The 144179-nt window shown below is 39.3% G+C and overlaps 9 protein-coding genes, 1 long non-coding RNA gene and 1 other non-coding gene across 15 annotated transcripts; 6 read left to right on the forward strand and 5 right to left on the reverse strand.

The window, feature by feature from the left end:
• Positions 1-24616: 24616 nt before the first annotated feature.
• On the reverse strand, positions 24617-26400 carry LOC138907195 (uncharacterized). Its single transcript, XM_070197565.1, has 2 exons — positions 25986-26400; positions 24617-25695 (listed from the first exon to the last, which is right to left on the reverse strand). The coding sequence occupies exons 1-2, from the start codon at positions 26398-26400 to the stop codon at positions 24617-24619; spliced, it is 1494 nt and encodes a 497-aa protein (XP_070053666.1).
• Positions 26401-27331: 931 nt separating this feature from the next.
• LOC117278638 (small nucleolar RNA R71) lies at positions 27332-27438 on the forward strand. The gene has a single exon (XR_004508990.1). It is a non-coding gene; the product is annotated as a small nucleolar RNA R71 (small nucleolar RNA).
• A 9522-nt stretch (positions 27439-36960) lies between these two features.
• On the reverse strand, positions 36961-40158 carry LOC104103913 (pentatricopeptide repeat-containing protein At1g02370, mitochondrial-like). Its single transcript, XM_009611873.4, has 2 exons — positions 39782-40158; positions 36961-38490 (listed from the first exon to the last, which is right to left on the reverse strand). Exons 1-2 carry the CDS (start codon positions 40040-40042, stop codon positions 37255-37257), a joined length of 1497 nt encoding a protein of 498 aa, XP_009610168.1. The 5' UTR covers positions 40043-40158; the 3' UTR covers positions 36961-37254.
• A 12244-nt stretch (positions 40159-52402) lies between these two features.
• Positions 52403-55915, forward strand: LOC138907200 (uncharacterized). Its single transcript, XM_070197572.1, has 4 exons — positions 52403-52592; positions 52839-53157; positions 54457-54965; positions 55911-55915. The coding sequence occupies exons 1-4, from the start codon at positions 52403-52405 to the stop codon at positions 55913-55915; spliced, it is 1023 nt and encodes a 340-aa protein (XP_070053673.1).
• On the reverse strand, positions 54598-57137 carry LOC108946445 (kinesin-like protein KIN-7O). The gene is made up of 3 exons (XM_018773345.3): positions 56633-57137; positions 56410-56499; positions 54598-56196 (listed from the first exon to the last, which is right to left on the reverse strand). Exons 1-3 carry the CDS (start codon positions 56709-56711, stop codon positions 56090-56092), a joined length of 276 nt encoding a protein of 91 aa, XP_018628861.1. The 5' UTR covers positions 56712-57137; the 3' UTR covers positions 54598-56089.
• A 286-nt stretch (positions 57138-57423) lies between these two features.
• Positions 57424-63006, reverse strand: LOC104103911 (DEAD-box ATP-dependent RNA helicase 24). 2 transcript variants are annotated; one of them, XM_009611870.4, is made up of 5 exons: positions 62143-63003; positions 59869-61097; positions 58852-58891; positions 58231-58630; positions 57424-58111 (listed from the first exon to the last, which is right to left on the reverse strand). In XM_009611870.4, exons 1-5 carry the CDS (start codon positions 62753-62755, stop codon positions 58060-58062), a joined length of 2334 nt encoding a protein of 777 aa, XP_009610165.1. In that variant the 5' UTR covers positions 62756-63003; the 3' UTR covers positions 57424-58059. The 2 variants fall into 2 exon arrangements, 1 of the variants encoding a protein (XP_009610165.1); XR_011411721.1 differs by lacking the exon at positions 58852-58891 and having other exon boundaries at positions 62143-63006.
• A 15864-nt stretch (positions 63007-78870) lies between these two features.
• LOC104119180 (proline-rich receptor-like protein kinase PERK15) lies at positions 78871-85714 on the forward strand. The gene is made up of 8 exons (XM_009630612.4): positions 78871-79200; positions 80587-81039; positions 82089-82460; positions 82630-82842; positions 83451-83822; positions 84341-84584; positions 84659-84806; positions 85050-85714. The coding sequence occupies exons 1-8, from the start codon at positions 79038-79040 to the stop codon at positions 85419-85421; spliced, it is 2337 nt and encodes a 778-aa protein (XP_009628907.1). The 5' UTR covers positions 78871-79037; the 3' UTR covers positions 85422-85714.
• Positions 85715-86985: 1271 nt separating this feature from the next.
• LOC104119181 (uncharacterized) lies at positions 86986-91207 on the forward strand. Of its 2 annotated transcripts, none has more exons than XM_009630613.4 (7): positions 86986-87336; positions 88310-88958; positions 89534-90164; positions 90264-90364; positions 90457-90546; positions 90627-90754; positions 90899-91207. In XM_009630613.4, the coding sequence occupies exons 2-7, from the start codon at positions 88404-88406 to the stop codon at positions 91038-91040; spliced, it is 1647 nt and encodes a 548-aa protein (XP_009628908.1). In that variant the 5' UTR covers positions 86986-87336; positions 88310-88403; the 3' UTR covers positions 91041-91207. The 2 variants fall into 2 exon arrangements, with proteins under 2 accessions (XP_009628908.1, XP_070043812.1); XM_070187711.1 differs by having other exon boundaries at positions 90627-90720; positions 90868-91207.
• A 1504-nt stretch (positions 91208-92711) lies between these two features.
• Positions 92712-94971, reverse strand: LOC104119182 (probable WRKY transcription factor 35). Of its 3 annotated transcripts, none has more exons than XM_009630616.4 (3): positions 94618-94971; positions 94335-94468; positions 92712-93468 (listed from the first exon to the last, which is right to left on the reverse strand). In XM_009630616.4, the coding sequence occupies exons 2-3, from the start codon at positions 94466-94468 to the stop codon at positions 92931-92933; spliced, it is 672 nt and encodes a 223-aa protein (XP_009628911.1). In that variant the 5' UTR covers positions 94618-94971; the 3' UTR covers positions 92712-92930. The 3 variants fall into 3 exon arrangements, with proteins under 3 accessions (XP_009628911.1, XP_009628909.1, XP_009628910.1); XM_009630614.4 differs by having other exon boundaries at positions 94335-94472; positions 94618-94957; XM_009630615.4 differs by having other exon boundaries at positions 92712-93450; positions 94335-94472; positions 94618-94946.
• A 17499-nt stretch (positions 94972-112470) lies between these two features.
• Positions 112471-114178, forward strand: LOC104119183 (uncharacterized). Its single transcript, XM_009630617.4, has 2 exons — positions 112471-113037; positions 113448-114178. Exons 1-2 carry the CDS (start codon positions 112617-112619, stop codon positions 113897-113899), a joined length of 873 nt encoding a protein of 290 aa, XP_009628912.1. The 5' UTR covers positions 112471-112616; the 3' UTR covers positions 113900-114178.
• Positions 114179-117037: 2859 nt separating this feature from the next.
• LOC108949045 (uncharacterized) lies at positions 117038-118956 on the forward strand. Its single transcript, XR_001973816.3, has 2 exons — positions 117038-117857; positions 118667-118956. It is a non-coding gene; the product is annotated as an uncharacterized lncRNA (long non-coding RNA).
• Positions 118957-144179: the final 25223 nt, after the last annotated feature.

Genomic DNA, 144179 nt, shown 5'->3' on the forward strand with positions numbered 1-144179 from the left:
TTTCAGATCAAATAGAACTGAAGCATCTCTACTGCAAACTAAAACAGTACCTGTGATAACAGCATCAGATGACTCAGACTCAGGCATGGCTGAGAAAGCATAACACCGGGGTTGGGCCCTACCACCCTAAACTACGTCCCTGGGACAACCTCTAACTGGCTGGTCTCCACCTCTAATGGCCTGACCTCCACCTCTAACAGCCTGGCCTTTACCTCTGGCTGCTTGACCCATGCCTATGGCTGGCTGAGCAGGTGGCGCAGCAACTGGTGCAAGAACCATGGCACGAGAACTCTACTACTGTGAATTGACCGTTGCCCGAGGGCAAAATCTAGTAATGTGCCTCGGATCACCACAAGTATAACATAACCTCGGCTGCTGTGACTGCTGACCCTGAAACTGACCCTGTAGACCTGAATAACCACCCTGATAACTCTGGAGTGGAGGTGCACTAATAGGAGCTAGGCTAGCTGGTCGGAATAATGCATCTGAGGGCCACGACCACCTGAGGCACCGTGGGATGCCTGGAGCGCTGAATGAAATGGCCTGGGAGGATGGTCTCTACCAAAAGTACTCCTGCCTCTAGATGAGGCACCACTGAACTCACCGGAATGACGAGGCCTTTTGTCAGACCCCTGACCTCCCTGAGTAAGAAACATTTCGACTCGTCAGGCGACATTAGCAGCCGCCTGAAAAGAAATCTCACTCCCAGTCTCCTTAGCCATCTGCAATCTAATAGGCTGAGCAAGTCCATCAATAAACCTCCTCACCTCTCTCTCGGTGGGAAGCAGAAGAATGGCATGACGGGCCAAATCCACAAAACGGGTCTCATACTGAGTAACAGTCATACTGCCCTGCTGGAGACACTCAAACTGACGGCGACACTCCTCTCTCAATGTAATAGGCAGAAACTTCTCTATGAAGAGCTGAGAGAACTGGTCCCAAGTAAGAGCAGGCGACCCAGCTGGTCTGGTCAACAAGTAATCTCTCCACCATTTCTTGGCGGAACCAGTCATTTGAAAATATAGCAAAATCGACCCCATTGGTCTCCACTATACCCATGTTTTGTAGAACCTCGTGACAGCTGTCAAGATACTCCTGGGGTCCTATGAAGGAGCACCACTGAAGTGAACAGAAAAGAGCTTGGTAAACCTATCCAATCTCCATAAAGCCTCAAAAGACATAGTTGGCCTATCTCTGACCTGTGCCGCAATAACCAGCTGAACTAATCCGACTAGCTGAGCTGTTGGAGCCCGATACTGGGGAGCTATCTTCTCCAGAGCGGGAGTGGTGGGAGTCTGGGCTCCTCCTCCAGCCCGAGAGACTGCTGGTGCCATGGGAAATGCGCCAGTCTGGGCCACACTCTCCATAAGGCTCACCAAACGGATCAAATCATCCTGAAGTACTGGGGTAGCAATGAACCCGTTCGGAACCTGAGCTGGTCCGGCAGGAACAGTCTGGACTGGAACCTCCTTGTCAAGCTCTATTTGAGGCTCCACTGCTGGGGCGGTTGCTCGGGCCCTAGGCTGAGCCCTGCCCCTGCCTCGGCCTCTGGCACGGCCTCGACCTCTGCCCCGCGTAGGAGCTGTCACTGGAGGCTCTGGCTGCTGCTCAGCTGAGGAAGTGGTACGTGTTCTCGCCATCTGCGAGAGAATCAGAGTAGAAGAGTTCAATCAGCATTGAGAAAGCAAAATCGCAAGACAGAGAAGAAAAGAAGTGAAACTTGTTCCTAACTTTATAGCCTTTGGAAGATAAGCACAGACGTCTCCGTACCGATCCTCCAGACTCTACTAAGCTTGCTCGTGAATCGTGAGACCTAGACAACCTAGTGCTCTAATACCAACTATCACGACTCAAAATTTTCCACCGACGGGACCGTGATGGCGCCTAATATTTTACTTGCTAGGCAAGCCAACGTTAGAGAATCATTAATCCAATTCCTTATTCCTATTCAGTAATTAACAATAATTAACTAAGATAACATATAATAAGTGTAGAATATCATAAAACTGTACTAATTACTACCATCCGGATCTGGAGTCATAATTCACGAGCATTCTAGAATTTGCTACAAGTAATAGTCTGAAAAAAATACAATTGTCTCACTGAAAGAAATAGAAGAACAGAAAAGATAGACGGGGACTTCAAGGTCTGTGAACGCCGACAAATCTACCTTGAGTCTCCGGACAGCGGACCAATAGCAAAATCTCGATCAACCCGAGCCGGTATCAAAATCTGCACAGAAAATGCAGAGTACAGTATCAGTACAACCGATCCCATGTACTGGTAAGTGTCGAGCCTAACATCGACGAACTAGTAACGAGGCTAAGGCAAGGCACCTACAAATCAACCTGTACAATTTAATAGTGTATATAGAAATAACATAAATGAAGAACTAAACAGAAAATGTCGAGAGAAGAACATACTGAGGGGAATACAAGATAAAGAACTACAACAGAATGATCACCGGAGCAGTCAATATACCATGAATCAACAGGAATAGTTGATACAGTAAGAAAAAATGAACGGCATCATCCTTCGTGCTTTTACACTCACAATATGGCACGGCATCACCCTTCGTGCTTTTACACTCACAATATGGCACGGCATCACCCTTCGTGCATTAACACTCACAATATGGCACGGCATCACCCTTCGTGCATTAACACTCACAATATGGCACGACATCACCCTTCGTGCATTAACACTCTCCCTTACTATAATGCAATGCATAAATAACAACAAGGAGATAGAAAAACAAGTACAAACCTTACTTCAACATTTGGTTCCATAATATAAATCTCAACTTTTAAATAAATACTCGATTACCAATAGAAAATCCGTAAACATGATAATGACGATCAATTTAACAACACTAGTATAAAAAACATGTAGCAATTAGGCATAGGAAGAGACAATATAAGAAAACGGAAGAAACACGAAAAAACAGGTAAATTGGCGGCGCATAAGTACTCATCACCTCATATATATGCCGCTCACATAAATTTCACTTAGCAAATAATCTAAGGTTCCTAATTTCCTCAAGTCAGGGTTAGACACAACAGTTACTTCACTCCGAAGGCCACTTAATTCTCAATCACAGCTTTTCCTTTGGAATTCACCTCCAAACCACTCGTATCTATTAAAAAATAACTAAATAATATCAAATATTGCTAAAGGAATCAAATATATTACATAAATTAAATTTCCCAAATTTTCCTCCAAAAAGTCAAAAAATCGACCCCGGACCCGCTTGGTCAAAACCCGAGGTTCGGACTAAAATTCATTCACCCATTCATCCCCGAGCCCGAATATATAATTGATTTTGGAATCCGACCTCAAATTGAGGTCTAAATTCCCGAAATCCCTAGTTTCTACCCTAACCCCTAATTCTACCATGAAAACTCTAGATTTTTGATTGAAAATTCAAGAAATGTAATGGGTAATTGAAAGAAAATGGTTTAGAATCACTTACCAATAATTTGGGGAAGAAATGGCTCTTGAACAATCGCCTCTCACCATTTGGTTTTTGAGAAAAATGAGTTTTTGGCTAAAATCCCATTTTTGGATTCTGTTAAGTGCTGGATGACAATGTTCATCGCGTTTGCGAGAGCACTGTCGCGTTCACGAAGGTACTGACTGCCAAGCCTTCGCGTTCGCGAGACCCAGCTCACGTTCGCGATGGTTACTCCCCCCAGGCCTTCGCGTTCGCGAGACCCAGCTCGCATTCGCGATGAAGGAACGGCTGACTCCCTATCTCCAATGCCTAACACTACACGTTCGCGATAGGCTTGTCGCATTCGCGAAGGGTAAGGCCCCCATCGCTTCGCGTTCGCGACCAAACCTTCGCGTTCACGAAGAAGAATTCCCTGCCTCATCAGTTTACTCTTCGCATTCGCGAGAGAACCTTCGCGAACGCGAAGAAGGACATGCCAGAACACCTGCTGCAATAAAATACCAGATTTTCAAAGTCCAAAACATCTCGTGGCCTATCCGAAACACACTCGAGCCCTCGGGGCTCCAAACCAAACATGCACCCAAGTCTAAAAACATCATACGAACTTGCTCGCGCGATCAAATCGCCAAAATAACACCTAGAACTACGAATTTAGCACCAAATCAAATGAAATTCTCAAGAACACTTTAGAATTTCTATTTTCTCAATTGGACGTCCGAATCACGTCAAACCAACTTCGTTTCTCGCCAAATTTCACAGACAAGTCTTTAAATATCATAATGAACCTGTACCGGGCTCCGAAACTAAAATACGGATCCGGTACTAACAATGCCAAACATCAATCAATTCTTAAAAACAATAAATTTTCAAACTTTTAATTTTCATCAAAAATTCATAACTTGAGCTAGGGACCTTCGAATTCGATTCCGGGCATACGCCCAGGTCCCATAATTTGATACGGACTCACCGGGACCGTCAAAATATGGATTCAGGCCCGTTTACCAAATATGTTGACCGAAGTCAACTAAAATCAACTTTTAAGGCAAAAATTCTTATTTTCATTAGTTTTCAACATAAAAGCTTTTCGGAAACTTGCCCGGACTGTGCACGCAAATCGAAGAGGGTAAAAATAAAATTTTTATGGCTTAAGAGTGCAGATTCGAGTTCGAAAATATAAGATGATCTTTTGGGTCATCACATAATTGCTCTCAATTCCAATGATTTCTTGAGATAAAGACGCTTGCTCCTGCCTTCACAAAATCAAAATCATAGAGATGAAATTTATATGGTGAAGATGAAAAGAATTAATCTTTGGACATATAGTAGAGAATTTATTTTGTTAATTAAAAACCTACAAATAGGATAGAGGAGAGAAAAATAATTATATATAAAGATATAAAGAAAACAGAACTTCATATATATATATATATATATATATATATATATATTATTGTTTTTTTCCAATGCAATCATGGGTTCCATGAACGCATTTGTGGGCTTTTAAAACACATATTTTCTTGTTTTTGGCATTTGTTTGCTTACCTGTTCAAAGAAAACAGTCAACGATCCATTAAATTGCACGTTAGATAAACATTTATGCTAAAAACAATAATAACCAAATTAATACATACAAAATAAAAGCATACTTCATATTAATATTTGCCAAAAATATGTACACGTTGTTGGTTTCACAAAAGCTTTCAGAACCCAACTTAGACAGTTTTGGGTTACCATTCAACCAACTTAGACAGTTGGACAAACTACCAACAATTACAGTTATGGTTAGTGAGGAATAAAAGTATTATCCCAAGTCTAACTTAACTTCATCATTCAAAAAAAAAACAGATATATATATACACTATATACTAGAATTGCATCAGATTCTTCCCCCTACACATGAACTGTTTCATCCTCTTGGATAAAACGTGTCTCTAGACGAGACATGTCGCTCCACTAGCACCTCCATCTCCGCTAGCATCTCCATTGCCGCTAGCGCCCCCAAACTTTGACCACATATTCGTCCAAGTATCATCATCAAAATCAGCAAAAAAGTTTTCTAGTTCATCATCAACTTTTTCCGAATCTTCCCCATGCCTTTTTGCACCTTGTTTCACCGGATTTGGATCCTGCAATTTGAAACAAATATTCTGGCCATTGTTCTTTAGAGGAAACAATGGACAGTAATCTTCGAAAATATCAGTCAAATCTGAAAAGGAAGTGGAGATGTCGCCACTCTGTTCTGTCACCATAGGCACCTCTTGTGGGTGTTCAGGTGGTACTACTGGTGCAAGTGGCAACAGAGGCGCAATTGGCATTAGTGGCTAGTCAGTTTGTGGTGGTGGTGTTGGTGGCGGTGATGCAGACCGAGGTGGTCGTTGCTCATGCACAAAATCAGGATCCACATAACAGAAGGCTGGAAATTCTATTGGTTCCTTATACCCCATCTTTGCTGCCAGGTCCTTCACAAAGTTGGCAAACAAGTAAAGCATAGAGGTGGTATAGAATGAATGCTGTAGAAAAAGATCCTCAAGCCTTTCTAATTTTCTCGGTAAACCAGCAGCGTTTTCACCTTGTTCTTGAATACTCATTTTTGCACTTTCAAATGCTTTCATAAGTATTTCCATGTTGTCCCTCACTCTTCCAGGCATGGTTGGTTTTGGTCTTTTCCTAGTATTACCTCCATCATCTCCTTGTTTTCTTTTTGGCCCTATAGTTCTTCTATCTGTAGCCAAATTGTCTTATCGATCATTTTTCCTGAACATGTGAAAGCTTCTATTGGCTCAACTCGGGCTTCAAGAATAAGTCGAGTTATAGTAGAAGGAAACCATAATCTTTTCTGCTTAGACTTAAAACGACAGAATTGAATCTGTGTGGAGAGGTGTTTTGCAACATCAAGAGGCATCCTAGAACTAATCACATAGGACATGAGTATTCGATCCCCGTATATTTCTGTTTTGCTCTCGTTTGGGACTAGACGGCTACTCACAAATGCGAGTATTGGTCTTACTCTGCACAGAAAATTTCGGGAACGAATACTACTTTTAAATCCCTCTGTATCATAAGTCCAATGTGCTCCAAGGGGACATAATTTCTCTTCAACTACATCCCAATCTGGTTTTTTTAAGAAAGCTAAAGTTGCTTTGTCCTCAAAAATAGGCAGATTGTAAAGCTACCTAATTACAGAAGGAGAGAAGTCTATTTTTTTTTCCTTGAACAGTAGAAAAGTAAGAGATAGGATCCAACTTTTAATAGAATTCTCTTACCAAATCTAGATAAAATGCTTCTGTAGGTTGAGAAAATAGGTTCCATTGGTAGTATTGAATCACCCTTGCAACAAATGCATCATCAACACCATTTTCTCGATTGAAGTAGAACCCTTTTTCATCAATACTCTTAGTAATATTGGACCAAGAATCATTAGTAGAAGATGAAGCAACTTTTGAGAATGATGTCCTTTTTGGAGGAGCCATGAAAATTGGTGATGAGAAAAAGAAAATAGGAGTGAGATAGAGTGAGCGAGCAGAGAGAGTGTAAGCAGAGGGGAAAGAGAAGCGTCTGGAATATGAAGTTCTAGTGAGTAAAACTAAGGTAACTTTTTTTTTTTAATATATATTTTTTATTTTTACAAAGGTCCCCATGTTCTCTTTTATGGACCAAAATGCATAGTAAAAAAAATCTACCATTACATACATAGTATGTATATATGCGACACTGTGGGATATAGAGGCATGGGTGAGGTATCTTTGCACAACATATATGTATATCAGTAAGAAAAGAAAGTAGATGATTAGTAGAAATCTTCTACCGTTGTGTAAGTAATTTTCATCTCTGCAATGGTAGGTATTTATTTTTAACTCTACTCTGTCCTATCTTCCTAGGAAATGATCGAACACATTTTTGATAGATGAATGAGTTTTTTAGGCTCACTGTTTAAGGCTAAAAAAGATGTGACTATTAGTACTATTATATATATATATATATATATATATATATATATTCATACACTTACTTTACCCACTAACTGACACATAATTCCTTTATGAGTTGGTGACTGACTTCTTTTCTTACACATGAACAAAACTACTTTTTACTTTTTAAAGCACGCATAAAGGGCAAACATACACACACGAACATTTAGCATACATGACTTTAAGAAGAAGACAAAGTAAACTAAAATGTTATCTTTATGAAATCTATATACGCCAGAACGGAGTTTTTTATGGACATAAGCATATATATTACCATATATTCAATTATTATAAAAACAAAATTAATACTTTAAAAAAAAACGTTTTGTCTTTCAAATTAACAATCATAGAAGAAAGCCTGAAAGAAACTGTGACTACACATGTTCTATGTGTAATAGACTAACTAACTTAAACCTTATCAGTCATTTGGTCCTGATTTAAATATAAACCAAAAATTACCTGAGCCAACATTCGACTTGAAACATTAAATGGTTAACCAACCAGTTACTTAGGCATACCGATGTAACAACCCGACCGGTCGTTTTGAGTATTACAACTCTGTTTACCCATTTACTGCTCAAATTGGGCTTTACAGTTGTTGTGTGACCTGCCGGGGCAATTGGTTCGGGTCCGATGAGGTTTTGGAATGAATTGAAATACTTAGTTCTAAGGTTTAAAGCATAAGTTGCATAAGTTGAAATAGTTGACCAGATATTGACTTATGTGTAAACGACCTCGGAATTTAATTCTGATGATTCCAATAGCTCCGTATGGTGATTTTGGACTTAGCAGCGTGTCCGAAAAATTATTTGGAGGTCCGTAGAGGAATTAGGCTTGAAATGACAAAAGTTTAATTTTTGAGAAGTTTAATCGGGGGTTGACTTTTTGATATCGGGGTCGGAATATGATTCTGAAAATTGAAATACCTCTGTTATGATATTTATGACTTGTGTACAAAATTTGAGGTCAATCCGACGTGATTTGATAGGTTCCGGAGCCGTTTGTAGAAATTAGAAATTTCAAAGTTCATTAGGCTTAAATTGGGGTGTAATTCATGGTTTTAGCGTTGTTTTAGGTGATTTGAGGGTTCGACTAAGTTCGTATGATGTTTTAGAACTTGTTGGTATATTTGGTTGAGGTTCCGAGGGGCTCGGGTGAGTTTCGGATAGTTAACGGGTTGGATTTTGGACTTGGAACATTGCTGGAATTTTTCTGATGCACCATCTGGTTTCCTTCATCGCGTTCGCGAGTGGAGCCTCGCGTTCGCGAAGAGGAATTGAGAGGCTGGCAATATTTGCTCTTCGCGTTCGCGAAGAGAAGAACGCATTCGCGACGGGTGGACTGGGTGTGCATCGCGAACGCGAGAGGTGTTACGCGTTCGCGAAGAAGAGAGGAAGCAGCTGAGGACCCCAGTCAATTGGTCTACGCGTTCGCGTAGGGGGTGTCGCGTTCGCGTAGTGAGGGGGAAAGAAGCATCGCGTTCGCGATGGGTTGAACGCGTTCGCGTAGAAGGCATTGAGGCAGAGGCATTTTGTGCTTCGCGAACGCGAGGCACTGACCGCGTTCGCGAAGAAGAAAAGCCTGGGTAATGAGTTTAAGTTCTGAAAATGGGACTTTTTTTGACGAATTAGAGCTCGGGAAGAGGCGATTTTCGGAAGTTTTTCAAGGAAAATAATGGGGTAAGTGATTCTAACTTGATTTTGGTTAAATTACACGAATCTATTATTGTTTTTATCAACAAATTAGTGTTTGGGGTTGAAAATAGTAGAAAAATTTATAGACTTTAATTGAGGATTTGAAGGCCGAGTTGTGGTCGGATTTGAGTAATTTTGGTATGGTTGAACTTGTGGTTGAAAGGGGGTTCGGATTTTGTAAGTTTTATCGGATTCTGAGACGTGGGTCCCACGGGTGATTTTTGGGGCGTAATTTTGAATTTTTGAAAAATATTAGTATTTTGATATGGAATTAATTCCTATAATTTTTGTAAGCTGAATCAAATTAATTGTGACTAGATTCGAGAAGTTTGGAAGTTGATACATGCAGAATGGAATTTCTGTAGCATTGCTTAGCTTGCTCGACATTGGATTTGATTTATTCAAGGTAAGTAACTCTTCTAATCTTGGAGTTGAGGGTATGAACCCTGAATATATGTATTCCGTGAATTGTTGAGAGGTGACGCACATGCTAGGTGACGGGCGTGTGGGCGTGCACTATAGAAATTGTGACATAATTATTTCTGTAAAATTTTATAGTTAAATGATCTTGGCATTTTCCATGCGATTTTATGAGTTAAAGAAATTAACTGAAAAATATTTTAAAAATTATATTGAGGCTATGTGACAGTATTATTGGGACCCACAAAGGTCATATTATTGTGAAATATTTATTTTAAATTGAAAATTCATACTCAGTCATATTCATTTCATTGCATATCATATCTCAGTCTCTATTGTTATTTATTGATACATCATATCATTATTTTGGGCTATTCTCATGACATTGTGAGCCCATGAAAGAGAGACTGGAGAGATTGATGACTGAGGGAGGCCGAGGGCCTGATTGTAAGGATATTTTTTGGATCGGGTTGTATGCAGCGGCAGGCCATGTTGGTTTTATATATATTATACTATTGCACGTGAGTTGGCCGTGCGGATCTATATATTATACTATTGCTCGTGAGTTGGCCGTGCAGGACGTGAGTTGGCCGTGTGGATCCAGATATTATTATAGCACGTGAGTTGGCCGTGCGGATCCAAATATTATTATAGCACGTGAGTTGTTCGTGCAGCGCGTGAGTTGGCCGTGCGGATCCAGATATTTATATTATGGCACGTGAATTGTCCGTGCAGCACGTGAGTTGTCCGTGCTTATAGCGCTTAAGTTGTAGAAGCCTCTCATGAGTCTGTATACCCCCAGTGAGCGCAGTCGACTATAAACAGGGATCGGGCTGCACGCCGCAGCAGGTATTATATAGCGCTGAGTGATTGAGTGTGTTGAGCGCAGTGAGAGAGAATGCGAGATAATGAGATTGAGTGTCACGACCCAACTAACCCTTGTCGTGATGGCGCCTATCGTGGAACTAGGCAAGTCGACTCATTTCCAAACAAAACGATATTTTCATTTCAAAGATAATTTCAATATTATTTAACATAAAAACTTTCGTAAAGGAGTTCAAATCAAAATAAAAGTGCGGAAGAAAAAAGCCCGACATCGGGGTGTCACTAGTCATGAGCATCTACTACAATTTATCTAACAATATCAAGACTAACATAGTCTGAAAAATAGCTAAATACAACTAAAGGAAGATAGGAGAGAGAAGAGCAAGGTTGCGATCGCCAGACAGCTACCTTGCTATCCCCGAGAAAGATCTGTAACCAGAATAATCAACAACGGCTACCGTGTCCAGCTATACCTGGATCTGCACATAAGGTGCAGGGAGTAACGTGAGTACACCAACTCAATAAGTAACAATAATAAATAAAGACTGAGCAGTAGTGACGAGCAATAAAGCATATAACATTGATATCGGGAAATCTCAATAAAATACCACATGCTTTAAAAATCAGGATTTGAATCAAAACATCTCGTTTAACCCAACTCCAGTAAAAATCATTTAAAGGTATTTTCCAAGAGTTTTCAGACAGAGGAAAAATGCAAAGGTAAGCAAAATGATGAAATCATAAACAGCCCATCGGGCAAAACATTACTCATATACAGCCCCTCGGGAAAATCTCACAGTCACTCGTGCCACTCGGGCATACCTCACAATCACTCTTGCCGCTCGGGCATACCTCACAATCACTCATATCTCCCAGTAACTCAGCACTCGACACTCGCACTCAGTAGGTACATGCGCTCACTGGGGTGTGTACAGACACCGGAGGGGCTCCTTCAGCCCAAGCGCTATAATGTGCACGGACAACTCACGTGATGCACGGACAACTCACGTGCTATAATAATAAAGTATGTTGCAGGCGGGCAGCCCCGATCCACACTTATCCTCGCAATCAGGCCCTCGGCCTCACTCAGTCATAAACCTCTCAAGCCACTTGGGCATTTCAGTAAAACAGGGCATTCGGCCCAAAATATTTATATGCATCAAAATAGAGTCATAAAACTGAGTTATGCGTTAAATAAGTATAAACATAACTGAGTATGGATTTTCAATCGAAAACAATGAGAGGATGGTAAGAAAAAGCCCCTAAGGGTCCAAACAACACTGACGCAAGGCCCGAACATGGCATTCAGCCCAATTTACAGAAACTCTTCTTAAAACATATAAGTATCATATAATTTCAACAAAATATGCAACTTTACAGTTGCTACGGGACGGACCAAGTCACAATCCCCAACATTGCACGCCCACACGCCCGTCAACTAGCATGTGCGTCACTAAAAATAGTAGAATGATACAAAATCCGGGGTTTCGTACCCTCAGAACTAGACTTACAATCGTTACTTACCTCGAACCGGTCAAATCTCTACCCCGCAATTCTCTTTCCTCTGGACTCGGCCTCCAAATACTCTGAATCTATTCACAATCAGTACAATACCATCAATACGCGCTAATGGAATGAATTCCACAAGAAAAGTTACAAAATTAAACCAAAATCCGAAATTGGCTCAAACCCGGCCTCCGGCCCACGTCTCGAAATCCAAAAAATTTTACAAAAATATAAAGCTCATTCACTCACGAGTCTAACCATACCAAATTCATCAAAATCCGACATCATTTGGTCCTTCAAATCCTTAAATTACTCTTCAAAAATTTCAAGCTCTAACCCCTCATTTTCATTAATTACAATGATTAAACAATAGAAAATCAACATATATACAAGTATTAGGGCTCAAGTAATTTACCTCAACGAAATCCCCTTGATTCCCTCTTCAAATCTCTCCCAAAAGCTCCAAAACTGAATAGAAATGGTGAAGAATGCACCAAAATTCACGAAGTGTGCAATATGTACCCTCTGCCCAGGCTTCTCGCACCTGCGGCCATTTACTCGCACCCGCGCGACCGCACCTGCGGTCCAAGGAACCGCACCTACGCAACTCACTTACGCACCCAGACTCCGCATCTGCGGAAAACCCATCGCACCTGCGAAGGCACACCTGCGCGTTTCCCCCGCTTCTATGAAGCCTGCCCAGCATTTCCCTTTTTCACATTTGAGCCCCAGGTTTCGCACTTACGGGCTCGCAGATGCGACCTCCAACTCGCACCTGCGTATCTTGCCTAGCCCAGCGTCGCCTGCACCTGCACATTCCCCACGTGCACCAGCGGCCTCGCACTTGCGACTCTTCCTTCCGCAGGTGCGGAAATAGCAGAAGCAGCAGCTCCAGCTGCAAATTCCAACTTCGACAAATCCGTTAACCACCCGGAATCAACCCGAGGCCCTCGGGACCTCAACCAAAAATACCAACAAGTCATATATCAACATACAAACTTAGCCGAACCTTCGAATCACTCAAAACAACATCCAAATACCAAATTACCCTTGGATTCAAGCCTAAGAACTTCTAAATTTCTAAATTCGGCAACCGATGACGAAACCAACCAAACCACGTCCGAATGACCTCAAATTTTGCACACACGTCACAAATGGCACTACGAACCTACTCCAACTTCTGAAATTCCATTCCGACCCCGATATCAAATTTTCCACTGCCGATTGAAATCGCCAAATTTCCAATTTCGCCAATTCAAGCCTAATTCTACCACGGATATCCAAATCACATTCCGGACGCACTCTTAAGTCCAAAATCACCTAACGGAGCTAACGGAACCATCATAATTCAAATCCGAGATCGTTTACACATAGGTCAACATCCGATTGACTTTTTCAACTTAAGTTTCTACTTAAGAGACTAAGTGTCTCAATTCACTCTGAAACCACTCCGGTCTCGAACCAACTAGCCCGATATAACATAATATAGTTAAATAACACAAAAAGAAGTAGAAATGGGAAAAACGGGGCTATAACTCTCGAAACGACCGGCTGGGTCACTACATCCTCCCCATTTTAAACATCCATTCATCCTCGAACGGGTCTAGAAACATACTTGGAGTCCCGAATAGGTGTGGATATCTTCTCCACATCTCCCACTCGGTCTCCCAGGTGGCCTTCTCCACAGGATAACCTCTCCATTGCACCTTCACTGAAGCTATATCCTTTGACCTCAACCTTCGAACTTGCCGATCCAAAATAACCACCGGCTTCACATCATAAGTCATATCACTCTCCAACTAAATCGTGCTGAAATCCAAAACATGGGACGAATTTCCAATATACTTCCGGAGCATGGAAACATGAAATACTGGATGCACACTCGACAAGTTGGGTGGCAAGGCAAGCTTATAAGCCACCTCCCCTATTCTCTGAAGCACCTCAAAAGGCCCAATGAACCGGGGGCTCAACTTGCCCCTCTTACCAAATCTCATAACACCCTTCATGGGTGATACCTTCAGCAAAACCTTCTCCCCAACCATAAAATACACATCATGGACCTTCCTATCCGCATAGCTCTTCTGCCTAGACTGTGTCGTGCGAAGCCGCTCCTGAATCAGTCTCACCTTATCTAATGCGTCCTGGACCAAATATATACCTAAGAGCCTAGCCTCACCCGACTCGAACCATCCAACCGGAGATCTACACCTCCTCCCATATAAAGTCTCGTACGGAGCCATCTGAATACTCGACTGATAACTGTTGTTCTATGCAAACTCTGCGAGTGGCAGAAACTGGTCCAATGAACCCCCAAAGTCAATGACACAAGCACGCAACATGTCCTCCAATATCTGAATAATGCGCTCGGACTGCCCGTCCGTCTGAGGGTGAATAGTTGTGCTCAACTCAACTTGAGTACCCAACTCTCGCTGCACGGCCCTCCAAAACTGCGATGTGAACTGAGTACCCCTATCTGAAATGATGAAAACTGGGACACCATGCAGGCGAATGATCTCTCGGATGTAAATCTCAGCCAACCGCTCTGAAGAGTAAGTACTACCAACTGGAATGAAGTGCGCAGACTTGGGCAGCCGATCCACAATAACCCAAATAGCATCGAACTTCCTCGAAGTTCATGGGAGCCCAACTACAAAGTCTATGGTGATCCGCTCCCACTTTCACTCTAGTATCTCTAATATCTGAAGCAAGCCACCCGGTCTCTGATGCTCATACTTAACCTGCTGACAGTTGAGACACCGAGCCACAAACCCAACTATATCCTTCTTCATCTGCCTCCACCAATAATGCTACCTCAAATCCTAGTACATCTCCGCGGCACCCAGATGGATGGAATACCGCGGGTAGTGGGCCTCCTCAAGAATCAACTCTCGAAGCCCATCTACATTAGGCACACATATCTGACCCTGCATTCTCAGCATGCCGTCATCACCAATAGTCACATCCCTAGCATCACCTCTTTGAACCCTGTCCTGAAGAACGAGCAGGTGGGGGTCATTATACTAACGCTCCTTGATACGGTCATAAAGAGAAGACTTGGAGACCACACAAGCTAATACCCGACCAGGCTCCGAAATATCCAATCTTATAAGTTGGCCCGCTAAGCCCCGAACATCTAATGCCAAAGGTCTCTCTGCTGCTGGAAGGTATGCTAAACTCCCCAAACTCTCTGCCCGGCGACTCAAAGCATCAGCCACCACATTGGCCTTCCCCAGATGGTATAGGACAGTGATATCATAGTCCTTAAGAAGTTCCAACCATCTCCGCTGACGCGAATTAAGATTCTTCTGCTTTAACAGATACTGCAGACTCCGGTGATCAGTATAGATCTCACAATGAACCCCATATAAATAATGATGCCAAATCTTCAAGGTGTGAACAATGGCTGCTAACTCAAGATCATGGACATGATAGTTCTTCTCATGGGTCTTCAACTGACGCGAGGCATAGGCAATCACCCTACCCTCCTGCATCAAAACACAACCAATGCCTATCCTCGAGGCATCACAATACACGGTGTAAGAACCTGAAGTTGATGGTAGAACTAACACTGGAGCTGTGGTCAAAGCAGTCGTGAGCTTCTGAAAGCTCTCCTCACACTCATCCGACCACCAGAATGGAGCACCCTTTTGGGTCAATTTGGTCAATGGCGATGCAATAGATGAAAATCCCTCCACAAAGTGACGGTAGTAACCCGCCAAACCAAGAAAGCTCCTAATCTTCATGGCTGAGGACGGTCTAGGCCAAATCTAAACCTTCTCTATCTTCTTCGGATCCACCTGACTACCCTCACTGGACACCACGTGCCCCAATAATGCTACTGAACTGAGCCAAAACTCACATTTGGAGATCTTTTCATAAAGCTTCTCCTCCCTCAATCTCTATAATACAATATTCAAATGCTGAGCGTGCTCCTCCTGGCTACGAGAGTACACCAGGATGTCATCAGTGAATACAATAATGAATAAGTCCAAATAGGGCTGGAAAACACTGTTCATCAAATGCATGAACGTTGCTGGGGCATTGGTCAGCCCAAAAGACATCACCAAGAACTCATAATGCCATATCGGGTCCTGAAAGTTGTCTTAAGAATATCTAAATCCCGAATCTTCATCTAGTATTAACCGGACCTCAAATCAATCTTGGAGAACACCCTCGCTCCCTAAAGCTGGTCGAATAAATCATCAATACGAGGCAAAGGATACTTGTTCTTGACTGTGACCTTGTTCAACTGCTTGTAATCAATACACATTCTCATGAAACCATCCTTCTTCTTCATAAATAGAACCGGTGCACCCCAAGGTGACACACTAGGCCAAATAAACCCCTTATCAAGGAGTTCCTGAAGTTTTTTTTTCAATTCCTTCAACACCGCCGGTGCCATACGATACGGTGGAATAAAAAAGGGCTGAGTGCCCAGCACCAAATTAATACTAAAGTCAAATATCCCTGTCAGGCGGCATGCCCGGCAGGTCTGCAGGAAACACATCCGAAAAATCACGTACCACCGGAACAGAATCAATGACAGGATTCTCTGCACTAACATCCCTCACAAAAGCCAAATAAGATAGGCAACCCTTTTCAACCATACGCTGAGCCTTCAAATATGAAATCACCCTACTTGGTACATAATCTACAGAACCGCTCCACTAAACCTTCGGAATTCCCGGCATAGTCAACATCACTGTCTTAGCGTGACAATCTAGAACAACATGATATGGAGATAACTAATCCATACCCAATATCATATCAAAGTCGACCATACTGAGCAGCAAAAGGTCCACTTGGGTCTCCAGACCCCCAATAGTCACCACACATGACCGATATATGCGGTCCACAATAATAGTACCGCCCACAGGAGTAGATACATGAACAGAAGAAACTACAGACTCATGGGGCATATCCAAAAAATGGGCAAAATACGAGGAAACATAAGAATACGTGGAACCAGGGTCAAATAATACTGAGGCATCTCTATGACAAACTGAGACAATACCTGTAATCACAGCATCTGAAAAAATAGCATCTGGTCTGGCAGGGAGGGCATAGAAACGGGCCTGACCACCCCCTGATCTGCCTCCCCCTCTAGGGCGACCCCTAACTGACTGACCTCCACCCCAAGCTGACTGGGCGGGTGGTGAGGTAACTGGTGCTGTAGTCGGAGGCTGACTCCTCTGCTAAGATAGACCTCCATGACTATGAGGACATTGCCTCCACATATGCCCGAGTTCCCCACACTCAAAACAACTCCTTGGTGCTGGCGGCAAAAACTGAAAGGAACCCCTAGCACCAGGATAACTGGTAGAAGAACCTAGCATGGAAGAGCCCTGAACAGGTGAAGCACGGGATGAACTATGAACTGGAAGGGCATTAAGTGATGAGTGGCCCTGATAAGAACTGTGAGAACCATGTCCAGATGATGCACCACGATGAAATGGTCGAGCTGACTGAGCCTGCTTGAAATGACGACCTCTATCGTGCTGGAACTGACCCCCAAAAGGAGCACCGCTGAATCCACCCTGACCACGAGGCCTCTTGTCCTCCCTCTCAACCCTCTCCTGACCGCGAACCATCTCAATCTGTCGAGTAATGTTGACTACCTCATCAAAAGTAGCACCCAAAACCCTCTCTCTGGTCATGAGCAACTACAGCTGATAAGTGAGACCATCAATAAACCTCATGATCCTCTCTTTGTCTGTGGGAACCAATCATATAGCATGACGGGCCAACTCAGATAATCACATCTCATACTGTGTCACAGACATATCACCCTGGCGAAGCTGCTCAAACTGTCTGCGCAGCTCCTCTCTGCGAGATCGAGGCACGAACTTCTCCAAAAAAGACAATGGAAAACTACTGCCAAGTAAGGGGTGCTACGCCAACAGGCCTGCGCCTCTCGTAAGTCTCCCACCATCTGAGTGCAGCCCCAGAAAACTGAAAGGTAGTGAATGAGACCCCACAAGTCTCTAAAATACCAGCAGTACGGAGTATCCTCTGACACCTGTCCAAAAAGTCCTGAGCATCCTCTCTCTTTGTGCAACCGAAAGGTGGTGGCTAAAGTCTCCCAAACCTCTCCAACCTACGCTGATCATCCTCAGGCATAGAAGGAACCACATAATCTTAAGCAACAGCAACCGGCTGGGCTGGTGGTGCCTCCGGTGTCTGAAGTCCCTAAATAACCTGCTCGAGTGTGCGAGCGACGGGAGTCTGAGTGCCTTCCTTGTCCAGAGAAGTGGATGCGGCCGTCGAAATAGAGATCGCCTGAGCAAGGCCAGTACACGCTGTCAGAATCTGAGCTAGGGCCTCCTGAAGGCCTGGAATCACAATAGGCACGGGTGGTGCCTGAGCTGGTTCATCAACAACTGGAACCTGGTCCTGATCTGAAACAACCGGTGGATCTGCAGGTACTGCCCCAGCTGTTGTACGGGCTGCACCTCTAACCCGACCACGGCCTCTCGCGACCCTGGCTGGTGGTACTGGTGATTGGACCTCCTGACCGGTAGCACAAGTCCTCACCATCTGTGAGAGAATGAAACAACAAATATTTAGTTACTAGAATCAATAGATTCGCACGATAAGAATTCAAGAATATGGAGTTTCCTAAAGGTTTTGTAGCCTCTCGAAGATAAGTGCAGACGTCTCCGTACCGATTCGCAAGACTCTACTAAACCCGCTCATGACTCGTGAGACCTATGTAACCTAGGCTCTGATACCAATCTGTCACGACCCAAACTAGCCCATGTCGTGATGGTGCCTATCGTGGAACTAGGCAAGCCGACTCATTTCCAAACAAAATGATATTTTCATTTCAAATATAATTTCAATGTTATTTAACATAAAAACCTTCGTAAAGGAGTTCAAATCAAAATAAAAGTGCGGAAGGAAAAAGCCCGACATCGGGGTGTGACTAGTCATAAGCATCTACTACAATTTGTCTAACAATATCAAGACTAACATAATCTGGAAAATAGCTAAATACAACTAAAGGAAGATAGGAGGGAGAAGAGCAGGGCTGCGATCGCCAGGCAGCTACCTTGCTATCCCCGAGAAAGATCTACAACTAGAATAATCAACAACGGCTACCGTGTCCAGCTACACCTGAATCTGCACACAAGGTGCAGGGAGTAACGTGAGTACACAAACTCAATAAGTAACAACAATAAATAAAGACTGAACAGTAATGAGGAGCAATAAAGCATATAACATTCATATCGGGAAATCTTAGTAAAATACCACATGCTTTAAAAATCAGGATTTGAATCAAAACATCTCATTTAACCCAGTTCCAGTAAAAATCATTTAAAGGTATTTTCCAAGAGTTTTCAGACAGAGGAAAAATGCAAAGGTGAGCAAAATGATGAAATTATAAACAGCCCCTCGAGCAAAATATCACTCATATACAGCCCCTCGAGCAAACCTCACAGTCACTCGTGCCACTCGGGCATACCTCATAATCACGCGTGCCACTCGGTCATACCTTACAATCACTCATGCCTCCCAGTCACTCAGCACTTGGCACTCGCACTAAGTAGGTACCTGTGCTCACTGGGGGTGTGTACAGACTCCGGAGGGGCTCCTTCAGCCCAAGTGCTATAATCTGCATAGATAACTCACGTGCTGCACGGATAACTCACGTGCAATAATAATAAAGTATGCTGCAGGCTGGAAGCCCCGATCCACACTCATCTTCACAATCAGGCCCTCGGCCTCACTCAGTCATAAACCTCTCAAGCCACTCGGGAATTTCAGTAAAATAGGGCATTCGGCCCAAAATATTTATATGCATCAAAATAGAGTCATAAAACTGAGTTATGCGTTAAATAAGTATAAACATAACTGAGTATGGATTTTCAATCGAAAACAATGAGAGGATGGTAAGAAAAAGCCCCTAAGGGTCCAAACAACACTGACGCAAGGCCCGAACATGGCATTCAGCCCAATTTACAGAAACTCTTCTTAAAACATATAAGTATCATATAATTTCAACAAAATATGCAACTTTACAGTTGCTACGGGACGGACCAAGTCACAATCCCCAACATTGCACGCCCACACGCCCGTCAACTAGCATGTGCGTCACTAAAAATAGTAGAATGATACAAAATCCGGGGTTTCGTACCCTCAGAACTAGATTTACAATCGTTACTTACCTCGAACCGGTCAAATCTCTACCCCGCAATGCTCTTGCCTCTGGACTCAGCCTCCAAATGCTCTGAATCTATTCACAATCAGTACAATACCATCAATACGCACTAATGGAATGAATTCCACAAGAAAAGCTACAAAATTAGACCAAAACCCGAAATTGGCTCAAACCCGGGCCCCGGGCCCACGACGCGAAATCCAAAAAAATTTACAAAACTAGAAAGCTCATTCACTCACGAGTCTAACCATACCAAATTCATCAAAATCCGACATCGTTTGGTCCTTCAAATACTTAAATTACTCTCCAAAAATTCCAAGCCCTAACCCATCATTTTCACTAATTACAATGATTAAATAACGGAAAATCATGATATATATACAAGTATTAGGGCTCAAGTAACTTACCTCAACGAAATACCCTTGATTCCCTCTTCAAATCTCTCCCAAAAGCTCCAAAACCGAATAGAAATGGTGAAGAATGCACCAAAATTCGCAAAGTGTGCAATATGTACCCTCTGCCCAAGCTTCTCGCACCTGCGGCCATTTACTCGCACCCGCGCGACCGCACCTGCTGTCCAAGGAGCTGCAGCTATGCAACTCACTTACGCTCCTAGACTCCACATCTGCGGCAAACCCATCGCACTTGCGAAGGCACACCTGCGCGTTTCCTCCGCTTCTGCGAAGCCTGCCCAGCATTTCCTTTTTCCGCATTTGTGCCCTAGGTTTCGCACCTGCGGGCTCGCAGATGCGACCTCCAACTCGCACCTGCGCATCTTGCCTAGACCAGCGTCACCCGCACCTGCGCACTCCCCACGCGCACCAGCGGCCTCGCACCTGCAACTCTTCCTTCCGCAGGTGCGGAAATAGCAGAAGCAGCAGCTCCAGCTGCAAATTCCAAGTTCGACAAATCCGTTAACCACCCGGAATCAACCTGAGACCCTCGGGACCTCAACCAAAAATACCAACAAGTCATATATCAACATACAAACTTAGTCGAACCTTCGAATCACTCAAAACAACATCCAAACACTAAATTACCCTCGGATTCAAGCGTAAGAACTTCTAAATTTCCAAATTCGGCAACCGATGCCGAAACCAACCAAACCACGTTTGAATGACCTCAAATTTTGCACACACGTCAAAAATGACACTACGAACCTACTCCAACTTCCGGAATTCCATTTTGACCCCGATATAAAATTTTCCACTGCCGACCAAAATCGTCAAATTTCCCATTTTGCCAATTCAAGCCTAATTCTATCACGGACCTCCAAATCACATTTCGGACGCACTTCTAAGTCCAAAATTATCTAACGGAGCTAACAGAACTATCAGAATTCAAATCTGAGATCTTTTGCACATAGGTCAATATCCGGTTGACTTTTCCAACTTAAGTTTCTACTTAAGAGACGAATTGTCTCAATTCACTCTGAAATCACTCCGGTCTCAAACCAACTAACCCAGTATAACATAATATAGCTGAATAACACAAAAATAAGTAGAAATAAGGAAAATGGGGCTATAACTCTCGAAACGACCGGTTGGGTCGTTACATTGAGTACTCTGAGAGTGCGAGTACATGAGTGCAATCTCTGAGATACATTGCATTGACACGTACACATGACATATATGCATAGAGATGTGTTTTTCTCATGCTGTACGGTATCACATTATTCATGATTTCTCTCACATATTGATAGATGGGCATAGTGATGCATTTGTTTTACACTGGTTATCTGGGAAAGAAAATGAGACATTTTATTTATCATTGAATGGATTTTGAAAAATTACTGTTTTCAAACTTATTCATATTTTTTGTAATCTTCGGTATACGATTCGGGTTTTCATTGATGTACTTGAAAGACAGAACTATTTTCAGAAGTCATGATTTAGGTGAGCCTTTATTCTTGAGTTACTTCTGCTATTACTTGTTTAATATTGTTATGAACTATTGTTGGTTATGGAAGTTGGACTCTGACCTTGGCAGAAGCTCGTCACTACTTTCAACCTACGGCTAGGTTTGTTACTTACTCAGTACATGGGGTCGGTTATACTGATACTACATTTCTGCACATTGTGTGCATATATTGGTTGTCGTTGTTGCTGTGCTCGATGGTTGCGGGATCTGAAGATGTACCTGCGTTCCTGTGGTAGCTGCCTCTTGTTCAGGGTAGCCTTAGATTTATAAAAGCTCTGTTTATGTATTATTCAAATAGACTATGTATTATTTTATTTTCGCTTTGTATACTCTATTCTTAGAAGCTCATGATTTGTACTACCAGTTCTTGGGGAGATGTATTGGTTTTAGATATTTTTTTTTAATTAATTTCATTGGAATTGGATAGTTGGAAATTGGCTTACCTAACGGGTTGGGTTAGGTATCATCACGACTAGTGAAATTTTGGGTCGTGACAACCGATCACTATGGAGTTGCTCCTATGCAGGTGACTCTGTTTTTGTAGAGGCCTTCATGAGATGCTCTGGTTGTACAGTAACCTAGATATTGACCAGATTAATTGGTTAAGCATTTAATCATCAAACCTATGTTGGACTTATAAGGCTTCATTGTTTCACCCTCAATGGCTATGGGTATGTCACTATAGTTCTGAGTTTAACGTCGTCAGCTCGACTTATTACCTGTGTAATTCATCAGTCTATCAAAGTGACCGATGAATGTTGCTCAAAATATTCTCCAAAGTACAATTTTAGTCTTTGACCATTTACCTTAAACTTGTCACCTCCATTGTTCTGTTGGATTTCAATTGCTCCATATGGAGTAATATTTGTTACATTGTAAGGACCTGTCCACCTTGATTTTAATTTTTTCGGGAATAGCCTGAGTCGACTATTGTAGAGAAGCACTTGATTTATCATGCCATTTTTTTGTTTTTTCCTTAAAAAGTTTTGCATTTTCATAGGCTTCCAACCTCATTTCTTCCAACTCATTAACCTGAAAAAATCTAATTTTACCAGCAGAGGCTAATTCAAAGTTTAATATTTTTAGTGCCCAAAAAGCTTTGTGTTCTAATTCAACTGGCAAATGACAAGCTTTTCCAAAAACTAATCTATATGGGGACATTCCAATTGGCGTTTTGAACGCCGTTCGGTATGCCCATAATGCATCATCTAATTTTAAAGCCTAATCTTTTCTTGAGATTCCAACCATTTTTTCAAGAATTCTTTTTAACTCACGGTTGGAAACTTCAACTTGCCCTTGAGTTTGAGCATGATATGGTGTTCCTGTTTTATGAGTCACACCATATTTTGTCAGCAAAGCAGAAAATTTTCTATTCATAAAATGAGTCCCTTGGTCATTAATGATGACTCGTGGTGTCCCAAATCTGGTAAAAATATTTTTTTCGAGAAAATTGCACACAGTTCGAGCATCATTTTTCCTTGTGGGGATGGCTTCAACCCATCTTGACACATAATCCGCAGCCACAAGGATATATTCAAAAGAATGAGAGGAAGGAAAAAGACCCATGAAATCTATTCCCCAAACATCAAATATTTCACATACCTGTATTGATTGCAATGGTATCTCATCTCTCTTAGTGATGTTACCTGTTCTCTGACACCTATCACATTGTGCAACATATGCTCGGGCATCTTTAAAGAGAGTCTGCCAGAAAAATCCAGCTTTCATAACTTTAAAGGCTGTTCGATTTGCTGCATAATGATCTTCAATTGCTCCATCATGACAGTGATATAAAATTTTGTTCATCTCTTCTTCAGGCACACATCTTCTAATGATATTATCTGCCCAATTTTTAAAAAAGTAAGGTTCATTCCACAAATAATACTTTGCATCATATATAAGCTTTTTTCTTTATTGGTAAGAGAGATCTTGGGGTGTCCACTTTTCAACCAAGTAGTTTGCAATATCTGCAAACCAGGGTGATTGAGTCACAATTGAGTTAACTACAAAAATGTGTTCATCAGGAAATTCTTCCTTTATTTTGCTAAACTCAAGGGGGAGATTTTCTAATCTAGACAAATGGTCAGCTACTTGATTTTCTGTTCCTTTTTTGTCTTTTATCTCAACGTCAAATTCGTGTAGAAATAAAATCCATCTTAACAATCTAGGTCGAGCATCATTCTTTGCTAAGTGGTATTTTAAAGCTGCATGATCAGTAAAAATAGTGACCTTTGTTTCTATCAAGTAAGATCGAAACTTATCAAAAGCAAATACTATTATTAGTAACTCTTTTTTTGTTATGGCATAATTTAGTTGAGCCTCATTCATTGTTCTACTAGCATAGTAAATGGGATGAAAGATCTTATCCTTTCTCTGGCCTAAAACAGCTCCAACTGTTGTATCACTAGCATCACACATGACCTCAAAAGGTTGATTCCAGTCTCGGGACATTACATGGGCGGTTGATAACTTTTCCTTTAGGGTCTCAAATGCTTTCAAACAATCACCTGAAAAATCAACCTTAATATCTTTCATCAAAAGGTTAGTCAACGGTTTTGAAATCTTTGAAAAGTCTTTTATGAACTGTTTGTAAAAACCCGCATGACCTAGAAAACTTCTAATGCCTTTAACAGTTGTGGGAGGGGATAATCCTGCTATAAGATCAATTTTAGCCTTCAACTTCTATCCCTTTAGCAGTGATTTTATGTCCTAAAATAATTCCCTCAGTAACCATAAAATGAGATTTTTTCCAATTAAGAATCAAGTTTGTCTCTTCACATCTCTTAAGAACTAAGGTCAAGTGGTGAAGACAATCCTCAAATGTTTTGCCAAAGAGTGTAAAATCATCCATAAAAATTTCAAGAAAATTTTCAGTCATGTCAGAAAAAATTGCTGACATACAACGCTGAAATGTAGCAGGGGCGTTGCATAGACTAAATGGTATTCTCCTATAGGCATATGTTCCATGAGGACATGTGAAAGTTGTTTTGTCCTGATCTTCAGGTGCAATTGGTATTTGGTTATACCCTGAATAGCCATCAAAAAAATAGTAAAAATCATATCCTACAATTCTTTCTAACATTTGATCAATAAATGGTAAAGGAAAATGATCTTTTCTAGTGGCATCATTGAGACGTCTGTAATCAATACAGACTCTCCATCCTGTGACAGTTCTGGTAGGTATACATTTATTACTTTCATTTTTTATTACCGTCATACCTCCTTTCTTTGGTACTACCTGAACAGGGCTTACCCAAGGGATGTCTGAAATGGGATAAATAATACCTGCCACCAAAAGCTTTATGATCTCCTTTTTTACTACTTCCTGCATTGCTAGATTCAATCTCCTTTGGGGCTGGACTATTGGCCTGTAGCTATCCTCCATGAGAATTTTGTGTGTACAAACAATTGGATTAATCCCTTTGATATCTTCTATAGTCCATCCCAAGGCTCCTTTGTGTGCTTTCAACACTTCAATCAGTTTTTCTTCTTGTCCTGCAATAAGAGAAGATGAAATAATTATTGGAAATAATTCTTCCTCAAAATAAACATATTTTAAATGAGATGGGAGAACTTTGAGTTCAATTTTTGGTTGAACTTGTTCTGGTTGCATCTCCTCCTCTTCAGAATCTTTTTCTAGTATTTCGGCTTCTCTTCTGATGATAGGATCGTCATCTTGTATGGTGCCAGATTTGGCCAAACATCTTTCCATTGAGTCTGGAATCAATTGATCATCTTTGAATTCATCTGTAAGATAATGAAGCATGTCAATTGAAAAACACGAAGATCATGTCTCATCTCCTAAAAATCTTAATATCTTTTGCATATCAAAAATGACTCTTTCTTCATCAATTCTCAAAATTAGTTGTCCTTGATGGACATCTATGATTGCTCTACCTGTGGCAAGAAATGGTCTACCCAAAATAATTGGTTCATCGGGACATTCCTTCATTTCAAGTACTATAAATCTACAAGGAAAACAAACTTATCTACTCTTACGAGCACATTTTCAATTATTTTCTTAGGTTTCTTAGTACTTTGATCTGCAAACTGAAGAGAAACACCTATGTCTTTCATTTCACCAAGATTTAATTTTCTAAAGATAGAAAATGACATCAAGTTAATTGAAGCTCCAGAATCACAAAGTGCTTTTTTCAAACTATACTCCTCCCAAAGTGCATGGAATTGTAAATCTACCTGGATCACCAAGTTTTGTGGTAGCTTATTTTGAAGTATAGCACTGCATTTTTCAGTAATCATCACCACAGAAACTTCTTCCAATTTCTTTTTACTTGAAAAAATTTCTTTTAGGAATTTGGCGTAAGAAGGCATTTGCAACAAAGCATCAGTGAAAGGAATATTAATGTGAATTTGTTTAAAAATCTCCAAAATTTTTAAAAATTGATTATCAAGCTTTTCTCTTTTCAGCTTTTGTGGAAAAAGAATTGTCATAGGGAAAGGAGTCAATTTTTTAATATTGTTTTCTTCTTTTTTCTTGTCTTCTTTCTCTTCAGATAGTTCAGAGGGTATTTCAACATTCTTACCCTTGTTTACCTGTCATTCTGACTGGTCTGCATATGGTTCATCAAGCTCCTTACCTGACCGTAAGGCGATGGCCTTAAGGTGCTCCTTTGGATTTTTCTCTGTATTGCTTAGCAAGGGACCTTGAATCTTTTCTGACACAAGAGTTGCCAATTAGCTTAATTACATTTCCAAATTTTTGAGGGCTGAACCTTAGCTTTCCATCTTTTCATCAGTGACCTTAATGTACTTATACAAAAGGTCATCAAGACTTGAATGAGCTTGTTGAGGCCTTTGCTGATATGGCCCTGCTTGTTGATAAGGTCTATAGTTTGGTTGCCCACGGTTCTGATTCTGGTCTCCCTACGAACCTTGTACCTGTTGCTTCTGGAAGCTTTGAGAGTTCTCTGCACTATTTGGATTGCTCCATTGAAATCCTGGATGCTTTTGTGCCATTGGAATCCCAAAAGGGTATGGTTTATAACCGACAGAATGGACATGTTCGTCATTATGATTATTTGCTTGACATTCATGGTTCAGATGGTTTCCTCCACACATGTCACAAGCCTCAGATTAGCTTGGTTGTTGTGTATTCACCTAAAAAGATTCAAACTTTTGTGCCAAAGAAATAACTTGTTGCATTAGTGTATTTAAGTTATCAACCTGATTTACCGTAGCAGCCTTCTTGATGATTACACGCTCAGATAGCTATTGGATGGCATTCTCAGAAATCTCGTTCAACAATTGCAATGCTTCCTCCGTGGTTTTTCCCATTACAGAACCTCCTGCAGCTGCATCAATCACATTTCTAGAAGAGGGTTTTAACCGGTGATAAAAAATATACAATTGCATGTGTTCAGGAATATTATGGTGTGGACATTTTCTAAATATTGCTTTTAATCTTTCCCAAACTTGATAAACTGACTCAGTGTGAGTCTGCAAGAAATTAGATATTTCATGTCTTAAATTGGTGGTTTTGGCAGGGGAAAAATATTTATTTAAAACCTTTTGGGTCATCTGGTCCCATGTGGTAATGGAACCTTGTGGCAAACTTCGCAACCAAGTCTTGGCATCTCCTTTTAAAGAAAAGAAAAATAGCCTTAACTTGATAGCTTCAGGAGGTACTCCATTATACTTAGCTGTTTCAACAAGTTCCAGAAAGTCAATTAAATGACTATGTGGATCTTCACTTGCGTCTCTAGTGAAGATGCAAGACTGTTGAATCGTATGAATCAGGCCAGTCCTGATTTTAAAGTTGTTGGCTACCACTGGAGGTTTTCTGACACTAGATTCACAGTCGAAGCGGTCAGGTCTAGCATAATCCCTTAGGATTCTGTTTGCTGGCCTTGGTGCTACTTCATCAAACTGATCCTCCACATGGACTGGTGGTTGAATGTCTTCTACTTCCTGATTCTCCATTACTTCACGATTTATGCTTTGAGAAGATGATATTTATCCTTTCCTGCACAATCAAAGAGATTTTTTAATTTCTGGATCGTAACTAGCCAACTTTTTTGTAGAAGTGCGGGTCATAAACTACTTAAAATTTTAAAGAGAAAAAAAACAAAAAATAAATTAACAATAGTTTCTAAAGCAGTACTAGTAGTTAATAAAATAACTAAAGAAATTTCAAAGATAACAAAAATAGTTAGAGAATAAAAAAAGTACGATAATATATATTAAGTATAAGTAAAGCTAGTACTAGTAAATAATAGTAATTAGAGATAAATTTAGAATAGTATTTGTAGATAAAAGTACTAGTAATATTATACTAAATATACTAAAGGAAAACTAATGATAGAAGTAGTAGGAAGTACTTAATAGTAGATAGTGAAAATACTGACCGAAATAATAATAATAATAATAATAATAATAATAAAAAAAAAAATTCTCAAATTAGTAACAAAATATTTAATCTGAAGTAGATGTATACCAATCCCCGACAGCACCAAAAATTTGACGAGGCCAATGTGTATTGGAATTTCCTGCTCGTACTCTGTCAAATTCTAATATAGTTTAAGATATCGTCCCACAGAGGCTGGATAATCTATGCTATAGATTTGTAATATTTTAACTACTATTTGAGAAAATCAAATTGATGAAAAGGGAGTGAGGTTTAAAACTCGTTAATTACTTAAACAAAACAAATAACTTTTGGAAGATTTATAATTAAAAAGAATTGGGAATCATTGAATTCACTTGATAATATTACTATAATAAATTCTCAATTTCTATATTTATTTCTCTAAAGAATAATTACTTATTTCTAATACAATTATATTTTGCTTACTAAGAAATAATCAATTAATAACACTCCGTGAGAATTATGTTAATTAATCAATTTAAGACTAGTGACGTTTAAACCGAAATATTTTTCTTGCTTGAATTATGTTAAAAGAAAGTAAAAATTTCGTGAGAATATTTTTACTAAGGATCAATAATCTTGCCTACAATAATTCCTCTGTGAGAATTAAAACTGAGGCAAGCAAGATTACTGACTTGAAATAATAGTTTACTGACTATTTTATTCATCAGTTATTATATATTAATTTTGCTCCGCGAAAATTACAAAATTAATATATGAATAACTTAGAGATAAAATATATAGATATTATGATAGAATAATTAAAATCATCATTTCAGCATAGTATGAAATGTAAATAAAAGGTTTCAAGCCAAGAATATATAAAAACTAAAATAGTATTATAAAATATATCAAGCTTCATCAACTATCCCAACAAAAAGAAATTACTCCATTATGGATAACAAAAGCTAAAAAGGATATTTAGAAGACTAAAAATGTTTTTACTATAAGAAAAGAAATAAAGACCAAGATTAGTTCTTGTCTTACAAAGATTGGATATCCTTATACAAAGAGAGCTTGCTATTTATAGGAAAAGATGAGTAACTTTTGTCATGTTCCACTTTTGCGAATGCGAAACCCATGTATGCAAAATGACCTTTGTGTACGTAGATTATATATATGCAACTATGGCACTTGTGCTTCACTCTTGACTTCATGAGTTACTTTTGCAAATGTAGATTCCATGTATGCGAATGTGACCTTTGCAAATATAGATTCCACGCATGCATCTATGACTCTTTTGCTTCCATTCATGACTTCATAGGTTAGCCTTGTAAATGTAGAATCCATATATGCGAATGTGACCTTGCGTATATAGATTCCACATATGCAACTATACTCCTTTTCATCTCTAATTGTCTCTTTACATAAGCTCATATGTATATTTCACATTTGCGAATATGAACATGACGTGTGCAACTGTGGTTTTGCTTCATTCCCTTGTCTTTTAGCTTCTTTCCTTCTTTTTCATAATTTCTTTTTCCTACAAGATTTGTAAGAAAATATGCGAGGATAGGATATTATTATTCATATTTTATTTTAAAAACTTATTTTTTACTATAAAATAACATGAATAATTTATATCCATCAGTGCCAAAGACACGCCCCGATGATCCATCAACAGAGAGAAATGCTCCACTCGGTCATGTCTCTGTGGCCATTTATGAAGTGGGAAATGGACATCGTCGGTCCCCTGCCACAGGCACCCCATAAAGATCAATTCATATTGTTCATGAACGATTATTTTTCCAAATGGGTCGTGGCCCAGGCATTCGAGAATGTCCGAGAGAAAGAAGTCATTGACTTCATCTGGGATCATATAATATGCCGATACAGGATACCAGCCGAGATTGTTTGCGACAACGGAAAATAATTCGTCGGCAGCAAGGTGAGTAAGTTTTTCAAAGATCAAGAAGATATTATCAACACCTTATCACCCTAGTGAGAACGGGCAGGCAGAATCAACAAACAAAACTATACTCCAGAACCTGAAAAAGAGGTTGACCGGCTCGAAAGGAAAATGGAAGTAAATCTTGGCTGAAGTCCTATGGGCATACCGTACGACTTCGAAGTCAAGCACCGGGGACACCCCATTTTCTTTGGTCTACGGAGTCAAAGCCTTAATACATGTCGATGTGGGGGAACCGAGCCTCAGGTTCCAGTATGCTACCGAAGAGTCAAACGGTAAGGCCATGATCATGAGCCTAGAACTGTTGGATGAAAGGCGAGAGCCCGCCATGGTCCGGTTGGCCGCCTAGAAGCAGCGAATAGAAAGGTATTACAACCGAAGAGCCGGTCTCTGACACTTTCAAGTCGAGAACTTGGTATTGAGAAAGGTAACATTACACACCAAAAACCCAAACGAAGGGAAACTGAGCCCGGATAGGGAAGGACTGTATCGAGTTGTTGGAATAATCGGCAAAGGCTCATACAAACTCGAAGCGGGAAACGGTGTTCAACTACCAAACAACTTGAACGTGACACACTTAAAGCGGTACTACTACTAAGGTGCAAACTTAATTCCTTTTTAACTTTGTTATATTACGGATTAAGATATGCAGGTACTCGGTCAAGGGCGGATGTGGCAATTAGGTCTGAAAGCACGTGTTGCACTTTTTTTTCCTTGAACTGGTTTTGTCCCAAAGTGGTTTTTTCTGCAAGGTTTTTAACGAGGCAACAGTAAAACGTGCTACCTTAGATTTGAAGACCGGACTTAAACCAAAATCGATGATCGTTTGCATCAGATCAACAAGAGAGGGCTCGGATACATAGGGCCATTACCCCTATATTAAGATCTTTGGCAAAGGAAAATATTTTTAGCAAAGGAAAAGAAAATTTTATGTGCCAAAAGCTAAGGCTTGGTAGTTAGGATTCATTGTAAGGGTCAAACGGTCATGTGAATTGTGTCCACGTAGTCCACTCTAGCCACGGCACAAGGTTTATACGCCTCCGATCGTGTACCTTACATATTAAGTAATGAAAGAAATTTCTACGTCCCTTACACTTTATTACTGCGCATCTTACTTCTTTGATCCTGGATCCTAAAGCCCACGGGATACCCCTACTCGGGGATTATCGTCCGATAAAAATTCGGTTGACCCGGGCTACCAAATCCCGGAGGCACCAAGCCTATTAGGCAGTGCCCGAATATGAAAGGCTATGGCCACCCTAAAAATGACTCGGAGACGTCCGAATTTCGTAACCAGAAAGTAAGTCCCTTACGAAAAATCGAAACCTATAAAAAGGTAACTCTCAGCAAAGACATCGTCTAAGATACTTAAGCATATTAAAGGACTTCGATTTTATCGAAGACTCAAAGCTAAAAGTAATCCGGAGTCACCATCGAAATCATATGGGCCTCCAAAGAAAGGATACTCTAGTCTACATTTGATTTTATGCTAAGGCATTAAAAACGATACACAAATAAAAAATTACAAATAGATGCTGGAAAGTAAAGATACGATATTACCAAAAAAGGAAAATTTTTATATATTTCAAAAAATATTTATAAAAGCACGATAAAATGACCTCAAAATAAACAAAAAAGAAAATACACAAGGAAAAACTAAAAAAACACTAAGGCATTTATGCCTGGTCTTCACCGGGGCTCGATTCATCACCAGAGCCGTCGGAACCAAACGGAGCCTTTTGGACCCTATGGCTCGTAGAGCTCCTTTGCCTTGGCCTCGAGTCTCTTGGCTTCTTCAATCTCGACCGACAGGTCAAAACCTCACGCATGGATCTCCTCGAGGGTCTCTCTCCGGGATAGCCGCTTTAGGTACTCGGTCTTCGCCTTTAAGCGGGCCTCAGCTACCACCATATCAGCCTTGTACTGGGCCAATATTTCCTCGATGTCAGAAGAGATTGCATCCAATTTGGAACTCAGTGCGACATATTCTTGTCCGAGGGGATCCTGTTCCGCGACGGTCGAGCTCTGTTGTGCCCGAAGACCATCATTTAGCTGAAACCACTTATCGGCTTTGTCCTTTGACACCTGGAGTTGGTTCTCGAACGATGCCAGCTTCACTTTTGCAGCTTCTTTGTCTGAAGCCAGCAGGTCCATCCTGCCCTTCCACGCCTCGGTCATGGCCTTGACCTCATCCATCTCAGCCCGAAGCTTGTCGATCAGGTCTATCTTCTCTTGGACCTGCGCAGTTGTGCTGTTAGTCACCACTACTAGCTTCTTACTTTTAGCCTCAGAGATCTTTACCTTTTCAATCAGGTTGGCAAGTTCCCCCTTCAAGGTCGAGGGCTTCTTCTTGCTGCTCACTAAGAGCCTTATACATGTCCTTCTTTCGGACTTGCTCTTTGAGCTCGAACTCGAGCTGGATGATCTCCAAGCGGGATCGGAGGAAGCTTTCATGATGAAGAATTGAAGCCTGAAAAAATAATGAAGTTATTAGAGCACATTAAAAACCAAGTAAGATTCATAAAGCGGTACAAAGGGCAGACGCCTTACCCGGTTTAGCGCCTGTTGCGCCTCATTGAAGAGGCTCGACGTGCCCACTTCATTCATCTTTGCCTGTCCTCCTCGGTCACCAGGCATCGAAGGTAGTTGGCTATGCACACCCGAGCAGACAGGACTCAGGCGTCCACCGGGATTGTAATAACGACCGTTCTCTTGCGCTCGGAGTCTACACTCGGAGCAGGAAATTGCTTCACTAATTTTGGGCTTGAACTCGGCTCGCCTGTTCCCGATGGCACATCCTTTTTCGGGACCTCAAGGTGACCAAGCCCGGATAAGTCCTCCACGTACGACCATATCCATGCCATCGAAGAACGTGTTGAGGGCATTGCCTGGGCCCTGCGCCATCTCGTTTGATTTCTCTTTGCCCACTTGAGCCTCTTCGAGCATGGACAAAGTATAGGACGGCGTCTCCACGATGTCGATGACACCAACTACCTCCTTCGGGACAAGAGCGGCTTCCCGAGAGGCCGTGGCCCTTTGGTTCCCCAGCTAGAGGAGGATCTACCTCATGGTCATCTTTACCGATTGCTACATGCTCCCCCTCATTAAGGGTCGACCCATGAGCAATAAAATGGTCATCCTCCTAGGGGTAATCCCTGAGCCGGTATAGGGAATCAGAGTCCGGTACCCTGGACTTGGTGCTCTTTTTGGTTTTCCGTACCCGGATGGTCACCTTCTTCTTTTTTGCCTCGGCACTTGGGGAACCCGAGGACTTTCTTTTCTTATTCGTTTTCTCCTCCTTTGCGGCGTCCCCGGGTTGTACCGAAGCGGAGGGTTCGACAAGCGAGGACGGATCCTTCTCCTCATCTAACGGCCTGAGTTCCGTGGTCTTAGGCAAACCTGTAAGAAAAAAGAAGACTTAGCAATTTGTAAGCTAAAAGTACGAAGGAAATTATTCGGGAAAGACCCTCACCGTGGGAACGGGCCTCCCATTTGCCCCTCAAAAGCTTGTGCCATGTGCGTTCGAAGTAGGGCATCTGTTTGCAGATCCCTTCGATCCACTTCTTGAAACGAGGAACTACATTAGGAACTTGGCAACAGTTGCACGGTGACAAACACAAGCAATGAGAAAAAGAATAAAGGGAAATGACAAATACTCATGAAGGAAAAAACTTACGGGGTGCGTTCCACTTCTCGAGGAACGGCAAGAATTTGGCAGATATGAGGTCTTCGGTTTTCACCCGAACGAACCTCCCCTACCAACCTTGGTCTCGATCCTCATCGATGCTCGAAAACGGAACCTTTCTTGCTCAGCGAACGAGCTTAATCAGCCCCCCTCGGAAGATTTGGGGACTGTATAGGCGAAGCAGATGGTCGAGGGTGAATCGAATGCTTCTGTGTTGTTCACAAAGTATCGTAGAAGAATTACGATCATCCAAAAGGACAGGTGGATTTTTCCAAGGCACACCTCGTACCTTTTGCAGAAGGCAAGGACTATGGGGTCCACCGGGGCGAGCGTGAAGGGGTAAGTGCAAACACTTAAATACTCCTCCACGTGAGTAGTGATGTCGTCATTAGGCCCGGGGACGACCACCTCTTTACCCTCCCAGTTATAGTCCGCCCGGAATGTGGGTAGTGTTTCCTCAATAACAGAGCATATGTACCTCCATGCTCCCTTGCCTCGATCCTGTTGACTTGAGGCCCTCTCGACGTAGAAATCATTTCCGATAGAGCAACGTACGAAGCTCGTCAAGGGAGGCTCCTAAGCCACCTCGGCATCTATGGCCGGGTTGGAAGATGAAGGAGCAATTTTTTGAGGCACTGACTTGGAAGATTTTGCCATCGTAATCTGGAAAATATGAAGGTTTGAAGGAAGAATATGAATATCTGAAGATAGGATGAAGGTATGAAGGTCTAGGTTAAAGATCCAAAGGGAATGTATGAGGATTGAAGATGAAGAAATGAAGGTTTGAGGAGCAATGTATGAAGATTTTGAGAAGTTAAAAAGAATTAGGGAATTCGAGGTTAAGTTCTGGAATAAAAATGGAAGAAGTGAAAAAGGATCGGAGCTTTTATAGAGGAAGAACAATCAATGCGCGACATTTCGCATTCGAGGGCAGTCAATCGGCGACTGCCACGTGCCCGAATTCAGAACGACGCGACTGATGGGACGTTTTATTGACCCCTCATCTCAGTTGTAACGTACGAAAGAAGAAATCGGGGTTCACCTATCGCTTCCCATCGTTTCGGTAAACCTATTCTTCGGAAAACGAGGGGACTATCTGTGTACGGGTAAAATCGGGGGTAATTCCTACCCCGATTTCCCGATGAGAAAACGGAGGGAGAGCACGGATGCACGAGACCCTTCATATCAAGATCCAGGAAGAGTGAACAATGTGCCTGTCATCGGGTATGACAAAGCGACGCGTCGCGGGCCAAGAATGAGATCTAAGACCTCGAGAGACACGGTGAACGATTACGCATGATAGATAGAGAGTCGTGATACTCGCACTCAACCGGATATCACGGCACAAATCTCGCTCAATATCGATTATGGATCAGTAATTACCAGGAAAGAAAGATTTTTACTTTTTTTAGACTTGTACTAGGGATGAAACTCTCCTACTATATAAAGGGGAAGTTTTTCTTTGATAACACACATTGTAACTCGCAAATCAAAGCAATACAGTTTATTTTCTATTTTTTTAGCTATTGTTAAAGTTTTTGCTCATTTGATCTGTTCTTCATTCACGACTGGGCTTGAACTGAGGGTCCAACCGAGGGTGAGGTCATTGGTTAGCCTAAGCTTAGGCTTGGCTATAATATAGCAATTGGTTTGATCGTTTATTTCATCTCTAATTCGTTTATTTGATATTCTTAATTATTCGGGTTGAATTAAATCACATATTCTTAAAATCGCATACAAATTTAATTGTTACCCAATTTTAGGGTAGACGCTACTGATCCCATGATATATCACAAGGCATTTCAAGATGGACTTGATACCATCGCAACTTACATGCCTAAGCCTGAAAATTGCAATGATATAGTATTCTTGCCTATCCGTTTTTCCAAAACCCTTCCCTATTATTTCTTTATGTTTTCCCAAAACCTTTCCCTATTATTTAAGTTTCGTCTTAAATTTATTGCTATACCAACGGCATCTTCTAAACATATCAAAGTTCTGTATTAATGTGGAAGCAGCTCCATTAACACTGTCACCAAAAGTACTCAAATTAATAATTGTAAAGCTTCCCTTCATTACGGGTTTTGAGATTAGGCAATTGTATTGCAGGAAAATATGAGAAAATGGTCAAATATATCTATGTATTATTAGTAAAGGTTTAAATGTACACATCGTTATACTTTGAGTCCAAATATATCTCTGTTGTTATACTATTGGTTCAAATATACCCATTTTCCGTTAAGTTTGTCCAAAGTGGACATCCAATCCTACGTGGCACTGACATTTGATGAGGTGGATGCCACATGACCTGCCACCTCAGCGCCCCTAACCCATTTTACCCCTCTTCTATTTTTTTTCCACCATTATTACGGCTACCATAAAAAATATTGTATTTCAATTTTTTTTCTTTTATATATGGATTAGGGGCACTGAGGTGGCATGCCATGTGGCATCCACCTTATCATATATCAGTGTCACGTAGGATTGGATGTTTACCTTGAACAAACTTAAGAGAAGAGGGGTATATTTGAACCAATAGTATTATGGTCGGGGTATATTTGGACCCAAAGTATAACAAAAGATATATTTAAACTTTTTTTCATAGTACAGGGGTATATTTGGCCCTTTGACGGAAAAAGAATGATAAAATCTTTTAGCTTGCGTTTGCACATAGATTTGGTTGAAATTTTTTTTTAAAAAAAAATTAAAGATGAGATAAAAAAATAATTTTTGAAAGTTGATATTGTGTTTAGACACGCATTTTACTTAAAAAGAATTTGAAGTTTTGTGAGTACAAAACATAAAAAACTACAAGATGGTTAAAATCTACAAACAAAAAACAAAATTTGAAAAAAGCTCCCAAATTTTATGGCCAAGCGGGAACTATTGGCGGTTCAAATTTTCAATTATGCAGTTTATTTATTTTTCAGCAACAAGCCATAGTAATCCATAATTATATCAAAATTTGGGATCTCTCTATTATAACGTATTATGAGAAATCTAGTTCTCGTTCTCAAGACAAGCAACAAAACAGAGAAAAATAAAGCAAAAATGGATAAACTCAACAACGAAGTACAGCTTTCCCAGATTAAAAGAAAAAACAAGGATAGTCAAATCGCAATTGTGTTCGCATAAGGTAGAGAAGAATATTTAGCATGTGCCCTGGTATTAAAAAGGTCTATGCTTTGAAATGCATCAGTCAGTAGAGATGCGACCGAGAGAAAATATAGAATGGATTGAAGTTATGTACATTGAAGTTAGAGAGGTATATACCTACACAAACAGAGGATGGAAATGAAACAAAACCATATGGGTAGATCCTTCTATTTATTCAGGACAAACCCTTTTAAGCAAGTCTTCGAGCTCGCAGCTCATTTCAGTCCCATCTTCCTTAATTCTCAGTAGCATATCCTCTGCTGTTCTGTTGGCAACTATGTAAGTGCGAAGCAATAAACTATAGACATCACTGCTAAGACAATTCAGCTTCTTCAAATACTTGTAGAACTCCTCAGCACCATCAACATCTCTCTCTTCTACAAAATACTCGAGAAATTTATTGATCATTTCGTATTTTGGCTGCCATTCGTTCTTCTTTACTCGAGAGGCAGCTGCTTCCATGCACTTCATAGCAAGATTGATCTGACGATTCCTCAAAAAGAATGCCATGAACATTTCCCACGCCAAGAAGAAAGGACCTTGTGATCTCTTCAAAGCATGATGAAAGACTTCCTCCGCATCGTGTAACATGTCATGTCTCAGATAAGCCCCAATTACACTATTTGCCAGCCTCATATCATAACTGGAGCAGCTTGATTCCCATTCCTCGTAGCATTTCTTTAAACCATTTATGTCATTAAGCTTACCGAGGGACTGAAGCATGACAAGATAACTAGAATTGGTTGTTATCGAGAAATGAGATTTCAGAGAATTCCAAATACGATAAACCCCACCTAGATTAGATATTCCAGCATGCAAACTAATCAAATAGTGGTATGCCTCACGATTACGAGGTCCCATCTCTTCCTCAAGCTTCTTTAGAGCCAACTCAGCTTTGTCATGAAGCCCAGCCTTAACATAGGCAACAGCCAAGTTACTATATGTGGTCCAATCACACTCCTTTGCATTCTCCTGCTTTATCTCCTCAAAGACTCTTTCCACTCCTTCTATATCACCTAAACAAGAATAGCTATTCATCAAGATATTATATGTAAATGTGCATAGTGGAACCTTTCTGCTCTTCATTTCCTGTACCAAAGGGGGCACTTTTTCTGGTTGCCCTAGTCTCATATACAAGGACATAAGATTGTTGAATGCCAATGATTTAGATGTGAAATTCAATTGATCCATTTTCTCAAAGAGGGACAACGCCTTGTCTGTCATTTTTTCAACACAGTAGCAATTCAAGAGTGCTCCATAAGTGCTTTGATTCTGCATGGAAGGTGAGAGGCCGCCAAAGTAATTTTCAGCTGCAGTTATTCCTTGAACTTTTGCTATGAGATCCAAACGTACTCCATAATCACCAAACGATAAGTTTATACCTCTTTTCTCCATCCATTCCATTATCTGCATCAATACATAAATATCAGCTCATGATGTTCAAAATCACTTTGATGTGGATATACTCCACCTGGAAGGCATACCATAACAATGTCTGCACAAACATATTTCTGGCAAACAGTTGACAGAAAAATATAATGCAATTGTGGCAGCTAAAATATCTCCTCTCTAGAGCACAACTTTAAAAAATCTAACTAGCTTGTTATAACACAACCACCATCTATGCCTTGTCAGTTATCGCAAACTATTTCGGGTCAACTATAAGAATCTTGTATATACATTCCACTATATTCAGGGCATCCATTCCAATACCAATAAACAATTTGTCTCATAATAAGCTTGTTGCTACTTGATATATTTACATCTTAGACAGGAACTGGTACAGCCTGAAAGCATGCCCTGTGTGGTTGTTCTTCGAAAAGGAAAAGAATGGAGAAGAAATAATGAGCCAATACACTCTTATTTCATAAAAGCAATCAAGAACTTCACAACAATGACAATTTGAGATCCCTTTTCGCTTACAAATTGGAAAAGATGAAGCTTGGCCTGCATATTTTTGACAGCTTACCATTGTCCATACCAAGCGCTCTCTTTTCCCCATACCATAAAGATTGTCATTCTAAACTTAATGTTTCCAATTCGCAAACTATATCAATCAATCATCTACACCTCAATCCCGAATTAGTTAGAGTTGACTATATATGAATCATCTACATCCATTCTGCTCTATTTGGATTCATTTGATTTAATAACAAATAACTAGACCATTAAAGCACTTTAAAGTTCTGTAAAAGAATTCTCAATATCTCACACTTATCCCTACACTCCACAGACTGACAAATACCATTTAAATTAGTTGGATCAACTATATAAATACATCTATTCCATTTTACCAGCCAATTTCATTTTATTACTAAACAGTTTGGCCTTTAATGCAATTTAAGGATTCTCTAAAACAGTTTCCCCGAATCTCACATTTACCGTACACAGAAATACAAGACTATAGGGCTTATCCAGTTGCGAAGGCCGAGGGACTTGTGACTTAGATCACAGCTTTGAGCTCTGTACCATGCAAACTAAGCTTGGTATTTAAGTGGAGAAGGGTAGAGGACGGGCTCATTATCCCCAAGTTTTGCCGAATTTTTCAGTCATAAAAAAGCAGTTACACTGACATACAAGTCTCTGACCAGACTAAGAAAATTCTTGGTAAACACTGAACCTGTAAAACACATTAGTAAAACCTGGTGCAGTTCAAAAGTGGGTTGAGGTAATAATAAAGAGATTCCAGAGTGTAGACCTCAAGGGCATGTTGGTATCTTTTATATTTACGCAACTCCTTTATGCATTTCTCCAGCTCATACTTCTTCACTACTCTGCCTTCTCTCATGTACTCATTTATTGTTTCAGTCACCGACCCTTTTGTTGCTCCCAAAGCCGACAATCTACGGTAGAGCCGCCCATCTCCTCCACGCAGCTCCGCTGCCTCTGCCGCCGTACATAGTCTTCTGAGGTTCACTGGTGTTTCGTTTGAAATCTGGCGGGTCAAATTCCGGATCATTTTGGCCCGACAACTTCCTCCAGTATAGCTCAAGCTCGCAGGAGATACAATCCTCGCATTCCCAAGGGTTTTTACTAGGGTTTAGCATTTTCCTCTTTTGTTTTCTTTCGTCTGAACGTGTTTGACTGGTTTAAGAAAAAAAAAAAAAAAATTTAAAGACTTTTGAAATTTATGATATTAAACTTAAAAAAAAAGGTTTAGAATACTTGGGTGGTTATAAAAAAATATTTTTTTTTAGATTAATTAAAAATTTAAATTAAATTATTTTTAAATTTAGAAAAGAATTTTTTTTTTTAACGGACCAAAAAAAAAATATGTTCATACAAACTAGGAAAACTAGGAGAGAGGGAGTACTTTTTTCTTTTTTACTCATCCTTATTTGTTCCGATTGAAGTAAAAAAGGAAAGTCAAAAATTAAAATGAGGAAATTTTACCAGAAGGATAAACTTGAAGGGAGGTTTGTATAACTAACTTTTATTATTTTCACTAATTTATAGATAATTATTCTTCAAAATGCACTACTCCGTCCAATCCACTTTATTTAATTTTTGACTATTTTCACTCATATTAAGGATTCACCTTTTAGTATTAATTAACGATGAAATTGACCATACTAAATTTAGTTTGTTCATTGAAAAATATAACAAATATTTCTAGGCTCTTTATTCCAAGAACAACTTTTTAAAAAAAGAAGTTAATTTCTTCTTGATATTTGAAAAAAATCGAATATTATAGATCACAAAAAAAGATTAAAAATCAATTAAAGTGGACCGGAGAAAGTAATAATTAAGATCAAATTCATGTAATCTAAAATGTGTTATCGGGACGCTAGTTGGCTAGGAGATTAGATAGTGTACTTGTTATAAGTGTCAGCTAAGGGTGGCAAGTGGGTCGGTCCGGGACCGGCCTGGGCCCGCGAGCTAAGTGGGCTAAGTGGGTCGGGACCGGTAGGACCGCTAGAGGTGGGCTTGAGTCGGTCTCGTGGGCCGGTTCTTGCCTAGGACCGGGACCGTGGCGGGCCCAACGGATATTTTTTAAAAAAAAATTAGTCGTTTGGCTATTTAAAAAAGAGTTGTTGGGCTTTAAAAAAGTCGTTGGCTATTTAAAAAATAGTCATTTAACTCCCCCAACTTAGTTTTAACCCCAAACTTTTTATAATTATACTTTTTTCCTAGTTTTAACTTTTTCCGCCACCACCTACGGAAATTCCTCCGAACCTTGAAGAATTTATGAAGTTTGTAAGAGATAGCATGTAACTTGTATGAATAAAAATTAGTATGTATGATTTAATTTGTATTTTGGCACATCTTGATTAGTTCTTTTTTCTTCTCAATGGTGGTTTAGCACCTTATTGTGCTCATTCCATAGGGAGGGGAAGACTAAGAAAGATATTGTCATATTTTTTATTGCTATAATAAAATTACAAGACATTGCTTTGAATATCTTTTTACAGTATTTTTGTCTTTAAATTTGAATTAAAAAATTAGGTCACAATTCTATAATAAATTTACAAGGCATTGCCTTAGATATTTTTTTAATATTTTTTTGTTAATTTCTATTTATTTATTTATTTATTTAAAAATCACAACTTAGTCGTTGGGTCCACTTAGCCCACTTAGCATGTGGGACCGACCCGTTTAGCCTGGGACCATGAGTTCATGGGCCTAGTCCCGGGCCGATTCCTATAAAAAGACCGTTTAGCCCAGGACCGCTAAGCCCGTTTATTTAAGGACCGGAACCGCGGCCCACTTGCCACCCCTAGTGTGAGCCTACTTGTTCTAGAGGCTTGCAAAAAAGACAAAAGTTTGCTATAGTACGTTTTATATTGCCAAGGAGCCCGAACAAAACTTAGCAGGCATTTGGACATAAAAAAATTTAATTTAAAAAAAAAAAATATTTGAAGTTAAGTTGAAAAATGATATTTGAAATTTGAAATTATGTTTCGACATATATTTCACTTGAAAACATATTGCTTTTTGTTCGTTGAGAAAAAAACAATTCTGAAAAAATAATTTTTTTGAAAAGACGTATTTTCGAAAAAAATTCAAAATTTCATGGATTAACACATTTTTTAAAAAAAAATTTAAAAAAAGGAATTTTTTTTATAGACAAACGAGTCCTTAATCAGTCTCAAAACAATGTAATTGGCAGTTCAATCTCGGATTCTCTTCCTCAACCCAATGATGAAAAGACTTCTGAAGAGCTTTGCTTGTAGATATACTTCATGCACATTTGGAACACATAGACCATCCACATTTGGAACACATAGACGCCCTTGGTACTTTAGTGTACCATCATCCATGCCAAGAGAAAAGTCATGGTCTTATATTTATGAATCCCATATTTTAGTTGTGATATCAATGGATCGTTGTATTGTTTCTCCTTAACTTCCACAACAAGCGATGATTCAGTCCTATTTTGTACAATCACCCCTCCTTCACGAGAGTCCGCAAGATGAACTCCCAAACTAGCAAATCGATGAACTTCTTTGGCCAATGGCATTTGATATGCCTCCATGTGTGCTAAACTACCCATGAGTTTCCTGCTACGAGCATTTGCCACCACATTAGCCTTTCCTGGATGATATAGAATATCAATGTCGTAGTCCTTGAGTAACTCAATCCATTTTCTCTGCTTCATATTCAATTCCTTTTGTTTGAAAATATATTGAAGTCTCTTGTGGTCCGTTAATACATCTACATAGACCCCATTCAAATAATGACGCCAAATCTTTAATGCAAAAACCACCGCCGCAAGTTCTAAGTCAAGTGTTCGATAATTCTTGAGTTGCCTATAGGCATAAATGATCATCTTTCCATATTGCATTATTAGTGGAACATCTATATTAGATTTCTCTTTCATATGACCTCTTATGAATTGAGTTATACAAAAAAATTCTTCATACAGTTACAATCTTATTAGTACTTGCAACTTGTTTTTCCAAATTTCTCAACAAAAGACATTACTAGGTCAGTTTTCTTATAGAACCATCTATTTCAAATGAATAACATCTACTAGCTTGCACGCATACCCTGATAACATCAACTTGTATGGCATTGCCTCAAATGTGAAGTACAGCCCTTTCTTAGTCACCTTCTTTCCTCATTATAAGTCTTATATGGTTTTAAGAAATCACTCTACTTCCCGTGTGAACATTCTCACAATCCCTCTTTACTGCTAAATACTTCCTAAAGCACATATCAACACCCTTCATATGTATTCAATTTAACAAAAGTCATTGGCCCGAACAGGGCCTTTTCTGAAACTTGAGATCCTCTTAAATGCTTCAACGATGACTTCTTGTTTTCCTTATAAGTGTAGGACTTAGTCCACCTGATTCCATCCTCGATGAGTAACTCACCTTATTTCCAGTATTGTAGTCACCCATAGTGTTTTCTGGTATTGCAGCCTAAGGGTTATCATGTTAAACATGTTTGGTTCGTAACAAATGTTCATCCTCTCTCAATCTGGTTCGAACATATGCAGGTACTATATTTCCTTTGTGACTGGAGCATTCATTCCCATCCCATTTTGCCCTTAATTCATAGTTGACAGCCTTATTGTGCCACACACTTATCTGCCTCTCATGAACTCGTAGTATCTTTGTGCCTGGTTTGTCGAGTTTATCACACCACCACTTCATCACTAGTAGTCCCACTTTCCAATGTAATATGTAGACATGAACTCTCTCTTAATCTTTTAGTTTATATTCAGCATCACTCAAATCGGCTGTATTACAGTTGATCCTTTATATCTTCTATTAACACTTGTGCTCTAGGCGAGTCCACCATTCTAATACGAACTATTTTGCGATAACCATGACTATCTCAATTTATAGATTTTCTTCCAATTTTTCTCTCCTCATTCTTCCTAGTTAGTGAATATCCATGCGCTCTTCCATATGCTACGTGGTTTTTTTCCCTTAGTTGGGAATTCATCATGCTCGCCTCTCGACACTTATTGGGATATCCGTGGGAAAGTGTGTTCATCCGTGTATCACTTAACACTTCTTTGCTTGTAAGATTCTTAAGAGACTCTCCATCAAGTCCAGATGCACTCTTGGGTTATTATCACATCACATTTATCTCTCCCACTCATTCTGTCTTTCTTAAAGCCTTAGAACTTTAGCTAAATCGCAAATCCGTGATTAACTCATTCTAAGAACTCGCAAGCCTTTCACATTTGATCTGTAGTACTTCCTTGGGTTCCATTGTCCATGACTTTCTAACAAGTATAAAACCCTTTTGCAAACCTTACTCTTAGTTTCTAGTATCGTTGACCCTGTCATGTATATTGTCACGTACTAAGAATTTATATTCCTTAACCCTCTACATTATTTTTGTACTAGTGGTTTATCATTTGCATTTTCTTTAAGGGAATCACGTTATCCCTTATCACTTTTCTAGACTACACATGTCACCAAAATATCCAAACATCATAGCTACATGGCCCCAGTCTCGTTTTATTGTACTGCGGTAGCTTCACCATGACCCTTCTCTCCTTACATGGGGTAAATGTTTTACATTTCGACACAAGTCTTGAATCTAGCAAATATTTCACATCTCTAGTCCTCTTGTATATGATTGACTATTAGGGAGATTTAAGTCCACATGGCATTAACCTCATAAGTTCTCTACTCTTATTCAGCCACATAGGCATGGGATCCAAATCACTCGTGTCAATATCCTTTTTAGAGTGTAACACAACTTCGCACATTCTTGGGATTTTTATAACATTGATAGTGCTAGGGTCTTCTCATTGTGGGTTCAATTAACTCTCCTTTCATTATTTTTTGTCTCGTGTGAGAGACCTACACATTTATCATTACTCTCCAGGCCATGCCTTTCATATATCACGTGCCTATGTAACAAATTTACATCTTAGAATCATACACATGGTTCCCACACTATCCATTTGTACTAGTTAAGCTTAGGTCTCATTTATCACGTCAATGCCTCTTTGGAGGTGGGTAATCACTTCTAGCACACTCTTCTCGTATAAAGTATGCTCATGGTACTATATACTTGTCTCATATAGCCATACCATTCATTCAACATGATACATATGCCATCTGTTTAATATCCAGGCCTTTACCTATTCGTCATGTCACATGACAACATTACTTGGAATAAACCAAAAGAGCATTTAAACTTACCTTGAACCTCAACGCACGAGTTAGAGGAAGAACAATTTCACAATTAGTTCCATCGCACGATTTAGAATATCAAAGAAGGGTATTATTCCTAAATGTCCAAGTAGCCCCCTCATTATAGATGTGGTCAACAACACACCGATAAGAAGGACTCTACTAGACACGGCTCTGAGACATCCTAGGACACTTTAAAACCTTAGGCTCTGATACCAAGTTTGTCACGCCCCAAAACCAAGGAGCGCGACCGGCGCTCAACCGAGTGAACCCGACCGAGCAAGCTTGTTAGATTTTCTTCTACCCAAACTCATCCACGAATAAAGATAATACATATTTTCATTAATTATACAAAAATGTGATCATGTCTCCAATACCAATAGATTACCAATAATTTTCATCATTTTTAAAGTCTCAAATGGGACAAGTAATACAACCACAACATAACATAGTTTGTCTTTTCCAACACCAATACACAACCCATACTATATCTACGGAGCGTCTATAGATAAAGATGAGTACAATGATAATACCGGAAAAAAATGATGCATGACCCCGGGATGAAGTGGGGCTCACCAAGTCAGCTGGGAAGAAGGTGCACTGCTATCACTAATCAATACCTCTTGATGTGGAACCACCTGCATCCATTTAAAGACGCAACGCCCCCGACGAAAGGGACGTTAGTACCGTCGAATAGTACTAGTATGAAAACCAAACACCAATTTAAAAATTTATAAATATAATATGAATATGATAAATCAGGGAGGAAATAGAATAATATAGATAACCATTGAAACATGAGTAAGCTTATCAAGAGCTATCAATAACATTTAGAGGATTTAAGATGAGATCCTTTGTAACCATCTTCACACAAAGCGGCCCCGCCGCCTCACCCGATGCATGCAAGTGGAGGTGTAAGTACAATACCACAACTCTACTCAAGCGGCCCTAGCGCCTCACCCCAATGTATGCGGGTGGATATATAACCACAGTACCAAGAACCTACACAAAGTGGCTATGCCGCCTTACCCCAATGTATGCAATGCATCAACGATACCAATACTAACACAAAGCGGCTATGCATCCTCACCCTAATGTATGCGGGTGAAAATGCATTAACGATACCAATACCAACATAAAACGGCTATGCCGCCTCACCCCAATGTATGCGGGTGGAGGTGCAGTCCCACAATACAATAATCCCTACACAAAGTGGTCATGCTGCCTCACCCCAATATATGCGGGTGGAGGTGTATCACAATCACAATCTCTACATAACTTGGCATAATAACTTTCACATAAATCACGACTTGAAATTATAACATGTGGATACACAATCCATAATTTGGAACACGTCCTCAATTTATAATGCAATATGATAAGAGCATTTGAAACACGAATTGAACATATATTTTTATCACAAAACTTATCGGAATACTCGATTTGTAATCAACATCTTGGAACTTACAAGGATAATGGGAATTCCAATTCTTAAAGAAGAATTTAGCCAACATTCCTCACTTGAGCTTCCTTACACTCTAAATATTCCGGAATTCTTAGCAACTTTAATCTATTTTAGAAATATAAAAAGTTAAATCAAAATTAGGATGATGATAACGGTTCTAGCTCATTTGAGCATTTTATCAAACACTAGATGTGCATTAAGGTTTCAAGGTCCTTTTATGGAGGATTCCATCATCCCACAAACCAATCTTTACCATTTTTAGCTCAACAATCTTCCTACACCCTTTGATAACACATGCATGTAAAATAAACAACTCTCATGCCCAAAAATTATCTTGCTAATTACCCATTTCTAGACAAAATTTGAAATTGAGGGTTAGGGTGTAGAATCTTACCTCTAGGATGAAGACCTAGTGAGTTTCCCTTCTTAATCTTCTAAAACTTGAGCAAGAATTGAAGAACAATATTGAAGAACACCTTCTCACTCTAGGGCACTCTCTCTCACTCTAAAATGTTAGATTTTCCAAAAAAAAATGGTCCACAATGCTTATATTACGAGATTGGGTCGGGGTATAAAAATAAGAGAATGGATACTCCGAAATTTCGGATCGGGCTACAGACTTGGCCTCGCGAGGGATATAGCACGGTCTAGCGTGCTACTGACCTGGCCTCGCGAGGGATATAACACGGTCTAGCGTGCTACAGACCTGGCCTCGCGAGCTCTGTAGCAAGCTACAGACCAGCCTTTTGGGTATTTGAATATAACTTCTTGTAGGAATGTCCAAATGAGGAACGATTTGAAGCGTTAGAAACTAGACTCAAAGAGCTTTAATTTGATAGGTATATCACCCCATAAGTCGTTATAGTTTGGTAGCAGCATGCGTTTGAAGTAGGATCTTGTGCGAATTAATTGAGACATCCTTTCCACTTAATGTATCCTACTTGCTCCACACGAATTCTTTTCTTTCACAAAACTCCTTAGTATGTTTCAACACACCTTAAACATATACTTTTCATTTCGAAATAATGTGGTTATATCCCATGGGTCTCCTTTAATACTCTAACATGTTATTCCCAAATACCATTGGCGTACTTTAAAATATTAAATCATTAGAAAAAAATTTAACGGGGCTTACACGGTGGCTCTTAATGGTGGCTCTCTGGGGTTCTAGAAAACACTCCGAAGAAAAGAAAAGCTAGGTTTAGAGTGTGTGTTTTGTCTGAAGATATTAAAACACACGTTCTACACGTTTGAGGATAAAGAGATGCATACGCATGTGAGAATCCGACGGTTATACACGAATGAGCTCATATCTGATTCATACAACATTGGGCTTGTAGTTGATTATTTATGTGTAGGCATTGGGAACAAAATTATTCATTGGTTTACATGATTGGGCTCATTCAGCTGATTGCTTCTTGGTCCTTCTAGAAGTGAATAGAAAAGAAGAGAATATTATGTTGAACCCTTTTTCTTTTTATCCATGTTCATCAACCTACATTGCCTGCTTTATTAACAGATATTTCATCCATAAGCTATGTATTTGTAAATGGTTTGACGCGAGTGCGGCGGAATTTTTGGAGTATTCGAGCAATATAATCCATAAGTGGCACAAATTAACAAAGCAATTGAAACTGCAACCGAAGTGGATAATTTACATTTGAGCCTATTCCATAATTCGTAGAGCGCTATATTAAAATTTTCAAAGGACAATAATGGGATTAAAGTTACAAGAACAATTTTGACGTATCAAAACAATTAAATACTACATATACGACACACGCTTGGAAAATAATAATTTTACACAACCTATAAGAAGCCCCATGACATTTTTCCCCCACCAACTCCAATAAAAATCATTCTACACAAACTATCACCATGATATTTCTCCCCCACCAATCTGATCAGTCTTCCATACTCGCCACTTGTTATGGATACAAAAATGGATCTTTCCTTCCTTTCCTCAATCTAGATGATAAGTTTGAAAGAAAAGCTATGCCAACTTAGACCAGAATATTCCGTAAACCAAGTATATCATATGGTATTGTGTCACTAAAATCATAGAAGTGAAATCAGAGACTACAAGTACAAAAATTTAAAAGAAATAACAATGCAACAACATAATACATAGAAGGAAAAAAAAGAACTCAGAAAAAAACAGAAATAGGGTCGTTCAAAATCGAACCGTAACCGTTAACCGAACCGTAAAATAGTTTATTGGTATCGGATTATCGGGGTAATGATTGTTGAAAGGATTAAAATTTTATAATTAACGATTTAACGAATTTGGGGCTGATTACTCAATTTATTTATCGGATAAACTGTTAACCCGTTAAATTTTTTTATATTTGCACTCAATTTGTTTCATCAACTTTGCAGGTTGTTTTGTTATATGAAGCCACCCCTTTGTTAATTTTGTTAGATCAATGCAGCCCTTTCTCAATTTCTTTATATTTAGTACATTGGCCATTGGATTCTAATCTTTGGCAGTTAGAGTATGCCAAACTACCTTCTCTAAACTTGGATTTAGATTCAATTTTTGTTGTTCTTGGTTGCCCTTTTAATCGCATATTAGTTTGTCGCTATCCTAAGCACTTAAATATCAAACACTATTTACATGAATTATCTATCAGATCTGTTTGTGGGTGTTTATTCGATATGGGTAAGTGTAAGTATTTGGTACGAGTAGTAGTAGTTTTATTGCTAATTCTTGTTATAGATTGCATAATCGACACAAAATATCCATACTTATATTACACCTATTCGGTGTAGTAAATCTAGACAAATGAAAAGTCCTGTGTTACATAAATATTTGTAAATACAGTATAATGATTAATGCGGTGGACTCTATTCGTGGTTCTATTTCAAAGTCACCCCTATTTTGTAGTCGACCATGGATCAGTTACCGACATTTAACATATTTTGATAGGTGAAATGTTGAAGTTAAATGTTTTAGTGGCACTTGGCAGCGTCCTTAGGAGTAATTTTAAGAAAATGAATGTCCAACTGAATTTGTTGAAATTCACTATGGTTAAAAGTCCGAAGTCGGACAAATTCTCTAGTTCTCTATTTTTTTTTATTGTCTACTTTATTTGTTCGATAATCGCCTGATAATCGCTAATCTGATATCAATCTGCCTGATGTTTTATTGGATGGCTAGCGGATTACTATATTTATAAACTGATAACCGATAAGCCGAACCGTTAAATATAAATATCCGCCTAATAAGCTCCCCTAACAGAAGGCCTCCGTCTTCATCTAGACTTCTCTTTTGAAGTGCAATGGCAAAAAAATAAAAGGAAGATGAGTTTGACAACTTTAATTAGTTTTGACTTAAATATTGAGTTCCACAATAATCTTCGTTTACGAAAATGAGTTCAAATAAACCCAAGAAGAACTTGAGACATTTGCGAAATAAGAAGATACAATTGTGGTTTGATATGGCCAAATTTTCATGACATTTGCCATGACATAATATTCATTATAATAAAATTTGTGGATCATGACATTTGCCATGACATAATATCCACTATTAAGCCAAGGATTTCTTGCTATAAATAGAGGAGCTTCTTCTCATTTGCAAACACACCAATTCAAGAGCTTTCACTTTTGTCTTTCTTTCCCCTCCTTTATTTCATTATAGAGTATTTTGTAAGAGAGTGAGTGTTGGGAAATACTTATGTGAACCCTTTTCTTTGAAGTGATCTTGTGAGGTTATTCTCTTGGGGTATTTGGGACTAATTAGAGTATTTACTCTAATTTTGTACTCTCTTTTGTACTTTTGTTGGTATAGTAAAATTGCTCATCTCCGCTTGTGAACGTAGGTCACCTTGACCGAACCACGTTAAATTTGTGTCTTCTTTATCTTCTTTGATTGTCGTTATTATCAACTTGCATTGTCTTTGTTATTGTCATTATAACGTTGTTTGGCTAACTTTCGCAATAACCGGTAACCCGATCCTAACAATTGGGTATTAGAGCCAGATCTAACCGGATTAGTTTAAATAGCCAAAATGACTCTAACAAAGTCTTATGTTGAGAAATTTGACCGAAGTGCAAACTTCGGAATGTGGCAATTAAAGATGGAAGCTATACTAATTCAGGATGGCTTAGATATGGCACTGCAAGGAAAGGAGAAGATGTCGGATAAAATGACGGACGAGGAGTTTGCCGTCATAGACAAAAAGGCAAAAGCATGTATTATTTTAAATCTTTCAAATGAGGTTTTGCTTGAAATTGCAGCAGAAAGCTCAGCCAAAGGCATATGAAAAAAGTTTAAAACCCTATATATGAAAAGAACAGTAGAAAATAAATTTTACCTAAAGCAAAAACTCTACACTTTTCGTATGGCTGAAGGTACCTCTATACTTACACATCTTGATACTTTTGATTCTCTTCTTATGGATTTAAGTAGCATAGATGCTGAAATCAAAGATGAAGATCAAGCTGTGTTATTGCTTGTTTCCTTACCCCAGTCATTTAAACATATAAGAGATACTATGCTTTATGGAAAGGATAATATCTCTTATAAAGATATCAAATCTATTTTGAAATCAAAAGAACAAATAGATAGAGATATTACTAGGGAAACTAGTGGGAACCAAGGGAAGGCTTATTCATAAGAGGTAGATCCAATAAGAAAGATTCAAGTAGTGAGAAACTTAAATCAAGGTCAAAATCCAGATACAGAAATATCATATGCAAATATTGTCATAAGAAAGGTCACATTATTTTTGAATGCTTTAAATTGAAAAACAAAGAAAAGCATACAGAAAAGAAAAATGAGCACAAAAATATTGACATTACCGAAGCAAGTGTAGCTGCTGATGAGACTGAGGGAACTATTTTTTTAGCAACTAATAATAGTTTCAAATCTAACAATGAGTGGACTTTAGATTCGGGTTGTTCTTATCATATGTGTCTCAATCGGAATTTATTTACTACATATGAATCTATTGGAGGTGGAGTTGTCTTGATGGGCAACAATGCTGCCTGCAAAGTTATTGGAAAAAGTACAGTCCGAATCAAAATGCACGATGGTGTGGTGAGAACTCTCACCGATGTTAGACATGTTCCTGACTTGAAGAAAAATCTCATCTCTTTGGGCACTCTAGAATCTCTTGGGTGCAAGTACACATGTGAAGGTAGAGTTCTGAAAATTTCTCATGGTGCTCTTGTGATCATGAAAGCACGCAGATTTGGTACGTTGTATACTCTTTTGGGATCTACTATTACAGGTGATGTTGCAGTTTCAATATCAGAGAAATCAGAATCTAGCATCACCAAATTGTGGCATAAGCGATTGGGGCATATGAGTGTAAAGGGTCTATCCATCCTTAGCAAAAGAGGTCTCTTATGTGGCCAAAGTACCGGAAATATGGAGTTCTGTGAACATTGTGTGTTCGGGAAGCAGAAAAGAGTCAGCTTTAAATCTCCAGCGATTCATAGAACAAAAGGTACTTTGGATTACCTTCATTCAGATCTTTGGGGTCCTTCATGTATCCCATCAAAAGGTGGTGCCAGGTATATGTTAACTTTCATTGATGATTATTCAAGGAAAGTTTGGGTTTATTTCCTGAAAAATAAAAGTGATGTTTTCTTAAATTTCAACCAATGGAAAGTTTTAATTGAGAAGTAAATAGGAAAACGGATTAAGCGGCTTAGAACAGATAATGGCTTGGAATTTTGTAATGATGAATTCAACGAATTTTGCAAGAATGAAGGAATTGCTTGACATCGTACTGTGAGAATGACACCTCAGCAAAATGGTGTGGCAGAATGGATGAATAGAACTTTTTTGGAAAGGGCTTGTTGCATGATTTCAAATACTGGGTTGACAAATGCCTTTTGGGCAAAAGCTATCTCTACAACTTGTTATATTGTCAACCGAGCTCCTTCTGCACCTTTAAACTTTAAGACACTAGAGGAAATGTGGTCAGGTACTCCTGCTAATTATTTTGATTTAAAGATATTTGGTTGCCCTGCATACATGCATATAAATGATGGAAAATTAGAGCCAAGGGCTAAAAAGTGCATTTTTCTTGGGTATGCATCTGGGGTGAAAGGATACCGACTATGATATCCTGATCCCACGGCACTAAAATTTATAATTAGCAGAGATGTAACCTTTGATGAATCCTCTATGTTACATTCTAGAAAAGAGTCTTCTAGTTCTTGTAATACAGATAAAGAAAACAATACACAGAACCAGGTGGAGATTGAGATTGGCATTCCTTCTGAGCCAAGCTCATCAACTTTGGAGCAAAATACAGTTGAAACTCCTGAAGTTGAGCCAGAAACTAAAATTCTTGAAGTTGAGACTCCTGAAGTTGAACCAGAAGATGAGGAGTATTCTATAGCCAAACATAGACCAAGAAGAGAAGGTAAACAACCATTAAGGTTTGGAGATTATGTTGTATTTGCTTTTACAATTGCACAGGAAACTGAAGAAATTGGAGAACCATCAAAATATTCAGAAGCAGTTTCTGGTGCTGACTCAGCCAAGTGGCTAATTGCAATGAATGAAGAAATTGAGTCTCTCTACAAGAATGGTACTTGGTCTCTTGTGAAGCCGCCATCAGGAAAAAGAATTGTTGGTTGAAAATGGGTCTTCAAAAAAAAGGATGGCATTCAAGGGGTTGAAGATGCGAGGTATAAGGCACGATTAGTTGCAAAGGGCTATAGTCATATACAAGGAGTTGATTTTAATAAAAATTTTTCACCTGTTGTTAAACATAGCTCTATTTGTGTCTTGTTTGTCTTCGTTGCCATGTATGATTTGAAATTAGAACAACTTGATGTTAAGACCTCTGTTTTAAAAGGCGTTTCTGGGGCGAGCCTCGGGGTGAGGCATACCAAAAATGCCCCGGGGCGATGGTGTGGGGCGAAAATCTCAAGAGGCGTACGCCCCGCAATTTGAGGCGTACGCCCGGGCGTTCGAGTGTACGCCCGGGCATTCGGGACGTACACCCGGGCGTTCGGGGCGCGTTTTTTTTAGTAAGGAGTAAGCCCCAGAGACTTTTTCAAATTAAAACAAAATTTGTTGAATTAGTCCTTCATATAATACCTAAATTCTCAAAAGTGAGTTTGGTAATTACTCAAAAGGTTTAAAAAGAAACTCAAAAGTATTAAATTTAAAAGTAAAGACCTTTTTTATTGATTTAAGCCCTAATTCATGGTTTTTTCAAATTTTTATATTGTCCGCTAGTCTGCTAATATCTCCCAAAAGCAACGAATATTTAAATTTTTTTACAAATACAAAGAGAACTACATTTTTCTTCATGGCAGCAAATTCAAAGTTCAAATTGCAGGTTAATCATCCTTTTTGTTCCTCCATATAGAAAATTTTATTCTTTTAGACTCAAATTACTTGTGCTTGTAAGTAACGTATGATAGATTGTTTTGATTAGTTTTTTGTGGGGATGGAGCACACATATATATAGTTTTCTTCAATTTTTATGCAATTTTACCTGTTTATAAATATTAATTGTCATTATATTATTTTATAAAATATTAAAAATTAAATACCTATGGGGCTTACGCCCCGCTGAGGCATATGTAAAACGACCCGCCTTACGCCCACGCCTTTTAAAACACTGCACTTAAGACAACTTTCTTACATGGCGAAATTGAGGAACAAATATACATGCATCAACCCGAAGGATTTAAAATTGAAGGAAAAGAAGATCATGTTTGCTTGTTGAAGAAATTCTTGTACGGATTAAAGCAGTCTCCAAGACAATGGTATAAAAGGTTTGATTCCTTTATGTTGGGTCATGATTATTCGAGGAGCATGTATGATAGTTGTGTTTACTTCCGGAAGTTAAATGATGGTTCATTTGTGTACCTATTATTATATGTTGATAACATGCTCATTGTTGCTAAGGATTTAGAAGAAAATCACAATTTGAAAAGTGAGCTGAAAAGTGAATTTGAGATGAAAGATTTGGGAGCAGCTAAGAAAATTCTTGGCATGGAGATCAAAAGAGATCGAAAAGCCAACATGCTATTTCTGACCGAGAAGAAGTACTTGGAGAAAGTCTTGGAGAGGTTTGTCATGAAAGATGTTAAATCAGTTAGTACCCCTCTTGCTGCTCATTTTAAGTTATCAGCTGCTCAATCCCCGCAGTCAAAGGAAGAAGAGAGGCACATGGCACAGGTTCCTTATTCCAGTGCAGTCGGCAGTATTATGTATGCAATGGTTTGTACACGTCCAGACATTTCACAAGCAGTAAGCGTGGTAAGCCAGTATATGGCTTGCCCTGGTAAAGCACATTGGCATGCAGTGAAATGGATTCTCAGATACTTGCGAGGTACTTCAAACACATGTTTGGAGTTTGGGAGAAATACTAACACTTTGGTTGGTTTTGTAGACTCAGATTATGCATGTGATCTTGACAAAAGAAGATCATTGACAGGCTATGTATTTTGCATCAGTGGTTGCGCTATTAGTTGGAAAGTTACATTACAACATGTAATAGCTTTATCTACTACTAAAGCAGAATATATGGCAGTGACTGAGGCGATCAAAGAAGCTTTATGGTTGAAGGATCTATTTGCGGAACTCATTTTACACCAAAGTGGTATTACCATTTTCTATGATAGTCAAAGTGTCATTCACTTGACTAAAGATCAAATGTATTATGAGAGGACGAAGCACATTGATAAAAAGTATCATTTCATCCGAGAAACCATTGTTGAAGGAAAAGTCTATATTCAGAAGATCAACACTAGAGACAATCCTGCTGACATGTTCACAAAACCTCTTCCACTGTCCAAGTTCAAGCTTTGCCTAAACTTGATTGGCATTTATGAAGAATGATTTTGCCCATTGGGGTTTTTGCGGAGAAGGTGGAGCAAATTTACTATATATAAGCCGAAATTAGGCCAAGGTTGAGATTTGTAATATGGCCAAATTTTCATGATATTTGCCATGACATAATATCCATTATAACAAAATTTGTGGATCGTGACATTTGCCATGACATAATATCCACTATTAGGCCAAGGATTTCTTGCTATAAATACAGGAGTTTCTCCCTATTTGCAAACACACCAATTCAAGAGTTTTTCACTCTTGTCTTTCTTTCCCCTCCTTTATTTCATTATAGAGTATTTTATAAGAGAGTGAGTGTTGGAAAATACTTGTGTGAACCCTTTCTTTGGAGTGATCTTGTGAGGTTATTCTCTTGGGGTATTTGGGACTAATTAGAGTATTTACTCTAATTTTGTACTCTCTTTTGTACTTTTGTTGGTAGAGTAAAATTGCTCCTCTCCGCTTGTGGACGTAGGTCACCTTGACCGAACCACGTTAAATTTGTGTCTTCTTTATCTTCTTTAATTGTCGTTATTATCAACTTGCATTGTCTTTGTTATTATCATTATAACGTTGTTTGGCTAAATTTCGCACTACCCGGTAACCCGATCCTAACAGATATCATGAATCTTCAAATCTTCTTCTCCTTGCATTGTTTTTGCCTTCACTAAACTGGGGGGAAAAAATTGCCTGTGGTGGCCTCAAAAGCTTCTCATATGCCTCCCAAACTGCACCGAGTTCGATCTTAATTTTTTAACCACGAAACATCTCACTACTAAGGAGCAAACATAGTAAAAGTTAAAAGTGTTTTTATATTAAAAAGGTAAAAGAAAAGGGATACTGCATTCCAAACTTGAACCGGAAGAAATAGGGGGGAAATATAAGACGAGACGAAAATTACAACAAACGCTAAAACATAAGAAAAAAGATGCGTATTATACCATTAAATCCTTGAATTGCGGCAGAAACAATATTTTCAGCTTGAGCTTTGTAGATTTCAAGTGTTCTGCATTCCTCCTCGAAAATTCTATCTGCAAACCCAAAGAAAAAAGTTGCACATTGAGAAAAAATAGTTCATAAAAAGAAAAGGGAGAAAACCTAGAAGAGAAAGTGAGAGTACCAAATTGATATTGGCGGGCTAGTTGGAAATGAAGATGGAGTTACCGGAAATTCGCCAGGGGCTGGACTTTGCATCTTCCGGCGAGAGAGGCCTGACTCTCACTGACACGTGGATTCTCTGCATCCTTCAGGTGAACTGTGATTTGTTCCCTCTCGGAGTTCTCCCGCCAATGTTCTTTTTAATGAAAATAGCTTCCCTTTGTCGGTGTCGGATATAGTGGTTCTAATAAATTTCCGGTGGCTCTTAACGGTGGCTCTCCGGTGGTTCTAGAAAACACTCCGAAGAAGAAGACAAGCTAGGTTTAGAGTGTGTGTTTTGTCTGAAGAGATTAAAACACACGTTCTACGCTTTTGAGGATAAAAGAGATGCATACGCATGTGAGAATCTGATGGCTATACAGGAATGAGCTCATATCAGGTTCATACAATATTGGGCTTGGAGCTGATTTTTTATGCGTTGGACTACATTGGGCTTAGAATTATTTATTTGTTTATATGGCTCAAAATTATTTACTTTGTTTATATGATTGGACTCATTCGGCTAGCCGATTGCTTCTTGGTCCTTCTAGAAGAGAATGGAAAATAAGGGAATTGGTCGTTCCAGAAGAGAATAGAAAAGGAAATGTGTTGAACCCTTTTGCTTTTTATGCATGTTTTTTATGCATGTTTATCAATCTACACTACGTGCTCTATTAACAGATACTCTGATGACCAAATCAAAATCAATTTTATCTAGAAGCTATGATTTTCGGGTCCAAAAAATTAGTGTAATTTTTAGAAGGTCTGACACAAGTGCGACAAAATTTTTAGAGTATCCGAACAATATAATCCATAAGTGGCACAAATTAACAAAGCAATTGAAACTACAGCCGAAGTAGATAATTTACATTTGAACCTATTCCATTATTCGTATAGCCCTATGTTAAAATTTTCAAAGGACCAGGATGGGATTAAAGTTACAAGAACAATTTTGACGTATCAAAACAATCAAATGCTACATACGACACACGCTTGGAAAATAATCATTTTACACAACCTATAAGAAGCCCTATGACATTTCTCCCCCGCCATCTCCAATAAAAATCATTCTACACAAACCATCATCATGACACTTCTCCCCCACCAGCTCCGCAGTTGACGCCAATCTGATCAGTCTTTCCATTCTCGCCACTTGTTATGGATATATCGATGAATCTTCCCTTCCTTTCCTCGATCGAGATGATGAGTTTGAAAGAAAAGCTATGCCAACTTAGACCAGGATATTCCGTAAACTAAGTATATCCTATGGTATTGTGTCACCAAAATCATAGGAATGGAATCAGAGACTACAAGTACACAAGTCTAAAAGAAATAACTATGCAACATAACACAGAGAAGAAAAAAAGAACTTGAAAAAAACTGATCACGGTTACTTTGAAAGGAAAAGTTCATTTGCGAACAAGTTGATTATTCCGGTATCCCTAAATAGCAAATCAACGATCCCAACCAGAAGGCCTCCGTCTTTCTCTAGACTTCTCTTTTGAACTGCAATGGTGAAAAAATAAAAGTAAAATGAGTTTGACAGTTTTGATTAATTTAATGTTCATCTACTTTCATTTACACTAATTGATAAACCTGATAATAGAAAAGGAAGGTATAGTCACCTCTCTGAACTCTTCTGGTTTGCTCCATCTCTAGCTGGCTGACTAGAAGAATATGCACCAGGTGTAGCAGCAGCAAATGTGGAACTAATACGGGAAGCATTACTTTCTCCACCTATTGTCCCACCAGAGACAAAGCCTTGTAAGACCATTCCCTTGTTCGGATATGCACCAGCTGTGTTATTCATCCCTTGATTTTGAGAATTTGACGATGCAGCAACAAAGTTACTTTTAAATTGTGCCATCATGCCTGTCCTCAGGGAATTAACTGCTGCAGAACGGCTTGGAGCAGCGTTCTGGGGAGGGTTATTTGATTCAGCATTGTATCCAATACCTAGACCAAAATCCACACCTCGTACACCTCTATTGTTTCCTCCTCCCCTTCCTTTGGCCCTTTTTCCACCTGAAAAAAACAGTAACTTCTCATTAGTAGTTTGGCTAGGCAATCAAGAATTTAGAGGAAATCCCACTTCTCTTTTGTTAAAGAAGGAAAAGGAGGGGGGGGGGACAGCAGAACACAATCCATACCCAACAGTTGCTACATGGAATATAGTCAGTGCCCATAAATGCATAATTATTTGGGGTAAATCTTCAGTAAGACCAACAACAGGAATAAATCCATACCTCCTTTCCTTGCATCCCTTTTGGACCGGAACCTCCCATCCTAAGAGTTTACACACAATAAATCCAATCACCCAAACAGAATAAGATCTGAGTATTTTAAGCAACAACCCAAAAAGCACAAAACGGGGAGCAGCAAATGACAATATATGTCTGAAATAATGCACTGCATGTTTAGCTAGCATATAAACAAGGAAGTTGGAGTGCAATCAGACACAATTGAGGTGTCTAAATGTAAGCAATGCAGATGTATAGGCTCGATGTTCCGAGAGAATGGTATGATAGATGAGGATGTACACAAAGTCAAAATAGGATGGTTGAATTAGTTAAGTTCTACCCTTTGATATGTGATAGAAAGATACCCACTGAATAAGAGGAAAGTTTTATACAACAGTTGCAAGGTTAGCACCTTTATATGGGAGTGAATATTACGCATCGAAAAACATGTGTTGCAAGAACGTGGATGCTAAGACGAATAAGATGTCATATAAGACTTGACAAGATTACCTCATTGCCTATAAGAAAATTACCACATTAGTCAAAAGGAACAAGCAAAACACGAAGAGGATAAACGAGAGGCTGTTGGAGATAGTTTGATAATGTCCTACGTCAACCTCTATAACAACATTGCATCCTTGGTCTCATATTTCGTATCAGGCACCATAAAAAGCTTCTCTATTCTTTGTATCATAGTTTTTCTTAGTAAAGAGAATCTCCGAAAGGGATGCCATTATAAATTTTGACTTCAAAAGAAAAATGCTTCCTGTTTTCTTGGTTTGTCCGTCCTTTTTAGAGGGGAGAGGATTTGGAGGCAGCTACTTTAAGAAAACTTGCACATAGGGAGCCCTTTGCATGTTTGCTGCTATTGGGACTTACGACAAAATCGAACACACACTTTAACAGTGGCAGTGAATGTCATGTACATAACGCACTTAGTCAAATTTAAGAGTCGGAACCAAAAAAATAGGATGCTAAGCCCATTCATTTCAAGGAAAAATAAAAAGAAATACATAAAAGTACCTTCATAGCAAGGTCCATTAGTTCGATGGACACAGTTTGACCGGCAGCAACCAAACTGTTAGCCAGTTCACCAGCAAAACGCGCTTCCTTCTGTGTAATAAGAGTGTAGGCCGTCCCATCTTTGTCACCAGCACGACCTGTTCTCCCAATTCTGTGAACATGCATGTCCATGTCTTTAGCTATGTCATAGTTCACCACTGACTTAATTGATTTGATGTCAAGACCACGGGCAGCAACATCAGTTGCGATAAGAACATGATATATGCCAGATTTAAACTTTTGCAGCGTCTCCATACGAGAAACTTGATCCTTGTCACCATGGAGAGCTGCAACTCTAAATCCCTTCTGAGCCAGTTGAGATTCAATCTCATCCACTGTTACCTTTTTCGAAGCGAAGACAAGAACGTCACCATTGTCGATCAGTACAGGGAGCTTTTCCAAAAGCCAAGGCAATTTTTCAGCATCTGAAGGAATCACTTGAACTAATTGTGTAATATCCTCATTAGCCATGCCAATCTCACCCACGGTAACTCTTACAGGATCTGTCAATATTTCTCTGGCAAGCTTTTCAATTTTACGGGGCATAGTTGCTGAAAAGAGCAATGTTTGACGATCAGGTCTAATTTGACCGACAATGGACCTTATCTGAGGCTCAAAACCAAGGTCAAACATCCGATCAGCCTCATCAAGTACTAGGTAAGTTGCCCTCAACATTGTAAATGCCTTCTTTCTAAGCATATCTATCAACCTCCCTGGAGTAGCAACAACAATCTCACATCCTGCCTTTAGTTCTTTGTATTGATCCAACTTAGACATTCCTCCATAAACTGCAGAGACACGGATACCATGCGATTTAGAGAATTTTTTTGCCTCCACAAATATTTGATGTGCTAATTCCCTAGTAGGTGCACAAATAACTCCAATGGGACCTTCTTCTTTCTGAAGTTCAGGCTGATCCATAATGTGGACAATCATAGGAAGCACAAAAGCAGCAGTCTTGCCAGACCCAGTTTTAGCAATACCAATAATATCTCTCCCAGAGAGCACAATCGGCAATGCTTGACACTGTATTGGTGTGGGCTTTTCATATCCCTGTTTACTGATAGCTTTCATCAACTCACCAGAAAAACCACAGTTTTCAAATGTCTTAACAGGCCTTGGAACATCAAAGCCTGATACACGAATTGCCAAGCTTGACCTATATTCATTAACTTCCGGATCGCTCATACCTACATAGAGAAAAGAGTTAACTTGGCTGAAGGGAAATAGTATTACAGATAACGTGCAAAATCCAAAGAAGAACTAGCAAAACAATAATGGCTACATGCAATAACTGTGATGAGCTTAAGCTCCTCATTGACTGTACTAAACAATAAGTAAACCTGACACCCAAGTTGTACTTCAGATGTTCTATTAGGGATTCTCTCTGCCTTTCCTAGCCTCTGAGCAAAAAGGACTTCCTCTATTTCGATATAAGCACACGAATACAATGTGGGACAACAAATATAATCTGAACTGGGAATCAGCTCCAACCCCATAATCAAATTACAATATCATGCCTCCAACCCAAAATTCTAAAATGGATTCATCATTTTAAAGGACCAGGGAAACGTTAAGGGTTAGCTCACAGTTTGGAAGTCAGTGACTAATAGCCCCCCCCCCCCTTCCACTTAAATATCAGGCTTTGGTCTGCGCATGTTTCTAACCGGTGACGTGGGCCTAACCCACACATCATGCGCTGAGCTTACTACTAGACCAAAGCTCAAGGAGCAAACTGAAAACTGCATCTCGCACCAAAAGAAACTAGAAACATCATATCTTCATCCACTGCCCGCACTTCTTACATGACAAACTAGAAGCCACTATTTATAACAAGCTCTAAAAGACCACCAGGACTGTAAGATCATGAGGCAGGACTCATAAAACAAAACTTAGTAGCTCTACTTTCTCCATAAGCAGATGTAACATGAGGGCAGCTGGTGCAGCCCCACACACCGTCTTATGCTTGAACTGCTATACGCACAGTTAAACAAGAAAAATCTAATAATTATAGTGAGTTAGCAAGTGTCGCGCATCTGGTCTAGTAGTACCCAGCATCCGTAACATAAAACCCTGAATTTGCCTTTATTTTCCCATTTCTTCCTTCTTAATTTGTCTCATCAGTGCACATTATCTTATTTCTAACCAACTGAAGAATGGAGTTAAATTGTGGGCCATAAGTTAACCTCAAGACTAACATCAAGAGGAGGAACCAACAAGCAAAGCTCAGTGTACCTGAAATAGAAGGCTTTTCCTCGTAAAAGTCCTTGTTGAAAGCCTCATAGTCAATCTCACTATGTTCCAAAGCAGGAATAGGTTCAATCTTCTTTTTATCAACAACAATAGGATTATCATCCGAGTCATACTCAACCAATCCTGCATCAACAGCCTTCGCCGCAGCATAAACCTCCTCGTCCGAATTATAACCAGCGTTAAGAGCTTCAGCAGCCAATTGTAACCCTACATCCTTCTTCGCTCTCAAAAAACTCTCCATCGGATCATCCTCTACATCATCCTTATACTTATCAAGCTTCTCCTTCGGCTTCGGAGGCGGCGCCGCCTTCATTTCCTCATGAATCCCTTCCATAAACGCATCGAGCGGATCAATCTCATCATCTTCGGCGCCGCCGCCTCCTCCTCCACCAACGTTTTTGTTGTCCTCTCCGACGGCATCGTGTTCTTCGTACTCGATGTTATCTAAGTCGGTGTCTTCGTAATTGTCGTGGCTACCGCCGGAGCGTGACGACGGCGGGACGTACAGTCGCTGAGGAGCTTGATTTCGCTCGAAGTTGTACGTCGTTTGCTTATTTATTCCAAATCCTTCGAATCCGAATTTTCTCTTCGACATCTCCGTTTGGTTCAAGGTCCAAACCCTAGTTTGACTGAACCCCAAAACGGAATGTAGAGATAGAGTTTCGCTAACGAATTTTGGACAGAGCTTGGGAACCTAACTAAATTTTAAACATTCCTGCTTATCAAAACTTTGCTTCAAAAACGCCTATTTTTGCCGCTAATCGAAGCTAATATGAGCAGCGAGCGACGGCTAAAATAAGGTCGGCCCACGGGCAATTTTTTTCTTTTTCTGTTTAATTTAATCCTTTTTGGTGGGAATTATGTGCACAGGTAAAGGAAAGGGTTGGCTTTGGTGAACACAGGTTAGGGACAATTTTTCTTTTTGGAAAATAAAATAGAAAGTATAATAATGTAATTTTAATTTTTTTCGCTTTAATAATAGTATTAAAAAAAATCATCAAAATCAAAATACTCATAATAGAGGCGGACCTACCCATAAGATAGGAGTCGCAAGCCCACGATAATTTTGGAATATATATATATATATATATATATATATATATATATAGCTTAAATGATAGATATATATATTTTGATTGACACGCTAAAACTCAAAATTTAAGCAACTGCATTGGTTGATTTGGGGACACAATTTGACTTTTAATGCACTACTTGGGTTCAATTCCCACTCCAATAGTTATTTAATTTTTTATTAAATAATGGTGCCCCGCCACTTTCAAATCTGCTCATAATAAACAAAACAAGATACCAGAAAGTAGCTTTTGTTGCAAAACCAAAATAATTATTATAGTGGGAAAGTTTAGTAATTCACTTGGTTGGTTGCTTAAACTTTTACCTTATTAGTGAAGTCTAACGACCCGATCGGTCGTTTTGAACTTTAGCGCATCGTTCAGCGGTTTGAGACCCTAAGCAGCTTCACTTCATGTATTATGACTTGTACGCGTGGTCGGAATTTAATTTCGGGAAGTTCGAGTTGATTTGGAAAGAAAATTCTAATTTCGGAAGCGTTAAGTTGGAGAAATTGACTAAAGTGTGATTTTTGAGTAAACGACCTCGGAATCGGGATTTGAAGGTTCCACCAGGTTCGTGTGCTAATTTTGGACTTGGGCATTTGTCCGAATCGAGTTTTGGATGACCCGGAAGCGTTTCGGCGCCTATTATGGAAGTTAGAATTTCGGAAGAATTTCATGAAAGTGGGTTGAGGTATATTTCATTGTTATCGATGTTTGTTTGGGATTCCGAGCCTAGGAATAGATGTGTATGGTGATTCTGGTATTGGGAGCACGTCCGAAAGTGAATTTGGAGGTCTGTAGGTCATTTCGGGGTCATTTGGCGAAAGTTAGAAATTTGAAGGTTTTGGAGATTTGACCGAGAGTGGACTTTTTGATATTGGACCGAATTTCGATTCCGGGAGTTGGAGTAGGCCCGTAATGTCAAATGTGACTTGTGTGCAAAATTTGAGGTCAATCGGACGTGATTTGATAGGTTTCGGCATCGATTGTAGAAGTTGAAGTTTCAAAGTTCACTAAGTTTGAATTGGAGGGTGATTAGTATTTTTAGCGTTGTTTGATGTGATTTAAAGGCTCGACTAAGTTCGTGATGTGTTTTGGGACGTGTTGGTATATTTGGTTGAGGTCCCGAGGGCCTCGGGTAGATTCCGGATGGTTAACGGGTCGAGTTTAGACTTGGATGAAATGATGAGGCAGCTGATATCTGGTGCAATCGCACATACGTGAAAAGGGCCACATGTGTGAGCCACGAGTCGCAGGTGCGTAACATTTGGGCGCACCTGCGAAGGCGCAGGTGCGAAGTGGGCAACGCAAGAGCGGGAGATGGGCGCAGGTGCAGCGCATGGACCGATAGGGGTGTTCAAAATCGAACCGAAACCGAAAACCGAACCGCAAAAGTAACTTAATGGCTTATTGGTATCGGATTAATGGTTTAACGGATGGGAAACATATTGAATTTTTTTTATTAACGGCTTATCGGTTTGGGGACGGATTACTTAATTTTCTTAACGGATAATCCGCTAACCCGTTAAGAATATATATATATATATATATATATATATATATATATATATATATATATATATATAAATTTATTTTTATCCATATGTATATTAAATAAATAATAAAAATCATTTCTTCCACTTCTAGTACTCTATTAGACAATTAGATTTTAGACATTAGAAAATAGAAACCCTAATGTCTAAAGGCCTTAATTTCACCCAGTGGCCAGAGCAGCAGACTCGTCGTCTCCCTCTCGCCGAATCGCCTCTCCAACTCGCCGTCTCGCCTCTCCCTCTCGCCATAGCCAGAGCAACAAATGGTAAGTTTCTTTTCTTGTTGATGTCTTCAGAATATTTGGTCCTCAATGTTGCTTACACCTTTAAAATCAAAGAGCATCTCAAAGTATTCAGTCATTTCACGGATCTCCAATCACTAAGCAGCTTAGTGTGTTTGAACAGATTTGGTAACAACTAACAAGTCTAGTAGCTTAGTGTTCTACGAGTTGGCTTATTTTGAAGCAAAAGGAAGAGTTAAAAAAGGTGATAAAATGTGGATGATTGTATTTGGGACAGGGTTTAAGGTAGGGAATTTGGTGTGGAAATGGAATCAAGATTCAAAACAAGATTCTGATAACCCTTGGAATAACTGCATAGATAATTATCCATCGTAGAACACTAAGCTACTAGACGTATTCAGCCATCTCAAATTGACATTCCAATTGTTGCCTTCTCTGCCTTGTTCTGTTTTGAGATCGATTTTGACAGTTTCTGTTTAATATCTGTTAAGGAACGTGTTATTTTCATTCCTTTTCTTTTCTTGTTGTAGTGACTCATAACATGGCTGAAAATATACAAAGTGATAATGTGATGGGTGAAAGTGGGGCTTCTATAAGTCCTTCTAGTTAATCTTGGTTTATGTAAATTCGATTTAGCAATAATGAAAGATACTTTACTCGTCATTAGCATATTGTTGACTTAAGGAAAAATACCAATAGCCTTAAAGTGCTAGGCTGTTGGATGTTAGCAGTTTGTTATATCTTGAATGTTATTAATAATGTAAATGGTTCTACCATTGCAGAGTGATTCCAAAGACTCTTAAACTGTTGTTTGAACTTTGAAGCTGCAAAAATTGAAGCATTGTTAGGCGTTAGCTGCAGCAGTTGTATTTTGGATGTCTCCAATTGTTCTAGATTTTATGTCTAAATTTCCATTTTATCTCTAGTTGTATTCTCGACTCATTTCGACACATGTAAATGTATATGTTAGGAAGTGTTAAGTGTTAATAGAATCTTCATTCATCATTATTATAAAACAGTTAAGATTTTAAGTGGTTACTATATATGGATAGTAAATCGGTGATTAATAAGCATGTGTAAATATCTGTATAAAGTTTTGTACTATTTGTTATCTCTGTGTATAGATTAATCAGGTACTAGCAAATAGTTATTTAAGCATGTGTAAATTAAATATCTTTACAGCTTTGCCTTTGGATCTTTTTTTATTTCGATCTTTACAGATTAAATCAATATGATCTGATCTTTATGAAAATAGTGTAAGTCATGTGCAATTGCAGCCATTACTCCAATATTTGTAGTTTGAACTAAATGCAGCAGCGGGCACTAGCAAATTTTCTATAGTGTTTAGAGGTGGCAATTTTGGTGTAACAACTAACAGGTTGTAAGTTGTAACATGAAGGACTAAAATAGTACTTTGTAAAACAGTTTGAACTAGGCCGATAAACCGCCCGATAATAGCTAACCGATACCAATCCGCCTGATATTTTATCTGGTGGCTAGCGGATTAATATATTTAAAAGCCGATAACCGATAAGCCAAACCGTTAAGAGTAAATAACCACATGATCTGCCCGATAAGCAACCTTATGGACCGCAGAAGCGGACGCGCAGATGCGCTACATGGAGCATAGATGACTGTTAGGCCGAGCTAGAGCTGCACCTGCGATGGAATTTCCGCATGTGCGGAGCCGCAGAAGCGGCTATTTGTCCGTAGATGCGAGAGGTGCTGGGCAGTGTCATTTTAAAGACGAGATTTGGCCCAATTTCCTTCATATTTCATTTAGGTTGGACGATTTTTGGAGCTTTTGAAGAGAAGATTTTATCATCTATTATGAAATAAGTAATTTCCACCTATTTTGAGTTAAATACATAGTTTTATATGGATTCAAGCATGGGAATTGGTAGAAATTGTGGGATTTTGATAGAAAACCTATAAATTGATATTTTTGAATTTTGACCACGAATTTGGACATAGAATTGGAAATAAATTATATATTTGAGTTCGTGAGGTTATGGGTAATAGCTATCTTCAAAAAATTTCGGAATCCGGGCACGTGGGCCCGAAGGTTGCTTTATTGATTTTTCGAGCGGAGTTGAAAATTATTATAAATTGATTAATTATGAGTAATAGAGTATATTTTGATTGGGTTGAATCTTAATTGACTACTTTGGAGTGACGAGCATCGGTTTGAGGTGTTAGAGAGGCTTTGGAGCCGGCTATGGAATTTCGGTCTTCTGTCTAACTCTGTGAGGGGGAAACTACCCCTAGGTGATATGCTTGATGTGTGCTACTTGTTGTGAGAACTACGTACGCGCGGGATGACGAGAACCTGTACGTAGCTACATTCATGTTATTGTCCGGGTAGACTTAGGTTCACATTATGTTATAGCTGTACTATTTGAGTAGTTTCTCGCTTATTAATTCCCCTACTTTATATTCTATTTGAGACTAGACTTGCTATTGTAGAGACTTCACGAGTTCGCGAATAGCCATCAGATAATATTCCTCCTCTTATGGCATGGCTCCGGTATATATATATATGTTTCATCGAAAGGTTTTCATTAAATAAATTATAACTCACGCGTTTATTCGTGAGTGGGGTCAAGGACCCATCAAAGCTTCTTATTCTAATGGGATCGGGTCGTTCGCCTCGGTAGGATTATGTATTTCACTTCTTATGGGATCGGGTCATTCGCCTCGTCAGGATTTATGTACCACAATCTCATAGGAGTGGACCTTTTGCCTCAGCATGTTAATTGATTTATCATATGGCTCGGGTCGTTCGACCCTCGGCAGTGCACAGTTTTATTATTATGTTAGATTGGGTCGTACGCCTCGGCATTTCCTATATCATATCTCCATGAAATCGTGCGTAAGACTTGACAAGAAGCCAGTATATCGGTGAATTCTCGAATTTGAATTATGGTAAGCTACTTGATGAGATCCACTATATATATATATATATATATATATATATATATATATATATATATATATATACATGCTCCAGTTAATGAGGAAATTTATAATAAAGAGCTTGAGTTCCTCGTAAAAAGGGGGATTTGTATCACGTATTTTATACGTGTTTATTTTATTTATTTACTCCGCCTCATACTTACTTACCTCTTTACTGTACCTGATATTGTTGGACCACTAGTGAAAGTCGATGTCGACCCCTCGTCACTACTACTCCGGGATTATGCTAGATACTTACTGGGTACACGTTGCTTACGTACTCATACTACACTTGTTGCACATTTTTGTGTAGGTACATATATGTCTATAGACCATGTGAGAGCAGAGGCGTGTATAAATGCAGGGACCTAGGTGAGCTGTATTCCATTCGTCAATCCGCAGCCAGCAGAGTCTCCTTCAGAGTATTTATATTTTTCGTGTCCAATTTGTATTCCGGACAGCTGTTGTATTTTATTTTATATTCCTAATTAATGCTCATGCACTTGTAACACTGGGTTTTTGGATTATTATGGGTTGTTTTGTATTGAATTTGTTAAAAGTATTATTATTTACTCTGTAATCCCCATTCTTTACTATTTAAATTGAAGGAAAATATGATTTCAAAAGTAACAAAATGATAACCCAATTAAGTATTTATTGTTGGCTTGCCTGACAGTGGTGTTTGGCGGCATCACGACCTTTATGGATTTTGGATCGTGACAATATGGTATCAGAGCACTAGGTTCACTTAGGTCTCACGAGTCATGAGCGAGTCTAGTAGAGTCTTGCAGATCGGCACAAAGACATTTGTACCTATCTTCGATAGGCTACAGGACTGTTAGGAGCACTTCCCTTCTTGATTTCTCATCATGTGATTTGATTCCTTTGAGACTTATGCCTTCATTTACTTTCCATTCAAACTTATACGGCATGAAGCGCTTGTTATAAATTTAGAATCGAGGAATTTTAATGGCACTATTGACGTAGAGCAGGATGTTTCTCCATGCGTATTTGATTGGGTTGATGTCGTCGCCTTGTGGAAGGATGTTCTGTCATCTCAGCCCAGTAGCTGTATTTCTGATGGTTTGGGGGTTATGCACAAATTGCTATGATGTTCACGAGTTGTTATCACATAGTATTAAAGTAATGGTAGGATCTTTGTCTACGTATAGGGGCAATAGATGAATTGAAAGTAGGTTTTTCTCAATGTGTGATTCAGAGGTTCAATGTTTTATTTCCAGCGAAGGGAAAGGTAATCGGACTAAGAATGTTCAAGTTAGATTGATGTAGTAAAGAGACTTGGTATTTTCGAGTGTGGTAGAATCTTCATCCGAGATGTGGTGTCGTCGTCCTTGATTGAATGTGTTAAGTTCGCCGGTGTTATGGCCTTCTTCAAATCGCCTTTGGGACAGAGTATTGTGAATGGTGTCGGGTAAGCGGCTGTCAGATGTCGCAGTGTGTTGTGGTTCAGAATCGAATCGGTAATCCTAATATTGATGGCTCGAGAAGGATGATCTTCGGAGAGGTTTAAAGTGGTAGCGATCTATTGGTTCAAGTGTTACAGATATTTATACTATAGCACATGAGTTGGTCGTGCAACACATGAGTTGGTCATGGAAATTCAGATATTTATATTATGGCACGTGAGTTGTCCGTGCAGCACGTGAGTTGTCCGTGCAGATTATAGCGCTTGGGCTGTAGGAGCCCCTCTAGAGTCTGTATACTCCTAGTGAGCGCGAGTGCACATTGAGAGTGAGTGATGAGGACTGGGAGCCCAGTGAGTGATTGCTGTCCTAAGAGGTTGTACTTGATTTCCATTTGTTGTTGCACTTAGTTGCTATCTGTCATTGTTGTGAAATCTCTGAAAGATTGTTGATATACGGATTACATGAACAGGAACTGTATAAAAATTGATTTGACATTAAACTGCCAGATTTGATAGCGCCTATTCTTTGCTGGAATTACTGAAAATGAACCATAAATGTGTAGCTCGTTACTATCTTCAGTTCCTTATTTATTATTGTTACTTGCTGAGTTGGTTGTACTCGTACTACACCCTGCACTTCGTGTGCAGATCCATGTGTTCCCGGACATAGAGGGTGTTGATCCTTTCGCACGGTTGATTTTCAGGAGATTTTCAGGTAGCTGCCGTGTTCCGCATACCTTGTCTCTCCTTCTCTATCTTTTTGTTTACTGTATTTGGTCTCAGACTATTATGGACTATATTTTCTAGACTTGTATTCATATTAGATGCTCATGTACTTAGTGACACCAGGTTTTGGGGAGTGTTTGTATTGTATTTAAATATTATATTTTCAACCTTAAAGAGAAGTTTTGGTTTATTGAGATTATCGGCTTGCCTAGTATCGAGATAGGCGCCATCACGACAGGTTGAAATTTTAGGTCGTGACAAGTTGGTATCAGAGGCTAGGTTACATTGGTCTCACGAGTCATGAGCAGGTTTAGTAGAGTCTTGCGGATCGGTATAGAGACGTCTATACTTATCTTCGAGAGGCTGCAGAACCCTTAGGAAAATTTCACTTTCTTGTATTATGTCGTGCAAATTTCTTGATTCTGGAAACTAAATTTCTGCTATTCTATTATCTCACAGATGATGACGACACGTACTACTAGATCAGACGGTCAGCCACAAGTGCCACTAGTTAGGGCCGCGAGAGGTCGAGATTGTGGTAGAGGTCGGGGCCGAGGTAGAGTTCGAGGTGTAGTTCGTACCACAGTTGGAATAGCACCTGTAGTACCACCAGTTGTTCCAGCACAGGAGGAGATTCCATATATAGTTGAGCCGACAGGATCAGCTCAGGCACCAGCTGTGCCCATTGAGATTGCAGGCATTCAGGAGACTTTGGCCCAGATATTGGTAGCCTGCACTGGCCTTGCTCAGGTGGTTTCGGTTCAAACCGCACCTGCAACTTCTCAGGCTGGGGGAGGTACTCATACCCCTGTTGCCCGTACTCCAGACCAGGTAGTACAAGGACTTCAAATACCGGGGCACTATCAACCCAGTCGGTTGCAGCTGCTCAGGCCCTGATAGTTCCTGTTATGGCAGATGATGAGCAGAGGAGACTTGAGAGATTTGAGAGGCTTTGACCTCCACCATTTAGCGATACTCAGTCAGAGAATGCTCAGGATTTTCCGGATAGGTGTCAACGGATGCTTCGGACAGCCGGTATTCTGGAGACTAGTGGGGTCTCAATCACTACTTTTAAGTTTTCTGGGTCTGCACTCAGATGGTGGGAGACTTACGAGAGACGTAGGCCTGTTGGCGCAACACCCCTTACTTGGCATCAGTTCTCCGTGGTCTTTTTGGAGAAGTTCGTACCTCAGTCCCGCAGAAAAGAGTTGCACAGACAGTTTGAGCAACTTCGCCAGGGTGATATGTCCGTGACGCGGTACGAGATGAGATTTTTTGAGTTGGATCGTCACGCAATCTGGTTAGTTCCCACTGATAGGGAGAGGATTAGGAGATTCATTGATGGCCTCACATATCAACTGCGGTTACTTATGACTAGGGAGAGAGTATCTGGTGCTACTTTTGATGAGGTAGTGGACATTGCTCAGTAGATAGAGATGGTTCGTAGCCAGGAACATAGAGAGAGAGAGAGGCTAAGAGGCCTCGTGGTCCGGGTGATTACAACGGTGTTCCTTCAGGGGGTCAGTTTCACCGTGGTAGGGGTCGTTCTTACAGACACGCTCAGACGGTTCGTCCATCTCATCGTGGTGCATCAGCTAGCCATGGTTCTTACAGTGCTCACTCAGGCCAGTCTTCATTTAATGCACTACCAGCGCAAAGTTCTCATCATGCCTCATTCGCACATGCTTCTGCAGGTCATCCCTCTGGTTATCAGGAGCAGCAGTTCCGTCAGAGGAAGGGTTGTTTCGAGTGCGGAGAATTTGGTCATTTCAAGAGAGAGTGTCCTAGGCTATTGAGTGGGGTTTCACAGCAAAGTTCTCGACCGACGGCACCAGCACCAGTAGTTACACCACCCGCCCTGCCATCTCGAGGTAGGGGTCAGACATCTAGGGGTCGCCCAAGAGGGGAAGGCCGATCAGGAGGCGGGCATGCTCGATTCTATGCTTTTCCTGCCAAGCCAGATATTGTTGCCTCAGACGCAGTGATCACAAGTATTGTTTCAGTGTGCCACAAGGAGGCTTCTATATTATTTGACCATAGTTCCACTTATTCATATGTATCATCGTATTTTGCTCATTATATGGATATGCCTTGTGAGTCCTTAGTTTCACATGTTTGTGTATCTACACAGGTGGACGATATTATTACTGTGGATCGTGTGTATCGGTTGCGTGTAGTAACTATTGGGGAACTAAAGACTAGAGTTGATCTCTTATTACTCGGTATGGTTGATTTAGATGTAATCCTGAGTATGGATTGGTTGTCTCCATGTCATGCTATTCTGAACTGTCACGCAAAAATCGTGACGTTGACGATGCCGAGGTTGCCAAAGGTTAAATGGATGGGTTCCCTAGATCTTGTTCCTAGCAGGGTAATTTCTTATTTTAAGGCCCAGCTTATGGTTGGAAAATGATGCTTGTCATATTTGGCATTTGTGAGAGATGTTGATGCAGATGCTCCTATTATTGATTCAGTACCGGTAGTGCGAGACTTTCCGGATGTATTTACTGCAGACTTGCCGGGTTTGCCACCCTACAGGGATATTGATTTCGGTATTGACTTGGTGCAGGGCACTCAACCCATTTCTATTCCTCCGTATCGTATGGCACCAACTGAGTTAAAAAAAATTAAAAGAGCAACTTCAGGAACTCTTTGAAAATGGGTTTATTAGGCCTAGTGTGTCACCTTGGGGTGCACCGGTTCTATTTGAGAAAAAGAAAGATGGTACTATGCAGATATGCATTGATTATAGGCAGTTGAACAAAGTTACAATCAAGAATAAATATCCATTGCTGCGTATTGATGATTTATTTGACCAATTTCAGGGAGCGAGGGTGTTCTCCAAAATTGATTTGAGGTCTGGGTATCACCAATTAAAAATTCGGGATTCGGATATTCTAAAGACGACATTCGGGACTCGTTATGGCCACTATGAATTTCTTGTGATGTCTTTTGGGCTAACCAATACCCCAGCAGCATTTATGCATTTGATGAATAGTGTATTTCAGCCATATCTTGATTTATTTGTCATGGTAGTCATTGATGATATTCTAGTGTACTCACGTAGCCAGGAGGAGCATGCACAACACCTGGGTATTGTATTACAAAGCCTGGGAGAGGAAACTTTATGCCAAATTCTCTAAGTGTGAGTTCTGGCTTAGTTCGGTGGCATTCTTGGGACATATAGTGTCCAGTGAAGGTATTAAGATGGATCCGAAGAAAATAAAGATAGTTCAGAATTGACCCAGACCATCCTTAGTTATTGAGATTCGGAGTTTTCTCGGCTTGGCCGGTTATTATCGTCGTTTTGTGGAGGGTTTTTTGTCTATTGCATCTCCTATAACTAAATTGACCTAGAAAGGTGCTCCGTTCAGGTGGTCGGATGAATGTGAAGAAATCTTTCAGAAGCTCAAGACAGCTTTGACTACAACTCATGTATTGGTGTTGCCTACAGGTTCAGAGTTTTATACTGTGTATTGTGACGCATCGCAAATTGGTCTCGGCATAGTACTTATGCAAGACGGTAGGGTAATTGCCTATACGTCCAGACAGTTAAAGGTACATGAGAAGAATTATCCAGTCCACGATCTTGAGTTTGCAACTATTTTTCATGCCTTGAAAATTTGGCGGCATTACTTGTACGGTGTCCAGTGTGAGGTATGCACTGATCATCGGAGTCTATAACATTTATTTAAATAGAAGGATCTTAACTTGCGGCAGCGAAGGTGGTTGGAGTTGCTTAAGGATTATGATATCACCATTCTCTATCATCCCGGAAAGGCCAATGTGGTGGTCGATGCCTTGAGTCGTAAGGCAAAGAGTTTGGGCAGTTTAGCATACTTACCGGTAGCAAAGATGCCTTTAGCCTTGGAGGTTCGGGCCTTGGCTAATCAGTTTATTAGATTGGATATTTCCGAGCCGAATCGAGTTTTGGCCTATGTGATTTCTCGGTCTTCTTTATATGATCGCATCATAGAGCGTCAGTATGATGATCCACATCTGCTTGTTCTTAAGGACACGATTCAGCACAGTGATGCCAAGGAAGTCACTATTGGAGATGACAGTGTATTACAGATGCAGGGAGTGCTATGTGTGCCTAATGTAGGTGGTTTGCGTGAGCTGATCCTCAAGGAAGCTCACAGTTCGCGGTACTCTATTCATCTAGGCGTCGCAAAGATGTATCAGGATTCGAGACAGCACTATTGGTGGAGGCGAATGAAGAAAGATATAGTTGGGTTTGTATCTCGGTGTTTAAATTGTCAACAAGTAAAGTACGAGCATCAGAGATCGGGCGGATTGCTACAGAGACTTGAAATTCCAGAGTGGAAGTGGGAGCTTATTACCATGGACTTCGTAGTTGGACTCCCACAGACTTTGAGAAAGGTTGGTGTTGTTTGGGTGATAGTCGATCGGTTGACCAAATCTGCGCATTTTATTCCAGTCGGTACTAATTATTCTTCGGAGCGGTTGGCTGGGATTTATATTCGCGAGATTGTTCGTCTACACGGTGTGCCGGTGTCCATTATTTCAGATCGAGGTACGTATTTTACCTCGCAGTTTTGGAGGGCAGTGCAGTGAGAATTGGACACACAGGTTCAGTTGAGTACAAGATTTCACCCTCAGACGGACGGACAACCCGAGCGCACTATTCAGATATTGGAGGATATGCTACGCGTTTGTGTCATTGATTTTGGGGGTTCATGGGATCAATTTCTGCCACTCGCAGAGTTTGCTTACAATAATAGCTACCATTTAAGCATTCAGATGGTTCCGTATGAAGCTTTATATGGGAGACAGTGTCGGTCTCCGGTGGTTTGGTTTGAGCCAGGTGGGTTAGGCTATTGGGTACCGACTTGGTTCATGATGCTTTAGAGAAGGTCAAAGTGATTCAGGAACGGCTTCGCACGACACAATCTAGACAGAAGAGTTATGCCGACAGGAGGGTTCGTGATGTTGTTCACATGGTTGAGGAGAAGGTTCTACTCAAGATTTCACCCATGAAGGGTGTGTTGAGGTTCGGGAAAAAGGGCAAGTTGAGCCCTCGATATATTGGGCCTTTTGAGATACTTAAGAAAATTGGGGAGGTGGCTTATGAACTTGCTTTACCACCTAGTCTATCAAGTGTTCATCCAGTGTTCCATGTATCCATGCTCCGAAAGTATGTCGGGGATCCGTCTCACATTCTGGATTTCAGTACAGTACAGCTGGACGGTAATTTGACTTATGATGTGGAGCCGGTGGCTATTTTAGACCGGCAGGTTCGAAAGCTGAGGTCAAAGAATATAGCATCAGTGAAGGTGTAGTGGAGAAGCCAGCCAGTCGGAGAAGCTACTTGGGAGACTGAGCAGGAGATGCGGAACAAATATCCACACTTATTTGAGACTGCAGGTATTATTCTAAACCTGTTCGAGGACGAACGTTTGTTTAAGAAGGGGAGAATGTAATGACCCGACCAGTCATTTTGAATATTATAACCATGTTCCCCCATTTACTGCTTAATTTATATTTTGCAATTGATTTATGACTTATCGGGTTAGTTGGTTCGGGGCCGGAAGGAACTAAGAGTGAAATGAGACACTTTCTCATAATTGAAGATTTAAGTTAGAAAAGTGGACTAGATATGGACCTATGTGTAAACGACCTTGGATTTAAATTTTGATGATTCCAATAGCTCCGTATGGTGATTTTGGGCTTAGGAGCGTGTCCAGAATATTATTTGGAGGTCCGTAGAGGAATTAGGCTTGAAATGCCGAAAGTTTAATTTTTAAGAAGTTTTTTTTTTGGGGGGAGGGGGGGTGACTTTTTGATATCGGGGTCGAAATCCGATTCTGAAAATTAGAATACCTATGTTATGTTATTTATGACTTGTGTGCAAAATTTGAGGTCAATCGGACGTGATTTGATAGGTTACAGAGTTGTTTGTAGAAATTAGAAATTTCAAAGTTCATTAAGCTTAAATTGGGGTGTAATTCATGGTTTTAGCGTTGTTTTAGGTGATTTGAGGGTTCGACTAAGTTTGTATGATGTTTTAGAACTTGTTGATATATTTGGTTGAGGTCCCGAGGGGCTCGGTTGAGTTGGCCGTGCGGATCCTTATATTATACTATAGCACGTGAGTTGGCCATGCGGATCCAGATATTTATATTATGGCACGTGAGTTGTCCATGAAGATTATAACGCTTGGGCTGTAGGAGCCCCTCCGGAGTCTAGACACCCCCAGTGAGCGCAGGTACCCATTGAGAGTGAGTGATGAGGGCTGGGAGCCTAGTGAGTGATTATTGTCCTAAGATGTTGTACTTGATTTTTATTTGTTGTTGCACTTAGTTGCTATCTGTCATTGTTGTGAAATCTCTGAAAGATTGTTGATATACGGATTACATGAACATGAACTGTATAAAAATTAATTTGACATTAAACTACCAAATTTGATAGCGCCTATTCTTTGCTGGAATTACTGGAAATGAACCATAACTGTGTAGCTCGTTACTATCTTCAGTTCCTTATTTATTATTGTTACTTGCTGAGTTGGTTGTACTCGTACTATACCCTGCACTTCGTGTGCAGATCCATGTATTCCCGGACATAAATGGTGTTGATCCTTTCGAGCGGTTGATTTTCAGGAGATTTTGAGGTAGCTGCCGTGTTCCGCAGACCTTGTCTATCCTTCTCTATCTCTTTATTTACTGTATTTGGTCTCAGACTATTATGGACTATATTTTCCAGACTTGTATTCATATTAGATGCTCATGTACTCAGTGACACCGGGTTTTGGGGAGTGTTTGTATTGTATTTAAATATTATATTTTTAATTTTAAAGAGATATTTTGGTTTATTGAGATTATCGGCTTGCATAGTATCGAGATAGGCGCCATCACGACATGTTGGGATTTTGGGTCGTGACAGTTTCCCTTTGTCTTCTCTAGTTCGATAGTATTAGTGCTAGTATGGTACCCTTTTTTCTTAGTTTGCTATATTCACATGTGTTGTTCCGTTACTACTTGCCATCGATAATTCCATAGTTTGCTAGCAGTACTTCGTTCATATTCTTGTGTGCTACCTTGGATTTATTTCTCTAATTATACTGTCTTGCTATTATTTGTTATCGGTACCACTTTCATATTCTCTGTTGCTATCTTCGATTTAGTTTTCTAATTATTTGTCTTGCTATTATTTGATATCAGGGCTTCCTTCACCGTCTTTAGCTGAGGGTCTATCGGAAATAGCCTCCCTGCCCCCCTAAGGTAGGGGTAAGGTTGCGTACATCCTATCCTCCCAAGACTCCACTTGTGGAATTATACTAGGTGGTTGTTGTTGTTGTTTCTCAGGTGCTACTTAAAATAAAAATAATTAGACTCTAACTTAACAATGTTATGACGCTGTATTATAAGGATATTAAGCCCACATTTGGCCATAAATTTTGTCAAATTTTTTCCAATTTTTTTTGGCAAAACATGTTTGTTTATAGATATTTATCCATGTTTTGGCAAATTTTGAAAATAAATTTTCAAACTCCAAAACTAGCTCTAGACTTGTTTTTGGCCCAAAATATCAGAATTTGATTTTTTTTAACAATTTCAAAAATTATCCCAAACTTTTGAATTTTATAAAAAAACCACCATCTAGCATGACCCAACCAACCACCAACTAATTACTATTATTTTTTTGGACCGATGGATCTTGTAATATTATTACGATTTAACGAATTATAATGGCTATTAATTATGTTATTAGCAGTTGATATTAAAATATCAGGTTATAATTTTAGGATAGCGTATTATGTAGTTTATTATAAAAATTATAATTTTGTGCCGAACTTATTTACGTCCAGGACCAGGGTTTGTGATAATGATAATGAATGACATCGATGAAGGTTCTGCATATACAACATTGGCAAGTTTGTTTGTTTGGTATTGTTGGGTATTTTGATAGTTTTTAGAACTTATGGGTACAAGCCACATTTCGTGTTTTTTTAAAAATAAAATAAAATATGTTTTGGAAAATTATGTTCAAATATTTTTTATCTTCAAACCAAACTTCAGATTTTTTAATACAAATTTGGGAATCTATGGCCAAAGGCAAGCTAAGATATCATTTTACCTTTTTATTTTGGTCCAAAATAAGTGTCCTTTTACATAATCAAGAAGGAATTAATTTGTCTTTATTTACACATTCTAATGTGTTAAAGTAATAATTAATTAAAATTAATTTAATGAATACAATTTTTTTTTATAAAAATTTGTATTTTTTTAATAAGTATGTCAAAATAAAATAATCACTTATCGTGGAACGGAAGTAGCGACAAAAATCCATCATGATATCTGTTTAGACGACAATAACTTCTTAACTTTTGAGTTAAAACTTAATAAAATATCACATTTTTTCGAAAAGATTTCATGGGAAAACGCATCACATGTTCTTTTTCGGCAATCCAAATTATGCATGACGAATGGACGACCGCGATTGTTGATGAAAATTGTCCCAAAATCAAATACAGTACTCCTATTTTAAGACACACTTCAAATAGTGATAGAATTGAGTCTATTATTTTCTCACTTACCGTTATGGTAAGATTTAGCTATCAGAGGTGCACGTTAAAAGTTCAACAAAGTCGTCACAGATACCGACAACTCGAGCAGAAAAAAAGGAAAAAAGAAGAAATAAAAGAAAAAGTAGATAAAGAAAAATGGAAGTAAAGCTTTCAGTACTAGTACTAATTACAGAGTGAAGCCAACGACAAGTCCCCCCACCCCACCCCACTCCCCACCCACCCTAACGCATACGAGTGAGGATTTCTCCAGCTGGAGTTTAGCCCAAAAATGGTGAAAGACACCGCTAAATATGAAATTTATTCTTTGAAATTTTTTCTAGTTGGGTTTTTGCATCCTCATTCGATGGCTGATACATGTTTTTGCTCATAGTCTTGTTTCTTGTTATTTTAGTCTACTGCTTTTTTCGATCTAGACCGTTGGTTTTGTTCAATTTCATCAGATCCGAACGGTGTTCATTTCATTGGCCGTCAGGGATGTTGGACTTGGCAAAGCTACTGTTCTTTCCCCGTTGGGCTAGTGAGTTCTTCTACTTCCTTAGGTCTTAATCGTCTTTTAGTTTTTTCTTTTCCTTCTGATTTTTGCCAGTTGCTACTGCAGTAGTGTTCCATATAAATTGTGCAATGAGAACTGTTTACTGATGTCTTTTCATCGAATTTGCTGGTTTGATGCTAGTTTAGTTGATTAATTTAGGGTTAATTACTGAAATTTAAATCTCTGTCTGCAAATTTGGGAAGTATTAAAATTGCTGCTCGAAGCTTGGGGAAAAAATGATATCCTGCTTTATTTTTTTTTGTTGCTGAAACTAGTTATTGCCTTATTGACATCTAATATTTCTTATTTGAGTCTTGAGCTGGCAATGAAGAGTAGCATTCTATTTCTAGAAGAGTTTGAGTTATATAGATCATATCAGGTCACCCAAAATATTAACTGATAAGCCTCCTTAAAATGTGGGATTTGTAATCGTGAAAAATGAGAAATTAAATGCTAAAAAAGAAAAATCTCAATTGATTTGTATGTGTGTGTGTTTCATGTGCAAAAAGAAATTACCCGTACATATAAATCTGCGTGCGGTTCCTTTTTATCCCTATTGTATTTAGTTTGAGTGACAATCAATTCTAGACGGATTTGAAGGAAAAGCAGTAGCAGGTCATAGTTTGATCTGCTTGTACTTAGTAGCTGTATGATGTAAATTGGATAACATATACAAAGTGAATACATTGATAGCATTTCTCAACTCCTCACAGGCATAGGTTCAATAACTGGACAGTATATAATTTTTTGTGCGCTCCAGAATCATCTTAGTGTTAATTTTCAACGTTAATGAACTACTTAATTGTAGAAGGAAAAAAGTCACGCGAAATTAGTTACTTCTCAATTTCAAAACAGTGCTTCCTCTTAGAATTTTTTTCTTTTGAGAAAGGTAACAATTTCCTCTTAGAATTGAAGGTTTGTTAAATAGTGTGCTTCTTTTGAAAAAACTAGGACATTGTCACATTTTCCTTCCTGATTGTGAACAAACAGAAGTACTTAGGCATATGTATTTGTAGACTTATCTGGAACCTCAAATGGATTGTGCTAGATATTACCCTTCATTTAGGCTTCCTAGCAGTAATTTTCTTCAATCAATACTCGTGCATCACAGACACACTTAGTTGGGCAGCTCCATCTGTCACATTTGCCATAATCTCTTTCTTTTTTTGTTGAGTATATTTGTGGCGGCCGTTATTTTTCTTGCTTTTAGATGCAAACTCTTAAAGTGAGAATGGAGTAATGTATTGTGACCAACTTGAAAATTTGTATCCCTGATCGATGTTACTTTGTTGTATTAATGCTATTTTTGTTGCAATATGTGCTTGGCTGCTCGTTATTCAGTTTCTAATTTATTGTTAATATGAATTTCAGAGGTATCAGAGAGGGGGCAATCTTTGACGCTGAAGCATTTAACCATCTTATTTTATCTCATGTGCGTAACAAATGCGGAGTTGCCTGATAAGCCATTTGAACAACAGCCCATCTCTCCGGTCAACAAACCTGTTGAAGCAACTGGCTTACCTGATCTGCCCCTGCCGGCGAGTGTACCTGCATTTCATAGGCAACTTAGCAAACATTTTCCTTCTGGTGCACCACGGCTTTGGCTAGCTCCAGCCCAGCCTCCTGATTATGGTCCTTTAGTAACTGCTGCACACCCTCCTTCCAGTTCGCGCTTGTCCAAGCCATCAATGAAGAAAAGTGGATTGGTGCCTCCTAGTATTGGCCTTGCACCTCCCCGTTCGGCAGAGATTGCTCCAACCCAATCCAGTCCTAGTACTCTACCCGCTGGTTTGGCTCAGCCACCACTTTCTCCTCACACTTCCAGTAAGAATCTTTCTGTTTAATGAATTAAAACCGAAGACCTGCTGGCCTAGCGTATATATGTCCTATTTCTTCCATTCCCACAAAAAAAGACAAAATAGGGAGAAACCGGTTGTACTATAGCAGAAAATGAGAGTCATAATTTTGGGGTTATGCATTATATTTATTGGGAAACAAGGTTTCATAAGCAAAAACTATATAAAAAGTATCATAAACCATTTGTTTTAAAAATTAAGAGCCTGGTTGGATTTGGCTTTGGAATTGGTTTTGGATGTATAGGTTTTAGGTTTGGTTTCTGGAAACAACTGTCAGCGATTGGATTTAGGTTCTGGAAGAATTGGTTTTGAAAAGTGATTGTGTTTGAATCTCTCAAGAGGGAATTTTACACTTTCGTATGGTTAGAAATTACTAATACAAATCGACTACATATCATAAATTGCTGCAAACTTACTTCCCAGTAGCCGAAAAATCATAGAACATTACTTTCTCTCTTTATATGGATCCAACAGAGGGAACACCAAAAAAGTGAGGGGGAGGGGGATACGGGCCATAAATCTGAAAAGAGTTCCATGCCGAAATGCAAGGATCTAAATGAAAAGTTTAATGTTGAGAAAACAGAACTCACTGTTGGTTTTGTTTGCAAAAGTTGATTTCCAGAATCGACGCTGATTTCCAAATTTGTTTTATACCCTAAGAACTCTAGTATTTGGTTTCCAAAATCAGTCCTATCGGTTTTGAAACCAAACACCGGTTAAAAATACCAAAAATTATGTTAAATGGTCAAAAGAAACAAGCTGATTCCCCAAGTTACATAAATAAGGATAAAGGGAGAGTGATATTTCAAATATATTCCCATTGGTACGGCTTATAGGACACGTTTAAACACCGACTCATTAACGAACTATCCTTTGGTGTGGATAAGTGCAAAACATATGTAAGAATCACATCCTATCTCTTTATACGTATCAGTGAAGGTATTCATTCTTTGCCATCCCCCTTGGAAGATATATCTCAATATTTATGCGCATCTTTTTTCTTTCCCATTTTGGCAGACTGTTGTGAACCAGATATGGTGCTCAAACGAGGAAGCCAGGACTGCCAGTGTGTTTACCCATTAAAGATCGACCTTCTCCTCTTGAATGTCTCATCAAATCCAAATTGGAAACTGTTTCTGAATGAATTTGCTTCACAATTAAGTTTGAAGGTTTCTCAAATTGAGCTAATTAACTTTTACTTGGTGGATCTATCAAAGCTAAATATATCCATGGATATCACACCAGATAAGGGAATTAGCGTATCATCTGCTGAAGCCTTTGCAATAAACTCTTCGTTATCAATGCATAAGATCCATCTAGATCCAGCACTAGTGGGTGGATATCAATTGCTCAACATTACCTGGTTTAAGCCACCAGTTTCAGCACAAGGTACTTGCTTCTAGTTATATTTCACACCTGATGTGCAGATAATTTCTTCTAGCACATGCTGCTGAATATTTCGGAGAGTGTGTTTGGGGGGGGGGGGGGGGATTGTTATTAACCCCTCAATTCCGCAGGTCTTTTCATATTTGTTGAGCAACTTTTCTTTGATATGCAGCTCCTCGTTCTGCTATGTCACCCGTTGAAGCAGCTCCGCAGCTGCCTTCAGCTCCTGCAGTAACAGCGTCTTCGAACAAAAGGAGACATCCAAGTTTAATTCTTATTGTTGGGATTGTTGCTGGCATCTTAATCATCACTATCATATCAACACTCTTTATTTGTTTCTGTGGATCTAATCAAAGACAGAAGAAAAGACCCCTCAAAGAAACTGGTAAGTGACTGTATGTTTCATGGACTAATCAAATTATCCTGGATTTGGATCGTCTTCTTTTTAAAGTTCCACCCACGTAGGAACAGAAATTTGGATTGGTGAACAGAAGAAACAACAAGGATGGAAAAGGCTCTCTCTTGTTAACTTGAACTAGTGTTACTTGAGTAGTAGAAGCTTGATCCATAACTCTAACAAACTACTTACTTCTGGTCAAATAAGGCAAAAAGCAAAAAGTCTGCAGAAGCTTCCGTTGATCTTTTGTTCGGAAGTAATGTTAAAATGAAGTTTTCTCCCTATCTGCGAAACTTTGGTTTGCATCTGACATCTTGAGCTCTCATAATTTCCTGTATGAGCTACTTAAAATGGTTATTATACTTAAAAACTGGTGGTTTAAACCCCCAATGCTATACTTGAGCTACCAGTTCCCTTTGAACCAAAATTATTCTAGAATTCCGTGAAGCTATTTTTCTGCTAACTAGAAATATTTTTATCGGTTCTTTAAATGCACGATGTTGAAACTATAAATGGAGATGTTTTTGTTTGTACTTGCTGCACCACCTAAGTCTCTTACTTTATAAAAATTCACTTGTATTTTGATTTCTTGATAGCAAAACCGATACGTACGGACGCTGTTCCAGCTGAGGGATCATTTCCCCATCCAACTAGTACACGGTTCCTTCCATATGAAGAACTGAAAGAAGCTACAAATAACTTTGCACCATCTAGTATACTTGGAGAGGGCGGCTTTGGCAGAGTTTTCAAGGGTGTGCTGAGTGATGGTACTGCTGTTGCAATAAAAAGACTTACTAGTGGAGGCCAACAAGGAGGTAAAGAGTTTCTAGTTGAGGTTGAGATGCTTAGTAGGCTGCATCACCGTAATCTGGTGAAACTTATTGGTTACTATAGCAGTCGTGAGTCCTCACAGAACCTACTGTGTTATGAGCTTGTTCCAAATGGGAGTTTGGAGGCTTGGCTTCATGGTAAGTTTTTTTGTGACTTTATCCTTTGTCAACTTCGCAACTAAATAGCTACAATATCTGCTTTGCTATTTTAGTTTGTAATTTGCTTATCTGGTAAGAAGTCACGTAAAGGAAGGGTAACTCCAACTATCAACATATTCAGCTTTCCTTGTATGGCCTGTCTATTGGAGATGAATATGAACTCTCACATATGTTTTGAAAGTCATTACAATGGTTCTGAGCTATTCTACCATTACCCTAAAACTTGGAGTGGATATTTAGATTCTATAACAGGTGTTGAGTATGTAGAGATCCTTCAAGTCTCATTGCTATTCTCGTGAAAAAATGAATTTGCGTGTCTTGGGCCCAGGAAAAGAAATCAAGCCTGCTCCTGAGGAGGTGTTATTTAGAAGTTTAAGTGAACTGTTAAAAGTGTCCTCTTGCTAACAGTTGAAGTTTCTAGACAAGGTGGTCGCACAAATCAGCGTTGTGACCTATTCAACTTATCAAGGAGTTTAACAATTGCTCTCTTGCTGCAGGCCCTTTAGGATTAAACTGCCCACTGGATTGGGACACAAGAATGAAAATTGCGCTTGATGCAGCGAGAGGACTTGCATACTTGCACGAAGATTCCCAACCGTGTGTTATCCATAGAGATTTTAAGGCATCAAATATATTGCTTGAGAACAACTTTAATGCTAAAGTTGCTGATTTTGGCCTTGCAAAACAGGCCCCGGAAGGCCAGGCGAATTACCTCTCGACTCGTGTTATGGGCACATTTGGGTTAGTGTTTCTTCGTTAACACATGCTTCTCTAAGATATAACATTGACTAATTTTGAAGCACTGTGTTGTGCAGGTATGTCGCCCCTGAATATGCCATGACTGGGCACCTACTGGTAAAAAGTGATGTGTACAGCTATGGGGTTGTACTCCTTGAATTGTTAACAGGAAAGAAGCCTGTAGATATGTCACAACTATCTGGACATGAAAATCTTGTTACTTGGGTAAGTGTTACGTTGTTGGTACTTTCTTATACTATTTCATCGTTTACTTCAGATCATACAAGTGTAGTTGCGCACTTTTTTTTTTTATTGGTAATAGATAGTTGTTGCGCACTTACTGATCTTCAGAATTCATGTCTCCAATTTTTTCCCTTTTGGTACTTCACAAAATTAGAAGCTTATTGTGTTGTCATTGGACTCTCTTTGAAAAGGCTGTAAAAAGAAAGGGCTGTATTTTGTTTTCAGGCCAGACCAATACTTAGAGACAAGGATCGTTTGGAAGAACTTGCTGATCTAAGGCTTGAGGGTAAGTATCCAAAGGAGGATTTTGTGCGGGTTTGCACAATTGCAGCGGCTTGTGTTGCTCCGGAAGCTAGCCAACGGCCTACGATGGGAGAAGTGGTTCAGTCTCTCAAAATGGTTCAGCGGGTAACTGAGTACCAGGATACTAATATAAATTCAGGCACTCGACCTAACATAAGGCAGTCATGTACAACATTTGAATCAGATGGTACCTCGTCTATGTTTTCTTCTGGTCCTTACTCTGGTTTGAGTGTGTTCGAGAATGATGTATCTCGGGCAACTGTATTCTCAGAAGATCTTCATGAAGGAAGATGAACATTATTGGGAAGGCCTTCCAATGCTTCAAACACTCCGATCTTCGATCGTAATGCAGCAGAACGGGAGAATTTGAAGTGGGTTGGCAGAAGTGAGACTCTGCACAGTGGATCTGGCAATGCTTTGGAAAATCTATTGGTTTGCTTCATCCCCTGTAGAGAGCCCATTGTTCAATTTTTACTGTATGGCCATTCTCTACTTGTTGGATGAGAGCCTGTATATATGTATCGGTTGATATTTGATGGCAGTGGTTCATTTGAAGTGGGATGAAAGTTGAATTTCTTTTTTCTTAAGTTTCTTTATCTGTGTGAGATGCCCCTTGTGTAAATTCCTCTTTATCCTCAAATTTTATAACTTCTAAGGACTCTTATCACTTATGATGGATTCTCCTTAAAATATCCTGGATTACAAAGCAAAACTTAACTGGATAAAGAATTGTTTAGGGTGTCAGTGAGAAGTAGAAAGAGTATTTTGAGATTGTAAAAATAGTGGTACAGTACCTTGAGTTTGTAAAACTATGAGCACTTCTTATTTCATGGAATAATATGTTTTTTGAAGTGCTACCAAAGTGTCTTTAAAGTATTTTCAGTTGATGCAACTTTTGCTACTACAGGAGCTTTGAAGCTGTTTTAGCTTTAATATTAGGAGATAGGATCACCTAGTATTAGGCCGTTTCAGTAGACGATTCTATTAACTGATGAAAGTTTAATACTTTCCTTAGATGATATTACTATTTAAGTAATGATGTGATAACCTACATTATTATTATTATACAGATTAAAGAGGAAGTCCCAAAAACTCCGAAAGATCCTGATAATAAACAAATTATGTTAAACAACTCCATTCAATCTGAAAAAATTTACTGTAATATTTTAGTACTTAATTCCTAGGGAATTCATTACTATATGTCATCAAAGCCACCTTGGGATAGAAGTCAAAGTCTTTTTTTTTTTTTTTTAATTAGCTGACTATTTAAGTCTCTTTTGACTCTATAGAAATTTTGTTACTAGGTACGTCATATCCATATTGATAAATAAGATAACAATTGAAATTTATTAAAAAAATATGATTTAGTATATTTAAACAAGACTGATCATAATTTAATTTAATCAATATTTTTAATATTGACCGCGTAGCGCGCATGTACCAATATTAGTTTATTGAAAATGTTAGACCCGGCAAATGGTTCTGTATTCAGCTCGATTCACTTGCATTTTAGCTTTGTTCAGCTCGGCTCGTTTGAAAAAGAAATTTAGGCTCGGATCATCTCAGTTTGATTTGATTCAACTCCAATCTTAGTTCGGCTCGATTCAACTCGACTGGACAACCTAGGAGAGGTGTAAAACTTTGAAGCTTATAAGATAGTCAACACGTGCGTTATGTAGAGGTAGTGCTAACATGAGCCGAAACAGCATACCGTCCTAAAATGCGCACGTTTTGAAGCACAAAGACGTCGTATAACTATAACCATGTATAAAAGACGAGGGAAATAAAAGAGGAAAATCGAGTCGGATCGGATTGCTGAGGCAAAAAGAAAGAAAGGGGCAGTCCAACAAAACAAATTACAGGGGTGTGAGGGAGAGACAGTGTGGGTGTGGGTGTGCGTGTTTGGGGGTGGGTGGTGTTTGAGGGGGTGGGTGGTGTTGGTGAGTAAGAATAGGAAAGGGAGAAAATGGAGAAGATATTGAGAGTCTTCTTTGGCTCTAACGACACCCTTCACTTCTCTAACCCTAATTATAATACTTTACCCAAAACCCATCATCTCTTTCTTATTCTCTCTTTTTCATCAACTCTTTTCCTCCCTCTTCTCAATTATATATTATCTTTATCTTTCCTCTTTGTTAATTCACTCTTTTTGTTTCTTCTTTTCTGCGAACTTAGGGCGGATGCTTTTCAATTTTGTGCCATTCACAAGGTATTTGCTTCTGTCCTCTTTTGGTTCATGGATATGTGCTGTGTACTCTTTTGCTGGGGCGTGTAATGGACTTTGCCTGTATTTGTTTGATGTTTTTATAAATGGGTCTGCTGTATTTTGTAAGGTCGATGTCAATTGCGTAACTTGAATGTAATTCGTTGCTTCATCTTATTGGGTAATCCAGTTACTGCCAAGTTTTGGGCAAAATTTAGGGCCATTAGTTCAAAAAACTATCAACTAACTCAGTTTTAAATTTGTTGGTATTGGCTATATGAATCATCTAAAGAGGCGGATCCAAGACTTGAACTTTATTGGTTCTGTATTTTAGGACACGACCTCAAGTGTTAGTATTTGGATTTTGAATTTCATTTTTGTGCATATTTAGTGGTTTGTGGGTTCTTAGGTACCCATATCTTAAAGCCTACATCCGTCCTTGATCCTTTGCATCTTTTTTTGGCTCTATTCAACTACTTTTTTATTTAGAGGATTCAAGTAATTTGACTATTTTAAGATGACAGTTAATATACCGCAACTCTCATTTATTCGTGCTTGGGATCAGCTATGCTTTGCATATAGGCGGAATTACTAAAGCGGTTAACTCTTTCTTAAAAAATCCTAAGCCATCTTGTTGATATATTGTCTTTGCACATAGGCAGTGTTTGTTTAAGGCCATTAATACATTCCTCAAAGCTCTATGTGCCATTATATTGATACTTGCATTTTATTGAGGAAGTTGTGGATATTCAAATTGATTTCATTATCATGTTTCTTAGTTAGCTATACTTTATCGATATGATAGTTTTCCTTACCCTTTTGTTTGTTGGGTTCATGTATACTGCATGTATGGGTGTTGCATCCCCTGGATACATTAAATTAAATGCTGAATGAACTTCTTGTTAATCGTTTTTATTTATTGATGTTTCTCTACATGAATGAATTAGCAAATAAAGGATATGTCTTTGAATGCATGCAGTTGCCAGTTTGGTGCAGCAATTACCAAACTCATTTAGCAACTGTCGTCTTTTTGCCGTGATTAGTACACGTGTTGCTGGTGGGACCTACTCTTTATGTATGTCATGGATGAATCTGGTGGCACTCGATTTGAAGGGATCAATGCTACTGTTAGAAAGAAAAGAAGCCACATGTTGCGGCGACCTAGACCAGAGATACTGGTTTTTCATGAAAGCCGTGATCAGTCACCCTTAACACTAGTTTCAGATGATGTTGGTAGGGTTTCCAGTGATGAGAACACTGGTGATGCCGATGCTGGACGGAAAATGTTCAACCTTAATCATTGCATGTCTAGAGGCTCTGCTTCGAGAGTGGATGAGGACTACACTGTTAAGAAGAATAAGGATACCGGATCTAGCTTGTTATACAGTAATGGAGGTCCAGGAGATGATACATATTCCCGGAAGGGCTCCTCTCTTAGGAAATCAGGAACTGTTCAGGATGGCGTTTGCAATGATAACAAGCTGAAAAAGGTTAAGCTGAAAGTTGGGGGTGTGACGCGCACCATTCAAACCAAAACCGATTCTCATGGTGCATATGGTGGTGGTTTGTCTACTAAAAGTGCTCGAGCCTTAGGTGCCTCGCTGCCACGGCAGAAACTTGCCCAGCAGGTTTATTACATGCTTCTTCTCAAGCAGTTAATTATTTGGATTATCTAAACCCACTTGAATTTTTAATTGTGCTTTGAACGTAGTCTCCCTCATAATTATGGTTGGTTTGATCATTTGGAAAAGAAGGTGAGCCGCATAACATTTTTAAGTTTCGCTGCTATACTCGCTCCTGTCTAACTTCTCAAAACAGGGAAAGAAAAACATGTAGATAGATGTTGTTGCGTTATTATAGGTTTATTAGGGAACAAAACAGTGAGGTGCATAAGAATCAAATGTTTCAAGGATGAGTTAACAACTACGTAATAGCTTTCCCCTAAAGTATTAGCAAGAAAATCTGGTTGTTCACTTCATGGAAAACCAGAGGGTTTAGGTTACCCCTTACCTTATGTTGGATACAGTTTTGGAAAACTAATGCCAAACTTTTGAAGATGCAAATCGTGATTAATCTGAAGCCGGTTTACCGGAGAAAGAAATCTATTTTATTGCTTGTAAATCTTTGGCATTTATTTTTGGTCAGATTATCATTGTAATATACTCTCAATGCTGTCCAATTAACCTTTTCCTCTATATTTTAGGACACTTCGAGTGAAGACGGTCTTTCGGAAAAGAAAAGTGGGTCGCAAGGAAATTTGTGGAGAGATTCACCAAGAGGCACTTTTGATGCTGGCAAAGACAATATGGGGAAGACACCAATGACAAATGCCTTCGAAAAAAGAGGTGACAAGTCAGATCCAACTCGTAAGAGTAAGAGGGCGCCGAAAAGGCGTGTCTCGGAGGGGTTTGATGAGGATGACGATGATGATGAAATTCGATACTTGGAGAAGCTTAAAACCTCAAAGTTTGCAGGATATAAAGATTTTGAGGAGGAATTGACCAAGAAAAGAAGTTTTTCCCGTGTTTCAAAGGTTTGTAAGTATGAAAAGGATGAAAATGTGGGAAGTTCAAGGAAAGATGTAAGGAAGAAATCAGAAGAAGGTCCTGAGGACACTGATTATGAGGTGGAAGAGCTCCTGTCTGATGGTGAGCCTGAAGGAAGTAAGAAGCAGAAACAAAGGAAGGAATCCTCAGATTCACCAATTGAAACGATGAGAGGAGAAATGACTCTTACAACACGTCAACGAGCTCTCCTATCTAGCAAAGATTCTACTGCTTCTTCTGTGAGTCAAATTGAGTTCCCTGATGGTTTACCACCGGCGCCACCTCGAAGTAATAGACTGTAGTTACGTATATGTTCCACTCTTATTTCTTTGCTCTAGAACGTTTTCTGATTAACAGATTTGTCTTGCCATCTTTGCTTTTTGACAGAGCAAAAGGAAAAGCTCACAGATGTTGAGCAGCAACTGAAGAAAGCGGAGGCTGCTCAGAAACGTAGAATGCAAAATGAGAAGGCTGCGCGTGAATCAGAGGTTTGCCCTTGTTCCTTTTTCCTTCTTACTGTATGTGTGCTCTTCTAAGGTCATATGATGATGAAGTGAGCATAACTGTTTGGAATTTTCAGGCTGAGGCAATTAGGAAAATTCTAGGTCAAGATTCAAATAGGAAGAAGCGAGAAGATAAAATAAAGAAGCGGCAGGAAGAGTTGGCACAGGTAACCTGCTTGTTGATAGGTAGATTGCTTTTCATAGCGATGTTATGAAGCTGACAATTAATTGACGTTCTATCTGGCAGGAGAAGGCTGCCAAAGAGCAGATGCTTGCGAAAAGCACTATCAGAGTGGTTATGGGCCCTACTGGGACTGTTGTGACATTTCCTGAAGATATGGGTTTACCTCATTTTTTTGACTCTAAACCTTGCAGGTAAGGGTTTTTACATCCCACCTTTTTCTTGTCCTCTGTGGAATTGGAGACAGGAGGTGGAACCTGGATATCTTGGATTGCTACATGAATGAAGTGCTATAAAGTTGATAAAGGTTTTGATTGTGTTTTTATTGCCAATTGCAGTTACCCTCCTCCTCGTGAGCAATGTGCTGGGCCTTCCTGTATGAATCCGTACAAGTACCGTGATTCTAAGACAAATCTTCCTCTTTGCAGTCTCCAGTGCTACAAGGCAATTCATGAAAACACAGGCTTGAAAGCCTGCTAAAAATTGTTAACATATGCTCTTGCATATTGTGTAGATTCAAGCAAGGATAATGAGGATATCTTTTCCATATATAGGAATCAGGACCAGCTATATCTGGGAACAAATTGTGTACATGATTTTTTGTTGCCTCATAAATGTATGCCACCCTGCCCCTAGTCCATTTGTCATTCCTCCTTTTCTATTTGTTTTTCCCTATTTGTATATTTTTCTAATCATTGGTCAACCTCATTGCTGCATAGTCATGCCATTTTTGGTGATTGTTGCCTTTTCTTTAGGAGTAAATTATTTGGGGAATGTCAAATTTTATCTTGTGTTTTTCTGTTGGAAGTTTTTTCAAAGGATTTGTTCACTACTTCAGCAGAAAGTGTATCTGTCTGAACCTCTGATAAAAGCTTATCCCAACCCTCTAAAATGTGAATCACTGAATGACTTCTAGTAATTAGTTAGACCTCAATAGTTCTACTGTGTGATGCTATTAAATGTTTTTGGAGTGAGAGTAAGTGTTTAAGAGGAGAGCAGATATCAGCAAGAATTGTTGCTTTACAATTAAAAAGAAAGAGCTATTCCTTCTTCTTGGTTGCTATTTACACTTGTAGTTTGTGAAATTCTTTATCAGTCAGAAACAATTTAAACCTAATTACTCTTTGTAAGCTTCGTGCTAACACTTTTTTCAGATATTCTCCCTTTTAAGTTGTAAGTACGCTTTCTCTAGAGAAAAAACTCACAGCTCGTAGCCGAGGCAACTTGTTACTTGTAAGCAACAAATACCTAAGTAGACTAATTGATTCAAGGCCAAATAATTCGTATACTGCTATTGAATGTAGTCATATACTGTCACTGTATGTGAAAAAGGTACTTCCATTAGCAGACAATATCCTCTATGGCCCATTAGCGCTGTGTCTCGTGGATCGTTCACAATTGGAATTTTCATTGGTATCTAAACCTTTTAGCAATGCAGATTCCAGCATAAGAACCGATACCTATTTTAAACCATTACTATAATGCAGCAAAATGCCAAAGAACCAACATCTGCAGGGCACGCATCTATTTGCCTATTATAATATAATATATTTCTTATTCCATGAAAAAAGTGTCTACCTTTGGACATTATCCTCGTGTCTGCTATTGCTCGCAAATATGTGCAAAAGAAGACACTAGTCACTAGTGTGTGGTGCTGTGGTCCCAAAAGAAACTAAATGTGCAAAGTATCATATATGTCCCTCCGGTACCCAAGGGTGCATCCTAAAAAGTAATGAAGTGAAAACTATAGAAATCAGAGTTTTAATTTCAACTTAGACAAAAAAAAAACGATAATAATTTTTTCTAAACTCTGACGGACAGAGTTATCCATTGCATGTGCTGAATAAGGTAAAATGAAATAATTGAGGGCAAGTTTGGCACAAATACCGCCATTATAAAAAGGGTATAATATGTCCCCGGTATCCAGTTTTAAGGATATGACGAGAAGTTTATAAATGTTTTGAGTTGTTCACTCATGATCTTAAAATTTCAAGTTGGATGTTTGATTCTATCAGCATAGCATCAGAATAAACAAATATTCTGAGTTCGAAATTTACTAGTATTATTATATATCAACAAAAATATTTTCGCGCACAGAAAAAGAAAATCAGGTTAACACAAAGTGTTGCAAACTTAAAACGAAAAAAAAGAGAAAAATGAAAGTGTCCATCCTATTATAAAAAACAAAGCAGCGAGCTTCCTTTACATGGCTACAAATGAAATACTATTTGAGTCTCCTTCTGATGATATCATACTTACAATGTGCCAAATGAAATGATTTGACCTCAGGCATTGAGAAGAAATTCACAAACTTAAGATATCACTACTACCTGTCAATAACCTATCTGAACTGTGATCTCCGCATTTTTACTAAGAGGGATCTACAAGGATTGTCTCTTCAAAAATGCCTGCAAAGGAAGTAAAAGATGGAGGTAGTTGTAACTCTCCTAGTTCATCATAAAAGTCATTTTCTTCTGACAATTCTGATTTTGGAAACTTCATTAGCTGAGGGTAAGAAAGGGGCAGAAAATCATCATATGAAATTGTTCCCAAGAATTTATCAGTGAATTGATTCTCTTCTTGCTGGACATGTATGCCTTGGGAAATGCTGGTAGTACTATTAAATGGGGATTTGCTGTAATGGAAGCTTTGTGAGTCATCATCATTGTCTTCGAGGGACATGTGTCGATCCGTTATTGGTTCTTGATCTTGCTGTAGAGTCATGGCAGTATCTTGTGTAACAGGATCAGTGTCTTTGTTAGGGAAATTTGGACCTGGATGATTATGGGTGGATGTGTATGTAATGATGAACAAGGATGAATCTGTGCTGGACCTTTCTACTTGTTTTTTAGCTGAACAACCCTTTGAGCTGCTGCATTTGTAGTAACCCCTGTATCCAAAATGATCACTGCATTTTTAGTGAATTCTTCACACGTAAGTAAGGATCTCAAAAGCATAGGCAACTAAAAACACTCCAAGATATGCACACAGGGAATCAAGGCAGGGTACATATGATCAATAGCAGTAGTGAAGTCAGAATTTTCATTATGGGACAATAACAATAACCCAGTAATAATCTCACTAATGGGGTATGGGGAGGGTAGAATGTATACAGGCCTTACCTCTACCCCGAAAGAATAGAAAAGCTGTTTCCGGGAGATCCTCGGCGAGACAAAGAATTTTCATTAACGGAGTCAAAATATAAAAAAATAAACTCAGGAAGCAGTCAAGTTGAGTCAATATATATTATAGATACATAAAAAAAGATTTGACACCCCTTGAATACATATAGCTCCGTCATTGATCAGGGACGGGGCAGAGGGGTGCAAGGGGTCGGAATCATCACAGCCATTCTGAACTCATCAACTATATATCGGGGATTACCTCCGCATGCACACTAGAGACTTAGCCCTGACATAAACATGGGCAGATGCAACACAAATTCAACAGGTTCAACTAAACTCAATATATTTTTACATTGGAATATAAAAATATTGAATTCATCAAGAATTCAACAGATTCTGCAATCTATATCTGGGATTACAGTGTATTTACTAATATATATATTATATATATATATATATATATATATATATATATATATATATAAGTATTTAGTTTTAAACCCAAAGTTGCAAATGCCCAATGATTCAACTAATGAGAATATAAATATTGAACTTATCAAGTTTAAATTTTAGATAAACACTGAAAAATGGAAGCTTTAACAAAAGAACAGTTAACAGATTTAGAAGGGGAAAAAAATAATAAATGCACCTGGGATAAGGGGATCCTTTGATGGGTTTCTGTCCATATTTTCTCCAGCTCCAACAATCTGAAGGAGCCCCTTCATTCTTCTGCTTTATAGCATTTGCTTCCATTTGCACTGTGATCACAACTTTCTGAGTCATCTTCCTAACATGAGCACATTCACAGCTGTTAGGAAAGAAAAAAGAATAGAGTCTCCTTTTATGTTTACATACATAATTTCTCTAAAGTCAGGTAACACAAATATGTGTTCTAATTTAAAGCCTTATGAATTGAAAGTGAACTGAATCACCTCTTTTTGGGGGCAACAAACTCTGGTTCAAGCAGTCTTGAAGTTTTAGACTCTGATTTTGGTGGCCTACTTTTACCCATGACTAAATGATCTTCCTTCTGCTTTCTTGTTTTCTGTTTTTGGGATTAAAAAACTTCCTTTTTCCTTCACAGGATAAACAAGGGGACAGTTAAGGCGAAGGAAATGGAGCTGCAGTGAGAACAATAACAAGGGAAGTAATGGAATAGATATTAGGGAAATCTCCAATTGATTAGGAGAGAGAGAGAGAATGAGAAAAAGAAGCAAAGGGATGAACTAGAGAGATGACAAAACTACACGTTATACAAGTTGTTTTCACCCCATCTTTATCACTCATTAATTATAGAGCTACAACTCCACTCAACTATAACTGTGCCAATATGGAATATTGATTCATTTTCACCCTCCCCACTATCCTCTTTAATCATAAAACTACTCTATATTTGCTCCTTTTATCTAGAACTAGAATACGAATATAATATGACGGCTCAATTTTTTTTTTCATATTTACTTTTTTTTTTTTTTGAAGTATAACATATTTATCATAATTAATTTTATCTTTTATAAAAAAAAAATACAATTATTTCATATTTGAATAGTTCTTTTATCTAGGGAGAAAATTTTTGGACTTCAATAAATTGAGAATTCTTATACTCATTTAACAACATTCACAATGTAGGCTTAAGGCATTTAAGAGTCTTATTTAAGGGAGAAAATTTGTAAGACAAGTGTTAACCTGACACTTGTGTGTGCCTTTTTGTAAGATCGTTCTCTTGATATTAGGTCAATTGTTAAATATTTATATATCTTTTGGTATATTAACACCTGATTATTTCGATCGTAACACATTTATCACTCGGGACAGAAAGATTTTCGGTTTTGACGCTCGAACCTTTTTCGGTTTGTGAAGCTCGAACCTTAATTAAAAATAAAGATATCTCGTCAACAAATCAAGATTACTTTGCCTGTGTGGATATATTATATTAAATCTGAAAATAATCAATATTTGATGTTTAGTATTTTAGAAAAGAAGTAATTGAAAGTTAACATCTCATGCATTCGTTGGGAACTCCAAAATCTCTGAATTGAGGTGCAAATCCTTGATAGAGTCGCCATCGCCCATCAGCCCAATGCCCAACCAGTGGCGGCTTTGCTGTTTTTAATTTTGTGGTGCCACAAATTCCAAACTCCTTTATGGTAGTTTTACTTTTCTCGTAAAACTAATAATTCTCTAAATCTAAGTCTATCTAGACCCGCACAGGCACAGCTCTTCCAAATATAGGGGGAGAGGTTTGGGGACCCTACGTATTAGCACTTTTTGATAAAAAATACTTTTTTAAATAAGTTGATTTTAGAAGCCGGACCAAACGAGTTATTAGAACTTGTTCTTGCAATAGATAGCCACTTTTAAGTTAAAGAATGTAACTCCAAACATGATTGCAGTATTAATGTAAATGATTTAACTTATATATATTGACAATATAATTTTTTTTACGTATTTATGTATATTTATCCGTCAAAGAAAGTTATTTTACTGTATTTTTAGATCAATCATATTTGATTACTATAGACATTTTAGGTTATCTTAATCTCATAGCATAAAAATGATACACTTTCGATGTACAAAAATTAAGCTCCGGGGTCGTTTGGTTGCTGGTTGGGTTGTTCATAAAAAACCGAAAAATCGAACCAAACCGAAAACCGAACCAAACCGACTAAAAAAACCGATACTTTTTAGATTTGGTTTGGTTTTGGTTTTAAATTTTAAAAACCGATCAAATTTGGTTTGGTTTTGGTTTTTAATAAAAAAATAACCGAAAAAATCGAACCAAACCGACTATAAAAGTAGCTATATAAATTTATTATTACACCCATATATATGTATATTTTTATATAAAGTTTCTGAAATTTATATATAAATAAAGTTTATGAAATTTTATGGTACATATTAGTCATTTGTATTTTTGGTCTAGTTCTTTGCTATTATAATAATCTAATTCTTTGTCTTCTAGTTTGATTGGTAGTTTTCTTTTGCTAAGTACAAGAATTTATTTCATGTTAAAAATAATTAATTTTTAATTGAGTACTTAAATTATTCATCACTATTTGAGTCAATTATCATCAATATATCTTGGTAAATGATAGATTTTCCAAAGAGCAATTAGTTTGATAGTGTTACGTTAAAAATGTAGTCGCCGAAATATGTGTTTGGTAGTGTATGTCTCATATTTAAGAAAAAACCGATAAATAATCGAAAAAATGAAAAATCGACAAAAATCGAATCGATAAAAAACCGACTTAATTGGTTTGGTTTGATTCCAATATTTGAAAAATCGACTTACTTGGTTTGGTTTCTTTTTAGGGAAAAATCGACCCAAACCGAATCATGAACACCCCTAGTTGCTGGTTAGAGTTATGCTGATATTAGTAATGTAGGACTTAGTTATGCAGGGATTAATTATTTTGTTATGCATGATTTAATTATGAAGGAATTAATTATGTAAGGATTATTAAAGCAAAGATTAGTAATTTATGAATTTGTAATGTAGAGATTATTTTTTGTTAAATATCTACTTTATTTTAATTATACAATGTGTAATTTAAGATATATATGAGGATTTTTTAGTCATTTGATTGTTTAATCCATGTATTACTAATATATGTATTAGTTATTCCATATTCTACCTTGCATAAATAATACATAAATTTGTTGCATAACTTATCCATGTATTACTTATAACCCAATAGAAAAAACAATCAAACATAATACTCCTAATAGTTATACTGACTTTTGTGCAAAGTAACTAAAGGCTACTAAATATGGTATTAATTATGTTACTCCTAATATATAAATAATTTACCGTGTAACTAGCTACCAAACGACCCCGTATTTCTCTGAACCAAGCAAAAAGATGCCAAAGCAATATATAGACACACAGCGCATAGCACCAATTACTACTTTGCAAGGGGGATAAGTGTTAAGAGTAATGGATTTAACTTAATTATATTAGATACCCCATAGCATAAAGAATTAACTTTTTTCCCACCTTTATTTGGTAGTATAATTTTTTCTCTTTTCAAGGCTACAACTACTACTTTTTGAATTTTTCTTTTTAACTGTCAATGTAATTTAAACCCTTCTTAATAGTCAGCTTTTACAAAACATTTTGCTATTATTGGTGCCTTTGCACCTGTAGTCTCCACGAAAGATATGGGGAGTGCCTAGCTGCTAGCTAACTTGACTAAGCAGTAAATAAGGTGACATTTTTCTAGACACCAGAATATGCCTAATTCTCATTACAAAAACACTTTAGGATTCATTAACCAAATATTCATATCCTTGGTGTTTGGAGTACTTGAGGTTTTTCGTAATGTATACGGTCGAAGCCGAGCTCGACTTCAACTTGCTAGATTGGGTTTGGAACATGGTGATCACGGACCGAAGATCGACCCCGAGTCTCACTGAGCTAGAACCCGAGGTCGGAAAACCTGCCTTCGAGAAAAATTGAGTCCGGTGTCGGCCTTAGCCTCGAACGAGCTCGAGGATTACTAACCGAAGACCGAAATATCCGCGACCGGACGGATATTACGGCGAGAATCTCGGCACGTATCAGCAAGGAACCAGTAATCAACAAATCAAGAGATTTTTACCTTATATAGAAATGTACCTAGAATATGACTCCTCTATTATATAAAGGGGGTCTGATAATTCATTAAAAATACCGTAACACGTATCACAAAATAATATTTTTAGTTCTCATTATCTTATTATTCTGTTCTGGCATCGATAAAAGTATTTCTGACTCGAGCGTGACTAACCTTCAAGGCTAAGATTGTTCAACTTGTGTGGTTTGCATTTATTTTTGCATTGCTTATTTCAATATTAATCTGATTTCTCGTTTTGTATCAAGTTAAATCACGTATCCTTAAAACTACGTACAAATTCAATTGTTATCCAATTTTGAAGGTAAACAGTTTGGCGCCCACCGTGGGGCTAAGGATAATAGTGGTTATTTGATACGAATCTCCATAACACATACTACTTTACTCTTGCTCTTTGAAGTGTCTTTGATTCCAGGCTAGAATAAAAAATGTCGAACTCTCAATCAGCACCCCTGCATGTTGACAACGAGTCCGGTCATCAAGGTGAAAATAACAACATAGCGCCCGGAAACGAGGTACCACCTGCTGATCCCATTAGAATTCTGATCGCAGACCCGATTGATGCTAACTCACATGTGGCTATCGATGCAAACTTGCCTACCGACCCCGAAAATAGCGTTCGCGGTGGAGCCCGATCGGCAACTCGAAACATACAAAATGTTGAAGAAGACGGGATTAGTCTATGGTTGATCTTCGAAATGTTGCAGGCTCAATAGGTGTCAATAGCTCAATTACAGAACCAAAGCCGTGCACCGAGCAGGGTTGAGCCCTATCTACCCCGGGAAGTCACCCATAGGGATGAACCGGTCATAGAAAGGTCAAATAAACATGAATCGGGGACTAACTCCAAGATTATAAAAATGCTCGAGGAGCTGACAAAGAGGATAGAAGCAGGGGAGAAGAAAATCGAAGCTAACGACAAAAAGGTGGAGACCTACAACTCCAGGGTAGACCAAATCCCAGGAGCACCTCCCATATTGAAAGGACTGGATTCCAGGAAGTTCGTGCAAAAACCTTTTTCTCCGAGCACGGCTCCGAAGCCAATCCCTAAAAAATTCCGTATGCCTGAAATACCTAAGTATAACAGAACGACCGACCCAAACGAGCATGTGACCTCTTATACATGTGCCATCAAAAGGAACGACTTGGAGGACGACGAGATCGAGTCTGTTCTGCTGAAAAAATTAGGGGAGACACTGTCAAAGGGAGCTATGATATGGTATCACAATTTACCTCCTAATTTTGTTGACTCATTTGTTATGCTTAAAGACTCTTTCGTAAAAGCACATGCTAGTGCCATCAAGGTCGAGACTAGGAAATCAGACCTGTTCAAAGTCAAACAGAGGGATAACGAGATGCTTAGGGAATTCGTGTCCCGGTTTCAAATGGAACGAATGGATCTGCCGCCGGTCGCTGATGATTAGGTTGTTCAAGATTTCACTCAGGGACTCAATATTCGAAACTCGGTGTCTTCAAAGCAGCTGAAGCAGAACCTGATAGAATACCCGGCCGTTACATGGGCCGGCATGCATAACCGGTATCAATCAAAAATCAGAGTCAAAGATGATCAACTCGGGGCCCTTTCGGGGTCTGTCTATCCCGTCAAAACCCTTGACAGAGTCAAGAGAGACATCGATCGTGAACCGAGGCCAAACAGGGATCGGTACCATCCATATAATGGAGATCGGAGAAGTAGTGGGTCCGGGTGAAACTCCATGAGAAACGAAAGGAGAAATGATCATGGTCAAGACAACCGGGGTCTCACGACCAAAAATGGCTTCGACAGGTCTGTCGGGCCTAAAGAAGCACCGAGGCTATCGGAATACAACTTTAATGTCGATGTTGCCGCCATTGTACTAGCTATCGGGCGCATCAAAGATACCAAATGGCCTCGGCCTCTACAGTTCTATCCAACCCAAAGGGATCCTAACCAGATGTGCAAATATCATGGCACTCACGGTCATAGAACGGAAGATTGTCGACAGCTGAGAGAGGAAGTAGCCCATCTATTCAACAATGGGAACCTCCAAGAATTCTTGAGCGACCGAGCCAGGAATCATTTCAAAAATAGGGATTCTAACAAACAGGCAGAACAAGAAGAACCTTAACACGTCATTAACATGATCATCGGTGGGGTTGATATCCCATAAGGGCCTACGTTGAAACACACCAAAGTATTTATCACTAGGGAGAAACGAACTCGAGACTACATACCGGAAGGAACTTTATCTTTCAATGACGAGAATGCGGAAGGGCTCGTACAACCCCACAATGATGCACTAGTAATATCTGTACTCGTAAATATAATTTGGGTTAAACATGTGTTAATTGATCCAGGTAGCTCAACCAACATCATTCGATCAAGGGTCGTAGAGCAACTCGGTCTACAAGGCCAAATCGTGTATGCAGTTCGAGTTCTAAATGGATTCAACATGGCATGTGAGACCACTAAGGGAGAAATAACGTTACCGGTAAATACCGCAGGGACCATCTAGGAGACTAAATTTTATGTGATCGAAGGAGACATGAGGTACAATGCTTTATTCGGGAGATCATGGATCCATAACATGAGGGCGGTTCCCTCAACACTACACCAGGCACTGAAATTCCCAGTGCCTGGCGGAGTCAAAATAGTCTACGGTGAACAACCAGCTGTAAAAGAAATATTCGCAGTCGAGGAGGTGATACCGGAGTCTGCAATATCAACACCAAAGGATCCGAACCAGATGGTAAAAAACGGGGCCAAATAGCAATCAACGATACCATCCTCGGCAGATTCAGACAAACAAAGGGAATTCGAGGATGATGATTATGGGGTTCCCAGATCTTTTCTAGCCCCTGATGATTCCGATGCCACTAAATCGATAATAGAAGAGCTGGAACAAGTCATATTGCGAGAACGCTTGCCCGATCGAAAGGTATACCTAGGCACGGGGTTAAGCTCTGAGCTCAGGGAAAAACTCATTCAATTTCTTATAGCTAACGAAGATTGTTTCGCTTGGTCCCACCTTGACATGACAGGGATCCCGTCAGAGATAACCACTCACAAGCTAAGCCTAGACCCGAAGTTTCACCCAGTCAAATAGAAGAGGAGACTCCAGTACGAGATCAAGCATGCTTTCATCAAGGACGAGTTATCTAAACTCCTTAAAATAGGGTCTATTCGGGAGGTTAAATACCCCGATTGGTTAGCAAACGTAGTGGTAGTCCCTAAAAAAGGGATTAAACTAAAAATGTGTGTAGACTATAAAGATTTGAATAAGGCATATCCCAAAGACTCCTTTCCTTTGCCCAACATCGACCGGACACGAGATCCTCAGTTTTCTCGACTCCTATTCCGGGTACAACCAAATACGGATGGACCCGGGTGATCAGGAAAACACTTCCTTCATCACTAAATACGGCACATACTGTTATAACGTAATGCCATTTGGATTAAAAAATGCCGGTGCCACATACCAACGCCTAGTAAATCGGATGTTCGAGGAACAAATAGGAAAATCAATGGAAGTTTACATTGACAACACGTTCGTTAAGTCCCTACGAGCAGAGGACCATTTAAAACATTTGCAGAAAACCTTCAACATACTGAAGCGATACAATATGAAGCTGAACCCGAAAAAATATGCGTTTGGAGTTGGGTCGGGTAAGTTCCTCGGATTCATGGTATCTAATCGAGGAATCGAGATCAATCCCGATAAGATCAAAGCCATCGAAGATATCACGGTCGTGGACAATACGAAGGTCGTGCAAAGGTTAACCGGGCGCATAGCCGCCCTGGGGCGATTTATTTTGAGGTCATCCGACAAGAGTCACCGATTCTTCGCACTGTTGAAGAAGAAGAATAACTTCTCGTGGACTCCGGAGTGCAAACGAGCTTTGGAGGAACTCAAGAGGTACTTATCGAGCCCACCACTGCTTCACACACCAAAGACAGATGAACAATTGTACTTGTACTTGTACTTGGCGATCTCGGAGATAGCGGTAAGAGCAAGGTCTGCAATTTCCAATTTACTATGTTAGCAGAACCTTAGGTGAGGCCGAAACTAGGTACCCTCTCCTAGAAAAACTGGTGCTCGCTTTTCTATGTGCCTCTAAGAAGCTTAAACCTTACTTTCAGTATCACCCCATATGTGTCGTAACTACTTACCCATTGAGAAATGTTATGCATAAGCCCGAACTCTCGGGACGGTTGGCCAAGTGGGTCGTAGAAAAAAGTGGATACGATATTGAGTACCGACCTCAGACCGCCATCAAGTCTCAAATTTTGGCAGACTTTGTGGCCGATTTTACGCCGGCCCTAATACCCGAGGTCGAAAGAGAGCTATTGGTGAACTCAGGAACTTTCTCGGGAATCTGGATCCTCTTTACGGATGGCCCCTCAAACGCAAAAGGGTCGGGACTTGGCATCGTACTAAAGCCACCAACAAGTAATATAATTAGATAATCTATTAAGACTATGAAATTGACTAACAACGAGGCCGAATATGAGCCCATGATTGCAGGCCTTGAACTAGCCAAAATCTTGGGGGCAGAGGTGATCGAAGCCAAGTGCGACTCCCTCCTCGTGGTAAATCAAGTAATTGGAACATTCGAGGAGAAGAACGAATGCAAAGATACTTGGACAAGTTATAGGTGACATTACATCGGTTCAAAGAATGGACTCTGCAACATGTACCTCGGGATCAAAACAGCGAGCCCGATGCCCTCGCTAACCTGGGGTCATCGGTCGAAGACAACGAGTTTAACTCGATAGAAGTCGTACATCTTATGAGATCGATGGTGGAAAAAGGCCACGCTGAGATTAACTCAACAAGCCTAACTTGGGATTGGAGGAATAAGTACGTAGAATATCTCAGGACTAGTAAACTGCCCTCGGATCCAAAAGAATCAGGGGCCCTGCATACAAAGGCAACCCGATTTAGCTTGTCCGAAGATGGAACTCTGTTCAGAAGAACATTCGATGGCCCACTTGCAATATATCTAGGGTCGGGGGATAGTGAGTATGTTTTGAGGGAAATCCACGAAGGTACCTGTGGAAATCACTCGGGCGCCGAATCGCTGGTTTGAAAAATAGTCAGAGTCGGTTGCTACTGGATCTACATGGAAAAAGATACAAAGGAGTTCGTTCGAAAATGTGTTGAATGCCAAAGACACGCTCCGATTATTCATCAACCCGGGAAGCGACTGCATTCGGTTTTGTCGCCATGGCTGTTCATGAAGTGGGGAACGAACATCATTGGTCCCCTTCCATGGGCACCCGGTAAGGCTCAATTTATATTGTTTATGACTGACTATTTTTCTAAATGGGTGGAAGCTTAGGTGTACGAGAAGGTCAGGGAGAATAAAGTCATCGATTTCATTTGGGACCACATCATATGCCGATTCAGAATGCGGCCGAGATTGTATGTGATAATGGGAAACAGTTCGTCGGCAATAAAGTAACCAAATTCCTTAAAGACCACAAGATCAAAAGGATCCTATAAACACCCTACCACCCTAGTGGGAGTGGAAAAGCCAAATCTACTAACAAAACCATACTCCAAAACCTTAAAAAGGGGTTGACCGATGTCAAAGGGAGATGGAAGGAAATACTACCCGAAATCCTATGGGCATACCGTACGACCTCAAAGTCTAGTACTGGGGCAACCCCATTTTCTTTAGTTTATGGCGCCGAAGCTCTGATTCCAGTCGAAGTCGGAGAACCAAGTATCATATTCCGATAAGCAACGAAGGAATCAAACGACGAGGTTATGAGTACGATCCTGGAGCTATTAAATGAAAGGCATGAAGTCGCCCTTGTCCGATTGGCCGCCCAAAAATAGCAGATCGAAAGGTATTACATTCGAAGGGCCAACCTTAGATACTTTAATACCGGGGACTTGGTAATAAGGAAGGTCACACTGAGCACCCGAAACCCGAACGAAGGAAAATTGGGGCCAAACTGGGAAGAACTGTACCAAATTATCGAGATTACCGGAAAAGGATCCTACAAACTCGGAACAATGAACGGCGAGCAACTATCGAACAACTGGGATATAAATCACTTGAAGCGATATTACTGCTTAGGTACGACCCCGTTCTTTCTTTTATTTACATTTTAAACTGACGCTTGCAGGTAACCAACAAGGGATGATACGAGATTTTAGGTCTGAAAGAACCCGTTACACTCTTTTTCCCTTGAACCGGTTTTGTCCCAAATGGGTTTTTCGGCAAGGTTTTTAACGAGACAACCAGTAAATCATGCTAACTTAGAGTTGAAGACCGGCTACGAGCCAGTGATGATGATCACAACTGCATTCAAGACCTCTCTTCGATCAACCCCGAACACTGGGGGGTATTACCCTCGGATATCGACTTTAGCATGGAAAGAGACTTCAAGATATAAGGGTCTCGATCGATAGAATTCATTGTAAGTTCTAAACGGTCAAATGAACCGTGCCCACATAAGTTGTTCGGACCCTGGCACAAAGTCTATATACATGTGTAACTATTATGCACAAAAATGAAAGGAAGTTTCTTCCTTGCGCATAAAAATCTTGTCCTTTAAAATTTTTCTTGCATTTCTCGAAGAATTTCCTCCATATGACCCCCTAAAGGTATCGAACAATCATTCTCACTCGGGGACTGCCGCCCGAAAACAATCTTGGACGGTCCGAACTATCAGACCTCGGGGGCATAAGCTTATTTGGCATTGCCCAAACTAAAAGGCTACGGCCATTCCGGGATAACAAAACCCGAGGACACAAAGCTTATTTGGCACTACCCGAATTAAAAGGCTACGGCCGTTCCAGGATAACGAAATCCGAGGGCGCAAAGCTTATTTGACAATGCCCGAATTCAAAAAGACTATGATTATATTAAAAAAGGCTCGGAGACGTCCGGAGCCCGTAACAAAAGGTACCTTAGGCAAAATTATAATCTAAGGAATTATACGTACTTTGAAAAAAAATTTCCGGTCATACCGAAAATTCCTGCATTGTCTTAAGAATAATCAAAGGCAAGGCTTGTTCAAAACCCCGAACAAGACCTAACTATTTAATGTTAAGGAATTTTAATCTTTGCAAAACATAAAGAGAAAGAAAACACCCAAAGATTTATCAAAAAACTTGTATTATATATATAATCTTTACAAAGGCACAACAAGCCTTGACAAAAGTACAAAATGCAAAGATGAAAAAAAAAATAACAAAGTCAAACAGAAGCTGCTTAATCTTTGTCGGGAGCCGCATCATCACCTTAGGAGTCTCCGCCACCTTTGGACTCACCCAAATCTTCAGACCCCTCGAAATCTTCCTCCTCGGGATAAGCCAACTTTCTGGCCTTGTCTTCGAATACCTTGGCATTCTCGATTTCAACCAACAAGTCAAAACTCCGGGCATGAACTCCCTCGAGGGCCTCCCTTCGAGATTGCCATTTCGTATGCTCCACCATATATCTCACTTGTTCCTGAGCCGCCTCGGCATCGGCCTTGTGCCGGGCCACCTTCTCATCGACCTCGGCCTTGACCACGACGATCTCTGACTTGGCCGCCTCAAGCTCTTTGGCCAGATTTTCTTGACCGGAGACGGCCGAGCTCAGCTAAGACTAGAGCTCTTTGACTTTTTTGGCCTGTACCAAGGCCTTTTCCTTTGCAAACCGGAGCTGGACCTCAGCCGAAGCCAGTTGTGCCCAGGCAGTCTCCTTTTCCGAGGCCAAGCGGTCCATGTTTCTTTTTAATTCTTCGGCCTCAGCTTTCACCGTGTCCACCTCCGCTTGGAGCTGCTCGATCTGGTCAAGTTACTTCTGAACCTGCGGGTTCGGACAGTTAGTTATTGTGTATGACTCATCGTCACTAACTTCGAATACTCCTCTTACTTGCTCGACCAGGTCGGCATGCTCCTTCCGAACCACTTCTAGATCGCCTGGAGTTTCTCACTAAGAAGCTTATAAGCATCCCTATTCTCAGTGAGCTCTTGAGTTTTGGCCTCATGATAGTTTAACTTTTCTCGATATCAGAGAAAAGTTTTGTGATGAAGCACCGAGGCCTGCAAGCACAAATAAAAGAGTTACGATTGTTTGCAAATTAACCTAAGTACGTAATAAAGAGGCATTCAAAATCACCTGACGAGCTCTGTGCGTATATGATTTTTTTGCTCGTACTCTGTCAAATTATAGTAAAGTTTAAAATATCGTCCCACAGAGATTGGAACGACCTAGACTACAGATTTATATTGTCTTTGTCAATATTTGAGATAATCAAATTGATGAAAGGGGTTGTTATTAAATTGTAAAATAAAAACAATAAATAATTTTTTTTTGAAAATAAAAATAGAGGTTGGAATACTTTGAATCAGCAAGATAAAACCATTATAATAAGATCAAAATTCTATTACTTATTTCTCTGTTTAATGAAATGATTGCTTATATTTAATTCAACCAAATCATATAAAAACAACCAATTAATAATACCTCTTTCGATTAGTGTAGTTAATCGATTAACAGTGAAACAAAGACCTTGTTTGAAGAATGACCACTTATTTCTAAGACATCACTCCACATAATAACATTATATAAATAGCACCGCTCGCGCTTAATGTTATTAATTTATTGACAGTTAATGACATTAAATAATAATTGACTAATAATACCTCTTTCGATAGTGTAGTTAACCAATTAAAGTAATGGCTTCAAATAAGAATTATCTTAGTTGAGTGCACAAAGTGAGAAAAAGCCTCTTTCGATTAGCCCTTTCTAAATCAATAAACTTGTTTAAATCTTTCTCTTCTCCCGAATAAGAAACAAAATAACAAGATAAAGATTTCAGTAAGTGATATAATTATATCAAATAATAAAAATAATCAATATCAAATACCTTGGTGTATTATGATGATAAAGAAAAAATCTCAACATAAGAAGATAATAAAATTAATATAATTATTATAACACTTTTATAGCTTCATCTAGTATCCCAACCAAATAAAATTACTCCATTATGGAGAAAAGATAAAATAAAAAAAATACTATTCCTACGATGAAAGAAATAACTTATAAAACTAAAACAAAGCCAATTAAAGCTGGTGTTCTCTACACAAGAATAGTTTTTTTTCTGCTAAAAAGTCAAGCCTATTTATAGGAAATTACGCCCGTAAACTTCTCAGGGATGTCATCCTTGGATTGGGGACGAAATCCCTAGCTCTTAAATTAATTTTTTCCACTTCTCAACTCTTTCCACAGATGGCATCCTTAGAATTGAGGATGACATCCTTGGCCTTTTTGATGTCTCTACTTGAACACTCTTCTTTCTTCTCCTTTTCTTTTATTTTCTTTTCCTGTAATATTTATTAATAATTTATACAATTATTGAACAAAAAGTCATATCTATAAATAAATATTTATTTATTTAATATAATATATACCTAAAAACATACATAATATATACTTATCATTACCCGATTTAACACATGTTGTGCTTCGTTGAAAAGGCAGGGCGCTTCCACCTCGTCCATCTTAGCTTTATCCTCTTCGGTCACCAGGCACCGAAGATAACTGGCAACCCTTACGGGGCAGAGAGAATTCGGGCATCCTCCGGAATGGACATGATAATCGACCGCTTCCGGTCAGGATCTGCACTCGGAGCTGGGAACCGGTTTACTAGTCTCGGACTTGTAGAAGTCCCACTGGCTCCCGAAGGCGGCCTCTTATTTGGTACCGGTAAGTCGCCCAACCCGGTGACATCTTCCGAGGAGGTAGAATCTTAGCCATCAAAGAAGTTATTAAAGTCTGCTACCCTTTGGGGCCCTTCGCCGAGGTGACTTTTCAGCGTTTGGGCCTCGTTGATCATAGAGTCGGTAAACGAAGGCGACTCAGAGAGATCTATCACTCTAAGTGCATCCTTCGGGGCATTGTCCTCTGCCCGAGAAACACCGGCCGCGGCCTCCTTATCGGCCTCCCTAACTTGAGGCAAAATGACCTCGCCCCTCTCTGGTTCCAAGGCTTCGGCCATAGCCTCTCCACCGGTCCCTTTGTTCGGGGTAATTCGGTGCCTCCCCTCTCCGATTTGGGGACCGCTCATCCCTTGAACTGCGGTCGCACGCGGGCCACCAGTTCAGAAGCTTCTTATTCTTCTTCGAACTCATCCCTCGACTGATGGAGTGAGTCCGATGGGAGCTCTCGGGTGCTGGTACTTTCGATGGATTTGCGCACCAACCTCCTCCTTGATTTCTTCTTCTCGGAGCTCGGAGAACTCGTAGTTCGTTTTCTTTTCTTCTCTTTATCCTGCCTCGAAGCAGATGGTTCAAGGAGGATATCTTCATCACCAAATGGGGCCCTTATTGCAACGTCCTTGGGAAGACCTGCAAAGAAAAGGAAAAGAAGTAAGGGCTCGGCAGCACAGAGGAAACATAAATGTTGTGCAGTTGAGAGCGGAATCTTACCGTGAGAACGAGCCTCCAACCGACCCTTTGAAAGTTCGCACCATGTGCGCTCAGAATATGGTTTCTGGGACACGATGTCCTCGACTCACTTCTTGAGTCAAGGAACTGCATTCAGCATCCGAGCGACAGCTGCGCCACCACGAAAAATCAGTGAGAAGGGAAGAAAAAGAAAAAGTGATACATGAAATCTTGAAGGGAAGGTTATACTTACGTTTCATGTTCCATTTCTCGGGATATGGCATATCCTCGGCCGGGATTAAATCCGAGGTCTTCACTCGAACGAATCGGCCTAACTAGCCTCGGTCCGATCCTCGTCGACGCTCGAGAATGGAGCCTTACTAGCCCGACGAGCAAGTTTTATTAGTCCCCCTCGATAGATTCGGGGACTGTACAGACGCATGAGATGATCGATGGTTAAAGGACGCCCTTCAATTTTGTTTACGAAGAAGCGGAGGAGAATTACTATCCTCCAGAAAGAGGGATGAATTTGACCGAGGGTCACCTCGTACCTCTTATAGAAGGCGATGATGACCGTATCCAAGGGGCCCAACGTGAAGGGATAAGTGTAAACATTTAAAAAACCCTCCACGTGGATAGTAATCGCTTCCTCGGGCGAAAGAACCACTACGTGCTTAGCAACCCAATTGCAGTCTTCCTTGACCTTGGAGAGGAAGCTGTCGGTGACCGAGCATATATATCTCGAGACCGGTTCACACCGACCCGGTGCCGAGGAAGTTTTCTTGACCTTGAAATTGGCACCGGTTGGGCACCCCATATTAACGAACATCTTCAGAGGAGGTTCCGGTGTCGGTTCCTCAGTAGCAGCATATGAAACATTTTCCTCTACAGCCGGTCGCGAGGCAGAGGGAGTTTCTTTTTGGGGAACAGACTTTGAAGTCTTCGCCATTTCTTTGTTAGGCGGAGGAAAGAGAGGAAATTTAAAGATAAAGTTTGATGGTTGGGAATAAAAATAAATGTGAAGTTCTTGTGAAAATGTTTGAGAATAGCCAAAGATTTAATACTGGAAAAGTGTTGAAATTTCTAAGAAATAAGAGTAGAGAAGATTTGGATGTCAAAAGTTTGAATGAATGAAGAAGGAGATATTTATAGTTTCCAAATGACGGTTCAAAGCCGTAAGTGGCCGACTAGCGACTGATAAACATTTAATGCCATGAAGATGTGACTGACGAGACATTTCGTTCAATTTGTCATTTATGACGAGGAATGTCGAGAAGAGATATCGGAGGCTCATATCGTTTCTCGTCGATTATTCTCTGAAAAACGAGGGGACTATCTGTATACGGTCGAAGTCGAGCTCGACTTCAACTTGGTAGATTAGGATTGGAACATGGCGACCACGAACTGAAAATCAACCCCGAGTCTCACCGAGCTAGAACCCGAGGTCGAAAAACCTGCCTTCGAGAAAAATTGAGTCCGGTGTCGGACTTAGCCTCGAACGAGCTCGAGGATTACTAACAGAAGATCGAAATATCCGCGACCGGATAGATATTACGGTGAGAATCTCGGCACATATCAGTAAGGAACCAGTACTCAGCAAATCAAGAGATTTTTACCTTATATAGAAATGTACCTAGAATATGACTCCTCTACTATATAAAGGGGGTCTGATAATTCATTAAAAAACTGTAACACGTATCACAAAGCAATATATTATATTTTTAATTCTCATTATCTTGTCATTCTGTTCCGGTATCAATAAAAGCATTTCCGACTCGAGCGTGACTAATCTTCAGGGCTAAGATTGTTCAACTTGTGTGGTTTGTATTTATTTTTTCATTGCCTATTTCAACATTAATCTGATTTCTCGTTTTGTATCAAGTTAGATCACATATCCTTAAAATCAAGTACAAATTCAATTGTTATTCAATTTTGAGGGTAAACACCTAAACATCACAAACTTTAAGAAACTTTGGAAACGATTGGCATTTCTTTTTATTAATAACGCAAAGGACCAGCAGAAAGTTAGCAGCTCATAATTAGTAATCTATCAATTTTATAGTAAAAATCCTTAATCTTTTGAATTCTATAGGTTTCCAACCATATACATTTCATTTTCACTATAGGAATGACTAATTCATTATGTATTATAATATGAAATTTTTGGCTAAATTCCATTATAAAAAGACAGGAGAGAGTACTAGCAAAGGTGCTCAATATAGTGTTAGTTGATGTGTTCGTCGTGCCTCATTTTAGAATTAGGATAAACCATTGATCTAATACGGTTCTAACCATAAATCATTTAAAATTTTAAACTAAGGCAATTAATAGTACATGAAGCTTCAATTGTTTGGAGCTGGAAAGACGAGAAGAGAACAAGTGAAAAAAGAGAAGATCAAGAAAAAAGGAAAAAGGAAGGCCTCTGTATATGTCAATGCTTAAACTTGAAATAATAATTAAAACTAAAGACAAAGGTTGAGTGCTTAGTTATTATTGGCTCGTCGAATAGTTCTACTTCCAAACCGGCCAACAATCTCAAAATGCTTATCACTTGAACAAATCTCTCTTCTTGAAAGATAAAGAATATATATATATATATTACCTTTTATGTAAATAGTATAAAATATTTTTATCACTTCAAAGTTAAACTCTTTTTTCTTCTTCTTTTTGATACTACTACTGCTTTAGTTACATGTCATGGCTCGAAGTCTCGCTAGGGTTGTGCATGGATCGGATCAGATCTGAATTAGCACATTTCAGATTCTACAAAATGTAATTCGAATCCTATCCGAATTAATATTCGATCGGATCGGATTTTAAAGTTTGGATCGGATAAATATTTTGGATTTTCAGTTCGGATTATACGTATTATTAAGGCTACTGCTAATCTAATCGGCTAATACATCTGCCTTATCTGCTTCTTCAATGTTCTGTGCTAATACAAATATCTCTTTGCTTTTCATCCTTTGTATCTCTAAGAAAATATTTCTCCGGAGGTTCGAGTTGTTATGCCTCTAAACTGCAAAACTCATACTTATATTTCTTTGTAAATGAGGCAATACAGCAAGAAAAATTCATGTTTCTGTAATTATGAGGGTACTATGGTGCCAATGTAGCTAAATCCAACAATTGTAAAGGTAATAACTTGGAGAAAGATGTAAAGTAAGTAGTGGCTATCCGAAATTAAAGTTTAATATTTATACATGGCCTAATAATTTCGGATTTCGGATCGGATTGGGTTAAAATTATACCAATCCGAATCCGATCCGAATATCCGAAATTTTAATAAAGATAATCCGAAATCCGAAATTGAACGGATCGATTTAGATATCGGATCCAAATGCACAGCCCTAAGTCCCACCACGCATTGGAGTGAAGGCAATTTTACGCTAAGGAGGCTGCAATATGTCACTCCAAATCTAACTTAATTTGGTGACATGAGACATTAATTTCTTTTGACGTACCAAATGCAGGGATTCCCATATAAACTTCTTGATTAGGTGAGTGTCAATTTTGAGAAGTTGCAATACCAAATATCCCTTCTACATTTCTGAAAAGAATATTGGGTAGCTTATCTATTAGTTGAGATGAAACAAATAAACAAATATCAGACCATATACTCAATTATCATGTAAGCATCAAACATGTCGTGGCTTCCAAATAATACATTAATATTGGATTTGTTGCATAGAACATTATATTAATTCGCCAACCTTGATAGAGAAGAGAAGATAGACATTGAAAACGACTTTATCATATGCCAACTAGTTTAAATTATACACATCGTGGCAACCACTTTATAGTTCTCTTTCTTCTTCTTATTTTTCGTTTACTAATTTTCATGTCTTCTTTCTTCTTTCTTGATGACATATATAGTACTAGTACTCCTCGTCTCTTTTACGGGCAACAAGAATTCATTCAAATTCTCTTGTTTGTTTTGATTAAATGGGTTCGAATTCAGAAAAATGCCAAGGGAAGAAATCATTAGTTTCCCTTATGAATTCTGCTGCCAATTTGTTGAGAGAGCCATTTCAATTTTTTACTACTATTCTCCTTAGCCTTTTATTTCCTCTTTCATTTCTTATACTTTCTAGGCTTTCAATTGCACATTATCTCGTTGACCTTTTAGGCTATTCGACTGAAGAAACAGATTCTGATCTCCTAATCAAATTCTTCCTTCATGCCAACCCCACTTTTCTCCATGTACTTGTTTCTCTTATCAGTGTTGCTGCGCTTACCCATAGCTTGAATGGTGGTACTTCGTGCTTTATCAGGCGTACCTCCGAGCCAGTTTCAAGACCACGACTTTACACTGCGTGGATTTTCCTTTGCATATTGCAAATTTGTGTTGGCTTAGGCATCGAAGGTAATGTTGGAAATATAATCTTTAATATTCTTGAATTACAAAATGCATTTTGGTGTTTTCTATTTGACTTATAGGATATCTATAATGCTTGCGTTAGGGCAAACTGTCTACATTACATCCTTGGGATACAACCCTTCTCCGGATTCTGTGTGAACAAGTGATGCCTGCACCGGGCTGCTCTTTTTTATTTTTATTTTTATTTTTATTTTTTCATTATAGGATATCTATGTCACTAGGTGCAAAGTGTATTATGCTATCTCGGTACATAATCCACGTATAATATGTATATAATCTATCTATACCGGTTAGGAAAAGTAAATAGGGAATCTGGTCGGCTGTTTGTGTTGACCCTCTTCCATCTTTTTGTGCCTTATAATATTTTATGAGGATCTTAATTTATATTGCAACAGGTAGCATAGCTGCTGGAGTAGATGGACATGATCTTGGTAACAAAAGGGGATTCTTGACAAGAGCTATATTTTTCTTGGGGTTACATGAGACAATGTTTTTTTGGTCCAAGACAGTGGTGAAGCCAGTGGTAGATGACACAGTTTTTGGTGTTGCAAGGGAAAATAGATTGGCTGAAAAGGTAGCATTGGCAATGAGTTTTGGTGGGTTGTGGTGGTGGAGATTGAGGGATGAAGTTGAGTCTTTAGTTGTTGTGGTGGAGAAAAAAAGAGACCTTTTGATTAGTATTGGATTGGTTGATTTTGTTGGTTGGTGGTTATATTACTTAACTGTTACAATTGGTTTGATCAAAGTGGTGAAAGGTCTCATTTGGGTAGTGTACGTAATGTTTGGTAGAAGAGTTGTTGACACAGACAATGCCGGTGATTCTAGGGAAAACGATGAGAAGGTCTGAATCTGACTTTTTAATTTTTATTTCTTTTCTAATCTTTGTTAAAAAGAAATTGAGTATTTGTTCATCAATTGTAACGTATCCCCTAGTTGGTCAACAACGCTCAATTGTGAATTAATGTTTGATTGCGAGAGAAATTCCTTTTTCTTTTCTATGTAATTCTTTTCCCAGTAAGTAAACACAGTTTTGCTTCTTCTTTTTTTTCCTTGGGAAAGATGTATTATTATATGAAGTTATTTTATAAAGACAGATAGTAAGAAGAATTTCTATACTATTAATAAATTTGGACTTCTTGTAGTAAGCTGTCTATCTTATAATATTTCAGGTTATTATACCATTTATTCTGAATAATTACCTCTCTTTATTTTTTAGGTAACTTATAAGTATAAAGGTTTTTTTTTAAAATTTTTGTATATGTATAAAAGTTAAACTTTTGTAGAATTTTATTTACATACACTAATAGTATAAAGAACTTGTAATGTATTTTTACTTGTTTTAATATTATTAAGCAATCCAATTAATGTAGACTAAGACGGCGATTCACAAACTTCACGGATTGTATTCCATTAAATACACATGATCTACCCAAAATATCTCTAAGTTTATCTGGGTTTCTAACTTCTTGTATGAGGTAAAATATGTTCATATTTTATGATCGCATGAGAAAACGACACGTGGAGCCGAAGATAGAATATAGCCAATTCCAAAGGTAATGATTTCGCTTGTCATCAGAGAGAATGATACTCATAAAGATTAAAAAAATACCGTCATCCGATAGCATCCAATGAAGAATATTCTACAGCATTAAGTGCATGATCCGTTATAGAGAATATGACATTCAGTGCCCACCGTTACACATTCTTCAATGGCCCTCATAATTGTCATCAAAGAAGAGCTTAATCCTAGGACCTTGTTAACTATAAATAGTGAGCTCTATCATCATTGTAAGGACACGAATTTTCTGACAAGCATATACTATACTTCATCAAAAGCTCAAATAATATTTTACTTTCTTGCTTATTTGTACTGTTCTTATTGCCCCCGGTAGCTCTGCTCCCCGGAACCAAGATATCTGCTGTTTATTTCAATTTTAAGGCCAAGTCTTATATTTCTGTCTAATTCATCTGTACCGTTTTTACAGGTAAACACTTCTAATAAAATGTTATTGGTTAGCAAAATGCTTTTGTTAATATCATATCAATACTCTGAAAGTATATATATATACTAGTTTCTCGGCACGTGCGTTGCACGTATATGCCGAGCTATGTAGTATATAATTTTTGTAAAATAATATTAATATTATTAAAATAAAGCTTTGACTAAGTAAATATATTTAGAAGAATAAAACACTAATTTATGTGAATAATGAATATGGATCGTCGAATGATGGCTTATTAGGATGGGTATTATCACTTTTAGGTCATAAACTATTTATATTCGCTAGTCGAAAAAGTTTATAAAATTTATATATAACATACAAAATATATATATATATATATATATATATAATATTTTTTCGGCTATTATTTTGAGAGCGCCTATACAGTGTCATTTTCCCTTATTAGGATGGCAAAAGATGCATTCAAGATTTTTTTTTGGGACTTATGAATATATGATGATGATGAATTACAAATATCTCCTAAATTCACATAGGAAAATATTTTAATATTAACGACTAATATTTTCTCAAATGTACTAATAAACTAAAGAAAGTCAATCTATAAGCTATTACATTAAACACGCGTCCGTTTCCATACTCTAGCTAATAAAATATTTGGTAACCAGTTTATTTTGCTTCTCCAGTCGTGTTCTTCAAAGCTTGTATCTTTTATGTTGGTTGAGTGATTTATCCCTCCTTTGTAAAGTTGTTCCAATGATAATTTTTCTTCAATATAAAAGTTATTAATATTTTTTTGTGCATGACAAATAATATAATACTGTCACAACCCAAATTTTCCTCCGTAGGATGTCGTGATGACACCTAGAGCCTGTTTGGATGGGCTTAAAAGCTGGTCAAACCAATTTTAAACACTTTTTAACTTTTGAAAGTATTTTGCAACAATAAAAAGGGCTTAAAAAAGTTAAAATCTGCTTAAAAAAAGCCACAACCATTTACCCAACTTTTTCGAAATCGGTTTAAAAGCCATATTGCTTTAACCAAGAATATTACATTCTTATCCCTTATAATTTTTCTTAATTCCTAAATTATCCCTCAGTAGCAAACCCTAAAACATACAATCTCTTTCTTTTCTCCATTGTTGTTGCAGCCTCTGCTTTCTTCTTCCTCTTCTTTCATAACTTTCCCCAACTTCAGCTCCAATTTTGAAAGCCTCTTCAGTCCACGTAAGTTTAATCTTCCTTTTGAATTTCAATTCCTGGTGTGTTTTCAAAATTTTAGAATTATGAACATCATAAACAAGTCTTGGTATTAATATTTACCCATTAAAATTGAATACTACTATGATTTATTTTTGAAATGTACATAATTTTTTTCTATTTTTTGCTCAAGGATTAGTACTTTCACCCCAAGAAGTGGCTCGCTAAATGCTCAAGGATTTTAATTTTGTTTATGTACTTGCATTTGCGGTCTGCTTCTTTTGCTAAATAGAAAATTGCAATGTGCTTGAACTAAGGTTTAGGAATATGCTAAATAGAAAATTGATGACATCATAAGATCTCCACTCTTTATGAAGGAAGAAAAAAAGGTTTTAGGATGACAATAAAGAAATAAGAATATATAAGATAAATTGAAGTGGCATACTTGTCAGAAAGTTCATGATTGTAAATAAGTATTGTTCTTGCTGAAGCCCTTAATTGTGGGAGGTCGTTGTAATTCTGGAAGCCAGAGGATAACTTTCTGTACTGGAATAAGCTAGTTCAAAGTAGTACTATTTAACTTACACCTACATAAATATATAGCTGTATTTAAAAGAAACTTGATATGTATTACATCCATCTAAGTTTTGTGTTGCCTTCTTTAGATCATCAGATTCTGCTTTTGGAATGGATGGGATAAGGTATTTACTTGTTTGTTTAGTTCTTATTAAAGCCATCATAAACAAGGCTATTGGCCTCATTTCTCAAATATAACAGAAAGCAAACATAATATTTAATTAATAAACAAAGACAAGTGGCCATCTTTGCTTGAGAGCTGCGAATAATTCCTTCACAAAGCCTCAAAGCAAACACCTAAAGGCATGCTTTCTGTCAAACACAAGGCTCTTTTAGGCTCTCTTTATATAATTTCAGTCTTAGCTTCTTGGTTGTTCTGCTTTCTTCATATTATTTACATTCAATCATGTCGGACAATGCTAAGTGGGACGATGATACACATATTATATTTATTGAGTTGCGTGAGCAAGAGGTTAGAAAAAGAAAATAGACAAAAAACTTACTTAAATAAAGATGGGTGGAAAAGTATTATTAACGAGTTTTGTAAGAAGACGGAAAAAGACTATAATAAAAAAATAAAAAATCATTGGGATTACATGAAAGGCGAATGGACAATTTTAAGCAGTTGATGAGAGAGGAGACATGTTTAGGATGGGACGCCACGAAAAATACGATTATGGCAGATGATGATTGGTGGGAGCAAAAAATTAAGGAACATTTCTCACATTATTATTTGTGTAATTCTTATTTTTGTCATTGTTAATTTTATCAGTTTGATTAAAGTAGTTTTGATTTTCTCTTTTAACAGGAGATCGAATGCGAAATATAAGAAATTTAGAAACAAAGATCTTTCGCTCATATAGTTTCGCTACGATGCACTGTTTGGTGATGTTGTTTCCACAGGAGAAAGAGCACGTGCAGCAAATCAAGAACAATCGTCCGACATTGGACTAAATCTTGATGAAGAAGGAATAAATGTTATTGATGATTGTGACAAAGAACACTTTACTCATCTTAATGGTGATATGAGCGATGAAAGTAATGATCTACAGAATATAAATTCTGTTATGTTTTAGAGCCATCACTAAAAAGACAAAAATTAATTGATGGTGTTAGCACCAACAATCAAGTAAGAAAGAGTAAGAAAAAACAACTGCAACATTAATAAAAGAGGATATACACACTCTCATAGAGTTTATGTCTAGCAAAAGCACTGCTACATCTCCTGCAGTTGATGAGACATCCATTGAGAAGTGTATTGGCACGTTTGAACAAATTCCTGATATTCTAGATGGGAGTGAAATTTGCAGTTTCACTATGAATATGTTCTGCAAGAAAAATAATCGACATATATTTTTGGGGATGCCTACTGATGAAGCTCGCAAGTGTTGGTTGGAGTTTAACTATCAGTTATACCTCAAAAAAAATGGATAATGTATCGTTGTGATTGAGTATTTCTAATATTCCGTGTTCGAATATTGTGATTTTATATGTAAACGTTATTACGATTTTATGTGTAAACTTTATATATTGCTTCTTGTTTAGACGTTGTGATTGTATCACTAAACACTTTATTAAATTAAAAATTCTGTTTGTTGAGCTTCTATTGTTAAGCTTACTATTGTTAAGTTTCAGTTAACATCATGTTTGTAAAGCTTCAATAATGCTTCAGTAACTTCAATTAGCTTCCTTTTACTTTATGTTTGTAAAGTTTCAGTTAATGTTATGTTTAGAAAGCTTCAATTAACTTTATATTTTTATTTTCAGTAAAATGGAGAATTCAAACTCTAGTGACATAGTAAATCCTTATCAAGTTATTCGTCAGACGATGAAGATGAAGAAGATCTGGAGGAAATACAGAGGGAGCAAGATGAGAAGGAATGGACGGCTTTATGTAAAATAGCAGGTAAATTGATTTTGAAGTATTACGAAAAATACCTATGCAAGGAACCTTGTCGTACATCTAGTCGCTCTGGAAATATATTTATTCAAGAGATATTAAGAGGAAACGAGACTCGTTGTTATGAAAATTTTCGATTGAGGAAGTCGGTGTTTGTTGATCTATCGAATGACTTAACTGAAAAGTATGGGCTTAAACCCACACGTGGAATGTCTATACACGAGATGTTAGGCATGTTCTTGATAACTTGTGCTCATGGAGTTGGAAATCGATTGATACAGAAAATCTTTCAATATTCGGGAGAAACAATTCATAGACACTTTCATAGTATTTTAAAGGCCATTTGTGAGCTTGCAAGAGATATAATTAGACCACATTCAAATTATAATGATGGTGCGGGAGCTCACAAGCCATGTAACAGTCGATATCTCCCTTTCTTTAGAGTAAGAAATATTTTTACATAATTATTTTTTATTAAACTTATAACTTAACTTTTATAAGTATTAATAACTTAAGTTAAATTTATACTTGTATATGAATGTAAGATTGTATTGGAGCACTTGATGGCACACATGTTAAAGTAAGATTACCGCAAGGTCAAGAGATACCATATATTGGACGTAAAAGTTATTCGACTCAAATATTCTTGTTGTCGTAGATTTTAATATGTGTTTTACATTTGCATGGGTTGGGTGGAAAGGAGCAGCTCACGATAGTCGTATATTTGGTGAGGCCCTTCGTAGAAAAGAACTCAACTTTACACGTCCAATTGGAAATAAGTATTATTTAGTTGATGCAGGATATTCGCATATGAAGGGATATATGGCTCCATACAAAGAAGATAATGTGAGATATCACCTAGCACAATTCCTCCGCGGTGCAACAAGACAATTGCGAGAACCACGAGGACGAATTGAAAAATCTAACTATTTGCATTCTTCTTGTAGAAATATTATAGAGCGCACATTTGGGGTTTGGAAAATAAGATGGTCTATTTTACGAGACATGCCTTTCTATCACATTGACACTCAAAGAGATATTATACTTGCTACTATGGCTATTCATAAGTATATTAGAAAGAAATGCAATATGGATGATGCATTCCGAACAGCTGAGAATGAGAGATATGCTCCATCTGTTGATCCTAATGTTGGTACATCTTTGAGACCTAATAACATTATAAATGCGGAAAATGTGGAAGTGCAAAATGGGTCTTCGTGATTTGATTGCTAATAAAATTTGTGAAGTTTGATGCTTGTAGTTGTATGAATCTTTTAAAACACTAATATTTATTATTTTACATTCCAATTGAGAAATGTTATTTTGTTTCGTTCTCTTGAAATATGCATATAATGACCTAATTTTCTATAGAATTTGAGAAATCAGTGTTATGGAAATTTGATGCATTGATTTTATATTCTGAATCTTTATTAGTCAAAGGAACAAATTATTTTCTTTCCTCTTCTGTACAAGCTAAAAACATTCCGGTGAAATATTCTTTTCTTTTTTTCCTAGTATCCAAACATTAGAATTTATTTTGTATTATGAAAACATAAATATTATATGGAGAGTGTCGATAATATTGAGTTGAATATTCAGCCGCATCCCCCACCCCACGCCAATGCCTATCATTCCATGATAGATGCTTCAGAACAAGAAGTATTCTTTTTTCTTCTTATTTTTAGAGGAGAATGAGCTTGTTTTATTTTTATGGAAGTTTACTTGATTGAAAGTGGTGAAAAATGAGCATTCAAGATTTTTTTTGTAAAACTTATCTTAAGTAATCTTTTAAATTGAAATTAAATTTAAATATAAATTATTTTTTATTTACATTAATTATGAATTAAATATATTGTAGTAATCAGCTCCTTTATAATGTTAGCAACTTTAAGGATATTTCTGTCTTTTTAACAGAAAAAAGTTCTTACCAGCACTCGTTTATCAAACACTTCAACAACTTTTTTTAAGCTTCAACACTTTTATCCAAACATGTAATTGCCTATTTATAAAGCAAGTTTCAACACTTAAAAGCTAATTTTTTTCAACTAATCCAAACAGGCTCCTAGTCTTAGGGACTAGGTAAGCCTAACATTTACTGCTGAGGCTTGCGAACGCGACAACAGGTGTACCTTGAGTCTCCACGAAAATGCCCGATCAACTAACAGAAATATCAACAACTCTGGGGGTACCTGGATCTGCACAAAAAGATGTGCAGAAGTATAGTATGAGTACACCACAGCGGTACCAGTAAGTATCAAGCCTAACCTCGGTAGAGTAGTGACGAGGCCAAGTCAAGACACCTTCCAGACATATAAAACTGTACAATATGTTACATGAAGCTAACCAAGAAAGAGTATCAATGTAAGGCCAATAATAAAAGAATTGCCAATACAAATCAGCAATGAAAATAATAAGAACACGGATGGCATCGAGCAAACAATCAAGCAATTGAGCAACAACACAATCAGAGTAAAAATATAATATAAAAATGGCACGGCATCACCCTTCGTGCTTTTACTCTCGTTCTTACCATGAAATGATGAATAATTTAAACACAATTCCAACTTGAATATAGTAAAGCGTCAAATGAGTTATTAAGCTAATTTAGGATTTAAATAAGGTAAAATAGTAAAGAGGTTGTGCAAATAGGATATCAATTTAGTTTAGTTTAGAAATATATGAGATCCAATATAATATTGTATTTATACAAATTAAGACATGCAATCAAATTTTAACGAGATAAATATGGAATTTATTAAAGTAAAACGTAATAATAATTTTTCACATAAATTACACGATAATAAGATAATGAAGAAGTTGAGGTATCAATTAGAGTAAAACTATAATCACCATTTAAATTAGTAGTTCTTCGAATAAGATATGAGTTTTATTTTTGAAAGACACACAAGTGGAACAACTTGAAAATTCTTTCATTTATATCTGCTAAATTTTCAGCAACTTAACATATCACATAGAATGCATGACTCACACAAGGAGTCCATATTATTCTATTTTTAATATATTGACGGTTAATTAATTATGACCAAATACAATGAAGTAATTTAAGAAATCACAGTAACCGTCCTAGCATGAAATGTATCATGAGAATTAACCTTAATTTTCGCAATAATTTCATATTTGTACATCCATTGCGGCATGCAACCCGATCCCACAATATAATCTTTCAAATAAATTACGTTGCGGCGTGCAACCTAATCCAATAATATAATCTTAAAAATAAATTCCATTGCAACATGCAACCCGATCCCACAATATAATCTTTTAAATAAATTCTGTTGCGGCGTGCAACCCGATCCAACAATATAATCTTGAAAATAAATTTCGTTGCAGCGTGCAATCCGATCCCACAATATAATCTTTCAAATAAATTTCGTTACGACGTGCAGCCCGATCCAACAACAACACAAATTAAACAACCAATTTACAATCAACTACGGTATACCACAAAGTCAAAAGGAATAATGAGGCTACACAAAGAAGTCACAACTAATGAAAAAAGCTACATGATAGCTCACGAAATCAAATAACAAGGAAATGACAATCCATAACCCAAGACACAATTTATGAGCATCAATTGACAATTAAGGCATGTAGCAGGTAAAGCATGAATTCAACGAGTGGTTACAATCAACAATTGGCATATAAGGTGATCTTGACAATAAAGATGGAACATGTGCTAACAATTTCAAGTAAAGCATGTACAAACAATTCTAACACAAAAGATGTAGTTATGAAATAATAGTTATAATTAGTTAAATGAAGGGAGCCTAACAGTCCAAACCGGTCAAATATCACATATAGGTCGTGTACTCACTCGTCACCTCGCGTACACGACCTTCATATAACACAAATGACACAATCATCTCAAATCCTAAGGGGTGGTTTCCCCCACAAAGTTAGACAAGATACTTACCTTAATGAAGTTGTACCGATATTCTAAAATAGCCTTCTTGCTTGAATTGACCTCCACACAACTCAAATCTATCAAAATTAATTGTATAACTTCATTCAAATTCATCGAAAATATTTCCGGATAATAAAACGATTACTTAAAAATTCACATTAAAAAGTCAACCAAAAGTCAATGCGGGGTCTGCCTCTCGAAACCCGACATAATTTTTACGGAGTTCGAACACCCAATCCGATACGAGTTCAACCATACCAATTTTATCGAATTCTAATAACAAATCATCCTCCAAATCTTGAAATATTTGTTTTTGAAAAGTTTTACAAAAATCTCAATTTCCCTATTAAAACTCGAATTAAATGATGAATATAACCATGGATTTATGAAATATAATCACTATCGGATGTAGAACACTTACCCCAGTCGAAGTTATGAAGAAATCCCCAAAATCGCCCAAGAATCGAGCTCCTAAATCCTAATCGAAAATGAAGAAATGACAAAGTTCAATCCTTATGTTTCTGCCTAGTTTCCGCTTCTGCGGACCAATTTGCGTGTAACGACCCAGTCAGTCGTTTTGAGTATTATAACCCCATTCCTCAATTTACTGCTCAAGTTATTCTTTACAGTTATTTTATGACTTACCGGGTTAGTTGGTTCGGGTCCGGAAGGATTTCGGAGTGAAATGAGGCACTTAGTCTCATAATTAAAAACTTAAGTTATAAAAGTTAACCGGATATTGACTTATGTGTAAACGACCTCGGATTTGAATTCTGATGATTCCAATAGCTCTGTATGGTAATTTTGGACTTAGGAGCATATCCGAAAAATTATTTGGAAGTCTATAGTGGAATTAGGCTTAAAATGGCGAAAGTCGAATTTTTGGGAAGTTTGACCGAGGGATTGACTTTTGATATCGGGGTCGAAATCCGATTCTGAAAATGTGAATAGGTCCGTTATGTCATTTATGACTTGTGTGCAAAATTTGAGGTCAATCAGACTTGATTTGACAGGTTCCGGCGTCGTTTGTGAAAACTTGAAATTTCAAAGTTCATTAGGCTTGAATTAGGGTATGATTCGTGGTTTTAGCGTTGTTTGAGGTAATTTGAGGGTTCGACTAAGTTCGTATGATGTTATGGGACTTGATGGTATGTTTGGTTTATATCCCGGGGGCCTCGGGTGAGTTTCGGGAGGTTAACAAATCATTTTTGGACTTGACATGTTGGCTTAAAACTGCTGGTGTATTTTTTTGGATTTCTTTCTTCGCGCTCGCTAGTGGGCCCTTGCGTTCGCGAAGGGGAATTTGAGGCAGGAAAGATTTGCCCTTCGCGTTCGCGAGGGGGTCTCGCGTTCGCGAAGAGGAGCTCGCGTTCGCGAAGAAGAGCTCGGTAAAGCATCGCGTTCGCGAGCAGTGTTTCGCGTTTACGAAGAGCAATGTTGGGCAACACGATTTTGTGCTTCGCGAACGCAAGGGACCTGTCGCATTCTCGAGGAAGAGAGGTCTGGATAGAAAGTTTAAGTTCCGAAAATGGGTTTTTCATTTTTGACGGATTGGATCTCGGGAAGAGGCAATATTTGGGAGATTTTCAAGGAAAACAACGTGGTAAGTGTTCTTAACTCATTATTAGTCAAATTACCCGAATCCATAGTTGTTTTTAACATTTAATGGGTGAATTAAGTTGGAAGGATTAGAAAACTCTCTTGGTTTAATTTGAAAATTTGAGGGTCAAGTTGTTGTCAGAATTAGGTAAAATTGGTATGGTTAGACTCTTGGTTGAATGGGCTTTCGAATTTTGTAAATTTTATCGGGTTCCGAGACGTGGCCCATACGAGCGATTTTTGAGTTAAATTTCGGATTTTTATGGAAAAATTATATTTTCATGTGGAATTAATTCCAATAAATGTTATTGACTGAATCGAATTATTTGTGGCTAGATTCGAGGCTTTTGGAGGCCAATTCACGAGGCAAAGACCTAGCGGAATAAAGAATTTTACGGTTTGAGGTAAGTAACAGTCCTAAATTTGGTCCTGAGAGTATGAAACCCCGAAATATGTATTATGTGATTGGTTTTGAGGTGACGTACATGCTAGGTGACGGGCGTGTGGGCATGCACCGTAGGAATTATGACTTGGTCAATTCCATAGAACTGTGTAGTTGAAAAATCTGTTGATATCCGTACATTTTTCCCCGTATTAGATAAATTGATCTATGAATCATGTTTAAATCATATGTTTACACTGTTGGGAGCCCCTCCGGAGTCTGTACGCACCCCAGTGAGCGTAAGTACCTACTGAGTGCGAGTGCGAGTACCGAGTGATGAGCGATTATGAGGAATGAGTGACTGTGAGGAAAGAGTGACTGTGAGGTTGGAGTGAATGGGAGGACTGAGTGACTGTTACTCTAAGAGGATGCATTGATTTCATTATTTGCTTCATTTCAATTATAAATCATATATCACTATTTTTTTTGAAAATTTCGGAAAAATATTATTTTCTGTTTCGGTCAAACTTGATATGAAATTTCAGTGAAATCTTAAATGTTGAACTTGAGAGCATGCTTACTCTTTTATATTGGAAAGTACTGTATTTGGACTTAGCTGAGATGCTCGTCACTACTTTCAGTTCTTTATTTATTATTGTTACTTACTGAGTTAGCTGTACTCATACTACACCCTACACTTTCGTGTGTAGATCCAGGTGATTCCGGATATAATGGGTGTTGATTCTTTCACACAATCGATTTTCCGGAGATTCAGAGGTAGCTGCCATATTTTGCAGACCTTGTTTCTCCTTCCCTATCCTTTTGTTTATTGTATTTAGTCTCAGATTATTATACACCACGTTTTTCAGACTTGTAATGTATAGATGCTCGTGTACTCAGTGACACCAGGTTTTGGGAATGTTTGTGTCGGTATTTGCGAGACTTGTGGATTGTGTTTAAATATTATATTTTCAAACTTAAAAGAGATTGTGGTTTATCGAGGTTATCGGCTTGCCTAGTATCGAGATAGGCGCTATCACGACAGTTGGGATTTTAGATCGTGACAAGTTGGTATAAGAGCCTAGGTTACATAGGTCTCATGAGTTATGAGCAGGTTTAGTAGATTCTTGCAGATCGGTACGGAGACGTCTGTACTTATCTTTGAGAGGTTGCCGAACCCTTACAAAAATTTCAATTTCTTGTACTCTCTCTTGCAAATTTGTCTATTTCGGAAACTAAATTTTTGTTATTCTATTCTCTCACAAATGGTGAGAACACGTACTACTGGATCGGACGGTCAGCCACCAGTGCCACCAGCTAGGGTTGCGAGAGGCCGGGGCCGTGGTAGAGGCCGGGGCCGATGTAGAGGTAGAGGTGTAGCTCGTACCACAGTTGGACCTGCACCTATAGTACCACCAGTTGCTCCAGCTCAGGAGCAGATTCCAGATATAGCTGAGCCGACAGGACCAGCTCAGGCACCAGCTGTGCTCATTGAGATTCCAGGCCTTCAGGAGACTTTATTCCAGATATTGACAGTTAGCACTAGTCTTGCTCGGGTGGTTTCGACTTAGGACGCACCTGCCACTTCTCATGCCGGGAGAGGTACTCAAACCCCTGTAGCCCATACTCCAGATCAGGTAGTACATGGACTTCACATACCGGGGGCACTACCAGCCCAGTCGGCTGCAGCTGTTCAGGCCCCGGTAGTCCCCGTTGTGGCAGATGATGAGCAGAGGAGACTTGAGAGATTTGGGAGGCTTTGACCTCCATCATTTAGCGGTGCTGAGTCAGAAGATGCTCAGGGTTTTATGGATAAGTGCCAGCGGATGCTTCGAACAACGGGTATTCTGGAGACCAGTGGGGTCTCGTTTACTACTTTTCAGTTTTCTGGGGCTGCCTTCAGATGGTGGGAGGATTATGAGAGGCGCAGGACGGTCGGTGCATCACCACTTACATGGCAGGAATTCTCCATCCTCTTTTTGGAGAAGTTTGTGCCGCAGTCTCGCAGAGAGGAGCTGCACATACAGTTTGAGCAGTTACGTCAGGATAGTTTGTCTTTAACGTAGTACGAGATGAGATATTTTGAGTTGGCTCGTCACGCAGTTTGGTTGGTTCCCACTAATAGGGAGAGGATTAGGAGGTTCATTGATGGCTTCACATATTAACTATGGTTACTTATGACTTGGGAGAGAGTATCTGGTGCTACCTTTGATGAGGTAGCTGATATTGCTCGGCAGATAGAGATCGTCCGTAGCCAAGAACGTGGAGAGAGGGAGGCTAAGAGGCCTCGTGGTCCAGGTGATTTCAGCGGTGTCCCATCCGGGGGGTCAAGTTTACCGTGGTAGGGGTCGTCCTGACAGACACGCTTAGACGGGTCATCCAGTTCACCATGGTGCATCATCCAGCCAGGGTTCATATAGTTCTCATCAAGGTCAGTCATCTCTCGATGCCCTGCCAGCCCAGAGTTCGTCCCGTGCTCCTTCAGTTCAGGGTTCATTTACACCGGGTGCTTCTAGCAGTTATTCTGGCTCTCGAGGCCCGATTCAGTCAACACCACCACTAGTATCAGGGATCTGCTTTGAGTTCAAAAATTTGGGCATATGTGGAGGCAATGTTCTCGTCGCTCGGGAGGTCCAATGCAGCAGAGAACTCAAACTACGACTTCAGAACCAGTTACTTCACCACCCGCCCAGCCAACTCGGGGTGGGGGTCAGTCAGCTAGGGGTCGCCCAAGAGGGGGAGGCCGATCAGGTGGCGGCCAGGCCCGATTCTTTGTTTTTTCTTCCAGGCCAGACGTCGTTGCCTCAGATGCAGTGATCACACGTATTGTCTCAGTGTGCCACAAAGAAGCTTCTATATTATTTGACCCTGGTTCTACTTATTCGTATGTATCATCATAATTTACTCATTATTTGAATATGCCCCGTGAGTCCTTAGTTTTACCTGTTCGTGTATCTACGCCGGTGGGCGATACTATTATTGTGGACCATGTATATCGGTCTTGTGTGGTAACCATTGGGGGACTGGAGACTAGAGTTGATCTCTTACTGCTCAGTATGGTTGATTTTGATGTAATCCTGGGTATGGATTGGTTGTCTCCATGTCATGCTATTCTGGACTGTAATGCAAAAATTGTGACGTTGGCGATACCGGGATTGCTGAATGTTGAATGGAGAGGTTCTCTAGATTATGTTCCTAGCATGGTAATTTCTTATTTGAAAGCCCAACGCATGGTTGGGAAGGGATGTTTGTCATATTTGGACTTTGTGAGAGATGTTTATGCAGATACTCCTACTATTGATTTAGTACCGGTCGTACGAGACTTTCCGGATGTATTTCCTGCAGACCTGACAGGTATGCCACCCGACAGGGATATCGATTTCGGTAATGACTTGGTGTAGGACATTCAGCCCATTTCTATTCCTCCGTATCGTATGTCACCATCTGAGTTAAAAGAATTAAAAGAGCAACTTCAGGAACTTCTTGATAAGGGGTTTATTAGGACTAGTGTGTCACCTTGGGGTGCACCGGTTCTGTTTGTGAAAAATAAAGATGGTACTATGCGGATGTGCATTGATTACAGGTAATTGAACAAAGTTACAATCAAGAATAAATATCCTTTGCCGCGTATTGATGACTTATTTGACTAGCTTCAGGGAGCGAGGGTATTCTCCAAAATTAATTTGAGATCCAGGTCACTAGTTAAAAATTCGAGATTTGGATATTCTAAAGACGGCATTCAGGACTCGTTATGGTCACTATGAATTTCTTGTGATGTCATTTGGGCTAACCAATGCCCCAACAACATTTATGCACCTGATGAATAACGCTTTTCAACCGTATCTTGACTCATTTGTCGTGGTATTTATTGATGATATCCCGGTGTACTCACTTAGCCAGGAGGAGCATGCACATAACTTGGTATTGTATTCCAGAGGCTGGGAGAGGAGAAACTATATGCCAAATTCTCTAAATGTGAATTCTGGCTTAGTTAAATGGCATTCTTGGGACACATATTGTCCAGTGAAGGGATTAAGGTGGATCCGAAGAAAATAGAGGCTGTTCAGAGTTGGCCCAGGCCATCTTCAGTTACTGAGATTTAGAGTTTTCTTGGCTTGGCTGGTTATTATCATCGCTTCGTGGAGGGTTTCTCGTCTATTGCGGCACCTATGACTAAATTGACCCAAAAAGGTGCCCCATTCAGGTGGTCAGATGAGTGTGAAGAGAGCTTTCAGAAGTTCAAGACAGCTTTGACTACAACTCCAGTATTGGTATTGCCTACAGGTTAAAGGTCTTATATTGTGTATTATGACGCGTCGCGTATTGGTCTCGGCGCAGTGCTTATGAAGGACGGTAGGGTGATAGCCTATGCATCCAGCCGATTAAAGGTATATGAGAAGAATTATCCGGTCCACGACTTTGAGTTAGAAGCTATTGTTCATGCCTTAAAAATTTGGCGGCATTATTTGTATGGGATCAGTTGTGAGATTTACACTGATCATCGGAGTCTACATCATTTGTTTAAACAGAAGGATCTTAATTTGCGGCAGTGAAGGTAGTTGGAGTTGCTTAAGGATTATGATATCATAATTCTCTATCATTCCGGAAAGGCCAATGTGGTGGCCGATGCCTTGAGTCGTAAAGTGAAGAGTTTGCACAGCTTAGCATATTTACCGGTAGCAGAGAGGCTTTTAGCCTTGGATGTTCAGGCCTTGGCTATCCAATTTGTTAGATTGGATGTTTCGAAGCGGAGTCGAGTTTTAGCTTGTGTGATTTTTCGGTCTTCTTTATATGATCGCATTAGAGAGCGCCAATATGATGATCCCTATCTGCTTATCCTTAAGGACACTGTTCAGTACAGTGATGCCAAGGAGGTCACTATTGGGGATGACGGTGTATTACAGATGCAGGACATGCTATGTGTGCCTAATGTAGATGGTTTGCGTGAGTTGATTCTCTAGGAAGCTCACAATTCGCGGTACTCCATTCATTCAGGTGTCGCGAAGAAGTATCAGGATTTGAGGCAACACTATTGGTGGAGGTGAATGAAGAAAGATATAGTTGGGTTTGTAGCTCGGTGTTTAAATTGTCAACAGGTAAAGTACGAGCATCAGAGACTGGGAGGATTGCTTCAGAGACTTGAAATTCCGGAGTGGAAATGGGAGCGTATTACCATGGATTTCATAGTTGGGCTCCCACGGACCTTGAGAAAGTTTGATGTTATTTGGGTGATTGTGGATCGGTTGACCAAGTCCGTGCATTTTATTCCAGTTGGTACTACTTATTCTTTGGAACGGTTGGCTGAAATTTATATTCGCGAGATTGTTCGCCTACACGGCGTGCCAGTGTCTATCATTTCAGATCGAGGCACGCAGTTTACATCACAGTTTTGGAGAGAAGTGCAACGAGAATTGGGCACACAGGTTCAGTTGAGTACAACATTTCACCCTCAGACGGACGGACAGTCCGAGTGCACTATTCAGATATTGAAGGATATGCTACGCGCTTGTGTCAATGATTTTGGAGGTTCTTGGGATCAATTTCTGCCACTAGCAAAGTTTGCTTACAATAACAACTACCAATCGAGCATTCGATCCTTACTGCCCAGCCAAAGCTCACACCTGCAGACAGAATGCTGCTTCTGCGCAATCGCAGAAGCGATGGCCAAATGCGCACCTATGAAGCCCGTCGCTTCTACGGTTCAGTCTCCGCTTATGCGGTCATGCAGGTGCTGAAAATGCATCGCACCTGCGACCTCTGCCCAGTTATTTCCATCTTTCCCCTTTTTGCTTCTGTGATGGACTGCTCGCTTCTGCGAGGTCACTTCTGCGACCAGGACATCGCAGAAGCAATTGCATTAGCTTTCCAGAATTTCTACCATCTCCAAATGTCCAAAATCCAATCCGTTAACCTTTCGAAATCCACCCGAGGCCCTTGGGAACTTAACCAAATATACCAACACGTACAAAAATATAATACGAACTTAGTCGAGGCCTCAAACCATGTCAAACAATATCGAAATTACGAATCGCGCATCGAATCGAATTATGAGTTTTTCAAATCCTCCAACTTCTATATTTCGCGTCGAAACGCATCAAATTAATCCGGAATGACTTCAAATTTTGCAAAAAAGTCATAAATGATATAATGGAGCTGTTCCAATTTCCGGAATCGAAATCCGACCTCATTATCAACCAATCAACTTACGGTTGAATTTATGAATATTTTAAAACTTTATGTTTTCCAACTTTTTGCCGAAATGTGCCGAATTGTCCTATGGACTTCCAAATCTAAACCCGAACATACGCCTAAGCCCGAAATCACTATACGAAGCTATTGACGTCATCAAAATACCATTCCGGGGTCATTTACACAAAAGTCAACTTTCCGGTCAACTCTTTTCTTTTAAGCTTCTAAATAAGAATTGTTCTTCCAATTGATCCTGAATCGTCCGAAAACCAAACTTGACCGCACATGTACGTTGTAATACGCATTACAAAGATGCTCGAGATCTTAAGCCGCTGAACGGGCCACTAATTCTCAAAAGGACAAGTCGGATCGTTATAAATACATGTAAATAAATACATATGAATTGTTACGCGGCGCCTTCCTGAAGTTCCTTGGAAGGGCGACGTAAGGCTAGGCAACCGATGTCAGTACGGTTGCTGTCCGCCAACTGAGGTCCCCTCCGTACGCTAGACTAGATTGTCAGTGCCGTACGGGAAAACCAATGTCATGAGCAATTGAAAGAGAGCAGAAAAGAGAATTGAGAATGAAAGAAAGCTTGATTGCATTGAATGAAAGCTATTACAGAAAACAAGACGGTGTCGGGGGGAGAGACACCAGTACAGAGAATTGTTTGCTTGCTTGAAAGTTTTGATTGCTTGGTCCCCCTTAATAATGCTTAAAAAAAATAAACCAAAGTTACATGACTAGACCTATGAAAGCTGGAAAATCACACTTAAAGAAAATGCAGCAAAACTACTCTATATTTACAATGAAAAGGACTTAGTCTTCTACAAAGCAGCAGCAAGTCCGTTGGCAGCAACTTTGTCTTTAGCATCAGGGTCTGCGCGCGCGGCATTGTCTGCGCGCGCGGCGCTGTTGGCTTTTGCCTGTGGCTGGGCGCTGGCGATGGTTATCGGTGGGGCGACAGAGGCACATGCGCGCTTGTCACTTGGAGCTGCCAAGACCACGGGGCCGACCGTGGCGACGGGCGTTGGGAGGCTGGCCAGGACGCCACGGAGCACGTCCAAGGGATCATATGGCATGGATGGAAAGCCGCCCATGACATTCTCCCCTACCTGAGTTGGCGACATCCTCGGCGCCTTCCTTGCAAGGTAATCATCAATCAAGCTCTTGTAGGCTTTGAGGTTTGTTCCCTCTCCCAAGTATTCTCCTCTGCATCACATCCCTGCCATTTCACCAAGAACTCCTGGTGATCTTTTCTTGAGGCGTGAATCACTCGATCATCAAGAATAGCTTCAGCACGCCTTTTCCCGATTGAATTAGGGCCTCGAATACTTGGTATTGTGAGTTGGCTTCGTGAAGGATCCTCCATATCTTCCCGAAAAGGTTTCAGGAGACTGACATGGAAAACAGGATGGATTTTCCACCAAGCTGGGGTATCCACCCGGTATGCAACTTTCCCAATGCGCCTTTCAATGGACAAGGGTCCAATATATTTTTGCAATAGGCGAGGGTCATGGACCCCTGCAAACAAGTACCGCTTTGGGATTTTGACCATCACTTTGTCTCCCACCTGGTATTCCACAAAGCGGCGATTCTGATCAGCATGCCTCTTCATCCGCTTTTGGGCTTTGACAAGATAGCTCCGCACTATCTCCAAATTTTGCTTCCATTCTTTTGAGAAGCTAGCAGCCCGAGGAGATTTTGACATGTTTGGTGCGTTCACTGTGTGTGGGAGTAGCGGTTGCTGTCCGGTAACAATTTCAAAAGCGCTTTTGTTGGTACTTGAGCTCTTTTGTGAATTGAAACACAGTTGAGCAGCATCCAGAAGCTTCACCCAATTCTTTTGCGATCCGGTCACAAAGTGCCGGAGATATTCCTCTAGCATGCCATTGAATCGCTCCGTCTGGCCATCAGATTGCGGATGAAAACTTGAGCTATGACTCAATTTTGACCCGAGGCACTTAAAGAGTTGGGTCCAAAAATTGCTAGTGAAGCGTGAGTCGCGATCACTAACAATGTCTTTAGGTAAGCCCCAATACTTGACGACATGAGAGAAGAATAGTCGAGCTGTATCTTCTGCTGATATATATTGTGGGGCTGCTATAAAGGTAGCATACTTGGAAAACCGATCCACCACAACCAAGATAGTTGTGAGATCTCCGACCTTGGGCAATCCGGTGATGAAGTCCAGGGAAACGCTTTCCCAAGGTCTTTTTGGTACAGCTAGTGGTTCCAAGAGCCCTGCCTGCGTCAAGCGGTCTGACTTATCTTTCTGGCATACTAGACAAGTCTTCACATACTGAGCGACGTCATCGACCATTTGAGGCCAATAATATGCACGGCGAAGCAATGCCATGGTGCGTTCCTCGCCGGGATGACCGGCCCACAAAGTATCGTGGCATTCTGCAAGAAGAGTCCGTCGCAGATCTCCTCCTTTAGGAACATAAAGTCGGTTCCCTTTCACCTTCAGGAACCCATCTTCGGTGTAGAACTGGCGAGTCTTGCCCTGTCCTACCAAATCAACCAAATACTGTGCAGCAGGATCCTTGATGAGTAGATCCTGTATCTGGTCTTTTATGGTGGTGGTTACTTCGCTTCCCTTTAGGGCGGCGAGTACACACATCGATGCTAGATCAGCTCTCCGACTGAGTGCATCAGCAACATGATTGGTCTTTCCACTTCGGTACTCCAGGTTGAAGTGAAATTCCGCTAGGAGTTCCTGCCACCTAGCCTGTCGTCCATTCAGCTTTGGCTGGGTCATGAAATGGCTAACGGCTGTGTTGTCTGTCTTGACCACGAATGGGGCTCCCAGTAGATAATGCCTCCAAAGGCGTAAGCAATGAACGACAGCCAATAATTCTTTCTCATGGGCGGCATAGCGTCGCTCTGCATCCTTCAGTTTCCGGCTCTCGTACGCTACGGGATGCCCTTCTTGTAGCAATACTCCACCAAGTGCATAGTCGGAGGCATCCGTTTGCACTTCGAATGGCTTGGCCAAGTCAGGGAGGGCCAAGACTGGGCTACTGGACATAGCCATCTTCAATGCGTCGAAGGCCTTTGCCCGCTTGGGGCCCCAATCCCACGGGGTGGCCTTCTTGAGAAGTTCTGTCAGCGGCACTGCAATGAGGGAGTAACTTTTCACAAACCGCCGATAGAAGTTGCATAGGCCAAGGAACGACCTCAAGGCATGTATATCCTTAGGAGGCGGCCATTCTGTAATGGCCTGAATCTTCTGCTGGTCCATCTTGATCCTCCCTTCCTCGATGACATGTCCGATGAAGTCAATTTGTTTCTGAGCAAAGGAGCACTTGGATAGCTTCGCATATAATTCGTGCTCCCGCAATCGGGCTAGGACCTTCCGCAAATGCTCTAGGTGTTCTTCTAGTGTCTGGCTATATACCACAATGTCATCCAAATAAACCACGACGAATTCATCAATGTATTCTCGGAATACTTGGTTCATCAAGGTGCAAAATGTGGCTGGCGCGTTAGTCAAGCCAAAGGGCATAACCAGGAAGTCGTACGACCCATATCTTGTCACACAGGTCGTCTTGTGCTCATCACCATCGGCAATCCGAACTTGCCAATAACCTGTCCTCAGGTCTATTTTGGTGAATACCGTCGCACCACCCAGTCTATCAAACAAGTCTGCCATTAGCGGAATAGGGTACTTGTTTTTCACGGTGATTTTGTTTAGAGCCCGGTAATCCACGCAGAGTCGCAAACTACCATCATGTTTCTTTTGGAATAGCACAGGGGACCCGTATGGGGACTTAGAGGGCACAATGATCCCTGTGTCTAGCATTTCCGTCAATTGTCTCCGAAGCTCGGCGAGTTCGGGTTGTGACATTCTGTATGGCGCCCGGGCAGGTGGCTTCGCACCCGGCACCAACTCAATCTCATGGTCCACAGTTCGCCTAGGCGGAAGACGCTTTGGCATGTCTTGTGGCATGATGTCTTCAAATTCCAGAAGTAACTCCTTCACGGGTGCAGGAATGGGACCCGAGGAGCGTTCTATATCTTCCATGCAGAGGGTAGCCAGGAACGTGGGTTCATGTCTTTTTACCCCCTTCTTCAACTGCAAGGCCGAGATGTTCTCGGCTGCCATCTTCATGGGAATGCACGGAATAATGCAGGGCTTGGCCCCATTTGCCCCCATCATCAGTAGCATGTCTGCATACGGTGCGGGCATGGTATTGGTCTGTCTCAGGAATTCCAACCCCACGATTAACTCAAAGTCATCTATGATCACTACGCGCAGGTTGAACTTTCCTTCATAAGGGCCAAGCTTCACTGGTACTTCTTTGGCTATTCCACCCACTGGTTGAGGTGGTGAGTTGATAGCCTTCACACGACCTTTGCCCTTTCCTACAACTAGTCCAAGACGCTCTACCTGGGTCGAGGCTAAGTAGTTGTGGGTGGCATCCGTGTCTATCATTGCCCGAATGGGCTTGCCATTTACCTTCATGTCAACGAACATTAGGGTCCTCTCTTGATGAGGAGGAGTCCTCAAATTCACCTTCTTATTTCCTTTCCTGGCAATTGGACAGGGGTCCTTCTTCTTGCGGATACCGGCACTGGTTCCCACTAAGGGCTCAGAAATGGAGCCAACAATTGCATTGAATGCACCTACTGGCTCGGTCTGGTCCGCATCATCGGCGTCGTCATCCATACCATCCTCAAAAGCTTGATGGGCATTCATCTGTGCATGTGGACATTCATTATTCCAATGTGGTCCGCCGCAATGGCGACATCCTGAGGGGGGCTTCCTCCCCCGATCATTGTTGTTAGATGCAGCACTAGTACTGCCGGAAGAGGGAGCCTTGGATTTGGGTGCACTCCGGTCTCCTCCACTTCTGCTAGGGCCACTAGTGTTTGGTTGGCCCCCTTTGTATCCTCCTCGGACAGGCTGTTGAGGCCTATCCTTCCGGGCTTCCACTTGGTAATCCCCAAGGCACTCTGCTGCTTGGATTGCCTTAGGCAACGTGTCTACCCTTTGTCTCTGCAACTCCATCCGGGCATAAGGTTTCAACCCTTCCAGGAAGGTGAAGAGTTTGTCTTTGTCCCCCATGTCACGGATGTTCAGCATGAGCGCGGAGAATTCCCGCACGTAATCTCGCACTGATTTGGTCTGGCGGAGCTCCCGCAACTTTCTCCTGGCATTGTACTCAACATTTTCGGGGAAGAACTGTAGGCGTATGGCTGCCTTCAGTTCCGCCCATGTGTCGAGGGCATCTTCACCTGCCTTGATGGCTTCGTACTTCACCCGCCACCAGAGTTTGGCATCACCCTGAAGATACATGGCAGCAGTTGCTACCTTCTTAGCTTCTTCCAGGCTTCCCACGGCATCGAAGTATTGCTCGATGTCGAAAATGAAATTTTCCACTTCTTTGGCATTCCGAGCTCCACTGTATGGCTTTGGCTCAGGAATTTTCAGCTTTTGTGCCATGGGGGCGAGGTTCACACCACCCCCAAATTGGTTTCCGCCTCCTCGAAGTAGGCCTTGTAAAGCAGCATTGACAACATTGAGCTGGCCTGTCAAGTTGTCAATGGTTTGTTGCATGGCAGTCACCCTGTCTGCCTCTTGTTCCCTGTTGGCTAAATCCTCGGCACGCTCCTGCTGGAGGACCTCAAATTTACCAAAAATTTCAGCTGCCTCTGTGGCTGCTGTTTGCCGGTCTCCTTCAGAGTCGCGGCTGATGTTTTCTATGTCAACTTCGGCCTGGATGAGTCTGCGGTCCAGGTCGTCCAACCTTTGCACTAGGCTGGTTTTTAGATCGGGCACCATTTCCACGATGGGCCGTAATGCGTCAACCGTTCCCTCAAGGGTCGCGATGCGATCCCCATAATTCACCATGGTCAGAAATGGTGGTAATTGCAATGTGATCCCTCGTCCGATGTCGAGCCTAGGCTCTGATACCAACTGTTACGCGGCGCCTTCCTGAAGTTCCTTGGAAGGGCGACGTAAGGCTAGGCAACCGATGTCAGTACGGTTGCTGTCCGCCAACTGAGGTCCCCTCCGTACGCTAGACTAGATTGTCAGTGCCGTACGGGAAAACCAATGTCATGAGCAATTGAAAGAGAGCAGAAAAGAGAATTGAGAATGAAAGAAAGCTTGATTGCATTGAATGAAAGCTATTACAGAAAACAAGACGGTGTCGGGGGGGAGAGACACCAGTACAGAGAATTGTTTGCTTGCTTGAAAGTTTTGATTGCTTGGTCCCCCTTAATAATGCTTAAAAAAAATAAACCAAAGTTACATGACTAGACCTATGAAAGCTGGAAAATCACACTTAAAGAAAATGCAGCAAAACTACTCTATATTTACAATGAAAAGGACTTAGTCTTCTACAAAGCAGCAGCAAGTCCGTTGGCAGCAACTTTGTCTTTAGCATCAGGGTCTGCGCGCGCGGCGCTGTTGGCTTTTGCCTGTGGCTGGGCGCTGGCGATGGTTATCGGTGGGGCGACAGAGGCACATGCGCGCTTGTCACTTGGAGCTGCCGAGACCACGGGGCCGACCGTGGCGACGGGCGTTGGGAGGCTGGCCAGGACGCTACGGGGCGCGTCCAAGGGATCATGGGGCATGGCTGGAAAGCCGCCCATGACAGAATGCACGCACACACACATTATTATATGTATATGTGTCGATGATTTTGTGTTACATTTTAGATATAAATGACCCCTGCTGACTTGTCTATTGGCTATATATGTGACACTATTTACATGTGATAATTTTAGTAATTGTGGAGTATAATATTATCGATCAGAAATAATTTTATTATACCTATTTTTTTAATGCACTCATGATTTGTTATGTTTAATTTCCATGCATTAGATACAACATATACTTCCATCTTCCACATATTATTTAACATCTTGCACTGATAGTATTTAATTTTCGTTAGTATATTGACATAATTCTAATTAGTAAAAAGCAGAAATATTATAGATTATATGACCGAATAATTCAATTAATCTGTTAAACGGTACAAAACAAATTTATATCGAATAAAATGTTCTATAGCTGAGCATGCATCTATTGTGCTTGTCAATTTATGTTTACAAAAACTGGAAAGAAATAAACTACATGGAAGGTCATACTGTTAAAATTCTCTTTCAAGCACTTTGCCAAACAATTGTAGGCTATAGTATGTGAATATGACGTCCCCATCAAAATTTTGTGTAATAACAATACCAATTGGCAAACCCATCATACTATCACCAAACTATCACACCATACAACAAAATTACAAAATATATAAAGTTTTAAAACCCTAGACTCTCAATTCCACTACATTTGCGGGCACTTTCTCCTTTCTAATAACCTATTTCATTATCATGTTTATTTCTTTATTTTTTTCACATTCCTCTGCCTAGCAACCTATATTATTGTTGGAAAACGGACATCATTTTAATATTTGGTGCAAAAAGCCAAACAAGAAGATATTGGAATTCAATAGGATTCAGATTTAAAAGGTAAACCTTATGCGTTTGTTGAAAGATTTCTCACTGAAATTAAAATTTTAAAACTAAATTTACTTAGAATATACTTTTCAGTTTTATTTCACTGAGACTCTTGCTTTCATAAAATGATAACATCCGGCTACATCCAAATATAGAATTGAGCTGCATGGTTATGTACTTGGACAGAGAAAAGGGAGTAAGTTAATCATAAGACTGAAGCAATATCTAAAATATTATAGATAAACAAATATAGTCCTTCTAAACAAAATACTTCATATTAGATAATAACTCGAAAGCAAAGTTCCACATGAACTTGTGCATGTAACTATAGAATATGCAAATTAATGAATTTGAGTTTCTTCTAACAAGGTTAATTCTGTTAGTCCCGCCAATATTGCTGTATTTGTAAATAATAATTCTGCAAAATATAAGTTAACGTAATGAAACAGTAATTAATTCGAGCCTACTGAATTCACAGTGTTTCCTTAAGGAATTTAATCCCCTCCTAGTACCCAAGGTAATGGATTATTTCCTCCCAGGATAGAACGAATCACACACTGGTGTAGCGGTACTTCAAACCCCAGTGTTTCAGCGAACACAAAGTTCGGTAGCAAATCACACTTACAGTTGCTTTGTTTGAAGTTAAAACAATGCAGAACAAAGGAGTAGAAACTCAGAAAATCGTATGGAAATGCTGAGAGGAAGGAGTGCAATGTATAGCCAAATCTGTTGAGCGATTTCAGGATTTCAGTTTGTGTGTTGAGTGTCTTTCTTCAACATCTGCTGCACATATATATAGCAGCCAGTGTTGAAGAAGACCAAACGTCCACCCTCCATGGTGGAGCAAGCATTAGCTTGTTTGTGGAGCAAGCACATTCATGTTTGTGGAGCAAGTACATTCATGGTGGGAAGAGCATTAGGCGGCTGCCTTGTGGTCAATACACGGATTGGAAAATATCCGTTATAAATGCGGATAATCTTACGTTAATATTTACTATTAACAAATAAATTTGGTCCAAAAAATTAATCAATCAATCGATCATTTGACCAAATCCAAATCCAAATCCGAAGCCGAAGCCGAAGCCGAAGCCGAAGCCGTAGCCGTAGCCGTAGCCGTAGCCGAAGCCGAGCCGAGCGAACGATGACGACGACGGCGCGAGGCTTGCTTTCTTCTTAACTCTTTAAGAGCTACAAGAAGAGCAATTATATATATACCACCAAAAATCTCTTCCTCTTCCAATATGGGACAATGTCTCATTGTCAAGAGGGGGAAACTTAAAATTTTACTCAAAAATTTTATTTTTCCTCCATTTCCCATTCACCCTCATTTTAATACTATTTCATCTTAAAACAAAAGCCTCAACAATCCCCCACATGAATGGGGAATGGCTATATCACGGAAGTATGCATGAAAAAACTGTGTGATTTACAAGCAAGGATTAATCGCATCTGGATAAGTAGGTTTCCCTTTGAACTTTCCGTAGTAAACTTATGTCGGATATACTCGGTCAATCGGTAGATTTGATATCTTTGAACCGTCGATCTTTGGTGTATACCTAGACAACCATAAGTCACACAATCAACCCTTAACCGTCTTTGGTTCTCATTGTTGTGTTCGTTTCAGCCATGAACACCGCCTGGTTTCATAAGTGTGTAGAGAACTGGCCTTACAAAGTTCTCCTTGAAGCGGCTAACACTTCACACTTACATAGGTGATTTCTAAATGTGTCATCCTGTAGATACACTATTTGATATACCCCGTATCAAATTTAGAAATCATTAAAAAGCCTTAATGCTTTATCCTTGGTACTGAACATTGTCTCATCACGAGAACGGACTTAAATTTTATTTGACAATGTTGAACCGTCATTAATGACTTTGTTTGATCTCCTTGAACCTAGATCTTGGGATCTCCAGTCTTCTAGGTAGAGTTACTGCCACAATGACTTGTTCTCGGCCATCGCCCCATTCCCCTTGATGATTTCTCAACTACCTCTCTAGTTAGGCCTTTTGTAAGTGGATCCGACACATTATCACTTGACTTTACATAGTCAATCGTGATAATTCCTCTAGAGAGTAATTGCCTAACGGTTTTATGTCTTCGTCGTATATGACGAGATTTACCGTTATACATAACGCTCCCAGCCCTTCCAATTGCCGCTTGACTATCACAATGTATGCATATTGGTGCCAACGGTTTGGGCCAAAATGGAATGTCTTCCAAGAAATTTCGGAGCCATTCAGCTTCTTCACCGGCTTTATCTAAGGCTATGAATTCAGCCTCCATTGTAGAGCGGGCAATACATGTTTGTTTGGACGACTTCCAAGATACCGCTCCTCCACCAATAGTGAATACATATCCACTCGTGGACTTAGAATCAGTTGAACCGGTGATCCAATTTGCATCACAGTATCCCTCAATCACCGCAGGAAAATTACTGTAGTGCAATTCAAAGTTCTGGGTATGTTCTAAATATCCCAAAACTCGTTTCATTGCCATCCAATGAGATTGGCCTGGATTGCTCGTATATCGACTCAGTTTACTTATAGCACAAGCTATATCTGGTCGTGTACAATTCATGATATACATTAAGCATCCCAACACACGAGCATAATCCAATTGTGATATGCTCTGGCCTTTATTCTTTGCTAATGCAAGATTCACGTCAATTGGAGTTTTTGTAACTTTAAAGCCCAAGTGCTTGAATTTTTCAAGTACTGTCTTAATGAGATTGTGATAATGCCAGACCTTGAGGAGTCTTATGGATCTTAATTCCCAGAATTAAATCAGCAACTCCCAAGTCTTTCATATCAAACTTGCTATTGAGCATACGCTTAGTAGCATTTATGTTGGCAATGTCATTACTCATTATCAGCATATCATCCACATATAGGCAAACAATGACTATGTGATTTGGAACATTTTTAATGTACACACATTTATCACATTCATTTATCTTAAAACCATTTGACAACATTGTTTGGTCAAATTTCGCATGCCATTGTTTGGGTGCTTGTTTTAGTCCGTAAAGAGACTTAACAAGTCTACATACCTTCTTTTCTTTACCTGGAACCACAAATCCTTCAGGTTGTTCCATGTAAATTTCTTCCTCCAACTCTCCATTTAAGAAGGCCGTCTTAACATCCATTTGATGAATTTCAAGACCATACACTGCAGCTAATGCTACTAACATCCGTATGGACGTAATTCTTGTAACTGGAGAGTATGTATCAAAGTAGTCTAGACCTTCTCGTTGTCTATACCCTTTGACTACGAGTCTTGCCTTGAATTTATCAATAGTGCCATCATCTTTGATTTTTCTCTTAAAAATCCATTTAGAACCCAAAAGTTTATTTCCAGGAGGAAGATCAACCAATTCCCATGTATGGTTGTTCAATATGGATTCTATTTCACTATTGACTGCCTCTTTCCAAAACAATGATTCCGAAGAAATCATAGCTTCTTTAAATGTTTGAGGCTCATTCTCCAATAAGAAAGTCACAAAATCTGGTCCAAATGAAGTAGACGTTCTTTGACGTTTACTACGTCTTGGATCCTCCTGATTACATGTACTTTCTTTTGTTTCTTCCCGAGGTCGTTTAGATCCTTCACCAAATGACTCACATTCCTTTTTATACGGATATATATTTTCAAAGAACTCAGCATTATCTGATTCTATAACCGTATTATTATGAATGTCGGGATTTTCTGATTTATGAACCAGAAATCGATATACTTTACTATTTGTCGCATATCCTATGAAAACACAATCAATGGTTTTCGGTCCTATCTTTACCCTTTTGGGTTTAGGAACTTGCACTTTTGCCAAACACCCCCACACTTTAAAATAATTCAAGGTTGGGCTTCCTTTCTTTCCATTTTTCATATGGAATGGATTGTGTTTTGCTATGGGGCACTCGATTTAATATTCGATTAGCCGTAAGAATGGCTTCCCCCCACAAGTTCTGTGGTAATCCAGAACTTACCAACAACGCATTCATCATCTCCTTTAATGTGCGATTCTTTCTTTCCGCAATCCCATTAGATTGGGGTGTGTAAGGGCTGTTGTTTGATGAATAATTCCATATTCTAAACATATTTCTTCAAAAGGAGATTCATATTCACCACCCCTATCACTTCTTATCATTTTTACTTTCTTGTTAAGTTGCGTTTCAACTTCATTTTTGTATTGCCTGAATGCGTCTATTGCTTCATCTTTACTATTCAGTAAGTAAACATAGCAATATCGAGTACCATCGTCAATAAAAGTTATGAAATACTTCTTTCCACCGCGAGATGGTATTGACTTCATGTCACAAATATCTGTGTGAATTAAGTCTAAAGGATTTGAATTCCTTTCAACTGACTTATAAGGATGTTTAACATACTTAGATTCCACACATGTTTGACATTTTAATTTTTTCGCATTCAAACTTGGGCAGTACTTCCAAATTAATCATTTTCCACAAGGTTTTATAATTGACATGACCCAAACGTACATGCCATAAATTATTTGACTCAAGTAAGTAAGAAGAAGCTGAAATATTATTAATGTTTTCCACAACCATTACATTCAGATTGAAAAGGCCCTCGGTGAGGTAACCTTTTCCTACAAATATTTCATTCTTACTAATGACAACCTTGTTAGACACAAAAACGCACTTAAAACCGTGCTTAACAAGAAGTCCAGTAGAGACTAAATTCTTTGTCATTTCGGGAACATGAAGGACATTGTTCAAAGTCATGACCTTGCCAGAAGTCATTTTCAGAAATATCTTCCCATATCCTTCAACTTTTGCTGTTGAAGCATTTTCCATATAAACTGTCTCTCCGGGTCCAGCAGGAGCATAAGTAGCAAAAGCTTCTCTAACTGCACAAACATGGCGAGTGGCTCCTGAATCAAACCACCACAGTTTAGGATTTCCCACCAAATTACATTCAGAAAGCATGGCACACAAGTTATCAACATCATCATGGTTTACTACCATGTTTGCTTGACCCATTTTCTTGTCTTTCTTCGGAGCACGATACTCCGTAGATTTATGTCCGGTTTTTCCACAGTTGTAGCAGTTTCCACTGAACCGCTTCTTGCTTGGGTTGTATTTCGGACCAGAAGCCTTCTTCCTCTTTTTGTTAGCTTCAACAATATTTGCTCCCATTATTGTTGAATTTCCACGGCCTCTCCTTTCAGCAGCTTTATTGTCCTCTTCGATTCTCAACCGAACAATGAGATCTTCAAGGGACATTTCCTTTCGTTTGTGTTTCAAATAATTTTTGAAGTCCTTCCACAACGGAGGCAACTTCTCAATCATTGCTGCTACTTGGAATGCTTCGTTGATGACAAGACCTTCAGCAAGTAGATCATGAATAATCACTTGCAATTCCTGGACTTGGGTAATAACAGACTTGCTATCTACCATTTTGTAGTCCAAAAATTTTGCGGCAACGAATTTCTTCATCCCGGCATCTTCAGTTTTATATTTCTTTTCAAGCGCATTCCACAATTCTTTTGACGTCTCCACGCTACTGTATACATTATACAGATTATCATCCAGTCCGCTAAGAATATAATTCTTGCATAAAAAATCAGAATGCTTCCACGCTTCAATCACGAGAAAGCGTTCATTCTCTGGAGTTTTATCTGGCAGATCAGGAATATCTTCCTTGATGAACTTCTATAGACATAACGTAGTTAAGTAGAAGAACATCTTCTGCTGCCAGCGCTTGAAATCAATCCCGAAAAAATTTTCGGATTTTTCTGCCGGTGCCAACACCGGTGTTCTGCTTGTCGATGCGTTGGCAGTCACCATCGGAACAGCTTGGTTTTCGCTTTCAGTCGTCATTTTTTCTGTTAAAAAAAAATGACACAAACAAACGTTTAATACACGTTTTCAAACAGGAGTAAAAATCACGTAGATTTTAATCTCC

The sequence above is a fragment of the Nicotiana tomentosiformis genome, chromosome 1 (genome assembly GCF_000390325.3).
Source record: "Nicotiana tomentosiformis chromosome 1, ASM39032v3, whole genome shotgun sequence".
Lineage (NCBI taxonomy): Eukaryota > Viridiplantae > Streptophyta > Magnoliopsida > Solanales > Solanaceae > Nicotiana > Nicotiana tomentosiformis.

Excerpts from the sequence above, each read along its gene's own strand:
- LOC138907195 (XM_070197565.1), bottom strand. The coding sequence starts at position 26,400 with ATGACAATTCTTTTTCCACAAAAGCTGAAAAGAGAAAAGCTTGATAAT. Across the intron at positions 25,696-25,985 it reads TCTTCAGTTTGCAGATCAAA|ATGAATTCAAAGATGATCAA; the intron begins GTACTAAGAAAC and ends ATTATCTTACAG.
- LOC104103913 (XM_009611873.4), bottom strand. The coding sequence starts at position 40,042 with ATGATCCGGAATTTGACCCGCCAGATTTCAAACGAAACACCAGTGAAC. Across the intron at positions 38,491-39,781 it reads GATACCAACATGCCCTTGAG|ATAATGGAATGGATGGAGAA; the intron begins GTCTACACTCTG and ends GTATTGATGCAG.
- LOC138907200 (XM_070197572.1), top strand. The coding sequence starts at position 52,403 with ATGACACCTCAGCAAAATGGTGTGGCAGAATGGATGAATAGAACTTTT. Across the intron at positions 52,593-52,838 it reads ACTAGAGGAAATGTGGTCAG|ATAAAGAAAACAATACACAG; the intron begins GTACTCCTGCTA and ends CTTGTAATACAG. Across the intron at positions 53,158-54,456 it reads TCTGGTGCTGACTCAGCCAA|TTGTGTTTACTTCCGGAAGT; the intron begins GTGGCTAATTGC and ends CATGTATGATAG.
- LOC108946445 (XM_018773345.3), bottom strand. The coding sequence starts at position 56,711 with ATGCAGAGAATCCACGTGTCAGTGAGAGTCAGGCCTCTCTCGCCGGAA. Across the intron at positions 56,500-56,632 it reads CAGCCCCTGGCGAATTTCCG|ATAGAATTTTCGAGGAGGAA; the intron begins GTAACTCCATCT and ends TTGGGTTTGCAG. Across the intron at positions 56,197-56,409 it reads CGCAATTCAAGGATTTAATG|TTTGGGAGGCATATGAGAAG; the intron begins GTATAATACGCA and ends AACTCGGTGCAG.
- LOC104103911 (XM_009611870.4), bottom strand. The coding sequence starts at position 62,755 with ATGTCGAAGAGAAAATTCGGATTCGAAGGATTTGGAATAAATAAGCAA. Across the intron at positions 58,631-58,851 it reads AAGGGATGCAAGGAAAGGAG|GTGGAAAAAGGGCCAAAGGA; the intron begins GTATGGATTTAT and ends TGTTTTTTTCAG. Across the intron at positions 58,112-58,230 it reads AACCAGAAGAGTTCAGAGAG|TTCAAAAGAGAAGTCTAGAG; the intron begins GTGACTATACCT and ends TCACCATTGCAG.
- LOC104119180 (XM_009630612.4), top strand. The coding sequence starts at position 79,038 with ATGTTTTTGCTCATAGTCTTGTTTCTTGTTATTTTAGTCTACTGCTTT. Across the intron at positions 79,201-80,586 it reads GTTCTTTCCCCGTTGGGCTA|AGGTATCAGAGAGGGGGCAA; the intron begins GTGAGTTCTTCT and ends TATGAATTTCAG. Across the intron at positions 82,461-82,629 it reads GCCACCAGTTTCAGCACAAG|CTCCTCGTTCTGCTATGTCA; the intron begins GTACTTGCTTCT and ends TTTGATATGCAG.
- LOC104119181 (XM_009630613.4), top strand. The coding sequence starts at position 88,404 with ATGTATGTCATGGATGAATCTGGTGGCACTCGATTTGAAGGGATCAAT. Across the intron at positions 90,165-90,263 it reads ACCACCGGCGCCACCTCGAA|AGCAAAAGGAAAAGCTCACA; the intron begins GTAATAGACTGT and ends GCTTTTTGACAG. Across the intron at positions 90,547-90,626 it reads GGCAGGAAGAGTTGGCACAG|GAGAAGGCTGCCAAAGAGCA; the intron begins GTAACCTGCTTG and ends TCTATCTGGCAG.
- LOC104119182 (XM_009630614.4), bottom strand. The coding sequence starts at position 94,697 with ATGGGTAAAAGTAGGCCACCAAAATCAGAGTCTAAAACTTCAAGACTG. Across the intron at positions 94,473-94,617 it reads TTTGTTGCCCCCAAAAAGAG|GAAGATGACTCAGAAAGTTG; the intron begins GTGATTCAGTTC and ends TGCTCATGTTAG. Across the intron at positions 93,469-94,334 it reads AAAGGATCCCCTTATCCCAG|TGATCATTTTGGATACAGGG; the intron begins GTGCATTTATTA and ends CTAAAAATGCAG.
- LOC104119183 (XM_009630617.4), top strand. The coding sequence starts at position 112,617 with ATGGGTTCGAATTCAGAAAAATGCCAAGGGAAGAAATCATTAGTTTCC. Across the intron at positions 113,038-113,447 it reads TGTTGGCTTAGGCATCGAAG|GTAGCATAGCTGCTGGAGTA; the intron begins GTAATGTTGGAA and ends ATATTGCAACAG.